General features: G+C 31.2%; 1 protein-coding gene across 1 annotated transcript; it reads left to right on the plus strand.

The window, feature by feature from the left end:
* The first annotated feature begins 43890 nt into the window (after positions 1-43890).
* Positions 43891-118259, plus strand: LOC148285471 (uncharacterized). The gene is made up of 8 exons (XM_088224696.1): positions 43891-44631; positions 79231-79420; positions 106473-106691; positions 108413-109024; positions 110904-111146; positions 112129-112393; positions 115364-115587; positions 115955-118259. Exons 1-8 carry the CDS (start codon positions 43891-43893, stop codon positions 116467-116469), a joined length of 3009 nt encoding a protein of 1002 aa, XP_088080822.1. The 3' UTR covers positions 116470-118259.
* The last annotated feature ends 23214 nt before the right edge of the window (positions 118260-141473 follow it).

Genomic DNA, 141473 nt, shown 5'->3' on the forward strand with positions numbered 1-141473 from the left:
GCAAAAAGTATATTACTATACATATTAGTATTATGCACTGTTCAAATAATGTTTTTCTTTTCTACATAACTTTTAGAGTGTGATATTGCATAGCTGTGGAAAAAAACAGTTTTGAACGAGGATCGAGTGTATTTCACTAAAATTAAACTAATTTGATTGAACAAACATATTACAATATTTGAGTTTGTCCAAATGTTCGTAGACAAAAGACTGGATTTCACCCCCTCGGGAGTCATTAAGATTAACAAATTACAACAGGGATGGAGAATACCTTAAATAAGGGAATATGGAAGTCAAGACATTTACAGGGCTTATGACCTGTCATTGGCTGGTTTAAATGGCCACTTTATTGTAAGCAATTTATTATCAATTTGAAAACCAGTGTTCATCAAAAACAATAACAAACAACAACAAGAATGCATCTTTTCCCAGAATCCTAAATTATCATAACAATTTTTTTTTTTAAATCGATATAATATTTCCTGACTCTAAATAACTAAAAAGAAAATGCCAGAGCCTTAATTGCAAATAATAATTATTATTCAGTATAACTGTACCTATTTAAAAAGGGTTAACATGCTTTTTTGGCATACTTTAATAATACATTGTATTTTTTTTTTCTTGTTTGAAAGAATAAAGGAAGGAAGGCTGATCTGGGGTTACTCCGTAAGCTTTCGCTGACGAAAAAATTTTTTAAAGACGAGAGTAAAAAAAAAAAACCTTTTCTTACGTTTTGTTTATTATTCGTTGCTTGAGTGGTTGGTGGAATCGAGTGGTTTGTGGATGGATACCGCCAGTTGATAAAAGTCCACTTATCCTACCCATTCTGTGATTTCCCATCATCCAATGTTTATTTGTTTTCCTCGTCGCTATGGCCATGGGTAGCTACGGTTGCTATGATAACAATTTTCCATATCCATAGCAACCAACATCAACAATCTCGTTTTTCCTCAGTATAATTTCTGTCAACCACCGCATGTATCATATTTTAAATGCCCGCATCCGCACACCTTTTCATATTCTGACTGCCGCGTCGCCACATTTATCTATATATTCCCATACATACCTATAATGAAAGTGCTGTGTTCGCCGAAAAAGGAAAAACTACCCAGAAGCCAGGACTTGGAGATTTAGCATCCGGATTCCTGTCCCGGATCCCCTTTCCTGACATTCCAAAGGTAATATTTTTATCTGCTGTAGTTTGTTTGGCCGCATACTAGTCTTATCCACATCTGCCATCATCGTGCAAACGCATCTTTTCTTTCCCCGAAAAAATTAACACAGATCAACGATTCATTCAAGTAATACCCACGCATATTGTAAATCGCCACCCCATTTTATGGTCCTTCGAGCCGGATAACAATAGTTGGCCTATAATTTTGGTTAATTTGTAAATATTGTATTTTTTTGTTTTGTTTTTATAAATAAATAAATTTAAAAAATAAAAACAAAATTTACTTTTAAAAAAAACATTTATTTTCTTCAATAACTCCTGTACATACATAATACAAATTATTTTTTATATCCACTAGAATTAATTCAGGCTTAAAAGGTTAGAGCTGATGTTAAATGGCTATTATTACTTATTACCACTGTTTTATTAGGTATATTAAGATGAGGTCATCTTATAAAGTATAAATCGTAAGCAAAAACTATTTTAAAAAGTTTAAAAGGTTAAACTTGTTTATAGTTTTGATAAAATGCGAGTAGAAGGATTGGTTGTTTATTTCAATTATCCAACAAAAAAAATATCAAACTAATTTAAATATTTACAAAGTTTTCTTCTATACTAACAAAAAGTGCTGTATAATTATATAGGTGCATAATGGTGGTATAATGTAGTATATGGGGGTATTTTAGGAAGTATTGAGAATTCCCGTATAAACCAAACTAAGTAAAGTAATTAAAAAATCCATTAATTTATATTGAGTAGGTACATTTTATTAAGTACCTACATTATGGGTATATTGTAAAAGCCTTCCATTATTAAAAAAAAATATACATTTTTAGGGGTAAAGCTTTACAATTAATATATTTAAATACATATATTTTGATAATTTAAATAGCGCCATTTTTGTGAAAATCACCTCAACATTGGTGTTTTATTAAATTACGAATCAAATGAATTAATTATTTTTATTATATTACTTTTATGTGTTACAAAAGAAAAAATGTAATATACATATATTAATATTTATTTAATTTAATTTTCTACATTTATTTATTACGCCTTGTAGGCTTTTACATGTTTTACATATATAAAAATAAAGACGGACATGTAATTTAAACAAAAGTAGCAGAAAATTAAAATGATTTAAGAAGAATAAGAAAAAAAAAACCTGAAGAGGAAGACATATTAGTAAAAAATATATGCGTATACATATAGTATATGCATGTATTGCAGTAGACAGAACAGAAGTGGATTTTTCCCCACAAGTTACATAAAAAGAATCTTAAAATTAGAAAAAGTTATAAAAATAATAATGAAGAATAAAGATATTTAAAGGTTCATAATTTAAATCAAAATAGTATTATTTAGGTTTTTACATATACAATGATGTAGTACCGAAACATAAATAATGAAAGGCTTTTTACGTGTTCCCAGTAGGAAAAGTAATTCAGCCCACTAATAAATGTTTCATATCTTTTACTAAACAAAAATCATCAAATAAAAGAGTTGAGGATAATAAATACATATTGCATCAACAACGCTTTGAGTATGTTCAAATGCTTGTAGACAAGCTGGATTTCCTACCTAGGGAGTTATTTAGATCGACATTTGTTGCAACAGTGGGAAATCATTTTTGAGAAGGGAATATAAGTCAACAGATGGAAGAGTTGAAGAAATATGGATGTTCAAACATAGGCAGAATGGTGAATGTTGTACAGTGTGTACAAGTATAGTGGCCACTTAAACCTGCCAATGACAGGTCATAAGCCCTTTAAATAGACTTCTATATTATCTTTTCAAAAATGTTTTCCCTCTCTTGCAACAAATTAAGACATATTGCATCTTACTAAATGTTATTAAATATTTGTTTGTAACCACTTACCGACTTTTCTACGTCTACCGGTTTCGAGACGTGCCCGTCTCTTCGTCAGGACACCAATTAAACCAACATGCAAATATACACCCACTATACACCTTTACCATAGTTGTTGCACAAAAATGTAAAACCAACACGACATGCATTTTAATAAGCACATGCACTGATTATGACAAACATGCATTATGAAAATATTCTGTTGTTTGAGAATAAATGATAGTAAAATGTTTGACCACAAAGCTAATGCCTTAAATATTAATAAAACTAATTAAGTTTTCTTCGACCCTAAAGGTATTTTTGATTTCCATATTCACATCTCGAAGAGGTTCTTACTTTGTATTAAAATGTTTGAAGTTATTTATTAATAAAAAATTCTTTTAAAACACGGTTTGCAACGATAATGTCTTGTGTGTTTTGTCTACATGGCTATTAATGTCTGATGTCTGACGGCTGAAGAGTCGAAAGAGTCATAAAAGAATAATGTATTGTTAGGTGTACTAATAAAAGAATGCCTTCAATATTGCGTGATGTTTTTATGTCCGATAGCGGTCAGCGGGTCATTAGGAAAGGTTAAATGATCAACGGATCGTTTGTCAAACTGATATAATCAGGAATCATAAAATTGTCGATAAATATTGAATACGTGTTCATTTGCGGGCGGTCATAGTAGTAATAATGCAGGGTTCATCAAAACACTTGGAATTGTAGAAGCTCTCAAAGTTGGCAACCGCCGACCAATGGAAATAATTCTTAGCGAATTATATTATGCAAATATAATTTATTTTATTTTATTTTATTTAAATCTTAAAGTAGAGCACACATATCATACATATTGTTATGTGTGTTCTAATAATAACAATGCAAATATATTTAATTTATAAATGTTTATGTTTTGGATTGAATTAAAATTAAAAAATACAATCTCCGAGTATATATTGATGTTTCTAGTTAAAGTATATTTTTTAAACTTAAGACCTACATATAAAAATTTATCCATCTATTATCCATTTATCCATTAAAATTTATCCATAAATTAGCCACTAATGTAATTGTAGACGAAGAACTTAAACTTGTAAAAAAATGTAGTCAACATGGACATAATACGAGAATATCAGACAATTACCATATACAACTTTCTAAAACAAGACAAATGAACCAGGGACAGAAATTATACAATAAACTACCAGACAAAACTCAACAAAAGACTCGGACAAACTTTTCAAAAGATGTAAAAAATATTATTTTGAACAACAGAGTATGAATGAAAAATGTTCATACTATTTTTTGTAAAATGAATGTAATAATCCGTAAGGGTTTATAGATAAATTTTCAAATGAAAAATATTATGAGATGCTGAGAGCCAGAGGAACTGGCGAAATTAAACAGCTAGTGTTAGTCTTCTTGGTAGTGCGCACATACGCGTAAAAGTTTCTCGTTTGACGAACGAGAAAAGCTGCTTGAAGGAGCTCTCCGTAATCTGGTGGCCTTGGCATCTTTGTGCTGAAAGAAGATAATCCAGAAGTACATATTATGCACTTTTTTTAATTAATAAAAGAGGTAAGTGAATTTTTTACTGACTGGAATTAAACTGATTTGACATGATCAATTCCCCGAAATTATTACAAAACTTTTTAAAAGCCTTAAATTATTTTTGGAAGCCACATGAGTTTTGTCTACACTGACATCTCTTATCATCTGTCGGGCTCGTGGCGTAATGGTCAGTACGTTTGCCTACCATGCAAGAGGTCTCGGGTTCGATTCCCGACATGGTTGACATGAAAAACTCATTTAAAAGGGTGTTTTCACACTAGAATATTTCATAGTCCCTGGACTGGTACCTGAAGCATAAGACTGATCATGTTACCTTCGTGTAACAAAAATGATCAAGATATGCTGTGATTAGTGTAATAATGCAGTGCCCAATGATGATGATGATGACATCTCTTGGTGGAAATGCATTTTGATTACAATAATAAAAAAGCTGTATTCTGTTTTTTCCACTTTCATTTAAATTGCTGACCAATTACGAAATAATTTAAAAAAGCGAAAATCAATAAATAATATTGTTTTCTTTTTGTTTAAATTTTGTTTTATTATTATGAAGTGACTTCTGCGTGACCGTGTATTTAAGGCAGAGATATTGAATATTGTATCTTACGTCTTCATATAATCTGATATGTAGGCGGGGAGTCTAATAAATTAAAAAACGTAAGACTACGTTGATGTTATTTTTGTATGATAGAACAGTCTGAAGGGAACTGTTTACAAGAACTTTAATAACAATTTTAAGAAGCAATATTTCTTAGAAAAAATAAGATTATTTCAAAATAAAATCAACTTTCGTTATCATAATCACATATAGACAAACAAAATATTTAGGATGAAAGGTCGTGTGATTCAATTAACTTGTTCTGAGATATTTAGGTATCAGATACACGCCTATCTTTGACTGACTCAATAAAAGTAGCGTTAATTATAATGATTAATAATTCTTCGACGGAAATCCATTACCGCGTAACTCAAATTTGATCACTTTAGAGGAGAGGTGTTAAAACATTGTTTTTTATGTATGTTCAGTAAAATTATGGATATTTTTAGATATTTAGGTATTTTTTTTTTTTACCAAGCTGTTCAACGTGTATATCGATAACTGCATGAAAGAACTGAACGGCTTAAGAATGGGAGCGAAAATGGGTGATTTAAATGTCAATTGCCTTTTGTATGCTGACGATGCCGTACTTCTTGCTAACAACAAATAGGAACTGCAATTCTTGGTAACAAAGGTTTACGATGTATGCAAGGGAAGCGATTTGCTGATGAATGTCGATAAATCGAATGTGATGGTTTTTGAAAGAAATGAAAGTTTGACTGAATGTGAAATCACTGTGATTGGAGTTATACTAAAACAAGTAGAGGAATTTGTGTATCTGGGAAGTATGTTTTTTAGGGATGGAATGACTGAGAAAGATATTGAAAGGAGGATGAGTGCCGGCAAGAGAGTGAACGGTGCACTTTAATCGACCTTGGCAAATAAATGTTTGTCACAAGAGGCGAAATTGGCAGTTCGCAACGGAGTCCTGGTCCCAACCCTGATGTATGGGAACGAAGTATAGGCTTTAAAAACAGGGATGAAAGTACGCTGAGTGCTGTTGAAATGCGATCTCTTAGGCGTATGTGTGGTAAAACTATGAACGATAGATGCACAAATGTTGAGATCCGAACATTATGTATTGCTGAGACAAGCATTATCGACAATATCAAGAAAGGAGCTCTGCGCTGGTTTGGACATGTAGAATGAATGGACAGCGAAAGAACGGCTAAGAATATTTACAATGCGAATGTTGATGGATGCAGAAATAGAGGAAGACCGAGAAAGACATGGCATGACCAAATCCAACAAATACTTGAAGATGGACATGTTGAAAGTTGGAATAATCAGCGCGCGTGCATGAGAAGATGTACGAATGTAGAGGAAGCGAGATCTGTATGCAAAGATAGTGTTGTGGCGTTCTCTCCTCTCTTCCTACCCTTACGGGGAAATGGCGTGATGGTTTGTTGTTGTTGTTGCAATGTTTGAATATATTACTTCCAAATAGCATAACATGATGATTTAGCGCATTGAAGCGGTGATATTACATAAGCGGCGATGGATTGCCGTCGACGCAATCTCGATTGCGTCTTCAAATTCCGGCGACTCAGTTTCACAGCCAGAAGTCAAATTAAAACACTATAGATAGTATTCATTATAGAATAGATTGATTGATTTACGCAGCGCACCAATAAAAATAATTTAAACCATGTTAGAAATATTAGTATTCAACCATTTATCGATTTTTTATGTCCACCGGTTTTAAGGCGTACCCGTCTCTTCGTCAGGACACTCACTTCACCAATATGCAAGTACTAAAATACACTTTCATCGATTGTTCCTTTTTTTGTCGAAACGGGCAACAGGGTTGTTGTATACTACAATGTTGTTTTAATTTGTCTATTATGACGAAAACGAGACCATTATTTTAATTTGATTTTTTTTTTAATTAACCGTGATTAAATATGATCATTATACAATATATGACCACTTACCGGTTTTTCTATGTCCACCAGTTTCAAGACGTACCCGTCTTTCCGTCAGGACACTCACCACACCAACATGCAAGTACTAGAATACAATTTCGTCGATTTTTGCAATTTTTGACAAAAAACATGGTAGTTAAATATTAGTATGTTGTTTAGGTTTGTCTACTATGACGAAAACGAGACAATTATTTTACTTTGAACTTTTTTTAAATTACCGTGATTAAAATTATCATTACACAATATATGACCACTTACTGGTTTTTCTATGTCTAGAGGTTTCAAGGCGTACCCGTCCCGTCGTCAGGACACCAATTAAACTAACATGCGAAATCCACTATACACCTTTACCATAGTTATTGCACAAAATTATAAATCCAGCATGCCGAATGCCGATTTAAGAGCTCATGTTTTTAGTAGGCATAAAAATATTTTTAATATTTAATTTTGAGTTCTCGCGAAAACGGTTCATTGCATTGGCCGCGCCCCTTGTAATATGTTTCGCATTAAAGTTTGACGTTTTGTCATTCCAGTACGTACTTTATGAAGAAACCGTCGTATATTATTTAATCCAATTTTATTTATGTAATTTTACAACTATTTTCCGTGCATTATGTCTGTAAGAAAAGGTTATATATACTTTATAGTACGCGTCTGCACAACGTCAAAATCCTTCGTAAAATGGCCCATAGGTGAGACCGAGGAGAGTTCAAACAATGGCGATTTCGAGAAATCTATGATCGATGGCGAACTGGGAGCATCGAGCATTTTATTGTTTATTTGACGTGCCACTTAATGGAGTCGGCAAAAGCAGTCTACAGGGAGTGGTTGTGTGTATACGACATCTGGACGAAAAAAGAACAAAAGTAAGTTTTTGACCAGTATTTTGATGGCCAGTTATTCAATTCGTATTACGCGAACGCTGACGTGATATTATTTCCAAAATGCTTTGACTATTTAAAGCGTGATATTGTTTTTTATGGCTCGCCTCTAGTTAAAAGGTTAAAAGCCATTATTCTAAACAAAGCCTGATTTTTTGGGCATGGGAGAGTTGAAACAGCTTTTTTGGACACCGAATTGTTAATTGTTCTCGATTCAGAATGCCCCATCAATATGCACGAAAGACTCTTTTGCTATAATTTATTATTACTGCACGTTATAGCCTAACTAATATATTTTTATTGATGAACATACCGACGATATATTTTCTTTTTAAAGATTATTGTTTTTATTCAAAAAAATAATTACATTCTCCAAATACAATACTGTCACAACTTACCTTGACCTCTGTTTCATCCTACCTCGGTACTAAGAGAGTTGTAAAGCTGGGAATTTTTTCAGTATAAGACAATTTTCTAATTGACCCTGATGGTTTTTTTATGTAATTTTGTTTAAATTATATAGTGTATAAAATTGGCTACGTTGAAATATGAGGTATTCGAAATTATTGAGGTATGTCTATTTTAGGCTGAAACATACTTGGTAACTTAAAAACTGTTTCAACCTTCCTTGGTCTCCCCTACAAATAGTAAGCAAAAATGCCAAACATTTTAGACAAAATTGAATCTTGACATCACAAGTATTATGATCATGTCGCGTTTTCGTGAAAGCACAATTTTGAACAATTTAATTTTAAAAATTATGAATTCAATCATTGTTCCACAATACTCATATTAATTTTGAAAATAAAATAATTTAAAAAATCTATTTCACATATTTTTATCGATATTTGTAGTATGTAATGTTTCCCTATTTTTTTTTCAATGTGGTTCTCTAATTATTATACGAGTATATCGCCTACGTTAAATTTCATACTGGGTTAAATCTAAAACTTGTTTACAACGATTTTTGCATACTCAAAATGTTGTCGATTTACGGCCGCAATCATTTTTCGATACAAGCTTTCACGCAAATTTCGTTTTCCTTTGCAACAATGCACTCGTTTTGATTTACGTACATGGGTTCATTTTTACACGCGTCATTAATCGTATAATTTGCAACGCGCACATTTCTTCAGCTTGGTAACACGGCGCGTGGTAACAGAGGGACATTGCTAGCAAACAGAGATAAGTATTCTCGCATCATTCTCTTGGGAAAAGTTCGGATGATAAGCCTAATGGAAAAAGCCTGCAAACTGCAGACCGCATCAGAATATAAAGTAAACCGCGTGTTTATGACTGGGCGAGAATTGAGACTGAAAAGGAAAATGGGAAAGTTTCAAAAAGTTTTGATTTCGAAAACAAAATTTTTTATTTTTTTATTTTATTTTTTATTTATTAATAAAACATATAAGACATGAATATCATGATATTATATTCCCAGGAATTGTACGAGAAAACTCATTTGGGATGGTACATAAAAAAAATAGTACATTTCTTGTAACAATACATAGTATACATTTAAACAATAAAAAATTTAACAAATTTTAACAATCTATGAACTTAATATTAAAAAAGGAAAGAAAACATTTAAACAATCTGTGAACTTAATATTAAAGAAGAAAATAAAAACATTCAAACAATCTGTGAACTTAATATTAAAAAAGAAAAGAAAAACATTTAAACATTCTGTGAAATTAATATTAAAAAAGAAAATAAAAACATATAAACATTCTGTGAACTTAATATTAAAAAAGAAAAGAAAAACATTTAAACCTAAAACACAATATATAGACTATTCACAGAAACTGAGCTAAAAACTATCACTTTCAAAAAGATTCAAGAAATAGGTCTTCATTTCTGGTCTTTGAGATTTACCACTCGACATTTCATTTTTAAGGTCATCAGGCAGTTTATTAAATTGTATACGACCAATGTATGACCAATTAAATTAAACATTGTAAAAACAATAGTTGTCTAACGTTGTTCTAAGTTGTCTACTAGGAATTTAAGTACTTACGACTTGTAATTGCCTGGTTAAAGTGGCTGCTTTGCACACTGTGTAACATTCACTATTCTGCCTATGTTTAAGAATCCACATTTGCTCAACTCTTCCATACACCTTTGTGAAGTATAATAAAGATCGTCAACAGATTACCTAGATCCTATTTAACAAATGAACTCTTAATGAACTATAAGGTCTTAGACATGAGGCAACTATTTATAAAGGAAATTCTTATTTGCCTCTGGAATACTAATGACAAAATGAGATCTTAACAAAATATTCGGAATAGAACGGCAGCAACCACTTGTTACACGAGATCTTTTATGAATACAAGTTTTGGATGGAGAAACTGTTTCTTAGGACCGAATTTTTTTGACACTTTACCTACCACTATGAGAAATTCTTAAAACGATATTAAATTTAAAAGGTGTGTTCATAATTGGTTATTGTAGAGCAATAGAGACAATTGGACGTAGTTATGCAGAAAGAGGCCAGTCCACAATTTCGGAAAAATGAGATATTAATATTATCGGGTGCAGTAAGGTCGAATGTTCTGCTAAAACAGCCAGACCCCTTTATATAAAAAAACTGTATTAATTACCTCCAGAAAAAGGTGTCGATCACAAAAACGGCATTTCTCAATTTGCAGAAAACACCCACAAAACTAGAAAAATCTTATAATACTTTGAAAATCTTTTAAACTGGTCAAATACACAATAAGATTCTTGTTTGTAATATATAAAAAAACTTACGTATTCATTGTTAATCGTTTGTTAAAGTCAAAAACATTTAAACTATTGTGTATATTTTATAATTCACTCTTTTCACAAAATGGCTATTATTTTAGTTTCACTTTTCTATGGCTTTCTGTATAACCACGTTCAATTTAAAATCAGAATTATTTCAAATTGTGTACTCAGGGTAATTTTTAATTTAAATTTGTGTTTGGAGCATATATTATCTACATATCGTTTTTCTGTTTTATATAATTTATATTTTAATATTTGTTAATGATTATTTTTTTACGTTATCTTATCTGGAATTTTATTATTTATGCTATGTGTTTATGTATTGTTTTTCCATTGTATCATGTGTTATTATAATTTTACTAATTTTTCTATGAATTTTTCATTGTTAATTATTATGGCTTACACGGGCACAGCCTAAAAACTTTAATAAGTTCATGAATATGTAAATAAATGTAGTTTTTAATGAATACGAAAATAAATAATAAAACTGTGTAACATTCACAATGTTTAAACATCCACATTCTCTCAACTCTTCCTTCTGTTGACTTTTGCAATTTTTGAAGTAAAAAAAGCTAAAACCTTTCTTATGTGATTACCTTCATCCGGCTGAACCAATTCGCCTACTAGCCTAGGGAGGAAATCCAGCCTGTGTGCAAACATTAGGACATTCTGAAAACATTGTTTAATATCATTATATTGAAGGGTTCTCTTTGTTTACAATGTGTTTGTACTTTTAATTAATTTAACAATGAATTTACCCTTGTGCACAGATGCATCTGTTTTTTTTTCTCATCTTTGTTTTGTAATATAGTGAATTTGATTTAAATATGTCGTGGTTTGATAAGATAATGTTGCTGCAGTTGTTGGTGTGTTGTCGATTGTGTTGTGCCGGTTGTGTTGTGTTTTGTCGATTGTGTTGTTAATGATTTTGCATGAACCCTGTACAACAAATCCTTGGTTCTTCCCAAAATTGAAAATGTCTTATTCTCTACAATCTTTTCGTTATAACCTTAGCGTTGTGATGAAATGTAAGTTTTATAGTGTACATACCTGTATATGTTTAGAAATGTTGATAATTAGTATAAAAATTAAAGATAATAAAATATACCTTAATATGAGCTCGAGTCCATAAATGGATTGCTAAAAAGACTAGACAGAAAGCTGAGGAGTATGTTTCATATATCAGAATATAATTTTAGTTTCTTGAAAGTCTTTTCTCGTTTTGTTGATATGTTCTAGAATCTTTTTTCATATTTCTTTTGATTTTTTACACAACAATTGATGTGAAAGTATGTACAATTATGTATAACATAAATAATACACTGACACTCTGGAACGTGCCTGTGGGCCAATAGAGTGGCTACATCCATAAATAAAAATAAAATAATATTGAATGTACCCATTATATAAAAAAAAAAAATTGTAAACTATGTATTTGTATTTTATATTCGATTAAATAAATAATTTAAAAAATAAAATAATTAAGAACACTCATCTAGGTATTATAATGTTTGTACTATTTTAAGATCAAATAGAAAAATCAATTTAAAATAAGATTTTCCCTCTTATGTTCTAACTACTCTAATATGGACTCCTTACTACAACTTCTCTCGTCACCAAAATTCTCTTAAAAGAGTCCAAAACAAAATTCTTAAGGTACATAAATTTTAACCTTAGAATCAGTCATGAATTTTTAAATTACGTTTTGTTTACCAAAAATATTAAATTTTTTAAAACTTAACGATAAAAGAAAAATTATAGACCTTTTTAATTTATTCAACATTGTAAATTCAATATGGAATTGCCCTGAACTTATTTCTCATCAACTTTAGGTTGCCTGGAAGAATGACTAGACAGGTGCCACCGTTTTGTAGCAACAATTCACGGACAGTGTATGAGTGTATACTTGTAATGCTGTATTGAACAGACCTCATGAACTCCGCAATAGTTATTCCCACGTATCGGATATATTTAGTCATTTAGTGAAGGGTATTGTTCCTATAGAACAAACCTTTTGAACATTTTTAAATATGGTGAATGGTAATTGTATTTATTTATTTAAACATTTCATAATATCTAAATTTTTTGGTCACTTTGCCCAGCTATATGAAACAGTACTTTACGATTTTCTTTGTATAATAATTGAAATATTTTATTATTTAATTGGTTTTTTACGTTTATTCTTGAATTGCTTAAACTTTCTTCTGAATATGTTGTATGATTTTAGGTTTAATTTTTTATATAAATCTTGGGTAATAGGAAATTTATGTTTTTTTTATATTAAGCCAAAAATTAACAAATTACAACAGGGATGGAGAAAACCTAAATAAAAGAATATTGAAGTCTAGACATTTACAGGGCTTGTGACCTGTTATTGGGTGGTTTAAGTAGCCACTTAACACACTGTGCAACATTCACAATTTTTCTTATGTTTGAAAATTCATATTTTTTCAATTCTTTCATTTGTTGATTTGAGTGAAGTTAAAGAGCTGAAACCTTTATTGTTGTGAAGAGATTCATCTGACTGAATTATTTCACATACTAGGCAACGCCTGAAAACAATTTTTCAATTTTCAAACTTCTTCTTGGACCAGTTGGTTTTATTACAATATTTGAGCTTGTCCAAATGTTACACATGTTACACAGTGTGTGAAGTGGCTACTTAAACTAGCCAATGACAGGTCACAAGCCCTGTAAATGCCTTGACTTCCATATTCCCTTATTTAAGGTATTCTCCATCCCTGTTGTAATTTGTAAATCTTAATGACTCCCGGGGGGTAAAACCAGTCTTTTGTCTACAAATATTTGGACAAACTCAAATATTGTAATAAGCCGAATATGTTATGATTTTCCGTTTATGTTAGTAAAATAAAATAAAAAATGTGCCTATAGATTTCGGTAAAAAAATATTTAATTCCATATCTATGTAACCACGTAATACGGGCCTATAACAATATATTTAATGATACTTTTTTGAGAAAAGGACAGGTTGTCATTAACTCGGCAATATTAAACACGTACTTTGAATTTTTAGAACACGATAATGCAGCAAAAATCAATGCAATGCGGTACCGAAGAAATGCATTGGAATCAGTCAACTAAAGTAATAAAACATTATATTAGTTGATATGGAAGTTTTTAACAAAGAAAATATAATATTAATTGATAACAACAGAGAAAACCTTTTTTTATAAAAAATGAATGTAAAACATGTGTTTTGGAACGTGATGTAGATAGGCAGAAAAAAACATGTTGACCGATTGATTAAAATGCTTATATGGCTGTGTATTAATTAGTTGATTAAGATGTATTGTATTCCTAATTAAGAATGACGTGAATGAGGGAGTTCAGTGTTTTTTTATTTATTAATAGACTATTAAACTAAGCCAAATTTAAAAAAGAATAATTTAAATATCATATTATTCAGCGAAATAACTCCGCGTGCGTCGTCAGAGGTTTTTCTCTGTCAGTTCTTTCGATTGGTTCGTTTACAGTAAAAAAAACGGATATCTTTCACAGGTCTTATATTATTGGTTGGTTCATATGAACCAGTGACGTCGTTCAAAGTAGTGCGTTTAAATTCAAATATTTTTTATTATTTTTTTCGTACGTTTTCAAAAAATTTTGCTCTACAATTTAATGCTCTAATTTTTACCACAAGAAAACATTTTTTGAATCCAATTTCCCGTAGGGCTGAAGTTTCTCATTAATCTCCCTCCTCTGCCAGACAACAAACCATAGATAAATTAATAACCGCGTCCTCAAATGGGTACCAGACAATTCTTAAGAATAGGCTTTTAAACACACCTTTTCTGTTACTCTCTAGCAAATATCTCCTCGATACTGGGCAAAAAGGCAACTGCACGCCGGACTGATTATTCCTGACATAAATCAGCAAAATCAACGTTTTGTCTTAAAATTAAACCGATTTTGTTGTTTCTTTTGGGAGCAACATAATATAATTTTCTCAATCGATACCTTTTCAGTTTATCATAATTTTAATATTTATAGTAAATCTATATTGGGTAAAAAAAATCACTGCCAGAATCCAGAAAATACGGGAATTTGATTGTACGTGTCCGCGTTTCCACTTAACGAAAAAAAAGAATTTCATTTTCGAGGGTTAAAGACATTGTTTTAATCAGCTGTCTGCGGTCTAATTTTAGTTATCTTTCTAGTAGCATAATAATACGTATGTACTTGTAATTTGTAATGCAAGCAGATTAATCCATTGAATGTATCATTTTGCACCAGGCGATAAAGATATTTTTGTTATTTAACGATAGCAAAAAGTAGAGCACCTTTTTATCAGTTAAAAATTGTGATCAGACGCAAATTCTGTTGAAAATATAAAGTATCTCGGAGTGTACTTAGACATAAATTTTAATTTTCCAACAAAAAAAATCTGAAACAATTTCTTTTATGCGAAGATCAAGAAATGTAATAGATTAAAAAATTTATGTTTTCATTTATTAAACAATCATATAGCCACATATAAATAATTGTTCTTCTATTGTCATGATTATTTAGGGGTATTTAAAATATACAAATTCTTTAAAATAAGGTGACGTGGATTATGCAGAAAATAAATCATCTTGCACAAAACCTTTAATAGTTTACCGTTTTTGCTTTGATATGTAATTTTTAATACTTTTGATTTTTATGCTTTTTCATACATTTTAGCTTTTATTATGTAAATGTAAAGTTTTTGATACTTTTTAACCTATATCTAGTACAATTATTTTGTTAATTTAAAAAACTTTTTCATTCTTATAATTTTTTAACATTTGCACTCTCACATACATGTAATTTTTAAACTTTTTGTAATTTTGAATTTTTTTTTTCTTTTATAAATTTTATTATATATATATATATATATATATATATATATATATATATGTATACACATGTAATTTTTAAACTTTTTGTGATTTTGAATTTTTCTTTTATAAATTGTATTTTATATATATATTTATATATATCATTTTGAATTCATTTCCATACCTTGTATTATGTTTATTTTGTAATTTATTGAAACCTTTTTAATACCCTTTTAATTTGTATCATAATTTTTATTCTGCTTTTGTAAATAATGTTAAAGTTTAAAATATAAAAACGTCTGTAAATATATATTGTTATCTGCATGTCCCTTAATGAGTTTTTTTACAAAAACTTCCTTGGGAATATTATATAAAATTATGTAAAATAAGTTTTAAATTTTTTTTTTTTTTAATTAATCAAAATGTAGGTAAAATGCACAAAGAAATTAGCTTGCTCACAGTAAAGTGACAAAGAACATACAATGTGGCAATTTTTATACATTAAATAATTAAGGAGATAAATAAAATAAAAAATAGAATCAAATTTAACCGACAATGTCATACAAAACTAGAGGTAAAAAGGTAAGATTACCAATAGGGAGAAAAACAAAGTGTCAAAATGAATTCAACAAGGGAATGAAACTGGAATGAAACTTTTTTGAAACACAAAAAAAACAACATCCTTACATTTTTTTGTATATGCATTCTCGTCGAATGCAACGTCGCCGTCGATGAAAAAAAGATTTATGCTTCTAACTTTTTTTTTACATATTCGATTGAAAATTGTAATATCTACGAACACGCAAAGATCTACGTTTAGCTGAAAACCGCACTTAAATCGGTTAAGCCGTTTAGGAAGAGTTCAGTGACATCACACGTACAGAAGAATTATATATATATAAATATTATTTAAAAGAAATGTGTCTACAAATAAAATACGAAAATAAACAATTATTATTATATTGTGTCTCATCTTGGTGGTAAAAACACTAAAAAGGCACAAATAAAAATGACCTAAAGTAGCTTTTTAAATTGTTTTTTTTTACAGTGTATATGGCAATAAATATTGAACCTTTTTTCTTAAAACAATGGTATTGGGACTCACATATTTTTACCACGTCTGTGTTTAGGTTTTTTTTAAAATTACAACCCTTTCTCCTAGTTAACTAAATATTATGTGTTAAGAGGTCAAAACAACGAATAGAGTTCTATTTATTAAATTGACAAGGAGCGCTAGTAGTCAGCAGAAATGATAGCCTCGAACGTAACCAGGGGGTACAGTTTAGAGCACGAGAAATGACTCTAGGGTCATAGGGTCATCTATTACATGTGTGTACTAAATACTGTCGGTACATATCAGCTGGAATATTATTATTTAAATCAGTAAGTCGCTTGACAGCTTAGTTGTAAACATGTGCGTGCATAATGATGATAAGAAACTAGAATTAAAATGTTTAAAAATTATACGTCTCCACTCGTCTGCGAGTGTTTTCGGGTCTTAGGCAAGAATACGAAAGTTGAAGAATATACGCTAATGAAACGACAAAAAGAACCTACCCCGGAAAAAAAAGAGTTATGTGACAATAAAATATTATTACCGTCTAAGTTAAACATAAACATCACATGTAATTGTGAGCTCAAAGTAAAAAGGAACAAATTTTGAATTTTTGGTAAAATAAATAATTGTGTTTAAATTATTAGCGCCAATACAACATTTTTACTCCATTTCCTAAAATTCTGAAGTAACTTGCCCTGGAAGAATGGCATTCAAGTTGTGGTAGAGTGGGATTTAAACCTACTACCGCGGGATTACAATGAGGAAGTTCAGCGCTATGTTAAATTGTTTTTTTTTCTTGCACGCGGTAAAAGTTAAAGCATTCAAAGGTTCTCGAAGTTTTACGAAAATTTATAGAAATAATAATAAAATAAACTGCTTTGAACTACGTCACAAGTTCTAACAAACCAACTAATGATAGAGTGTTGTGATAGATTTCTGGTTTACGGGAACTAATCAATCAGCAGAACCCAACGAATATAACTTGTGAAGTCACAGGCGGAGTAATTTCGAACTACACAACTTTAAAAAATCATAACGCTCATAGTACGACTCATATATATATTTATATATATATATATATCAGGGGCGAACCGTGTATACAAGCAATTAGGCGCAGCTAACCATTATATTTGACTAACCATAATAATGTTTTATTGTAACTTTATTTACAGAAAAACAAACAAAGAATTACAATTTATTTTAAATCAATTCCACGGATTGTATTTTTATCCAAATATAAATATAAATAAAGCGCGCCCAGCGCCTGAGGTGAGCCAAGAAACTAGCCGATTATTCAAGTTTATTTTTTCATACAAAAAAAATTACTATATTTTGAATATCTTAACCCCAGTGCGGGTTTTTTTTCCTAGTTTAAACTTGCAGATTACACAAATTATTTGAAGATTCTTGATTTGGAAAACAGTATTTCAAACATTTTTTTTTGGTATAAAGTTTATATTTGAAGCACTAACTTTGTGGTTATTCATTATATTAAAATAAATAAAACAACTTTGTTTTTAACCACTAATTTTTATTTTTCACCGACCGGTTTCAAAGCAAACAAGCTTCTTTGTCAATGTTTACGTAACTAATGAATTGATTCATTAGTTACGTAAACTTCAATGTTTTGCGTTTATCTAATTTTTTGTACAGAAGGACTGGATTCAACCCCTTGTTAGCCAGCTGTTAATATTAACAGAGATGAAGGACACTTTTAAGAAGGGAATATAGAAGTCTAGGCATCCACAGGACTTATGACCTGTCATCGGCTGGTTTAAGTGGCTACTTTATACACTGTGTAACATTCACCATTCTGCCTGTATTAAAACATATATATTCCTTCGATTCTTCCATCTGTAAAAAATCTTAATATGTTGATATTTTGAGATAAAACTAATATTTTATTCATTGCTATCAAATTGGACGGCTTAGAAAACGAATTCCTCATTTCTAAATATTCAGCAGGCAACAAAGTGACTTCAGTATTGATTTTATCATTACTAAATCAAAGTGCTTAAAATAATTGCTCCATTTGGCCGCTAATTTCTTCATTTTTCGAGAAATAAACTGAAATTTAGTATACATAATTGTCCTTGCTAAACATTTCGTTTCCTTCGGCAATCGTGAATTTCAACTTTTTACTCAGCGATGCGTGTTTATGGATTTAAAAATATTTAATAGCCTTGAATAGTTAAACCAAACTGTCGTGAATATATTAAGAATTAAACCTATTTTTGGGCATGTTATCACTTCTTTTACAATTATAAGCATAGATATTTTTTAAGTAAATAAAAAAGACAAAGATAATTAAATTTATGAGCCTGTCAGATGACTGTTTGCAGGAAATAATCATGGTATTGATAGATAGAAGAATAAGATAAACAATATTTTTTATAACCTTTTACCATATAAGCTACAATTTAATCTGTATAGTTTATTCATTTACTATTTGGAAATCATTGGAATCGTAAAACGAGGTGAGTATTTAATTCGAACATTTATTAAAAAAGAAAAATATTTGAAAATTTATTTAGACCCTTACGGATTATTACATTAATTTTACAAAAATTATATATGTATTTTTATTCATGCTCCTTTGTTGTTGATATAACATTTTTAACATCTTTTGAAAAGTTTGTCCTAGTCTTTTGTTTAGTTTTGTCTGGTAGTTTATTGTATAGTCTATGATTTATTAGTCTCGATTGTCCTAGTCTTGTTTTGTAATTTGGTATGTGATATTGTTCTGATATTCTTGTATTATGTCTATGTTTTTCAAAAAAAAAAAATTTTTAGTTTTTTGTCTACAATGATACCAGTGGCTCACTTATGAATAAATTTTAAAGATTCTAGTTGAAAAAGTTCATTAACATTTGATTGTTTAGTTTTTTAGAAATGTTTATATTTGCATAAAAAATTCAAGTATCTTTATCGGTAACCTGTAATTAAACACGCTTAGAAAAAAAAATTGTATACATGTAATAAAACAATATTTTGTGGATAAAATTGAACACATCGTCAGATCTACAAGAAGACAAAGAAGAAGATAAAATTGAAGATAAATTTTTACTTCCCGTTATAACGCGGACCCTGGAGGCATCTGGTGATGTCCACATGCTAGAAGAATATTAATTAAATATTGCGCTACAGAAGGTACGACTGTCGGCCTCGTGGTGTGGTGGTCATGGTTGACATGAAATATTTATTTTAAAAATATTTTTTTTTCCCTAGAATATTTCATAGTTCCTGGACAGGTACCTGAAGCATAAGACTGATCATCTTACCTTTAAAAAATATGGAAAAAAAGATCAAACTACACTGCGATTAGTGTACCAATGCAGTGCCCTGTGCGCCATTGAGTGCGGGAAGGGACGAACAAGATTCGATAGCTATTTATTCCATTTTTTTGTGAATATTTGCGTAAAAATGCAATAAAGGTATCGTATTTTTAAAAGTTTCGGAATTACAAAATCTAAATAAGTTGAGTATATAAAAATCAGTAAATCTTTTAGTGTCTGATTGTGATAAAAAATGATATATATAAAATCATTGATATTTAAAGTATTGACTTTGTGGTCAAACATGGGTACATGTTATTAAATATTTGTATCTACTTATTTCATTAATTCTCAAACAACATAATTTTCAAAATTTAATCAGTGCATGTTTGTCCTAATCAGTGCATGTGCTTATTAAAATGCATGTCGTGTCGGTTTTATATTTTTGTGCAACAACTATGGTGAAGGTGTATTGTAGGTTTTGCATGTTGGTTTTCATGTTGGTTAAATCGGTGTCCTGACAAAAAGACGGGTACGTCTCGAAACCGGTAGAAATAGAAAAGTCGGTAAGTGGTTATGTGCAAATATTTAATAACATTTATTATATCAAATCAGATTATTTATTTGACGTAGGTAATAATTTTACCCCGTTCTACGGTACCTGACCTGCGCCAGATTTCCAAACCGCCATCTTCCTTCGTAACAGACCGTCAAGTCAAAGGTCTATTTAACATTATAACCGCCGCATTGTTCCCCGGTCGAATTCATTCCTACTTTACCGAATAATGGTATAGTTCTTCGGCGTTATAATCAACTGTCTGGTTTATGTCCAAATTGACAGCCGGAAAGCTAAAAACAAACCGCAAATGTCAAATTTACGCAACTAACTATAAAAAGATATTGATTTTATTTATTTATTCTTTTTTCCACATAATAAACAATGATTAATAATAAAAATAATGTGACCGCACTGGGGTTACTCGTGCCGAAGACACTTAACAATATACTTTTAAAAAATATATATTTTTTACTTGTGAGAATATACAAAGAAGACTAACTAATACATAGATAATTAACTAAATGGTCAGACAGTTTTATGCACAACGTATTTATGTTCATATTTCATTTATGTATACCTATATTATGAATATTAAAAAACGCACAATAAAAGAATAAAAACAAAACATTAACTTTACATTTGTTGAGCAGTTGATTCAATATTGGTTTGGGCGAACGGGGCAAACTTCTATCTAGTTCCACTATCTTTTTTTATGGTCTTTTTAACATTTTTTCGTTAGTAATTGTTTAAATGGACAGAGGAAGTAGGTATATTTCAATTGCATAATACTCAAAATCCCTTTGTCCGAAAGTGGTATTGGTATGTATTTGTTTAAGTTGTCTTTGTGTTGCGGATGTAGTGATTATATTATGTGTATGTCTTGTATTGTTGGGGTTATGTCTTTCATTTAAATGAGTTTTTGAATTTGTATGCGAGTATTGTTTTAGCGTATAATTGCTTTGGTGACATAAGTTGTGATTTGTGGAATATTTCTTCAGTAGATGTCTGTATCGGGACTCCATGTATTATTTTATTTATGGATTTTTATATCTGTTACGCAAAGGTAAGATGATCAGTCTTTCGCTTCAGGTACCAGTTCAGGGACAGTGAAATATTATTGTTTCAAAAACATCCATTTTAATAAATATTTCGTATCAACCCTGTTGGGAATCAAACCCGAGACCTCTTGAGCATAACATCAAGATACCGTTTTGCATAACTATAATATATTTTTGGATGCCTCGTGAGAGCCTTAACCACGCTTGTCTATTTTACAAGGAATCATGTTCTCGACGTTCTGAACATTTACTGCTTACTGTTCGTCGAGAGTTTATGTCAGAACTTCGGTATGAGAACCTGATTTAGGAGGACACAAAGGAGCTGGCAGTCGATATGAATGCACGTGGGCCCTTTGTAGACACCATATGCTCCAACTAGGGAGCGAACATGGAACGGTAGTAATGTACCTATCTTTTTTGATTCAATGTTTTGTTTTATTATTTAATGCATTATTATCTGTCCGCCTCGTAGTCCAATAGTTAGGGCGTTTGCCTACAAAACGAGAGGTCTCGGCTTCGATTTTCGACATGATTGACATGAAATATTTATTTAAAAAGGTGTTTTTACACTAAAATATTGCATAGTTCCTGGACTGGCACCTAAAGCGTACGACTGATCATCTTACCTTCATTTAATAAAAAAAATATTTATTTACGCTGTGATTGGTGTCTCAATGCAGTGCCCTATGCACTATTAGGTGTGAAAAGGGAATAATGAAACAAAATGAAATATTTCACAGTATATGGCCTTATTCTGTACCTAATTCGTTTCGTAAATTCATTCGTATCGTAGGAGAGGGGAACGAGAGCGAAATATGGTTTTGATTGCGTTAGAATGAGATAAATATATGACGAACGAACGAACTTACGAAACGAAATTGTGACAGAATAAGCCTCCTGGTGTACTAGTTGCGGTGGTTTTAAGTGTGTGTGTCACGTCTCTGGCATCTGTTTTTTTCACGATTAGATGGTTCGTTATAACGCGGGCTCACTATACGAATAGGTACGTTATGTCATCTCTTGACCGTCTGTATCTGCCTGGTGTACGCTTTTACACGCCACAATGGTTTGACACATATTAATAATATAATACTAACTGACCATATGTATCGACACGGATTGCCTTTTACATTTGAACAGAAGAAAAGATGCATTTATTCTTAAATGATTCCATGATGACAAAAACGAAAGCAAAAATTGTGTCATACTTAATATCTTTGTCATAATAATGATCACACGTAGCGAGAAAAACTGCAGGTAATATGCATCCTTTTTTTTTTTTAATAGAAAATGGAAAACATGTTTGAGAAAAGAATATGGAAATACAGGCATTTATTTATTTATTTTACATAAACCGCAAACATTGTCTGATACACTATATATTTATTTATTTTTCAAATTTATTGAATATACGGCCTAAACCAATTACAACAGTTGCATGAAAAAAAATGTATACAAGAAACTGAACAAAAAAAACGTAAAACTATGTAGCAAAGACAAATAAAGGCAATACAATAATGGTATACAACAAATTAATAAAAATCGATAGACATATATGACTTCGAGCTAAACCATGCCAATCCATCTTCATCCCACACTGTTTTAGTGGCGAAGAGATCTATCAAAAGCCGGAAGATCTATCTCAAAGAATTCTAATTCGTGTGACGAATTGACTAATCTACACATTTTGAACATTGGGGCATAAAAACAAAAGATGATCTTAGAATATTTGATAAATAGAAGATTAAAGATAATAAACGTCTACAGTGGAAAAAAATAGATACTCTAAGAATAGAAAACACTTATATTATTTTTATTTTTTTCAATAACATTAACATATTACAACGGAGACAACATTTTAGTAAAGGGAATAAATATAGAAGTCTAGGCATCTACAGGGCCTGTCATTGACTGATTTAAGTGAAATTGGAGGAATATAGATATTCAAATATAGGCACAATGGAGAATGTTACACAGTGTATAAAGTGGCCACTTAAACCAGCCAATGACAGGTTATAAGCCGAGTAGATGCCCGGACTTCAATATTATCTTTTCTAAAATGTTATTTCTCTCTGTTGTGATATGTTCATATTGACAGCTTTCTAAGGGGTTGAATCCAGTCCTTGTCTGCAAAAATTTAGACAAACTCAAAATACTGTTAATTAAATAACATCTTTAAATATTAAGCAGGGCCAAAGAATTTTATTGAAAGCAAAAAAATAAAGTCAGACTTTAATTATATGTAACTAGCAAGTCTAGGGCTTTTATTCTAAACGCTCTTGCGGCCGTAAAAAAAACACTTTTATAGCGCGTATTTAGTATGTAAATACGCGCTATTAAAGTCATTTCTACGATCGCGAGAGCGTTCTAAATAGCAATGCAGGGGGGTAATACTAATCGGACGTTAACAGAGTTATCTTCGACTGTCTATAAAGTAAAATCGTAATAGATTTTTTTTTTAGATTTTACTTTGCTTTTTTTATTTTTCATACAGAAAACTAACTTAAATGTTAACTTCTCATTGTAATTTGGGCCCTGGGGTGGTATTCTGACCCTTTAGAAAGTCGTTAATTTAATGATTTTTATTTTTTGAATGCGACGACACATTATTTCATAAAGTGGCAACACTGATGATTTATCGTCAAATAACGTATACAACTGTTTAAAAAACGGAAAAAAACGAATACTGTTTTGTCAATTTGATCTAATTAAGTGTTTTGGGTAATGCTTAAGGCCTCAATAACGGTCTAAATGAAAATTGTCCTGTTTAGTTCCACGCGTTCGTATTTGTTTGACGTTTAATCATCAGTGTGGTCATAAATAAAACAAGGTTAGGTGCATACAAAAAATAAGAATCCCCAAACTAACCACTCTTTAGGGAATAGAGATGATTCAGAATACGACCACGAGTACATGAATACACTCCAACTCCAGTCAATCTAAACAGTCAATTAATATTAATAAATTAAAACAGGGATGGAGAATACCTTAAATATGGGAATATGGAAGTCTAGGCATTTACAGGGCTTATGACCTGTCATTGGCTGGTTTATGTGGCTACTTTTCCAGTCTTTTGTCTACGAACATTTGGACAAACTCAAATATTGTAGTCAATTAATAAGGCAAATACAGAACTTGTGATTTGTGTGACCCGTCATTGGCTGGGTTAATTAGTGGTGACAGGTATAAGCTATGTAAATGGTACATACATATTATATTTGTTTCCCAAAATAACTTTATCACATTCAATGATAACTCCAATTTATAAGTGCCTTTAAAAAAAATTTTTAGGAGGATTATTTTATTTAATTTTTAATTTTTTTGGGAAACCAACAATTATACATACATACTTATGGTAAACAAACAGATATAGTGTATAAACTCAGAACTAATAATAGATTTCCACTAAGTATACAAAGTTAGTTAAGAAAATATATTACATAAAATATATTACACAAAATTTATTACATTAAAACATTCATTTTACAAAAATAATATATTTAAAAAAAATCATACTCTGTTGTTTATAATAATATTTTTTACATATTTTGAAAAGTTTGTCTGAGTCATTTGTTTAGTTTTGTCTGGTAATTCATTGTTTAATTTCAGTCCCCGGTTTATTAGTTTCGACTGTCCTTGTCTCGTTTTAAAAGGTTGTATATGATATTTTTTTGATATTCTCGTATCGTATCCATGTTTACTACTATATTTTTAAAGTTTTAGTTCTTCGTCCACAACTACGTCCGTGGCTAATTTATGAATAAATTTTAAGGAATTTAGTTTTAAAGAGTTCAGTTTTATTTAATTGCTTTAAAAAAAATATACCCTTTCTGCTCCTAATGGTGCATATTTGATTGCTTAGTTTGATTAAAAAGTTCTAACTTTAATATTTTATTTTGCTGTCTTTGTAGTCTGTTTATGTATGATATTTTGATTTCCTGTTCCCCATAGTAGTCGCATTTAACATATTTTAGTTTTTACATAGGCTTCATACATTAGAATTTTTTTCTGTTTTTGGAACAAGGTTTTTGATTTATAAAAAAAGACACGATAATGTCGCCGCGAAATCCTTAAGTTAACGCACAAGTTGAGTTAGGATAATAAATTACATTTAGTTTTTTCTGACACCGATAGTAAAGTTATTTCACAATTTGGATATTATATATGAATTAAGCTTTATTTAACAACAACTGTCAGCTAGACTTAACATTTAACTGTAACAAAACTCTTACTTAACATTTAAAGTCGTGCAAATCGGCCTAGAGGGTTAATCGTGTTCTCATTGCTCCGATCTTAAATAATAAAATAACATACGCTTGTACCTTGTATGAAGGTAATATTCTTAATAACACATTACAACCATAACAGGTCGTGGGAAATTGATATCTCAACCATAGTAGATGATTCAATATTGTATATTAATTACCCAATATTGTTTTAGATTTCAGTTTATTGCAACACTTAGGAAGAGGTTCTTAAGTTAAAAATTGTTTGTAAAATCCATCAGGGATAATTATTTATTATTTTCTTTTTTGGTTTTACTGATTTAGTTTCTACTTGCTGGTAACAATTTTGCGAAAGGAAATCGAGTGAAGATTTGGCGGCCTCATGGTGTACTGGTTTGTGCGTTTACCTGCCATTAAATAAGTAAAACATTTAAAAAAATATATTTAAATACACTAAAAATCAATCCACTCAATGTGCCGGGTGGATTTTTACTGTGGTGTGAAACGGCCCCAAGTAAAATAATCTTTACTGGCCGTTGGCCGTTGATAGGTAATTTAGAATACCGGAAACTTGTTGCGTTCTAATTAATATAAAAACTCGTGCGTGGAGTAAAAATTAAAAGTATTTTATTTAGTATCTACTAGAATGAAGCCAGGATCGAGTTAAAATCAATTTTCATTGTTTGAATAAAATTTAATTTTACCAAGGAAGGCCGAGAAAAATTTGGCTCTAAAACAGGTCGGTTGATCAAAAAACGGCATTTTACATCTACATTCTAAATTTCGCGTCTGTAAAACTGACCGTTAAAAATAAGATTTTACCGCGGAAACCTGAAAAATTGTCTCAAAAACGGCGTGGTTGATAATAAAAAAAACATTTTATTTGTACAATACATTCTAAATTTTACATTTCTACGACTTACCGTTAAAAGTTAAATTCTTTTGCAAGGAAGATTGAAAAAGTTTTGCACAAGTGTGTCCGACGTGTCCAAATTTTACGTCGCTACGACTTTCCGTTTCGGAAGCGATGATGTGATAGAGAAAAAACAATTATTGGTATTGTTTAAGCATTACTACTACCTATTATAGATTACGCTGATGTTTCCATGACTGCTTTAAGCTGTGAGCAACTCAATAAACTTAAACGACTCTGAAGTCGTATTCTGAATACATGCTTTAGGTATCTTTTTGGTCTTAGGAAATATGACCACATTTCTGATTACCGCAGCCAACTAAAATGGCTCAAAATTAGACGACGGGAAGACTATCACTTCTTCTCACTTCTGTCCAATGCACTTCATAAAATAAATTTATATATTATTATTTGTATAAACCTGTTTATTCTGATCTTTCCGGCTGTTAATTTTTATATGTTATTCATTGTTTTTATAAATGTAAATAATATTATTAAGTCAGTATAAATATAATCTTCACCAACAAGCTACAAAAAGTGGCTTGGTGGGATTTTAGTTTTAGTAAAAATATAACAAGTGAAATTTTTTTAAATTGTTAAAATGTATAATTATGCTATTAAATAAAGAGAAAAAAAATAAAAAAAAGTCCTAACGCTCCTATATACCTTCGAGAAAAATTTCAACGCTTATCAGTTCATGGTTTACCTCTTCGTTCTAATTCTCAAGAAACTCTCTTAATACCCATCCACAATTCCTCTTTCTTCTCCAACTCATAGTGTCCATGCGTCTCGACCATGGAATCACCCCCCCCTCCATCATCAAAGTAGTTAATACATTATTTTTGTTTAAATCACGTCTGAAAAAACATCTCCTTTCTCTTCCTCAATCTCTCCTCCTTTCCTGTTTTATCTTTTTTCCTTTTCCCCATTGAATAATGGTATTAATTGAAGATAATTTATACAAAAATACATTTATTTCTATTTTTACATATCTTCAGCTATTTTATTTTCATTTGAATATGTTTTGTAACTTGAATTTAAAAAAATTTTTTTTCATTTTATTGGTTCGTTGGAAGAAATTACTATTTGGCAATGAGCCCGCCGATGTACAATTAACATTACGTACAAAAAACTAAATAATAAAATACATATATATATATATATATATATATATATATATATATAAAGAAGAAGCATTTCTGATCTGTTTTTCTTCTTCAAAATTTCAAACAATTTTATCGATAGTCCATATCTCTTGGAGCGTATTTCAATCAATTGTCCCGTAAAGTCAACACGACAAGTTCATTTTTTTATAATTTATTGTCCAAAAAAAAATATGTTAAAAACTCGTTTATTTATCGTAGCTGCTCCAAATTTTATTTACTTTGTCCCCATTTAGATATTTTTAATACAAAATTTTGTGACTTCAAAAAAAAACTTTTTGAAACAATGTAAAATAAAACATTTGTCAGTGTGTAATGAGTTTATGTTCCTTTAATTATGTTTTTTTTTATTATAATATCAACATTTTGAATTGGTCAACTATATTATGAAAATCCCTCTGCTCCACTCCTCCACTCTATTTCCTCACCCCTTAACCTTCTTAAGAGCTCTTTGTTTTCTCATGTCTTATATAATATATTATTTTTCTGTTTACTGTGTAACATGTTCTCTTCACATTATATTTGTGAAAAACTTTAACTGGATGTTTGTACTATTTTTTAATATTTTGTATTCTTATATAACAACTGTTGTTTTTCCTCAATAAATAAAAATATAAAATTTAAAAAAATTTATTATATTAAGTTTTATAATATTTATAGATTTAAAATGTTATTCCACAAAGTAAATGCTGAAATTATAAATAATTTCATGCTTAAATTGTATTGAAGCCTTGACACGCGTTAAGCGTGATTTTGTGAGCTTCATTATGATAAGATTTGTTTAGAATAATGAAAATCTCGCCAATTTTGGATGCACTAGATCGATAGCGTGGAGAGGGCGAGGTTATCACCGCTGACCCGGATTAAGAACGGGGTCAGAGTTAACGTGAACATTAATATCACGTACATACATACTACATACCAAGATGATTTTTGATATTGAGATGACTATGATTCTTCTTTTGCTCTCCAGCAAAATTTGTTCTTGTCGTGTACCCTTTATTTATTTTAAAAAAAAAAACAATTATAATAATAAAAATACTTTATAGTTTTATTCCACTTTTATTTATATTTTTTTACCGGTGACCGGGTTTCGTCGTGACCGACATCGTCAGACTGGTGGGAGACTAAACAAATTTCTTTGTTATAAACAAGTGCAAGGAGGGGTTGTAAATCATGATTTTATATAATTATGGAAATAAAAGAATTTAAATTAAAATTATTTAAGTATAAGGTAATAACAATTATAAGAATATTAGTTTTGTTTGAATGCATATAATAAAAACTGGTGTAAAATATATAATTTTATGAAGTTTTATAGTCAAAATGTATTTGAATTACATGCATTTAAATTTAATTAAAACTATAGCAGTTCCACCAAGAAATGTCGGTAGAAAAACTCAATTCATTTTTCTTTAAAAATTTTCATTGATAAACCCTTACGGGTTACATACGAGTACATCGAACAAAATATTTTACTTTTAAAATTCACATTCTACTGTTAAATTATAATATTTTAAACATAATTTGTAAAGATTGTCTGAGTCTTTTGTTTAGTTTTGTCTGGTAGTTTATTGTATAATTTGAGTCCACGGTTTATTAGTCTCGATTGTCCTTTTCTGGTTTTAGAAGGTCGTAAATGATATTTTTCTGATATTCTCGTATTGTGTTCATGTTTACTACAGTTTTTTTCAAGTTTTAATTCTTTGTCTACAATTACATCAGTGGCTAATTTATAAATAAATTTTAAGGATTCTAGTTTAAAGAGTACAGTTACATTTAATTCTTTAGTTTATTTCAAAAGTTCTTTAGTTGCTGTTAGATAGGGTAGGTCATATACTAACTTTAATATTTTATTTTGCTGTCTTTGTAGTCTTTTTATGTCATTTTGATTTCCTGTTCCCCATAGTTGTTGCATATTACATATGTTAGTTTTTACATAGGCTTCATACATTTTTTGTAACAAAGTTTTTTTATTAAAAAAAAGACTTATTAAGTAAATAAAAAACAAGAACAGCAAAATAATTTTAGGACCGAATAAAGGAATGACGCTGATTATCCGTTTAGGAAAGTAAAGTTATATACGAGGTGTGTTTAGAAAATAACGGGAATTTTTACATTTCGCGGGTTTGGAGAGTCCGCCTGTCATTTTTTTTACTATGTTGGTATACATGCCTCTGAAGTATGCTAAAATTTTCATCTGTATTTATTGTTTACTTTGTCTGTGGCAGCCGCTGAGGTTAGACGTGTTCGGCGTGCTCGGCGATGTCTAACATCAAAAATAAAAACTAGACCGATTTTGTTGACCAAAGTGATAAGATCTTCCAGATTAATATTTTTGTAATTCCTTTATAATAGTCGATTTTTTAACCCGGCTTTCTATTGATAAACCTAGTATAATATTAAACGGAATTTATTGATAGAATTACAAAATTTTTCATGACTCGCGTTAGCCTAATTTTTTGTGGTAAAACATAACATTATAACACAGCACAAAATTGTCTAATATTTGTGTTATGATAATATATTGTTTGCGGTCTGGTAACATAACGCGGCAACTTCCCGCATGCGCGCAGGCGGGATGTCAGACTTTTGGACACGGGGCGATGTATGGAAACATGATTCTACGCGCCTTATAGTAAATTATAATTCTAAGGGTTACGAATAAAAACCAGAACAGAACAGAAGCCGAAATCCGGTTACGGTTCCTGCTAAAAATTTCGTTTCAATCTGTCACCAGATGTAACGCAATATATTTATTTTTTTTGGTAATTTGTCTAATAAGTTTTCTTTTTTTTTGTTTGTTTATTTTTCCATTCATTTATTATTTACATAGAAAAATAATTACAAAAATACACTTCAGAAAAATACATCTTAAAATTAAGCTATGACATGAATTGGAAAAAATGCTCACAAAGACTTCACCGTCTGAGCGTAGGCGATTCCGTTTTTAATTATTAAAAAGTTTATAGCATATATGTATAAAGTATGACATAACCATAAATGCATATGCATTTATTTTTTTTAAGAATGTGTCTATCTGTTCCTCCCATGCTAATCCAAGACCTCAAACCTACTTTAAACTGTACCAGTGATTCAATATTTTGTAGTTTCTTAGTCAATAGATTGAATGATCTTGGACCAACATGTAAGGAGTGCCTCTGTGCAAACTTAGTTCTGCATCCATCCATTCATTATAGATTAATATTGATATTAAATATGGAATATTGTAATCATTTATTAAATAACCACGTTAAATTAAAACACTTTCTTTCATTCAATATTACGTGTTGATTAAAGTTCTCACATTACATCTCATTAGTTAGAAAGTTATCGATAAACTTTTTAACATAATAAATACAATAAAAACATGAAATTACTATTAACAAACTCTTAACCCTACAGCACGCACTCACGAAACGAAATAAAAATAATTATTTGTTTTGATTTGGTTTGAAAATAATTTTTGAAATTTTTCAATATTTACTTTAGATAAGGTATCCAAAATAAAACACTTATATTGGATTTCTTTTATTTTTTTAAATATATGTGACGCGTTTCGTCCAGTTAGGACACCTAAAATATTTATTATTATTGACAGATAAGAGAAATATATAATTTATATCGTATTTTTTCAATTATCTAGCCGTGGGAAATTCATGCTGCTACCCGGGCCCCGATTATAATAGGAAATTAACATTTATTTGCAAAGTAAAATTGAGTTTTCGGTATTAAAAGCAGAATATGGATTAAATTTTTTCTATTAAATATGTTCAATTATAAGTTACCGACGATGATACTTTAAATGTTCATGCAAACATACTCATTTTCGTACACAAATATCGGTTTATCTTTATAGACAATGTCAAATAACTCAGTTAACTTCTCATTGTAATCGGGACCCAGGGTCCGTATTTTAATGGGAAGTAAAAATTTATCTTCAATTTAATTTACAAAGTAAAATTAAGTTTTAAGTATGAAAAATAGAATATGTTAACATTTTTTTTCTAAGCATGTTAAATTACAGGATACCGACGAAGGTACTTTGAATTTTTATACAAATATACACACTTTCGTACATAAATATCGATATTAGTTTATAACCGTCTCAGTATATTTCGATGAAGATAGCCGTTCATAATCGCGGCTCAAGTGTTTCCAAAAGAAGCTAATGGTTTTTGGACTGAGCTTGTTTTTATTAATGTTTAAATAATTAAAGACTTAATTATACAACAAATATTATTAAAACTTATTTAAACAAATAAAAACATTTATAAAAATATAATCATAATATTTTTTACATAACAAATATATTTTAAGTTTCTAACACTTTGATAGAGTAAGATGTTCGTTTTAGAGAGGGAGTTTTTTTTTTTTTTTTAAGTAGTACCCATATAAAAATAATATTGTTTGTGTTGTTACATAAACGTGGGATTTTTTATGTATACATTATTTAATACAGTGACATATTTATGTTTTAACTTTGTTTAGAACATGCGTGGTCCGCCCATAGATTGGATGGAATCAATGCTTCCCTAAAAAATTAACCTCTAAACAATCAGTATCTAATTTATTTTCATTGAACAAATTCAGATATAAGTTAACTAATCGTTTTAGCAACTACGACAAATATGTTTGAATTAGTTTGTTGTTGATGGCAAAGATCTGAGATGGATTCGATGTTTATTCATTGATAACTTCTAAAAAATTGCGGCAAGCTCACACACAACCTTTCGATTGCGCAGTTATGCGCGGAGTGTAGTAAAATACAATGCGCTCTGTCTAACTCTGGAATATGGAACTGTGTTATTATTTTTTTTTATTTTATTTCACAATACAAAAATGTACAAAACATAATTGTATTCCCATGAGTTAGCAAACCCATTCTGGGAGAGATACAATTAAAGATTATCAGATAAAAATTCATTTTTCAAAAACCAATTACAATATATTATTTAACATTAGCTTACATAGGTCAAGGGTTATTGAGAAATAATTTAAGGAAAATATTTTTTAGTGTTATTTGATTTCCATTCGTAGACTAGTAAGAAATTGATTTAAGGTGAATAGGCAGGAGATTATATTGAGTAGAGGCAATGTAGAGGAGTGTACAGGGGGTAAATGTAGACAGTTATGAGATCTTGTGCGATGGTTATGTATTTCACTGTTGAATGTAAGCGCTAAATTCTTTTGGTTTTTTTGCGGCAATCACCCAGTACTGAATTCACAAGTCCGCGCATGCGCAAATTAAGGTATTTAGTATCTCCGTGGAAGCAATTCTAATATGATTTATCCACGTTAATATTTCATCTATTGTGGTGGTTTTAAAGCAAAACTTCTTACTGAAATCGGTTAACATGATGGTATTATGATATAAACTATAAAATATAACTCTTTTATGCTAAAATTATGGTATAAAATTGCTTTGTAGTTCATTTCCAAGGACTAAATTAGAATTTCTGCGTTAGTTGTATTTCCCTTGTGTCAAGTGACTGCTTCCCTAATGAAAATGCTCACCGCGCGCCCTTGGTGTACAGGAATATTAACTAATTTAAATATTAGTACGCGTAAGGGAAAGAATTATTTTCTTTTTAAGAAAATGATAATTTTTGAAGATATAAAACAAACAAAAAAGTCGCTATCAAAATGAGGATAAAATACCTTTTTATTTTACTGTTTTCTGACCTCTCACCTTCTCTCTCCATCCTCCTCCTCCTACTCACTCACAAACACAAAATACTACTTGACATAAAGACTTGATTTATTACCTCCTTATGTATTAGATTTAAGTTAAAATTATAAAATATAATTTTTATATATTATTTTTTGACTATGCCTTGAAGGGGGAGGAGCACGTGTAGCTCCGAAACCAATAAATAAATAATATTTAATAGCAAATCTAAAAGTGTTGCAATTAAAAAATATTACTTAAATCCTTTTGACAGTGATAGTTATTAATATAATTTATATAAATAGTTTATTATACCGTGTTTGATTTTTCTAATGTTATGTTTTCTTACTATTTTGGATTGCACTAACTATTTTTTTTTAATGTTTTTTGAACTCCCAGGAGTTTATTATCTTGTTTATGTATTATATGTTTGATTTATGTAAAATAAATAATATGGTGTTTTAAGGTATTTTTCATTTAATTTTAATTATTTAGGTATAATGATTAACGACAAAGTGCTCCAAATGTAAATTTAATTGAAAAGTTTTTTTTGCTTTCATCAAGGGTTAACGTATATTTTATTTAAAAGTGGTCCATTGATAAATTATATTCAAATTGCTTATAAGTTCATAGAATATGGACTAAATCAAGTTTTTCTGGTTGAGATTACTAGAACTTGATTATATTAACACCATTTTATGTCACGGAGATTCGTTTCATTTCTTCGTGTGAATAATATTAGGTGTAGATTAAAGATAAAAACTTCAAATTAATATAAAAAAATATGTTACTATCGCCTGACACAAGAAATGGATTGAATGGAAAATAAGGTGTGAGGTTTGACGGCCTGGCCAAAACGTGAATTTCATAAAGGTATTCGTCAATCAAACTTCTCTTTTGCTATTTTAATTTTATTAAATCGTTTTAGCTCGTTGTTAATGCAGATCGGAATATAATTATTGTGCTATTTTTGGAGAAAATTTGGGTTATCAGGTAAAATACCAATAATTCATTGTCATAATATCGATATCGGATATTGTTGTTAAGGGGCTGTACTTTTTATTGAATTAAAAAAATCAACATATTAAAAAAATTGAAAACCGTCTTTATTTTATTTATTATGGTTCACAAACAATAAACAATACATGTGACATTGGTATAATAATTACAATTTGTTATGTTAAGATCATAGAATTAAGAATAGTCCAGAAGGAGCGTAGAATCATATTTGAATACATAGGACTGTGTCCAATAATTCACCCACTATGCTCTACTTTCGCCGCGCGCATTCGTGAGGTCGCAGCGTCATGTTGCTTGATGGGGAAAAAACAATCATAACACAAATATAAAGTAAAAAAAAAAACAATATGTTCATTTCTCTAAAATTTTATTGTGCACTCGGAAATATAGATAAGTTAATGGTCATTTAACAAGAGTAATTGAATTAATGAACTTTAAACTTAAAACATAAAACAAATTTTATTTTACATAAAACAAATATTTTTTTATCATGTTAAATAATGTTTGATGTTTTGAAGATAATGTCGGTCAAATGTCCACCACAGAATTGTTTAATCCGAGATCCAATTTTCATTTGCCAAAAAAAATTTTCAAACTTATAATTAACAATATACATAATTTGTCATAAGTAAAGTTATATTATACGAGAGCAGAATTTGGAAAACAAAAAATTAGATGCTTAAAAAAAAAAAAAGATAAAATAATATTGTATACTCATCATTACTCACCCACGACGACAATGCCTGCATGCTGTCGATGATTTCCATTTTGTATTTAGTATTTTTCAAGTTAAGCATCAGTTGCGAATACTATGTTTGCATGAATTTTTTGCTGCACACTACGTCGGCGCAATAAAATATTTTGGTGTGACGGGTGCGTTTAAAGGGTACACGGAAAAAAATCAAATTAAGTAAATTAGGGCAGTCAATAATGCCATTCAAAAGCCTAAATAAAAACATTGAGTCGGCAATCTGTCGTGTATTATCCAAGGAGTCTATCTTAAATTGTATTCTCGCTTCATTATAATTGTTGAATTGGTAATTATTTCTGTATGATAGACATAATAGTATTTTTTTTTTCTTTCTTTAAATATGCTTTTTGCCATACAACATACATTATTTTTTTTATTATGACTTTAAATATGTTTCTTACTATGTATTCTGTTTTTATTTCGCATTTTACTGAGTTTCAAAATATTTTTATAGACATATTTATATATTTTCATGGTTTTTTTTACTAAGTTTTCATTGCATTTATTACTTTGTTTTTATAATTTATTTTTTTTGCAACGTTTTTTTACTACATTTTTACTATGTTTTTACTTCAATTTGACTATGTTTTGACTACATTTTTTACTTTGTTTTTCACTTTGTCCTGTATCTTTATAACTGTTTCTATAAATTGATTACTGTTTTTTTATATTTTTTGACTGTCTTAGAACGGGGTAAATAACAGTCAAAGCAACTTTACATAAATTATAATTTTGTGTATGTAATGTAATGATAATAAATAAATAAATAAGGACTTTATTTGTGACTTTCATAATATGGGGACGAGATTAAAGTTGCATGTTAGTAGTGTAGGTAACATGAGTTTGTAAAAATGTAACACTTTGTTTGATATTATTACTGCCATCTATGAACGGCAACCGTCAACATTTATCGCTGTTGAAAAATGATACACACCGATTTGCAGTATTGTCATTGCAAAGTTTGTTATATTTAAAATATTTATAATGTTATTCCTCGAAGTTAAAATGTAAACAATAAATAATATTACTGTTATATTAATTTACATGTTTGATCTTACTAATGGTAGTTGCCTTTTTATTTCATTCTAAATTACACATGTTTAAATATAAGTAAACTTATTAAGGCTTTTTAGGCTGTGCCCGTATCAACCCATAATAATTAACAATAAAAATAAATAATAACATTAATTAGATTCAAATATAATGACATGTGATGCAATATAATAACAATCCAGAAAAACAAGGCATTAGTTAATAATAATAATGTTCCAAAGAATGCAATTCAAAAAAGATAATCATACATAAATATTAATATATAATTTATACAAATTTAGATTCATACATTTACTTTACTTGTGGAATCTTTACATAACGGGAAATTGAATAAGGTACTTAAGACCGTAATTATTAACTGAGAATAGGGACTCTAAAAAAAAGTTGAAATTAAATTACAGTCAAAATAGAAAAAAAATGTAGATCTTTTTACGTACGCCACTTTACTAATTTTTACAATAAAATAAAATTTTATTAAAATTACCCTTTAGATACAACCGGAGTACATAAGTCAACTTCAACATTTCGTTGGATAGTTGGAATATTTATTTAATATGTATTAGTAATAAAAATAATGTGAGAGACGAAATTTCACATTAAAAAAAAAACGTAAAATCTGTATTAAAATTCGTAAGTATTATCGATAATTAGTATTTTTTGCTTATTTCTTAAATAAACGGTATCCTGTGGTCATTAACTATTTCTTTAATTAAATTTGAATGCGATGATGGAACATTTTTGTTTATATAAATAAAAATTCTTTGATAATGTGTAAAAAAAAAAAAGTGCTTTGTGTTGGGAGTATTATGGATGTGGGAACATTCCTTCACTTTTTAATATTTAAAGAACACTTTTAGAAATTTAAGGTAGTACATTAAATTTACATACTTATTTTTTTATAAATTTTTTATAAAAAAAATATTTTTATTTGTTTATAAATTTGTATAAACCACTTAATTTTTTTAATTACACTTCGACCGGTTTCGAGGTTACTACCTCATCGTCAGGAATTCAACTAACTTATAATTACACGCGTTGCTATTTATATAATAAAATATTGTAGTATTGTAGACAGAAAATTGAAAAAAAGAGGTCTCTTTCATACAATATTTTATTATATAAATAGCAACGCGTGTAATTATAAGTTAGTTAAATTCCTGACGATGAGGTAGTAACCTCGAAACCGGTCGAAGTGTAATTAAAAAAACTAAATGGTTTATACAAATTTATAAACAAATAAGTGTGAAATGTCATACCACAAAGTGAAAAATGTTTTTGATAACAATAATATATATTTTTATGTTTATTTTATAGTACTCACTTATTGGTCACCTTACTATAATGTAAGTATTAATAGACTAGAAAGGGTCCAACATATTTTTTTTATGCTGAAAGTATGCAGTACCATGGAATAAACTCTTCACAAAATCGAAGAATAATGTTAGACCAGTTATTTTTGTTTAAATTAATAAATAATAAAATTGATTCTCCCAACCTACTTGAAAGACTTCCATTCCGTGTGCCATCTAGACCGACAAGACAAAATCTCCTGTTTTACACAGAAAACGCGTCAACAAACTATTTTAAACAATCTACAATACCTAGAATATGCGACCAAAATAACAATATATTTACCGAGGCTGATATTTTTTGTGACAATGTATGTAAATTTAGGTAAAAAATCACTCACATAAATGCCGGCATTAAATAAATAGCTTGGCCGTCCAATTGAGTGGCTGTTGAAACGATTTGGCAGTGACATATTTATTTATTTTATTGTGTGAACAAACAGTATGTATAGAAATATTGATAATTTCTTTGTATATTAGTGTAGAACACCCATGCACACACTAAAAAAATTGTTTACACTTGAGACAATAATTTAAAATTGTGTTATAATAACAAATGTAAAATATAAGAAACGAAACATATAATAACAAATGTAAAATATAAGAAACGAAAAATATGTATATAATAATAAAATTAATTAAATATCTGCTTCTCTCAATATTTCTATGGTTTTTGACATAAATTTACATACATTGTCACAAAAAATATCTGCCTCCGTAAATCAATTGTTATATTGCTCGCATATTCTAGGTATTGTAGATTGTTTCAAATTGTTGACGCGTTGTCTATGTAAAACAGAAGATTTTGTACTGTCGAAATGAAAGTTTTTCAAGTAGATTAGGATAATCAATTTGATATATTGGAACCTCATTTCACATGATTTCGAAATAACATGGTCCAAAAATTAAATATAAAAGAAATTCAAACATTAATTTAACGGTGATATTATAATAATTACACTATTCTTTATTGGAATACCCTACAAAGCTCTTTTACTTACTTGGCGTATAATATGTAGTTATATGATAGTGAGTTTTTTACAACTCGTTGAAACAAAAACCCCAAAATTTTTAATATTTACTTAAATAAAAGAACTGAAATAATATTTACTTTTGAAAAAAAAATTGCTATTTTTTAATGAATTGTTACAGTATTTCGATGTAATGTTAAATTTATGTAAAAATGAAGGTAAAGTTAATAGTAAACAATTTTTTTTTTTTAAATTTGGAATTGATTTTTATACAAGGAAATCTGCTAAGAACTCTTTTTTTGCCCTTAACTACAATTATTTTTAAAAACAATTATTATCCCTTGCCCTTAACTATTGGTTTTCCCCGCAATTATGATTGATGTACATGCTATAGTTCATAAGATTATTTATATTTTTTACTTAAGTACCTTGAATTATATAACTGTATGAAGACAATCCAATCATCACATTCGTTTGAAAATACCCTAACAAGGCGAAACAACCGTCACGAAATTTTTGTTTTTATATTTGTAAAAATAAAATAAAGTGTTCAGTGAACTCGAATCAGTGTTTGATTTCTCATATTATAAGTTTAAAAATGGAGTTCTACAAAATAAACACCAAATCAATCAATAACAACTCTTCTTTTGTTTGTATATTTTTTTACACGGTACTGTGTTGAACGTATCCCTCGTGTAAAAAGAAGTTCAAATGTATTTATATTTAAACTGCGAGTACGTAATGCTGCAGCTCGTTCTCACGTGACGTAATTTTTCGCAATTGTTACTGAAAAGCTCCGTTCTGAAATAACCAAAGAGGCCAGCTTTTGCCGGTAAAGCAAAGAGCCGAATCGAAAAGTTTCGCGAAACCATACCGGGTATTTCAAGATAATTGTTTAGTCGTAGACCTTTTGTTTCGGTGCATATTGCTGGAATCCAAGAGGTTGTGTGTTTGGGTGGTTGTCTAAGTGTTACCTACTTTACGTTTTTCTCCATTCATTGTTAAGCGTTACACTTGATATGTGATTGAAAACAGTTAGTCACTTCTAGGAGTTACAGTTTGTCAGTTCTTTTTGGTGATTAGTGATTTTTAGCACAGAGCTAAGTTTTGGTGAAATTGTGAAACAGTGCAAATTGGAAAAAAGTAGAAAAAAAAATTTGGGCGCTATAAGAACAACTTTATCTAAATAGCATTGTTTTGTGTCTAGGCGGATTAGGAATAACGTTCCGAGTGTGGAATAGAACCAGAATCCTGAACGAGTGCGTTAGACTCGATGGCTACTCCCAGTTAAATACCCAGAAAAAGGAAATCACGTGGAAATTAGTCCGCCTCGTAGTGTAGAGTTTAGCGCGTCCGTCTACCAGGCAGGTCTAGGTTCGATTTCTGGCAGGGTGGACATTAAATATAATGATTTTAAACTGCAATATTTCTTAGTTCCTCGACGGGCACCTGCAGCGTAAGAATAATCACCTCAACTTTTATTTAACAAAAATGATCAAGATAACATTATTTTTAGTACGTGTACTTGTACACACACAAATCTGGATTTTCTCCCAAGGAGGAGTAGGTATATATTTTTATTTATATCCCTACAGAGATGAGGTAGAATTGTTCAAATTCAGGATTATGGATATTCGAGCGTTTACAGGGCTTATGACCTGTCATTGGCTGGGTTAAGTGGCCACTTTAAGTACTACAACATTCCCCATTCCGCTTATTAGCAAATATCCACACCAGGTAACATTTTTAACAATGACAGGTCATAAGCCCTGTAAACGCTCGAATATCCATAATCCTGAATTTGAAAAATTCTACCTCATCTCTGTAGGGATATAAATAAAAATGATTAAGATACGCTGCAATGGAGTATCAATTCAGCTCCCTATGCACCACTGGGTGCCGATAAAAAAATGATCAGTATAACGATTTGAGTAATGCGTAAAATTTATTCCTAACATTATTTATTTCGAAGGTTTGATTAGTCTTAGTGTGTGAAGGAAAATAATATATTAACTAATTTTTTAAACACACAACACTTTGGTACTACGCGGAATGGGATGATTTTTTGAGTATGTTCCGTTCCGTGCCTGTAATATGACATTTTAAAAAACTTTTCTTGTTATTGATTTTCCTATGTTATCATAATTTTCCGTTTCAACATTTTTGTTTATTGTGACATATTCATGAATATAACATTTCGTGTATACATATATATTTACTGTTTAATTTGTGACCACGGTTTTTCACGATATTAGGTTTGATATTTACGATTATAAAAAAAAACACTATTTATTTCAATAATGATGCATGGTTTTCATAATAAATTAATATCTGAGAGTTTCAATATAATATTCCGAACGCTGAAAAATAGGGGAATTGTAATAGGATAACAGTAGTCGAATTCTTACGTTGCAGATATAAGTATTCTTTACAAAAAATGCATATTGTCATTTATGAAGATCCCATCACGTAAATGAATATGTTTTAGTAGATTCCTTTTTTACTAGAGAGATTTATTGTGTTCAATAAAACATTAAAAAATTACTAATATCAGTTTTATCACCATAAAGACTTACTAAGATCATTGAGATATAATATATATAGATAACACTCTGTACAAATCCGAGCTAAAAAGTCCTCCCAAAAGGACAGGGATTGATCAGTGGAGATAGCAAATATTGTCACGTTGACTTTGACAAGTAAAACAAGTAGTACAGTAAAAAGTACGGACTGTTTACATCGGTTTAATGCAAGTTCTATTCAGTGTGTCGCTCCCTTCCGCATACGTGTCACCTTTGTTTATTGTTTCACTAAACGCATGACTAACTGAGCAGGACAGAGACAGGAGATACCTGGTAACATATTAATAAAACGTTTTTTAACATTATGAAAGCTATTTTGAACAATTATTAATTAAGATAAAAATATTACTTACCTGTGAAAGGTTAAACCATCGCTTTTCCAATTTAATTGTGCAGCATTTTAGCGTACATATAGGCATTTTAGTAATTGCGCGGAGAAAAGTAGCCGGTGAACGCTTGCAACCGACTGAAGTCCGTTCTATCAAACATATTTTGTGAAATACTGACTTCTTCAGATTGTATTAAACTTCAGTGTGACATTCAAAATATAATTCAATGGATCAAACAAAACAAATTATTCTTCAATGTTTCCAAATGTTTTGTAATGGCATACACAAGAGCATCCAAAACAATATACTATCGTTATCCCAAGGATGAAGTGAGGCTTGAAAGGGCTTCAACGTCCAGAGATCTCGGGGTGTTGTTTGATGCTCAGTTATCTTTTAATCTTTATATGGCTAATCTATGTGATGACTCCCTTAAAATGCTTGGTTTTGTTTTTAGAAATGCCAAGATCTTTTCTAACACTCAGATTATGAGGACATTGTATAATTCCTTGGTAAGAAGTTGTTTGGAGTTTAGTTCCATTATTATGTCGCCACATGAGGCTCGATACTCTTTGATGGTGGAGAGAGTGCAGACAAAATTTCTGGGCTATCTGTACCTAAAAGAGTGTGGATATTATCCTTGGCTCTTCCCAACCGACTTTTTACTGGGGATGCTAGGCTATCAGTCATTATGGAGGAGGAGGGGCGTTAATTTGGGTGTTCACTTTTTCCAGGTGATCGGTGGTCGCATACATAACTCAGAAATTCTAATGGATGTAGGTCTGTTCGTACCTGATAACTATCTTCGACAAAGACAGCATCGATTGTTTTCCTACCACGATGCAGAACCAACCTGCCAATGGTTATGCCGGTTGGTAGAGCAATTTTGCTACTTAATCGCATCGCCTCGGATGTCGACATATATCACGACAGTGGGCCTTCCCTTAGGAAAGCACTTTCTAACTTTTAATTTTACATTTTGTTATATTATTTTAATAACATAACTATCTACTGTAATTTGTGATCTATTATTGTATTTAGAATGAATTGGGTCTTTTTTCTGTAATGTTCTAAATATCTGAATAAATAATTGAAAATGGAAATGAAAATATGCCAATTGGCCGCAGCTTGAGGGAAAATATTTCGGACGCTCATGTTTACTCTAATTATATACCTCAATGACTAATACCCGTATGCAGAGACAAAACTTAAGGTGAGGAAAGTACATTCTAATCTCAAATGCGGAGAATAACCCGAAGGTGAAGACAATAGAATGTACTTTCCTCACCTTAAAGTTTGTCTCCGCATACGGAAGTAAGATGGTATACTTTTAGATTTTATATCTATTTGCCATAAAAATCATCGATTAGTTCTTTGTTCTTTCATATCCAACATTCCAAAAGCTAGAATACTCCACAAAGAGAAGCAATTAAGTCATAGAACAGAAAAAAGTGAAATGTTATATTCAATTTTTGTGAGACACTATCAAAACAATAATGGCATCTACGAAATGAATATCTGTTGCGCAATGACGTAATTTCGTCTCTTTGTTTATTATTTTTAATGGGTTCCAGACCCACCTAATCATCTCAATACAATTATAAATTAATTAACAAGTAGCAATATGGAAACACGCAGATTTTTAAATGTCTTTCGATCGCAAAATCTCCTAGTTTCATAAGCCTGTCCCTCAACGGGTGTCATAATACGAAGTATCCAGTATTCGCTACTTTCGGTTTCAAGCAAGTAGGTGTTGAATGTCTTCACTCTCGCCGGCAGCCGGCAGCAGCCATGGGAACAGATAGTCAGGCAACAATAACAGTTGCATATGGGTGTCGCAAGTAGTCACCATGGCGACCATTGTGGTGTTTGGGACGTGAGAAAGTTCCCGCCGAAACGTCGCAAAAAGCGCGGGAACACGGAAAATAAACAATGCCCCCTGATTCCGTTTCGAGTAATCCAGATCAGTAATATTATCTGTGCGTGTGGTGTAACTGCCTTTAGGAAATTGACCGTTTTGCAAATTATTTGTAACGGACACCCACACAATGCTTTCTTATGAAATATTTTAATGCCATTGTAGGTCGGATATTTGCGTACTTGTTTGTCTCGGTTTGAAAACAATCAAATCGACGGCAATTTATTTCACCGAGAAAATTTTACAACCAGGCAAATATTTTATAATAACTCATTACAACTTCAAGCTGCTTGCACTGCACTGGGAATAAACATTAGTTTTGAAATCTCACGATTTCGTGTATTTTTTATTTAAGTTAAAGATGAACAGCAAAGAAATTTTACTGTGCCCTCGTAAAAGTGATAGAGTGTTTTAAATTATTCAAAATGGTTAGCAGAAATTATAAAATTCAATCGGACAAAAAGGCGAACGAACCTTATTTGAAGAACCCAAATAATTCGTATACCAATCACGGCAGTGGACCTCCTAATCACGGTTCAAAGGCGAAACAGAACATTTACTACAAGCAGACCTCTGTGGGTACTCAGTTTACTTCACAAACATTGAATAATGGGAACGGTTCTCCAAAAAGCAACCGCTATACTTACTCATCACCCAAATCTAGAGCAGATAAATCGCCAGCAGTTCCTTCGTATACCAGTATCGCAAATCAAGATAGATGCTCCAACATAGATTTAAAGTGTCTGAAGCCAACGTCAGAAGGCTCTGGCTCGTACACATTGAAAAACGATACGAAATTCAATCAAGATTTTGAGTACACGACAAACAATTCATTGGCTAATTCCGGCACTGAAACGTTTACAGCTCAGGGGTACAAGGTACGGATTCCTCTGGCCAATGTTTCTCCTAACAACAACCTGCCGACGATAACAGAGAGCGTAGTGGAGGAGATAGAATACCCCGTGGATGTCCCGCAGTACGGGTACGCTGTGAAGGAACCCAAGAGTTGCAGAAAAGCAACGCTGAAGGTCAGAGAAGAAGATACAGAATGTTACTGCAGAGATCACTCTCCTTACGGGTGCCACAAGAGTGGACGGTTCCAGTACATCTCCGACCATCCATGTGAGATAGCGGAGACATTGAAAGGAAACAAGTACAAGTATCAGGTATGTTTATGGATCGCATTTACTCCAATAATTTACTTACGCAATTTTAATAATTTATCGACACAAAATAGTGTAATGATATATTTTATCAGAATAAGGAAGTTCAGTATCTTTTTTTATATTTTTTTTATTTGTTGATAGAATATAAAACTATGTTAAATGTTTTTATTTTTATGTATCGTATTATCAGCGCTATGATTTTTTTAAGTTTTGTATTTCTGAAATAACTCCGCGTGTGTCGTCAAAGGTTGTTCTATGACAGTTCTTCCGATTAATTCGTTTACGGTGACCAAACCGAATAACCTTCAAAGCTCTCATATCATTAGATGGTTCATATGAACCAGTAACGTCATTTAAAGTAGTGTGTTTTTATAAAAATATTTATTATAACTTTTTTTGTACTTTTTTAAGAAATTTGACCATACAATTTAATGCTCTATTTTTTACCGCGCGCAAGAAAACATTTTTGTATCCAATTTCCTGAAGGGATGAAGTTCCTCATTGAAAGAAGGTTGGTCTTCCAACTATCACTTTGAAAGAAATACGACGATTCGTCAGTCTGTGGTGTCACAATAGATCTTCACAGGTCGCAGTGACGTCAGGAGCTTGCATAGCACTGACCCCCACCACTAAGAATAGTCTATGGTGGCGGATCATCGTAATTCTGTTCACAAATCCAAAATCATACGACGAAACCAAAACGAATAGCAAACTAAACGAACCGCAGATAAAGTAATTAAATTACAGACATTTAAAGAATTAATTAAAAAATGATTTTGAATTAATTAATTCCACCTTACCGCCGACTGATTTAAAAATAATAATTCTGTTACTTTGTTTAATTACTTTTTTAGTGTGCTTTTTAATTTTTTGAATAAAAAATAAGTAGATCATTGTAATTTTCCATCTATCCGGCTATCCCTTTGCAAAAAATCCAAATGATCGGACGCTCCGCTGAGACGTGTAAGACACACAAACAAACACACTTTTGCATTTATTATATAAGTATAGAATAGAAGTATAGATTACAATTTTATGTGTATAGGGTCAAAGCACCAATAAATGACCGTTTAAGGTTCAGCTTGTAATGAAATCCACATTAAAGGTATGAATTTCATTATTTAAGCGTACAAAATAAAAGAAAACAATAAAAACACTACAATATTTGAGTTTGTCCAAATGTTTGTAGACAAAGGACTGGATTTCACCCACTCGGGAGTCATTAAGATTAACAAATTACAACAGGGATGGAGAATACCTTAAATAAGGGAATATGGAAGTCTAGGCATTTACAGGGCTTATGACCTGTCTTTAGCTGGTTTAAGCAGCCACTTTACACACTGTATAACATTCTCCATTTTGCCTATGTTTGAACATCCATATTTCTTCAATTCTTCCATTTGTTGATTTTGAAGTTAAAGAGCTGAAACCTTTACTGTTGTGAAAAGATTCATCTGATTGAATTTTTTCACATACTAGGCAACGCCTGAAAAAAAAAATCCAATTTTTAAACTTCTTGGACCAGTTGGTTTCATTAATATTTGAGTTTGCCATATTCCCTTATTTAAGGTATTCTCCATCCCTGTTGTAATTTGTTAATCTTAATGACTCCCGAGGCGGTGAAATCCAGTCTTTTGTCTACGAACATTTGGTCATGTACTTTTACTTTTTTATTGAAATACGAGTATTACACTCATAATTATATTACTCTAAAAAAATAGCAGAATCACCAGTGAATGACCACTGCTTCCCCAGTAAAAATAATACTCTGATTTATTTACATCATAACATTATAAAACACCCTAACACATTAGAATATGGAGACATTCAAAGAATTGCATAAGAAATAGCATCAAATAAAACACTTACCACACCTTTCCTTATCATAAATCTCAGAACGATAACGGAGAGACGCACTATTACCTTTTGACAACTCACAGTTCAAAACTGATAGATCTGTTTCTTACCAAAAGATGTGTCCACCTACTGCTTTTGTAATAGTTTCTAGTGTTAAAAGTTTTTTGACTGGACACATGTAGCAATTCTTATTATATCATTTACTGGTGCTTTGACCGTATACTATGGTAAATAAATCATTTATGTGTTCAAAAAATCTGCTGACGGTGATAATATTTTCAGATTTGGATTATTCAAATTGATTTCTGATCATTTGATACAATCTGCGTTTAGGTGCAAATTATTTAATCACGATTTTATAAGTACCTACCGATAAATAAGGCTATGCATGAAAGTAAAAGTTATTATATAAATTCAATTATCTTTTGATAACTAGAGTGATCCATCTCCATTTAGTACTTAGGCCAGGGCTGCGATTACAAACGCTATCTTCATCGGTACATATCGAGACGGTATAAAATAAAATCGATATTTATGAATCAAAATTTGGTATGAAAATTTTGCGCGATATATTTTTTGGCAATTTAAAATATTTTCTACGGTTACCTGTAATTGAACATTTTTAGAAAATAAATTGAATACATATTCTATTAATCTTACAGAAAACTTATTTTTACTTTGTATATAAATGTTAACTTCCCACTGTATTACGAGCCGGCCCTGAGCCCGAAAATTAAATCATTTTTTGTTATAATAAAATAAATAAAACCACTTTGTTTTTAACCACTAAAAAAAATGATGGTTTAAAACAAAGTTGTTTTACTTTTTTTATTATAATGAATAACCACAAAGTTAGTGCTTCAAAAATAAACTTTACATTTTTTATTAAGTTAATTCTATTCACCTAATATTTTCAGGCGTTGCCTAGTATGTAGGTGAAATAATTCAGTCAGAATATTACCCACATCAATAAAGGTTTCAGCGCTTTCTCAAACACCAACAGACTGAAGGATTGAAGGAGTATAGATGATCAAACATAGACAGACTGGTGAGAGTTACACAGTGTGTAAAATGGCCACTTAAATCAGCAAACGACTGACTCTCAAGCGGGTCGAATTCAGTTTTTGCAAACGAAAATATGGACAAACTCAAAATATTGTTAGTTATAATATAAATTTTTAAAAATTAACAATCTTCGCGTGTAAAAGTAAAACGATATTAAACATCCAAAATAATTGTGTATTTGTAATCGATTAAACAATTATTAGGTATTTCAAAACATGATTAACCAACACAATGAACTTTGTAAGTATAGGCGTGAGAAGATTTGGTCCAAAATTATCACGTGTAATAATATCATGTTTATAAATGTGTAATATCAACCCATAATGCAATTCATTTGATGGGAAAAAAAAATATCGTCTAGTTAAGTAAGAGTAATCTAATTAGATGTGTTTATTTTTTTAATTCTAGACGCAATAATCCAAAAGGTTGCAAAAATGATATCCCATTATTACATTTTTAATATTTTTTATTTAATGTAAATTAGAACAATTATCATAAAAAATATGTCATGCACAATCACTAGTAAATAAAGTAAGAGGAAAAAAAACATATTTTGCACATTTAAAATAATAATACATCAACAGGAAAACGAAGAGAAAAAAAATATTTTAAAATATATATTTTTTTTAATTATAAATTTCATAAAAGGTACATGTTTTTTTTAAATTCTATACATATCTACTTTTACACATCTAGTAAATGTTATCACTATAACTCTCCAAAAAAGAGACTAACTCGGCTTGGAGAGTGACTTACACTGTTGTAGTTGTTTATTGTTTATTATAAGAGTTTATATAATTTTAAATACAAGTACATGAAAAAAAAAACATAGGAAATATAAAGAAAAAACATAAAACAATAATACATTCATACTAATTAAAATTTAATTTAGTTTTTACACGCGATCAAAAAATTTCTTTAGATTTACTTAAAATTGATTTATTGATATATTATTTTTAATCGTTTTTAATTCATTGGGAAGATTATAATAATTTTTAACACCTTTTAAGACAAAGCTATTTTGACCATGACTTGTGTGGAATTTAGAAATTTCAATATTTGTTGGTACCTGAGTGACATATTCATCTCAAATTATTTTATTTTCGCTTTTTTATATATTTGTATAATAGAATTTATTTTATAAAGAGTGTCTACTGTATGAACCTTAAATATTTTAAATAGACTTTCCGTATTGAATCTTGAGGGTTTCTTTAGAATTACTTTAATAATTAATCTTTGTACTATTTTATTTTAATTTTAATAGCAACAAATTTTAAATTAAATGAATACAGAACATAAAAAATATTTTCATATAAATTGTAAAACAAGTCTATATACATAAGGGTCTAAAATTTATATTTACATATAAGTTATTAATTTAAAAAATACTTAATAATAAATAAAAATACTGAAAGCGCTAATTGGTCAAAACAAATAAGTGGAAGTGTATCAAGTATTTTTTAAATTAATAACTTTTACATGTAAATATAAGTTATTACATCATTATTTGATACTACTTTTGGCCCTTAACCAGAGCTTGGCTGTCATTTCGTATTTAAGTAAGAAAATCAGTCCAATTAAACTTTATAATGTGTATCAAACCTTATGAAATAAGCATCTAAGGGCGTGAGTTGCACTTTGTTTTGTAATAAATGGGTAGCATTGTTTTAATGAGCCATTGTTTTCGACAATATTAGCCAGGCGCTCAACGGAATTAGTTTCGCGAAGTGTAAATTTTGTGCATTTCGGTAGTTTTAAAACGTGTTCAAATTTGTAATCTGATTAAGTTATATCTTTACTAACAAAGAATATTTTTTTAAATATAGATAATTAACAAAATATTCAGACAGTTATAAACTTCAAACCTCGGTTGAGGGCCAAAAGTATGGCATATATTTTAAAATCATTATTACGTTCAGTGTGATCCAAAATGCAACTTTTTTGACCCCTTTTATTTTGATGTCTAAAAAAATGAAAAATCTTCATACATCATCGGCCCACTTTTATATACATGTCCCACAGTAAATAATAGAAATGAACAATTGGTTCATCAAACTTACGATTATACAATTTTCAGAATGGAGTGAATAAAAAAAATAAACATGATATAAAAACATTATAATTAATACTAGGTGGTAAAAGTAATATAAGTAATATGAGGTGGTAAAATTAGATGGACAGTTATAAAATTTGCATGATGTGCATAAGAAGTAAAAAAAACATATAAATAAGAACGAGTTTGTTTATTAATGATAAACAACCTCTACAAAAAATCATTTACTTACTCGTATACCTTAAAAAAGTCGACTGCCTTTTATGATATTTTATTTTATTTTTTGATATTTTTTGATAATAATATTATCGCAGTCTTACTGCAAACAGGCAAGGCTTTTTTTGTTTTTTCTTGTTATTTTAAGTTTGAAGATATTTTTGTTTTTAGTGTACACATTGTGTAACAAATAAGTTATTAAATTAATTTCATAATTAATTTTTTACACAAATTATCACTTTTTGGATAAATACATAGAGACAGATTATTGAAATATAATATAATATATTCAACTATTAGATATATTACAAGTAGTGAATATACCTAACTTAATGTAAGTGTACATAAAAAAACAGTTTAAGTATTATAATATAGGACATTAAATGTGCAATGATGATAAATAATTTTAGAAATAAGTATAAATGTAAATGTTGTAAATATTATATTAGACTATGTCAATCATATAACTATAGTCTTTAAAATGTAACATGATTAGAATGACAGCTGTGTGGACAGGTTTTTTAGTAAACCATACTCTTTTGTCCATGTTGACACGCAATTTAGTGTATTAGACATCGATTCTATTGCTTCGCTGGTGTTTTCAGGTCTGCAATGAAGATATAATTGTAAATCATCTGCATAGAGATGACATGAACAATTGAGACAATCTGCAATTGGATTAATAAACAGGGAAAATAGTAATGGTGATAAAACTCCACCTTGAGGTACTCCAGCGGCAATATCAACCCATTCCGATTGATGATCTGGTGTTTTGATGCACTGTTGTCTAGCTCGTAAATACGATCCGAACCATTTTATAACCGGTTGTGTCATATTTAGTGTTTTAAGCCTAGCCAACAAAAGATCGAAATCCACAGAGTTGAGTTTACACTCTCTTAGCCGAGCGATGTCTTCCCACGTATTAAATCTTAGACCTTATTATTGTAACTTCCACTTACCTATGCTAACTTTTAAGGAATAAATTCTATTTAACGTCCTTTCCCTCATTGATCATGTTTTCATATCTGTACTTTAGATAACTATCCATTTATATGCTAACACCTTAGATAAGTGGAAAAAAACCCCCTGCTCCAAGTTTCACTGATTAATTTGTTTAAATTCTATGACATTATGAACAATATTCTGCGTTTACCATATAAGTTTTATATCACCGTCGATGGGAGGAGTGCTCTCCCGAAACTGTAGTAGTGTTCTTGTAAAATAATAAAGGAATTATAACACTAATAACAAAGTTTTATTTTCATAATCATTTATAATGAACAATATTTTGAGTTTGTCCAAATTTTTGTAGACAAGGACTGGATTCAACTCCCTGGGGGGCTGTTTATATTAACATATTACAACAGAGATGAAGAACATTTAAGATAAGGTAATATAGAAGTCTAGGCATCTACAGGGCTTATGACCTGTCAATCGCTGGTTTAAGTGGCCACTTTACACACTGTGTAACATTCACCATTCTGCCCATATTTTGACATCTATATTCCTTCAATTCTTTCAGATCAAAGAGCTGAAACCTTTATTTATGCGGGTTAACTTCACAAACATCAACAGATGAAAGAATTTAAGGAATATAGACGTTCAAATATGGGCAGAGTGGTGAATGTTACACAGTGTGTAAAGTGGCCACTTAAACCAGCCATTGACAGGTCATAAGCCTTGTAGATGCCTAGACTTCTATATTACCTTATCTTAAATGTTCTTCATCTCTGTTGTAATATATTAATTTATAATGAAGTATTACGAAGTAAATGCCGATTCAATTAACAATATTATAATGTCAGAAACCTAAATTTCATTTTCTGTTTCCGTTCTAAGATCTGGCGAAGTAAGAATTATTGTAGTTTAAATTGATTTATTTACCCTTGATGACTTCCGCTACTCCCATTCAGTCACCATCTTGAATAGACAATGTTATTTCACTTTGAACATTGGAATACTTGGAAACAATGGATGTTTTGACACCGAAGCGTGGTAAATTTTACCCCAACAAATTGTGCAAGACAGATTTTGTAAAAAAAATTTGGTATTGTTGTCTGAGTGTGTGCAAAATTTAAAAATTAAGAAACACAGGAAAGTATCGAGGACAGTAATGATAATGAGTATCGTAGCAGTCATATTGTTGTGAGGTTTTAATTGATAAATTATTATAAAATATAAAGCTTTATCATTAGTGTTACAGATTGAACGTTTATATATTTTTAACCACGGTTGTATACGTTAGCCTCTTGGATGATTGGAATAACCTACCACCAATCCAGAACTAGTTTCTACCGCTGATTTATTTGTTTGTGTTCTGTATAGATAGTATTGAGTGAGTTTCTAGAATACATATCTCAATTATCATTTCAATTATGCTTTTATGTATATATTCTTTTTCTGGTGATTTAAATGATAATATTATTTTGTTTTTTTTTTAAACTACTATATTTTACTATTATTTTGTTGATTTTAATGATACCACCATTTTGTATATTTGATTATGTGTGATTCTTAATTTGTAGAATTTATATTTCAAAAATTATTTCTGATTATCTTTTTTGCATTGTATTCTTTGGAATTTGATTATTTATTACATTAACCTTTTTTTATAGATTGTTATTCTATGTTATAATAATTTGATCTATTTAATTTTACTATGTATTTTTATTGTTATTTATAGTAACTTGACACGAGCATAGCCTAAAAAGCCTTAATAAGTTCATAAATATTTAATTTTGTAATTTCGAATGAATAAATAAATAAGTAAATAGATTCTATGATTACACAGTGAACAATATTATGCATGTATGTATAATTCAAATTAAAATGAATATATTTTACCAAAATAACATGACAAATCACAAAATATTTTGGCGTTATATTGGAACAATATATCAAACCAGGAAACCTGAGCAATGGTTTGACGTTATTAAGGTATAATACTCTCCAATAGCAAGAGTATTTGCCTCTTAAACATAGTTTCACTGATGTGAAAGGTGTCTATCTCCAAAGTGATGTTCAGTTGCCTGGCTACTCTTCCAATCGGCATAACCAGAGGCAGGAGCCTTATGCTGGAAAGAGGTGTCATTTTGTCACCCACTCGACAATAGTCCATTCAGCATCTCGATTACTTTGTCATAATGCTATTCTTGAAAGCCCTCCGACAATTTAATTACAAAGATGAATGAGAAAGTGGCAACACTAACAAATCCGTATTTATCGATGGCTCCCCTGTCACACGTAAACTTTTATTGTTTCTTGTCCGACTTCTTCCGTTGAATATTTTGTTTATGAAATGTGGAATATTATGAAAAAAAAAAAAAAAAAATATTTTACTGAGGCCCTGCAAAATTTATAATAATTATTTGCCTTTGACATAACACACATTTACATGTTATTAGAAATATTTCATATTCATTTAACGGATTTTAAAAACATATTTTATAATATATATCTACATATTATGACATTTACGAGCGATAAAACCATTTTAAAATCATTTTTCTAGTGAAACTTTATTTGATAATGGATTAAAAATAAGTAGTTATATTTGTTACATATTTGTTGATCCGCCATCATCAAAGCGTTGACCAGTGTTGTAAATTTTAAATTAAAATACAACAAAAATACCTACTCGTCATTCAAACATGAATGCCGAGCGTTTTACAAGAAGGAAGTTTGACGGCGACATGTCGCATTCGATTGTTAATGTAGAATGCTTTGGGGCACTCGAGATAAAGTCGATCGGTTTTCAACCGACTGCATTCGTATGGGTGGTTAAAGAATGGTGTCACTCTTCGAATTACGGAAGTCGCATACGATTCTAAAGACGAACAAGTCCAGCATAAGGCCCCAGGTTGTTTTTGAAAGCCGGGAGGTAAAACAGTCTATTCTGACTGATAATATTAGTTTGGTATCACCTATCGATGGAAGTAGTGCTCTCCTGAAACTATAGTTGAGTTTTTTTAATAAAATAATAGTGACACGTTTAACAAAGTTATTGTATTACAAAAATTAATTCCTAAATAATTTCCTACTAATTATTTATTTATTTTTGATGAAGAAATTTACAGTTTCAAACATATATTATACCAAATCGGTTAAATTAGCCAATTACGGGTTTCGTCTGTTTATGTGTTTCGACAAATATGTGAAAAGGGAAAAAGATATAAATTTGTACCAAACAATAAAAGACTGGAGTCTACCCCCAAGGGAGTTGTAAATATTAACGTATTACAGCAGACACGAATAACATTTTACAGAAGGGAATATAGAAGTCTAGGCATCTTCTGCATTGTCTGCTTCAAGTGGCCCCTTTACAGACTACGTAACATTTACAATTCTGTATATATTTAAACATATGTATTCCTTCCACTCTTCTATCTGTTGACGTTTTTGAAGTCAAAGAACTGAAACCTTTATTGTTGCGGTGATATTTATCCGAATTAACTATTTCACCTACATACTAGGCAACGCCTGAAAACCTTTTTCAATTTTCATATTTCTTCTTGGACCAGGTTGACAAACGCACAATATTATTGATGAATCCACTTGGTAAAAGAAGAAGTATAAAAATTTAAAAATATTTTTAGCCGTTGTCTATTATGTAGGTGAAATAATTCAATCCGTAACAATAAAGGTTTCAGCTCTTTAACTTTAAAAACGTCAACAGATGGAAAAGTGAGAGGAAAATAGGTACCAAATCTAGAGTCCCTATTTTAAAAAAAATACATGGAGTTGTTGGAGAAAGTCCAGAGAAGACCAACTAAAATGGTAGTTTCTCCAAGAAATAAATCATTCGAGGACCGCTTAAGGGAGCTCGGGTTAAGTTCACTGGGAGCGCAGGCAGCGCGGTGACTTGATCTTAACTGAGCAATATAATGTACTGAAGTTGAATTAATTGTTCACTATGAATGAAAACCGCCATCTCATAGGTCATTCATTGAAACTCAACACTACCTCCTTCTCATCCAACCCCAGGAAGAACTTCCTGGCAAACCGAGTTGTGGAGAAATGGAATGGCCTTCCCTAGAAATTGATTGATGCTAGTTCAGTTAATGTGTTCAAAAACCGCCTAGATGCACACATATACACGCATCAGCTTAATAGCTGTTAGCAATAGTAATAATAATAATACAGATGTTCAAATATAAGTAGAACGGTGAATGTTACAAAGTGTGTAAAGTGGCCACTTAAACCAGTCAATGACAGGCCATAAGCCTAGACTTCTATATACCCTTCTGTAAAATGGTCTTCATGTTTGTTGTAATATGTTAAATAATAAAACAGTTGCTTAGTTGTTGATATTGGTGAGAGTGTGTGTTGGTGATGAAAATATTGCGGAAATTTTTCCAATATTCCCAATCACCAAACAACAAGCAAAAAAACCCATTGAAAGTATCAGAAACTCCATAACTGGATTCAGTTTAGTAAAAAATTAATTTGTATTTTAATTACGATCAGCAGTTTATTAATATTAATATATGATTAATGAATGTGATGTGTTAATTAATATTCCGTCAAATGTCACTCTTATTGCAAACTCGACCAGTTTTTCGTCTACCGTTTATGTTATGTTCAAACAGAATACCGCTGGTATATCGTATATAGTATATCTGCAGGACAGGTATGACACTTGAAAATATCTTTACTTTCTTTTACGGTAGATAATAGATAGACCTCAAATTAAATACCGTGAAATATATATTTTTTAAATTGATATTTAAGGTTGCTATCATAATAATTGGTGTTTTTTGGTCGTGATGTCGTAGTCATGTTAAAATTTTTAATAAAACTTTATTATAATGATATCGAGCCATAACCGGCAGAACAACGTAAGCGATAAATAGTGAATTGTCCGGGAGGTTTTTTTGTATTTTTGATCCATGCATATTTTGTTTAATAATTCGGTAAGTAGGATTTATAATGGCTGGTTACTGCCAATACTGAAATAACAGCCAAATTGTTTAAATACCTTCCACTTTTAAGATAATGGCGATAACGCTGTTTTGCCTATAACTCTGACAGTGGTGCGAGCTAGCGTAACCACCTACATTGCAGGGGCGAATCGTCAAAGTAATTGTTATTTATTATAAATCACCGTTTATATCTTTCTACAAAAAAATATCTATGAAGTGCGCCGAGCGCCAGCGCCCAGTCCATTCTCACTGAACGATAAAACTAGCCGATTACCTCAGCTTATTCTTCCATACAAAAAAGTACACTGTATTTTTCGTCTTTAACCCAAGTCGGCTTTTTTAGTACTAAAACAAACTTGCAGATTACAAATATTTTTAGAAGATTCTCTATTTGGAAATTAGGATTTCGAACATTTTTTCCGAAGGACTATTTTTCTTTGATGGGATACCGTTGACATATTTTGTATCACATAGGACAGGTGGCGTTCGCAGTGGCCGTTTTAGGCATTATTCATTTTAAAAGAAATCAACCAGTGCTCAAGTATTGACAGTACTGTCAATGACAGATCATAATGAAAATATCTGCTGAATGTCATTGTGGTATGTGTTAATAAACTTTTGTATGAGTTTAGTATTCTATTAAAATAGTGTAGAATAAAGCTACGTATATCGCATGGTTAGTAATAATTGTTGTTTGAGTTGATTTTCACAGAACCATAGAAAAAGTAGTAATTTATAATTACATTACGTACATGTTATGAAAGTACTTATATGTAGTACAAATTAATGAACATTTTTAATCGATTACCTATAAAATAAATCACGGCTCGCCACTGCTACATTGTCGTCGGTTACGTTGTTTTGCTTAGCTTAAAAATAATATGTCAACGTATTTTTTTTTAAAGAGTGAAATGTTGCGAAGTAATACATAAAAACTCTAATTGGCCTATAATTTTGGTTTATTTGTAAATATTGTTATAATGGCTGTTGTTTTCTTTTAATAAATAAAATAAATAACCTCAAATGTGGCAGGTGAATTTTAAAGAGCTATGATATTTTTGACACTTGCGCAGGGGGCAATAAGGAACAATTTTCCTAAAAAAAACGCAATTTTTCAAAAATGTCGCTTACGTTGTTCTGCCCGTTATGGTCCAAGCGGATTAAAAACATAGTTTTGTGTGTATAATTTTATCTGAATCCTGGATGAGTGTTTTAGACTCGATGGCTAATCGTACTCCCAGATAAAAATGCTGAAAAAAAAATGATGAGGAAAAAAATGAGGGGAAAAGTCGGCGTCGTAGTGTTGTTAGTGGTTAGTGTATTTTTCTACCATGCTAGAGGTCGCGGGCTTGATTCCTGACAAGGTCGACGTAAAATGTTGTTAAAAGCTATGATGAATAAATGAGTTTTGAACATCATTTATTGAATTGAATTGAATACCTTGAATTATATAACTTTATAAAGACATTCAATCCATCTAATCTTCACATTCGTTTGAAAATGCCCTAACAAGGCGAAACAACTGTCACGAAATTTTTGTTTTTATATTTGTAAAAATAAAATAAAGTGTTCAGTAGACTCAAATCAGTGTTTGATTTCTAATATTATAAGTTATACAAAATAAACACCAAATCAATCAATACAATGAAGTTTAGGCTTTTAAGAGGCTTCTTATTTGTCCTTGGCCGGTTTGCATAATCGCTTACTACTATTCCAAAGAGGTTTTCCATCTCTGTTGAAGTAATTGTCAGTCATAAAGTTTTTTTTGTAAGGTTTTAGTAGTTTTTTTACAAACAGTATTTACATCGGATGCCACTGCTCAAGCTTAGTAAGTCAAAGATATAGGATAAACAAAACCGTAAAACAGATATAACTAGAAATAGATAACTTAAAAAAGCTAAAACTTCTTAAAATCATTTGTAAATAAGTACAAAAACATATTTTATTTATTTATACTTTAGCAATGTTTGTTTTTTTTTATACAGAATAATGTTCCCTCACTAGGGTGTCCCGAGCCGAAGGAAACATTTTACAATAAGTGAAACATGCCTTAAATTAGTTATTAAATATAAGAATATAACATAATAAGAAAATAAAAAGTGATAATTCCAACTAACTTAATTATCACCTTAAACATAATAAGCAATATAAACTAAAATAATGATAAAAAACATATCAAATTCATATAGACTTGTAGACCAAATTTCATAAACAAGACATAAATTTTTACATATTTGACTTGATCCACTCATCGATCCGTGCGCAACCCACCTCCACCATCCATTTCTTAGTAGCAATTTTATATTGTGAGTACTTACTTATTGTACTTATGGACAATATAAGTAGATTGTACACTTTAACCGAGCAGTAGGCCAATCCTTTTTGACCGAAGGTTGTATTAATTTTTAATTGTTTTTTCAGCATCCGGGTGGAATATCTAGTAACTCTCGTATTTGTGAAATGAGTTATGGAAGGTAGAGAATAATGTTTATGTGCGTACAGTAACAGAGCTTTATATTAAAACACCAGGGCCGCAATTACAAACGCTATCTTCATTGGTACATATCGAGAAGGTATAAAGTAAAATCTATAATCAGTATAAAGTAAAGTATCTTCGTCGGTAATCTGTAATTGAACATTTTAAGAAAAACAGATTGTATAATACATATTATTTTTTTCATATTAGAACCTTAATTTTGCTTCGTAGATAAAATTGAAGGCAGATGTTAACTTCCCATTCTAATACGGACCCAGGACATCGCAACACTCCACACATTCTTTAAAAAAAACCAAAAAATTATTGAAACTAAAAATAAATGCCTACTCCAAATAAATCATATTTTCGTATTATCAGCATATGGTTAATTTGGTTATTCTTTTATTTTCTTTTCATGGTCATGTCATACCATATATATATATGCTATAAACTTTTTAATAATTAAAAAAGGAATGGCCCACGCTCAGACGCTAAAGTCACTGTGGGCATTTTTTCGAACTCATGTTATAGCTTAATTATAAGATGTATTTTTCTAAAGTTTATTTGTGTTATTATATTTCTATGTAAATAATATATGTATCGAAAAATAAACAAATAAAAAAAAATACATACAAAAGTTCAAACAAAATTAGGCCACGATAGATCACGACTTGGTGCCTATTGCACCTTACACCACAAAAAGTTCAGTTTTATTATAGTCAGGAGGCCTATTCTGTCACAATTTCGTTTTGTAAGTTCGTTCGTTCGTCATATATACATCTCACCCTAACGCAATCAAAATCGTATTTCTGTCTCGTTCCCTCTTATACGATCCGAATGAATTTACGAAACGAATTAGTTATAGAATAAGGCCACTGTGCACGTTGGTGTCAGCTTCTAATACTCGTTGCTTGTGCCTTACCACCTCGTTGGTGTTATTTTTGTGCTACTACTATGGTGAAGGTGTGTAGTGGGATTGGCATGTTACTGTAATTAGTGTCCTGTCATAGAGACAAGTGTGTCTTAAAACCGGTAGACATAACAAAGTCGGTGAGTTGTTATATACAAATATTTATAAACATTTATTTTTAAAAAAATATTTTAAAGCATAATTTTCGCGTTTCTGAAAAAAATTACAAAAAATGCGTTACTTTTTTTGCAATACGTTTTGTTCCTCTTAAAAAATGCGTGTAAATTTTTAAATTTTATTAAACAAATTTTTTTTAGTGCAACTGGCCGACGCGTCTGATTGAAAACATACAAGAATACAATAATGGCGCAGCGGCTGTACAAAGATTTTAAAACGAACAAAACATACAAAAACTTACATTGAATACACATTAAAAATATAAAACCTATAGGTTACAGGTTCAAATAAATCAAATTAATGGAGCAAACTCACCTTTTTTTGCATACAAACAAAAAGCTCATGTTACTCGCAATACTTACTCAATCTTGTTTAATAAAAAATCACCGATAATTATCATTTTAAAAACCTTATGTGTTTTTGGTTTGATGGTTGGATGCTTCGTATGATGTATGGTGCTCGCGATGGAATATATCAGTTTAAACTGTCATGTTAACTGTCATCAGATAAGAACAGTAAAGAGAAAGGGAAGGAATGTAAAGACAGCTTACGAAATGTTATGCCAATATTGGTACATACATTATACTTCCAAGTGACAGAACATTTGCAAGACGATTCTACATAATACTTCACTGTTTGTTTTTTAAGCGTATTTACTTATTTGTGAAACACATGCGAAAAAGCTTTAAAAACACGTACGCTACAAAGGTGACTTATGTTTATTGTATTTCTTAAGAAAAAAATAAGAAATGTTAATTCATTTTCTTGCACGTTTGATTTATCTCGGTACGGATAGAACGGCAATATTTGGCTGTATAATTGTTAAATTAATAACTGAAAATAATATTTAAACGAGAGTTGATATTTTGAAATATAATGTCGTCAAGCATCCATCTAGGAATATACCAGAATATAATAATAGGGAAATGAAACGTTTTTTTTATTTATTTTTAATGTAATTAAGGTCTATGAAATACTGTCCACTATAAAAAATAATTTTTTGCTAGTTCTTAGTAGCAGAAAAAATATTTTTAAATTTGTAATTTTGAATTCCCGTACAAACGGACATTTCATTCGCCACGCCCGTAATACGTCAAGATTCATGTTTATTTGTTCCTGGCCATTGAAATTTGTTTGGAACATTATCACGAATCTTGACGTCACAACAACCAAGGCCAAACTCATTTCGTTTTTCTTGTAACGTATTTTTATTGAATTTCTTTTTTATATTTGTGGATTGATTTTGGAAATACAATTTATTATTTTAAATCCATTTCATATATTTATTGGTATTTGTATTATGTGATATTTCCCTACTGTCATCTAAGAAATAATTCTTGGCATGAGTAATAGTGACCGACAATACAATATTTTCAGCCAAAACCATAACTTATTTAAATAAGTTATAAGTCACTTCAAAACGCCCAAAATTAGGCGTTTTTAGTGTTAAACCTGACTTAATTAAGTAAACTGTATAATATGTATATAAATATATTTTATTAATAAAACAAAAATACCAATAGGACATATTATACTCCCAGGAGTTATAAAAAAAACTCATTTGGGACCGAACATATAAAGAAAACATTTTTGTGACAATACACAATATCATACATCTGAAATAGTAATAAAACATAATATGACAAACATAAAACACAATACTTTACACCATCTATATAAATTACAATAATAACTATCATTATCAAAAAGATTTAATTAATACTTTTTAATAGCGAATTTTTGGGATTTCTTTAAATTTATTAAATTCGGAATGGACCATATTTTCCAGAGACCTTCTGTCAAACTTCGTTGAGCGAATCTTCGACACATGAAGATTCCCCGAGTAACGCGTATTGTAGTTGTGAATATCATGACCAAATGTGTATTTAAAATTTGTAAGAGCAAAAAAGTTTATGATGTTCAAAATAGTATTGGTTATGTCAAGCAGTGGCATCACCTTGAAAGGAAGTATTTTGTCTGTCGGTAAGTATCATTGACATGGGAATCCCATTTCAGTCCAAGAATGTTTCTCAGAGCTCTGTTCTGAAGAACTTGTATTTCCGAGGTCTGACTTAATTTAACGAGTGAATTTGTGTCTTTATGGCGCTTTTTCGTATGACTGACAATGTGACAACTTACAACACTCACAGACTGGAGGTCGCAGATCACAGGCCACGCGGCCGAGTCACGAGCCATAGGAATCACCCTAGTACAGCCGAACGTAATCCGCACAGTCATACTGACCGCAGGTTTCGGCCAATTTTTGGCCGAAATCGAAACCGAATCGTTGGTCGGTCACTAATGAGTAAATCTTTGATTTTGTCACGTGACCGCCCACTGTGTGATAAATTAAATAATTGAAACAATAAATTGCCATTCATAGATTGTTGATAGCGCCATATCGCGTATGTGGCTCGAATTAGGTAACGGACAATACAGAAAATAATACCATTTGTTGAATTACCTTCCATTCTCATTGCCAAATTCACGTTTTTGTAAACATAAACGTAAAGAAAAACAAACGGCGCGCGCGGCGATACGTAGAATCGCCTTTAGGACAATAAAAACTGGATTCTGTCACTATAAATATTAACAAAACAGTGTTAAATATAAGGTTTAATATTATTTTGACAAAGCTTACTTCTTTTCATATCCAGAGCCGTAGTACCACAGATAAAAGAATTCAGCAAGAAATTACTTTTCACTAAAATTTATTATTTGTGATTAAAATAATTGTAATAACAGAGAGAGTTAATGATTGTTACCCGTTTTATCGAAAATTAAGAAAGTTCAGTCACTTTCTATTTAAAAAGTATAGTTATTTAAAGGCTCCCTGTAGTTCAATCACAAATAACTATCTACGTCCTAATTAGCGACGTGATAACAATTTCTCACCATGGTTGTTTATCGTATTCGCGATCACAATGGAACATCCGTGAAAACCTAATATTAAATGTCAAAATATTTACATTTCGCGACGTATAATCCTGCTGCGCAATCACATATTTGAATTTCACCGGTGTAAACATGGAAAATATTCCAAAACTGCTACTTTTATTCATTTATTATTTATCATGCTATTTATTGCATTTAGCCGGCGGTTGGCTATCCAAATCTCAAGAAAAGCAGTTGCCATAGTAATTGTAATTTAAGTTTCACTTTTTTGGATTAGATACTTCTTACTATTTTGCAAATGCAATATATTGTATAATTTTTTTTATTAGTGAACGCCGATTTTTCGCCAATGAACTGTATTTATTTACGAGGAAAACAAAAATCAAACCGACACGAGCGTTGACTTAGAGATTACATACGCGTTGACTTATGACTGCGATAGCGTAAGCATGTTCATTATTGTTCATTGTGATCGCTCAAATGCTAATCATGAATTTAAACACGTCGATAGTTATTTGTGTTTGAGATACAGGACGATATATAAAATTGAGATGCAATATAAGCATCGATTATCCGTGGTGACAAAAAACACAATAAATATGTTAAGTAATATATTTTGATAAAAGCTTTATTAGTTCCGCTGCGAAGTTTTTATGATAAAAAAATATAATTTAGAGAAAGGTGTAGATAAGTTCATTATGTTCGCGTGATTAAACTTTCACATTTGAATATAAATCATCTCAGAATCAGCAAGAATATCAAAATATTGTGTAGCAATTAAAACGTGAATATAAATTATTAATTGTACGGTTCTAAGACGTTGATAATTTATATTATTTGAACAAAACTCGCGCAAAAAAAAACTAATAAATTGCTACCATACGAAGCCTTAGGAAAACAATTTCGTGCTACAAAATCCACAGGACGTTGCTTTTAAATGGAGAAAAAAACGCGTAGCTTTCACGAGAACCAGAATATCGTGTATTTTTAATACGTGCCTGCCTTTATACAGTATAAACGTATTTACTTTTAAAGGATATGCGGTGGTAAAGTATTTAGATGAATAAGTATTTGAACAAAGTTTTCTGTCACTCTCTGGCAGATGCTTCCCCAATACTGTGCGAAAAAAACACTGCACGTCGAACTGATTTCGCTAAATTCGAGGTCTCGTATTTCCGATTTCTGCACCCGAAAACCGAACCGAATTTTTTTTTTTTTAAAAGTGTCTGAAGGAATTTTTCGTATTTTTTTTTGGGTTCTTAAAAAATATTTTTCGTTTCGTATACCGTACGTCCGAAGACGGCAGATAAAACTGGGCGTTTTTTTTCTCTCGATTTTCCAAGTTCCCATAAGAAAGAATTCATAAGGAAAAAAACAATATGAGTCAATATGGGAAATATATATGGTACGTAAATAAAATATTGTTCTGCTGCTATAATCTAGGGAGAAAATACGGGAATACGTTTGTATTAAGAAAAACTAGACCGCGTTTCCTCTTTAGCTGTTTTTTTCAATTTTAAATTCGATGCTTTAATATACTTAAAGCCTAAAAATAAGTTTTTTTGAAGAAAATGTGACTTACCCAAAACTCAGTGAATGAAACCGGTCTTAGCTCTGTAAATGCAAAGGCCGTATGAGATTTTTTTATACCGGAATGATTCACTTAATTTTTTTTCATAAAATATTGGAGCCATCAGAAACAGAAGAGGCGAGGATTATTTTTTGTTAGTGGTGCCCATTTTTTTGTTTGTGAAGCCCATTTTGCTTCATACATTAGGTCTAGCTCTGAGTGCCAACAGGATCGATTATTAGAAGGGTAGTTTTTACTGTTGTATTTCATAGTTCCCTTGAATAACGTCTCAAAGTGTTACAGAAAGTGTTTGATTGGGCCGGAAACTCTTCACATATAAAAATATATAAAATTTGTGGAAGCTCCTACAAAACATGAAATTTCAAAAACTCTGATAACTATCAAGCAACATTTATAGAAAAACCGATTGAAGGTTGACATAGAAACCCTGAAATCAAAGAAAATTGCATTAAATGTATAGTGCCACAGAATAAAGAGTGTGATTCAAGCAAAGAGATTTTGTATAAATGTATATTTAAAATGATAAAATTAATTATTTGAAAGAAACATAAATTGAAAATTAGGCTTTTATTATACCTCAAAATTTAAAATATGTTTATTCTGGGGTAGCTCTAATTATTTGAACGAGAACGGTATATCTAAAGGTTATCTTAATTTGTTGCAAATCCAATTGTCATTAGGGAGGAAATTCAGCCTATCTACAAACATTTGGACATATTCAAAACATTGTTGATCAAATGAAATCTTATTTACCCCCAATTATTTCAATTTAAAATGGTTATTGGTTTCAATGTTTAAAATATATATTTATGAACCAAACTTTATTTACAAGTAATTCAAATAGATCAAGTCAAAGAAGGAATCGTGTGTTAGAAATACTACATTGTAAAACGAGGCTCGCACAGAGACATGCATATTTTATAGGCCCAAAAATTTTAAATTATTGTTTTACTGATAATATTTAATTGATTCCAAACTTTTAAAATTTTCCTTCTTTTAAAAAACACGCACTATCCTGGATTCAAACTAAAGATATGAACTCTATTTTTTTATGATGTATTTTGTTGCCCTTTAATAATAAGGAATATTTTTATGTTTTTTTAAACATTTTTTATTTTCTTTTTTAATTTTATTAAGCTTATATTCTTTTACAGAATATTTTATTTTCTCTTTCTTATGTTCCACAAAAATATTATTACTGTCCATTATTTATTATAGTAGCAAAAATTCATTAACATTTTCTTGTATACCCACGAACAGACCATGCCTTTGTGGGATTTTTTTGTTTACTATTTTTACTATTAATATGTATTTCCTTGCTATGTAATTATGCTTTATTTTTTTAATACTCTGTTTCACCTCTTATGTATACTGTAAAAAAAAAAAAAAATTCATCTGCATTGTAACATCCTACACACGCACACCTGCCACACTAGGAATTCTGTTGGATTTTTTTCTCAAGCTTGGTTTCTAGATACTGTATTTTCTTCTGTGATTAGGCTTTTTGGCCTGATGTAGAGAAAAAATCTCCAACAATAGCATTGTAATATGTAAATGAATCTGATGTCTCAATTTGTTCAAATATAATCTGCCCCCGAGGCACTGAATATTGAATAAATATGCTAATGAGAATAACCAAGAGGTATCTTAAAAGGTGTGTTATGCTTTCACACTATCTAAGGTTAGCAGGGGTTAATAATTCTGTCGAGAAAAAGTTTTTTCGAAATTATCACACGTAATAAGAATTAGCAAATAACAATTATGTAACTTGGTAGACATTATAATAATAAAAATGTACATCTCCCTTCCCCTCCTTATCCTCTCTTCAAGCATCCTTGTCCCGATCCCGCCCAATTTACAATAACGTACTGTTCTTAAAAAAATGAAATAAAATAAATTCTTTGATTATTGAAATACTTACGAGTACATGAAAATAACATTTTTATTTGTATAAACTTACATGGATTTATTTAATGTATAATAACATTGTATACTTTGTGGAAATTTGTTATTAGTTCTGAGTTTATACACCATAACTGTTTGTTTACTATAAATATGTTTTTTTTTCTTTCTTTTATTCAGTAAACATACAGTACAGTTACAAAGTTTAATATTTTACACCATTAGACTTAATTCTAATGGACCAGTGAAGTTTTCATATTAAAAATCAATTATATGTAAGGTTAATTATGAAAGTATAAAAGAGAGAAGGAAAAAGAAAAACATAAATGAAAGTTGTTTAAAAATTAAAATTTAAGTGAAAAAAAGATATTTTATAGTTTGTAGTTTGTAGTGAGTATTTACAAATAGAAAAAATATTATAAATGAAGAAAATTTGTAAGAGTAATTAAAAATTAAGAATGGAAATAAAGAATGAAAAACATGCTCAGATGTAAAAATGAAATCAAATAGTAATAACATTTTTTAAAAAAAAGGAAAAACATAAATATACACATATTTATTTTAAGGGATTCAAAGAAACGATGAGAAAAATCTTTAAGTGAAATATAAGACGATAAATTTAGGTCAATTTAAAAAACATCTTCAAAATTAATGACACATTTTAGTAAAAGCAGCAATATATTGATTTTATTTACATATACAATATATATAATTAAAAGTAGTTTAAAAGTATAAAAACATGCCAATGCAGCAGAGAAAAAAGAAAAAATAAAGAAGGAATAACAAGTATAGCAAGTATACATAATATAATTTTGAATTATCTATCCTTACCTCTGTTTTGTATAAATACATTAAACTCCTTAATAAAAATACCAGTCTCGAAGATGTCGCGAAAGCGATGAAACCGGTCACTGGATTTTCCAAAAATTGTGAATTAAAATATCACTCGTCTTTTATTTATATGTTAAATTACAATGAACTTCTATCAAGAATTTTTACTTACAAACATAAATGTTTCATTAACTTTGTGTTCAAACCTTTTAACTAATGTTGGTCAATATTACTATTTAACCACTTACCGACTTTTTTAGTCTACCGATTTCGAGACGTACCCGTCTCTTCGCATTTTAGTATTTGCATGTTGATGTAGTGAGTATCCTGACGAAGAGACGGATACGTCTCGAAACCGGTAGACTAAAAAAGTCGGTAAGTGGTTTTATACTTATATTTACTAACATAAGTAAAATTAATTTTATTGATTAATTTATTAACAGTTTTTAATTATTTGTTTGATGATGTTGGTCAAGTGACAGCCTCTTTCCGTAGCTAAAATGCCCATATCTTTAAAGCATTTTTTTTATGCATGTTTCATTTTATTTCGGTTGAAGTTTAAAAGGCAATTTTTTTAAACTATCAAAGCCTTAATATACAGGTATGTTTAATATTTTATGTGTATACAATATGATGTTTGAAATAAACACTCATGTCTGATCACCCTATGACGAACTATTCGCTATAAATAAAGTTTATCAAGACGAATATACCAATGAAAATGCATGTCAAAGACATTTACAAACTTACTGACATTCTCCCATTTTTGGTCATACCGTATTATGAGATTTCAAAAACGGTGCTTCAAGGTGTAAATAAAGACTCTTTCACTAATATTGGCTATACCTTCAATCGTGACGTCCACCAGTATAATACGCGACAGAGTCAAAATATTCACGTACCTGGATCACGCACGACAAGATATGGTCTAAGGTCTCTGCTGTACCTTGCTTGTAGTGAGTACAACAGGCTACCGGAGTCCTATAGAACGCCAAAAAATGACTATATTCATTTAAAAATTACTACTTGAGGAGGTACGTGGAAGGTGAAATTTAGTTTTAAGTTCTTCTTTTTCCTCGGACATTTCTTTCTTACTATATGTAAATGTTTAATATTAATTTTTATTATTAATTGTCTTAATTTCTTTGTATTATATACTTGCATACTATCTTATTTTTTATGTACATTTTATTTCTTGTTACTATATTATTATTATTACCATACCTTTATGTAAATATTATTTAAACAAACTATGGGAGTGCAAAACAAAATAAAAATTGTATGATTTAATAATAATAAAAAAATATCGTTTGATATGTTACATTTCTAATTATAAGAAATTGAATTCATATTCATATGTGTATATACTAATCTAAAAAAATGAAGACTCATCGTAAAAAAAACATTGTCTGCCTGAACAAATTGAAGGGTTTTATTTTTAATAAAAACTGCATAACTGGAATGAGAATCTTTTATCATTGCCTGCAAAAAACATTTTGTATTTAAAATTAACGAAACATTTGAATTGCTTTAAACACAATATTGAAAAATAAAGAAAACATGTTTTACAATATTGTGTTCAGAAGAAACCAAATATTGCATATGTAGGATGTTTTTTGCAGTTAGAGTAAACATTCCAATTTCAATTGTACAGTTTTTGTAAAAAATCCTTCAATTGTAGACGTTGCGTTTCGAAACTTGTTGACATATTAATATTATTTATTGACTTAAAAATTCTCACTGTTTATGTACTAATATTTAATCAAATTAAATAAAATATAAATGGGGCTATTTTCTTTTAGTCATGAATAACCGTGTTAAAATATGGAAACAAGTTGTGGTAGAGCAGGGTCTGAGCCTCTGACCTCCTGATCCGGAGTCCGCGACACTACCCACGGGACCACAAACCATCTCGTTTATCAAGTATATTGGATTGGCAATGGGTTTATATTTCTTGGAATAAATTTACCGACTTTCGATCAATTTCACATGAGAAAACGTGTAGGTGAGTGCGATTTCGAGAATGCGATTTTCGCACATTGGATATTAATCCGGAAATTAATGTCGAGTTGGTATGTAATCGCACTTAACTTAGGTATTTTGTGAACATTACCCACCCACCTCGTTGGGAAGGTACTTTAAGTACATAAACACGATCCTTCCATTAGGAAGACCATAGGCGTGCCTTCGCTTGTAAAATTTCTAACTCCATTCACAATTCTGCTCGTTAAAAATTTGTATTTCCTCATCTGTTCATCTTAAAAAAAAAACAGATATTTTTTTATAATCATTGTTCAATAAGCCCACTTATAATCACCACACACAATACTTACACACCCATACACATATACACACACTACAAAATATATATATATACTCAGCTCACTGACATGTACATGATACACTAAAAGAAGCACTTAGCTTAAATATTATTATGTTATAATAAAAGTTATTCTCACAATGTATTTGAGACACATTTTATATTTATATATATTTACCGATATATTGAATTTTATGAGAAAAAAATTATGTTCAAACAGAATGGTCAATTTTACACAGTGAATGTGATCGTTTATACCAATCACATAGTGTACAGTGTACACTGCACTAAAAATTAAGGCCTGCTTAGCAATGCCAACAAACAAATTTCCAATAAATTTAGAATTGTTCAGGCCTAGTTGGTAAAGCCTGATCTGATAAAAAGTAAAGAAATAAAAAATATTTTTTTAAAAATAACTTTCCTGATCAATTCATTGGAACAAACTTTACATACTTCATCTTCATGTGAGTACCAATGTAGCTTAGTTTAGTCTGAATTTCAAGAGGTGTAATTTGCCGGTCGAAAAATTGTTATATTTTAGTTACATAAAGCTTTTAAGTTTATTGTTCATTAAACCTAAGTTTTTTTAAGAATTATTAGAACATATTTTTTTCTTCTCCTTCGTTTCCTCAATGCTGAGGGTGGTGATCTATGGTAAACACAACATATATCCAATCTTCTCTGTTCTCTCTAGCATCCACTCTGAGTAAAGGTCTCTCCCGGTCATATTCTTAACTTGGTCATACCAACGAGCGGGTGATCTTCCTCTGCTTCTTTTGTCTGGAAAATTTCCCGTTTTAATGGTTTTTATCCAAGTTTATGACACCCGTTATAATAACATAAAAAAAACAGAAAAATAATAAAAATCAACAATAAACGATATAAGACGAAGGAATGACGCGTAATGTAAAATTTTTATTGCACGAGTTTGCTGTTTGTATATCCAAACGGATTGAATCAATATATATTTTTAATATGTACCCCACTCATTTTAACATTGAAAGTACCCTCCCCTGGAGGTCTTGCGGCTTCTTATCAGGTATATATATATTGTAAAACTAGTAAAACAAAAAAACATTTGTTCTTAGTAGGAAACGCGGACTCACCTTTCTTCATACAGACGTATTCTAGTACTTTCTTCCTGGATTATGGCACCAGGGCAGTGATTTGTTTAAACTATAGATATTTACCATTTACGTATCTCTATTGTTTTTTTATGAATTGTTTCTTATGGGAGCTAGGACCATCCAAAAACCCAAAAGAGTGCCAAAGAGCAAATTGCAAAAGAATGAGATAAACACATGATAATATTTTTTTAAAATGGAAATGTTTCTGACACATAATTTTTTATTTTTATACACTTTCTGATAAAAATAACCAAATCGGTTCAGTTTTGGGGTGCGAAAAACGGGACAGCCAAACGTCGATTTTAGTTATGCAAAATTAGTCAGACGTGGAGTTGTCTTTTTCGCACAGTACCGGGGAGGCATTTGCGAGAGAGTGACAGAAAAACAATGTTAAAATATATATTCATCAAAATTGTCTGGCATCGCATACGAGTATCTTCTTAAAATCACGTTTTAAGAATGAATATTTACTGTTTTCAATTCTCCTGTCACCGTCAGCGCTCCTCTGTATACTATATACAGTAAATTTATCTGTAAACATCAATCTAATTTAGCCGATTGTAATGAAATAGCGTTTGGCATTTTGAAAGTACTAGTAACTGACCACCTTGAAGGCAAAGCACGCCACTGGTGGGTACTTATTCCTCTCGCCATTCTTTTCTTGTCATGATGTGTTCCATTACAAGCTTTCACCAATAATTTATACTGTCACTTTGCTAGTGCGATTTATGAAAACTTTTTACTACTTGTTCTGGCAATAGCGGAAATAAAAACATTCAAGATTATTTTGACCGTTCTCCACATGAATAACCCGCCTTATCTCATTTGTACAACTTTACATTCATTTTGCGCCGAGCTAAGGTAATTTTTGTACATCGTCATGATCGTAGAACAACGACGCATGTGATTTTCTTCAACTTTAAATGAGAGCGGTTTAATTATTTTTACACTTTATGTCATAACTTGATAGTACTCGTACATCCTTTGATGTTAGGTTAGTTATCTATATAACTGCTTTTGCTATACAACATACATTCATTTTTTATTATGACTTTAAATATGTTTCTTACTATGTATTCTGTTTTTATTTCGCATTTTACTGAGTTTCAAAATATTTTTATAGACATATTTATATATTTTAATGGTTTTTACTATATTCTCACTGCATTTATTACTTTGTTTTTATTATTTTTTGCTACGTTTTTTTACTACATTTTTACTATTTTTTACTACAATTATACCATGTTTTTATTGCATTTTACTATGTTTTTACTACATTTTTATTATATTTTTACTACATTTTTACTATGTTTTTACTACAATTTTACTATATTTTTATTACATTTTACTATGTTTTTACTACATTTTTATTATGTTTTTACTACATTTTTACTATGTTTTTACTACAATTTTACTATGTTTTTATTACATTTTAAAATGTTTTTACTACATTTTTATTATGTTTTTACTACATTTTTTACCATGTTTTCACTCCATTTTTTACTTTGTTTTTCACTTTGTCCTGTATCTTTATTACTGTTTTTTTTTTTTTTTTTACTGTCTTAGAACAGGGTAAATAACCCTAGTTAGACAGACAAAGCAACTTTGCATAAATTATAATTTTGTGTATGTAATTTAATGTTAATAATAAATAAATAAAATAACTAAGAACTATAGAACTAAGTTCGCACAGAGGCACTCCTCACACGTTGGTCCAAGATCAATTCAATCTTCTAACTAAGGAACTACAAAACATTAAATAACGAATACAGTTTAAAGTAGGTTTGAGGTCTTGGTTATCCAACCAATCCAAGCATGGAAGGAACAGATAGACACATTCTTTATAAAAAAAAGAAAATTAAAAATAAATGCATACTGCATAGAATTAAGAATAGTCCAGAAGGAGCGTAGAATCATATTCGAATACATCGGACTGTGTCCAATAATTCCCCCACTCCGGCTTACTTTTGCCGCGCGTATTCGTGAAGTCGCCGGATAATGTTGCTTGATGGGGGAAACAAAAATCATAACACAAATGTAAGGTAAAAAAAAAGTAATCTGTTAATTTCTCTAAAATTTTATTGTGCACGCGGAAATATTGTCTGATACAACAGAGTAGATAAGTAAAGGGTCATTTAATTAGAATAATTCAATCAATGAACTTTGAACTTAAAATATAAAACAAATTTTATTTGACATAAAACGGATATTTTTGTATCGTGTTAAATAATATTTGATTTTTTAAAGATAATGTCGTTCAAATATCCCCCACGGCGTTGTTTAATCCGAGGTTAAATTTTTATTAGTTCTTTTATTAGATGAGCAAAGTAGGGTAAAAAAAAAATCTACTCTGGCAACACTAACGAAATTTCCATTTTGTTTCTTCGACAATCTGACAAATGGAAAATTAATTCAACTTTTAAGTAATGCATTTGTTATATTATATTATGTTAAATACATTCATTCGCGAATTACAAATGAAATGTGATTGCATCCTTTTTCTTTAAGATCCCTAGCAGTATTTCTAAACTTTAAAAGGACACAACACGGCATAGTTGAATTCAAATCAGGAGTTGCGTACTGAGCGACGTCAACAATGAAGCTAATTGGTCAAAACGTAAGCCTACTCATTTATGAGTAGTTAAGTTGCCTTCTGTTTGATGTGCGTATGCGGTTTCTGGACTATTCTTAATTCTATGGCATACTGTAAATAATATATATATATCAGCATTTGTTAATTTGGTTTTTCTTTTATTTTTCTTTTTTTTTCTTTTCGCGGTCATGTCAACCATATTTATGTGATAAAAACTTTTTAATAATTAAAAAAAGGAATGGCCCACGCTCAGACAGGATAAGTGATGTAAATGATAAGTCTCCTACATAACTGGTGGGCTGATCAGTGATTTGGAGCAGGACCCTATTATACTCTAGGGGAGAAAGTGCATCCTTAATTGTACACTGTCACCTCATTTATTATCCAGAAAATTGGAACACGTGTCTGTCATACATACGTTTTATTTGAATTAATTATTAACATAACTTTAGTGACAGACAACATACAATAAGGAAGTTCAGTGTATTTTTATATTTTTTTAGTTGTTAATGGACTATCAAATCATTGCGATCCGATGCATGTTTTTTTTTGTAATTTGGCTTATTTTGATGGTCTATTAACAAATAAAAAAATATAAAATACACTGTACTTCCTCATTCTTGTGCACTAAATGTTAAATAATAAATCATAGATGGGCATCTAAAGCTTAAGGTTGATAATCTCGCTTTCATGTCACAACTGATCGAGATGTGCTACGATTGGTGTACCGATACAGAAGCATACATAATTTAAATGCTCCTCTCGTGCAGATTATAATAGGAAAATGGTACTTTTTTTACATTTTTAAAGTAATAAAGGTCTACGAAATACTATCCAGTAAAAAAAAAAATTTTTGCTAATTATTAGAAGCATAGAAAATTTAAATTTGTAATTTTGAATTCCCACAAAAACGGTGATTCCATTGGCCACGCCCCTAATACGTCACGATTTATGTTTATTTGTTCTTGACCGTTGAAATTTGTGTAGAACAATATCATAAATCTTGACGTCACAACAACTAAGGCCAAACACGTCGCGTTTTTCTACGAACGTATTTTTATTGAATTTCTAATAAAATAAACAAATTATTATAAGACGTCACTCCCCATTGTGAACACAAGAATGTTTTTTTCTTTTACGTAATGGGAAACGTTAACGTAAATATTTGTATTCAATTTGTATAAAAATTGTATTCCGTTTAAAAATTATATACGTACATATATTTTTTATTTTTACTAACTAAAAAAAAGATGAGAAACCGATGTAATTTTAAATAGTCTTATGTTTTAATCATGATTTTAATAATTTATAAAAATCAATAGTGCATTGATTTTTTCTAAAACTGCTGATTAGGAAAATCTGTTTTGTGATAAAATTATTAACAATCCATTCATATCCCATATCTTATATTCCCTCCCTATGGTGCATAGGGTACTGTAATGGATTACTAAATGCAGCGTACCTCGATCATCTGTTACGTGAAAGTAAAATTATAAGTCTTTCGCTTCAGGTACTAGTCGAAGATAAGTTAAAGGGAAAATTAAGAAATCTAATAGATTTAAAGAGCTCTTAACTATTAAACAATTATACGACCATAAATAGATTACTGTTCGTCTATTTTTTTGTAATGTGACGAATGGGATAATATAAACTTACCGATTCTTCAAAATAAGGATATGAGGATTGTATTCAAAAGAATATTCACTTCAATTTAAAAATAATGGACAAAAACATTGGCTTGCTCACAGTAAAGCAACAAATAAAATGTAATGAAGCCATTTTTATACACAAAATAACGGTGGGGATAAGTAAAAAAATATAATTTAATTTTACCCAGGAGTAAAACAGTCTCAAAACTCATTGTATAACGGAATCAAACTGTAGAAATAAAATAAATAAAAAGCATTGAAATATTTCAAATTTACTATAACACAAAAAAGTATGGTCTTGAGAAATTTCGACAAAAAATCGTAATATTACCAAAAGTTTATATTAATTCTTAAGTAACTTAATAAAACATAAATAAAAAATAAAATAAAAATAAGTCATATAAGTCATACGTTCCACAATCCAATGCAGAAATTAAGACAAATCGCAACGTAAAATCAAATAAATTAAATGGACTCTTCCAGGTTTCAAACCTTGGACCCAAGGAGTCAAAAACACTCATCAAGGATCCTGGTTTTATTTCACCCTCTGTATTGTATTTTAAGATTTTACCATATTAATTAAAAAATCAGTTTCACTTACGCATGTATTTAACTCAACATTATCATTCCCTTTTCCGCATGCCATGGTGCACTGTATTGGAACACCAAATCTAGCTTATTTCGATCATCGGATGCATGAATTAGATAGCAAAAAATCTTGAAAGTCTGTTTGTAACTTAAGAGTTTTTTTTCTTTGCTGTATCGCAATCGACAGTTCTAAGGCCTGCGATCGACCGGTTGGCCACTTCTGTCATAGACAATCTTCTTCCGTCATTTTTATCCTTCTTATCTGATGAATACGTCTGTCATCCGAACTCGGATCTTACCGGCGACCAGCGCCGTAAGGCAGCAGTTGTTGCTGTGGAGATTCTCGAGAGAGGATAACAATGCTTGATTAATGGAGTCCACGGTTAGATGGATAGCTTACGAATAGATCTAATCAATAAATGCAGTCAGCTAACAAAGTTGATACAGCTACGATCCATCATAATGAAATACACATTAGAATACAATATGGCACGAGAAGTCTTGGTGGTGACCCGCGAATGAAAAAATTCACACCAGGGTTGTCAAAACACACAACAATATTTTGAGTAAATACGAGTATATCAAATAAAATAAATATAAAACAACTTCGCTTTTGACTACTTTTTTTTTCAAGACCGGTTTCATAGCTACACAAGCCTCTTTATCAAGGTGTACTTAACTAATGAATTCTATCCTATTTTAATTTATCAGTATTATGCAGTGTATGGAACTAATAAATCAAGTATTTTTGTACAGTTTGTTTTCTTTTTTTGTCTTTTTGGCTGGGGGGGTTGTGCGGCATCTTTTCACAGACATCACAGAAATTATTATTGAGAATAATATTCCGTCGCCCTCCAACATACCCGTCAGAACAGTTGTTCCAAAACATGAAGGTGCTGGATATGAGACAACTGTACCTAAAAGAAGCACTTACACACTTCTGGTCGAACAATAAGGAGAGGGATAAAGACATTCCCTTCTCAAAAATGTTTTTCCCATCAGGATCTCATAAATATAAAAAAACCAAATATATTTATAAACATACTTTGAGAGAAAGAGATATAATCTCATTTGACCACTAAGCAAGACACACATAATTTCAACGAGATTAAAGAGACAGTGATTGCCCAGTGATTTTTTTAGGCTATTATGCCGTGTGTCCTTCGCACTCTTTACTGACGTTTTGGATCGCGTTACAGCGTCTATTATCAGGGTTGATGTTATTTATGTATATAGCAGGGGCGAACCGTGTGCAGAAGCGATTATGCGCAGCTTACCATTATATTTGAATATCTATAATAATTTTTTACGGTAACTTTATTTACAGAAAAACAAACAAATAACTACTATTTATATAAATCTTGCATTTTTCTCCAAATATAAATAAAAATATTAATAAAGCTCGCCCAGCGCCAGCCAGAACTAGCCGATTATAACGGGTTATTTCTTCATACAAATAAGTGTACTATATTTTGAACATCTTAAACCAAGTGGTGGAATTTTCCACCCAGAGTAAACTTTCAGATAACACAAATTCTTTGAAGATTCTCGATTTGGAAAACAGTATTTCAAACATTATTTCTCAAGGAATATTTTTTTTTGAAATGATACTTTTGACATAATACGACTCGCAACACATGTGGAGGTTGACGCGGCTGTTTTTGGCATTATTCGTTTCTAGAACAAATCGGCCAGTTGACATTTCAATCGTTATGAGAATACTTAATTCTGCTTGAATTCATTGTGATATATATTTTTTTTTAAATATTGGTTATGTTATCAATGGATAATATAGCTACACAATATAATATATCACGGAGTTACATCGTTTGAGTTAATTTCATAGATAAGAGTTGTTGTATCATACAGAACTACAGAAAAAATAGCAATTTGTAGTTGGTATATATAACTTGCATTATATTATGTATGTAGGGACAAATATTTTTTTTTTTTCATAGCTTATCTGTAAATTAAACCACTGTTTGCCACTGGTAGATAGATGTGTAATGTTAAGTACTTGGGATTTGTACAGATTCGCAGTCGTTGCTGTCTAAAGTTTGTCAATTTGAAATCTGTGCCGCTTCACCATACGCTTTTATGTGATTTCTTTATAAATGGGTACCAGGATAATTTAGTCATCCAAAAAATTAGCTGGCGCTATAGAAAAGTGAAACTGAGATAATAGCACTTTTATGAAAAGAGAGAATAATCAAATCTACACAACAGTTGGAATGTTTTGGACTTTGACAAATCATAAATACATTAGTTTTTTTTATATTACAAACACGAATCTAATTATGTATTTAACCTATTTTATTATTTTTTAATGTACCGTATAATTTTTCTAGTGCTGTGGGCGTTTTCTGCGATTTGATAAATGCCGTTTTTGTGATCGACACTATTTTCATAGGGTAGATTATAGTTTTTTTGTAGGAAAACGGTCTGGCTGTTTTGCATCCGAAAACACCAATATCTTATTTAAAGATTCTTTAAAGATTCTTCTCATCGTTTCTTTGAATCCCTTAAAATATGTATGTGTATATTGATGTTTTTCCTTTTTTAAAAAATGTTATTATTATTTTATTTTATTTTTACATCTGAGCATGTTTTTCATTCCGTATTTTAATTCTTAGCTTTTATTTACTTTGACAAATTTTCTTCATTTTTTTACTTTAATTTTAATTTTTAAACAACTTCTATTTATGTTTTTTTTCTTTCTCTTATGTTTACTTTAATTAATTACCTTACAAATAATTACTTTATAATATGGAAACTTCACTGATCCATTAGAGTTAAGTCTAACTGTGTAAAATATAAACCATGTAACTGTAACGTATGTTTCCTAAATAAGAGAAAATAAAAAAATAAATAATACAAATAAAATCTCATTTGCATATCTACGTTAATTTTAAACGCATCCCACTATCTCTGTTAATATAATTGGGCACTACACAATAACCCAGAAAAAAATATTGTGTATCCGAACGGCCGTGAAAAAAAGTTTTAGAGACTGATTATCAGGCGATTATTTCCTAACCTCCTAAGGCTGACCTAAGGTAACTTCAGGTTACCATGAAAGGACTCGAGTAAGTTTATTGACACTGTATGTTAAAAGTTAAGGGATTCAATTGAAATACCTAAAACACGAAAATTCCCTCTTTTAAAGGTTTCAGACCTCTTAACATGTGATGAATTATTTCTTAGGTTCGTTCGTTTCCCTTTCACTTTAACGCTAACAAAAGTATTTTGACTCCTTTCTGCTACATACGACCAGACACTGTGTGATTGTTGAGAGAACTATTAAGCTCTATTACTCTACGTACGTATCGACTGTGTTTAGGGCAAAGGCTTCAAATTATGATTTCAGCCAAAGTTGTTTTATTAATTTATTTATTTATTCACACTCTTTATCAAAATACAATTCCATGTTCACTTTGCCCAGCTCACAAGGGTACATACCCCGTTCCAAGCTAGGCAATTACATTTTAATATATTATAATAGTTAACAAATTAATATAGAGCACGGACAAACAAAATATAAACTTATTCGGATACACATTTTGATTCATATACATACAGACATATACATATATACACACATATATATAAATATACACATATATACACATGTACATACACACACACGTACATACACTCATGCGCATACACATACATACATTCATAAAAACATAGACAATTTATTTATGCGAAACTTCATGGTTGTCATCTATAAATATATATTTTTTTTTATTAACAATGTTTTGTTTTATTAGCAAGGATTCAACTCCCCAGGGAGCTGGAGTACTTTAACCAGCCAATAACAGGTGCCAGCCCTGTGGATGCCTATATTTCTACATTAACTTCTCTAAAAAGCTCTTCATGTTTATTGTAATATGTTGTTTAATTAGTTTTAATACGTTTTTAACCAATAACGTGGATCTTATGAACATTATAGCAAAAGGGTTGCGCCAAAGGGTTTGCGGTTTAAATACTTTTGCTAGAATATGTATAAGACCTACGTTATGAGGAAGTTCAGTGCTCCTGGAAACTATGTATAAAAATTCTTTTACGCGGTAAAAAATAAAGCATTTTATTGTACAACGAAGTTTCTCTAAAATGTAAGAAAAATTAACTACGTTACAAGTTCTTCGGAATCAACCAATTACAGAGCGTTGAGATAGAATTTCGGTTTCTGGGAAACCAACTCAGAAATCAGCAGAACCAACCAATTAGAACTTGTGACGTCACAGGCGGAGTCATTTCAAAATTACAAAACTTTTTGTATTCCAAAATTTATTTTTACATAAGGAAACCTAACCAGCATTCTTCTTTTTTTACACGGTACTGTGTGGAGCGCATCCCCCGTGTAAAAAAAAATCCAGTGTAACGTGACCACCTAACCTTATAAATTTTATTTTTTTATTTTAGGGGACGCACCCTGACTCTCTGTACCGGGTGGCGCAGCTATCTGGGCCCGAGAGCGGAGGAGACGGGGGCGGAGGAAGATGGATGAATGGACGCTCACGAATACGCGGACCGCTGAGACTGCTGCGCTGGCCCCTCGCTCTAGCTGCAGTATGCATAACACTAGCGCTCTTGGTGTACTTCCTCATGCCAGGTAAGACAAAAATAAGCAAATTGATAATCCATCTTTACTTCAGTTTAGGATAAGCTAAAGTGGCGTTTAACGTTGACAATACAGTATTGTTTTGTCCCAGGACTTGACCGTTGTCCACGTGTACACAGCAGTTTGTAAAACAAAACATCGTGCGCAAACGGCAGAGATGTTGGGACTCCTTTCTAAAGTGTAGATCGACCTATAATTTTTAACCAAACACGAGGACTAGAGTTCGAAACAAGTGCTGGTGTCTAAATCACCATGCAGTCAGTGGCGGATTTGCAGTCTTGGCCGCCCTAGCCCGTGTCGTGCCACCCGCCCCTTTCTCTGCTCTCATCATTTAGGTACTAGAGACAACTTCTACAAATAGAATATATAGGTTTAAAATAAGGAAACCATGTTTTATTTAATTCAGTACGGGTTTATTCTCATTCAAGGCATAAAACGTGTTTTACATGTTACAAAATGCGTTTACACTTAAGCGTAGCAAAATCGTTAATTAAATCTTCGCAATCCAATTTCCTTACACCATCCGCTTCTATGTTGAGTAAAGCTGTATCATTTAACCTTTGCCCTGTCATTGCTGCGTAAATTGTTTTAAACTTGCCGCAAACAAGAAAATGATCATTCTTCAGAACAGTTACTGTCAGGAAAAAACACACATCTTCTTCTTCTGCAGCCTTATTCTCTCCACTGCTGGATAAAGGCCTCTTCTAAACGTCTCCATCCCTTCCTATCACTCGCTTTCATCATCCACGTTTTACTGGCAATAGAGGCATGCAGTCAACCCATCTTTTCTGTGGCCTTCCAACACTTCTTTTGTTTGCCCATGGTCTCCATTTTATTATTCTGGGTGTCCACCTGCCATCATTTTGTCTCGCCAAGTGCCCTGCCCACTACCAGTTCAATTTCGCTGCACGATCCATGATATCCACGACTCCGGTTTGGCACCTTATTTCTTCATTTCTTATTCTGTCTCTTAGACATACATCGAGCATCTGTCTTTCCATGGATCGTTGCGTCCATTTTAATTTCTGGTTACTTTTTTGTGTTATAGACATGGTTACACACACATACGGAGAGCAATATCCACGTTTGGATAAATAGTTTGAAGATCTTCATCTCGTAGCCATTCCAACAAACTGACAGCATTCTTTCTATCTTCATTATTTATACTACAGTGATCACGAAAATGGAGACATTCTTCTAAAAAATTGTCAATAGAAAAAATCGTTTGTAATATTTAAGACTTTTCTTCGACTTCTGGCGGGCTTAGTTTCGTCAGGTTAGTAATAAAATAAAATTTATTATAAAGTTCTTTATAAGCGTCCCGTCGTATTTGGAGTTCTACTGTCAATGTATCAATTATCACCAAAAAAGTAGTGATTCTGAGGTATTCCCGACCATTCCTTTGCTGCATCTCTTCACCCTGTATTACGTACAACCGTATTTTCTAATTATATTTTTTTTTGCCACGTTTGGTCGCCCTAATATCTGGCCGCCCTAGGTCTGGGCCTACTGGGCCTTGGGGCAAATCCGCCACTGCATGCAGTTCTAATGATTTCAGGTCACGGATAATTCAGGAGTATACTCCACTTTTGCTGTTGTTAATGATTCTCGTTGTGCTTGCGGGCGCGTTAAATTAAACGGCCGAACATGTGTTATTTTTTTAATTTTTAAATATTTTTTTAAAATTTTATTTATAAATCATATAACACAAAGTACTTTACAATTTTAATACGTTGAATTACATTCCCAGGAGTTACAACAACTCAATTCGGGACATAAATAATATTACCATTTAGAAAATAACCCATATTGAGAACAACAAAGAAACAAAGCAAGTTTACCACCTTTATAACTAAATATACAACAACAATATATACGCCTAAAACCTTTTCTTACACAAGCAGAATAAATAAATAGAAAAAAACGCTTTTAAGAATAAAAAAAGTAGTGAATCTACTAAAGGAGATAAGGTCATTAACATCACATGCCATGCAGATGATGCTGCCATAGTGATGATGAGAACACATCCATCTCAGTTTTTTTAGTTTCATTGAGAACATTACAGAGTATCCAATTGATTCTCAACACATTACAAAATATACATATCAGATTTTATTAAATAGAAAAGAGAAAAAAAAAGTCAATGGTCATTTAAAATTTTCATACATATTACAATTTGGAAATTGCCCTCCTCGGAGTAATCCTACTGTCATGAAAACATGTAAAACAACCTGTATTGCCTTGGTCGAAGATAATTATCAGGGACAAATAGACCGAATTCATTAAGAATATCAAAATTATGTATGCGACCAGCAATGATTTGAAAAAAATGAACACTTAAATGAATATTCCTTCTCCCCAACAATGATTGGTAGCCCAGCATTCCCAGTAAGAAGTCAGCCGGGAAAGGCCACGGGTAAAATCCAGACTCCCTGAGATACAGATAACGCAGAAATTTTTTCTGCACCCTCTATCATTTAGGAATACGTGTTTTCATTTGGCGATTTCATTTGGTTATGGCATTGTACTTTTCTGAATGAGGAAAGTAAAGTAATGTTGAACGGTTTGATAGATGTTACCAGACCAGTCTGGAATTCTGACTTAGTTAAAAACAGTGGGAATTTCGGATTATTTACTCAGTTTTTTAGCTCATGGGTTGAGAAATAAGAGATTCTTAGAGGTGCCCCATAATCTAGTGACATATTTTTAGGAAATTCTCTTTTTCGAAATAATGTACAGAATGGTTAGTAAATCAAAATTAAGTTTTATGTATTGTCCGGGAAGACCAATGTCTCTTGGTATGAACTTAAACAATATTTTGTAGAACCTACCTACTATCAATCCTTTCACTGAGACTTGATTACATTGATGTAGTTAATAACCTTTTAATAAGCTGTCGGCCTCACGGTGTAATGGTCAGCTCGTTTGTCTACCATGCAAGAAGTCTCGGGTTCGATTCCCGACATGGTTTATTTAAAATATTTATTTAAAACAGTGTTTTCACGCTAGAATATTTCATAGTCCCTAGACTGGTACCTGAAGCATAAGACTGATCATCTTACCTTCATGTAGCAAAACATGATCAAGATACGCTGTGATTGGTGTACCAATGCAGACCCCTATGCGCCATTAGGTACGGAAAGGGAATGATTATCATGTAATAAGCTGTGCTACATGCATATTTTTTTATGTATTATTTGGTGACTTACAAAGGGGTGTCGGAGTTTAGAAATGAGAAAAAAAACTATGATAATGATAATCCAATCAGATGTTATGAAATTTATAAAATTACAATACATTGGCTGTTGTGATACAAGTACGCTACCATTCCTGTTAGAAATATGGTTATTAGAAAGAATGACAATATCCAACAAAAGCCCTCAATATAATTTGCCAAACTCGAAGTGAAAGAAGTAGAGTTAAATTTTTTTTAAATCGCGATCTACGAAATAGAATATTTTAAAAGAGTAACTTGTTTATTGACGAAAAATTACTTATTTGTATGAGTGAAACCGATGGAAAGTTTCGGATATATGGAGGAATGCACTTTCACTGTCCCGAGACATCGCCACCGAGATAGACGGCAGGCTATCTCCGCGGAACAATGATTACCCCCATCGCACGTGGCCAGCATGTCGCTCCCGAAAAAAAAAAGTGCCGAAAATGGCGGGAAATAAAAATCAATTTATTAGTTAGTTCGTCCTTTAACAATTCCAATACATCTTGGTATAAAATAAATAATATTTTTCGTGAATTCGCTCGTAAAACGCCGTCGTGTATTCATTTTTGCAGCGTTCACGCGTGAACTGTGGCCGAATTTTCGTGGTGTCCCAGCGCGATCGAGGCTGTTCACTGAGCTGTGAAATGACAATATTTTCATATACATTTTTATTTGATTTACAGTGGTTCACAAACAATAAACAATACATTAGAATGTAGACATTAGTATAAAAATCACAATTATGTTTAGAAATTGTTCATCAATTATATATGAACGCAACATGCACAAATAAGTTTTTTTAAAGTTTTTATAGATATATATATATTTATATCTTTTTAATTGACTAGTCTAATTAAATTATATTAATATTATTAACGTTATTACAATAAATTATACGAACAAGTTATTACAAATTATTTTACCTTGCTAAAAAGGGACTATTTGCTTTTACAAAATGCGTTACAGTTCTCCTATAATTATTTAATGCATCGTTAAAGATATCAATATCAGCATTAATTTCTCCATAATTATATAATTTTACCATAAGTGATAATGCATTAAAGTGCGCCATATTATTATTGAAGGTTGGAAGATAAAATGTAATGTACGATCTCAATCGCCGACTGTGGACATTTAGGGGAACATTATCTAAACAAAATGCAGAATCAGCATTACAATGAATTATTTTATAAAGACATATTAATACCCGTATGCAGAGATAAAACTTAAGGTGAGGAAAGTACATTCTAATTTCGAATGCAGAGAATAACCCGAAGATGAAGACAATAGAATGTACCTTCCTCACCTTAAGATTTGTCTCTGCATGCGGGTATAAGTCTGGGTCCAATTTATCTAGACCAAAATCTTCAAGGCGCTGATCATAAGACTGAAGGGTTCTGCCCAGGTTACATTTAAATGTTAGGTTACGAAGCTTTTTTTGCACAGATTTAATTTAATTAATTTGAGTTATGTAATGTGGAGACCAGACTACACATTTATATAAATTACAAATAACTATCAATTAATGAATTGTATGTATAAACAAAGTAACGATAATCCATATTTAAAAGGTTTACATATTTTGTATATGAACCCTAACATCTTTATGGCATTTTCTTTGATATTATTAAAATGAGTGGAAAATGTAAAGCGTGAGTCAAGAGTTATTATTCCTAAATATCGAATCGTGTTAACAGAATTGATGCTCATATTATTAATACTGTAAATTATATATTTTGTTATTCTTTTTCTAGTAATCCAAAGATTCAAGTTGAAACAGTTAAATTAGATTTAATTGTTTAGTTTGTTTAAAGAGTTTTTTAGTTGCTGTTAGATAAGGGCGGTCATTTACTAACTTAAATATTTTATTTTGTAGTCTGTTGATGCCATTTTGATTTAAAGTTTTATTCCACTTTTATTTATAATTTTTATTACTGACGGGGTTTCGTCATGATCGATATCGTCAGACTGGTGGGAGACTAAATTCCTATGTTATATATACAAGTCAACAATATTTTGAGTTTTTCCAAATTTTTGTAGACAAGGACTGGATTTAACTCCCTAGAAAGCTGTTAATCAACAGATTAAAAATCATCAACAGATGAAATAATTGCAGGAGTATAGATGTTCAAATATGGGCAGAATGGTGAATGTCACACAGTGTGTAAAGTGGCCACTTAAACCAGCCAATGACATAAGCCCTGTAGATGCTTAGACTTCTATATTACCTTCTCTAAAATGTTATTCATCTCTGTTGTAATATGTTATATACAAGTGCAAGCAGGGGTTGTAAATCATGATTTTATATAATTATGGGAATAAAAGAGGATAAATTAAAATAATTGAAGTTTAAAATAATAATAATTTTATTGGTTTAAGTTTTTTTTTAATGTATATAAATAGCAGTAAAATATATAATTTTATGATGTTTTGTAATAAAAATGTATTTGAATTATATGTATTTATATTTTATTAGAACATTAACAGGTATCGCTGGTTGTTAGTTCCCTCGAAAGTCCCTGTCCCCGGGTCTGGGGGTACAAACGATTTACGTATTTTTACTAAAATGCAGTTCCACAAAGAAATGTCAATCTATTAAAATGAAATATTTAATTATTTCTGTACTGGAACCTGGAGACTAATAAATTTCCTCACTTTTCAAGCTAAAAAATCGTGTATGTCACACAGCGTGTAAAGTTATCACTTACGAGGATATGGGGTGGGCAAGAATTTTGAGAAATACGTATTTGAATTTTGTCTTTCTGTCCCTATCTCGCAGATGCCTCCCCAATACAGTATGAGAAAGACATCTGCACGACGCGACGGACTGATTTTGGCCAGCTGAAATCGACAAAATCGACGTTTCGCTGTCCCATTTTCGTTGATTGAGTGCATGTTGTACAAGGCAAATTATTCTAATGTTTCCCATATGTATTTGGGTTTCGTGTCGTTGATTGATTTGTTTGTATTACTACGTTCTTCTTCTTTTCCGACGCGGGATCTGGAGCGTGCGGCCGCGGTCTCAATTTGGAACTAACACTGTATTCCTCCACTGTCATACTGGGAAATTAGAAAAAGGTGATTGTGCTGACCATGTGTATTTGATTGATCACAAACTGACAATACTGCAGTGAGGGGTACAATGAAAGTTTATTTGTTTTGTTATTTTCGCGGTTTGATTGTAAAGAAATATTAAATTTTCGCTTAATTAGTTTAAAAATAAATTGATATTGATATGCGAAACTGAAGAAAGACTCAAGTCTTTATGAACAGTTTCGGAAAGGGGTGGATGCTTTCATTGTCCTATTTTCCGCGTGTCAAAACTAAACCGATTTTGATGTTTTTCTTTGAAAATAGTACAGGGATGAAATTTACTGTGCTATTTTTTTTCGATTTTTGAAAATTATTCACCGTATTTAGATATCGTACGTCGGAAGATGGCAGATGAAAAAGGACCCTTTTTTGCGTTTTTGGATTGTCCTAGCTCATCCAAAAGCAAGACCGCGTTTCCTTTTCAACCCAGCCGACGACAGGTCTATAAATTCTTTATCAACAACTTCATCTCTGTTAAAAAAATGCAATTACATAAAATCTGCATATTATATTCCTCATATATTTTTTTTATACCTTTGCAAATTAACAGTTTTATTTTTTTATCATACGTAACCCTGGCACTAAATATCTGTTTTTGCCGAGTCATTGAAATTTGAAAAAATGATTCTAATTAATCTTTGGTCTGATAGCAAATAAAACGTTTTATAGCTCGATAGATCTCTAAAGGTCATCTTCTTTTGTCTTGATTGACAATAAAATACGTAATGAAATTTAAACGATAGATTTTTACAAAAGTCAAATATATTATTATAATGAATACAAATGCCTTTCATCGTTAACATAAACAAACATTACCTACATAATTCTCTTAGGTATACGTCAATATTTCAATAGTGCATGGTATGATCTCACAGACGCTTCCTTTACTAAATGTATCTAACAAAAATGGGATTAACATTATATCGTCCACGTTCAGGCAAAAGTCACTAACCCTAAAAATAACAATTTGGAATTAAATCTTCCATTCCAAGCGTAAAATTATTTTCTTCAAAAAGCAAACATCACCAAGGTTACATACGTAGAAGTTGCGTAATTCCGAATTATCGTTTTTTATTAGGTTCCTAAACAAAAACATTTCTTAAAAAAAATATATTTTTAACCACAATACTGTTGTAATAATTGTGTAAAATAATTTATTTCCTTTCACTAACTTTAATGGCTTGCATTGTCAATTGCAAGTTTTAGCCAACTTGCCTCGTTAAAACCTTTCCAGATATTTTATAATGTATCAGGGCTGGTATTCCAAACGCTCTCGCGGCCGTATTATCTCGTGTATTTTGTAAATATACAGTTTTCTCGTGCCGCGAGAGTGATTAAATCGCACACCAAAACGAAAAGTTACCAATAGAATATTAAAGAGACATGAAAAAATGTTGTGTACATAAAACCTCCACAACATAAAAATCAATTTTTTTCTTGCTCTCAGAACTTTCAAATTGCCATTTCTCGAAATTATGTTTTTTGGGATAATGATTTTTGCCTCCATTGGTCTCTTTCCTCTGCAGCCCTCTTCAGCTCGACATATGAAGCGCAGTTCAAATCCTCACACACTTGCTCCAAATACTCCCGTCGGGGGCGCGCTCTGTAATTTGTCCTCTCAACCATTCCCTCTATTATGTCATGCAGGAGATCCGCATGGCGTACAATATGGCCGATCTATTGGGCTCGCCTCTCTGATATGGCTTTGATTAGGTACCTCCCTTCTTCTGTTCTGCTGAGAACTTCGTCATAGTGATGTGGTCTGGCCTAGAAATTCCTAATATTTTTATGTAGCACCACCTCTCAAAGGCCTCTAGTCTTACACATCGAAAACATAATATACGGAGAAAAATTAAAAAAATTCCTTAAAAGGTACACTGACGGTGATACAGGAAATTTAAATTCTAAATAACCAAATCTTTTGTATACATAATAAACCTTCAAATTTTCTTCTAACAATATGCGAACTTCAAAAGAGGGCAAAACACCTCTAGAATGGACCCGGGTATGTGTCATTTTGTATCAGTTTTCATCTGTGTAAATTTATTATAAATCTACACCTATAATGTAATTATTAGGTACCAGTTTAATTTAGTTAAAATTAATAAGCTTAGTTCATTCGTGTGTTGTTTTAATAAAAGCTATAATTTCAGTTGTTTTTTTACGTGGACTTATATGAGTTATGAAAAGCTTTATCAAAAACTCGTAATAATATAAATTATCAACCATTTTCGCTTGTCAATTAACTTTCTAATATTGATTTTGTTTTATGTGATATGAATTATGTATCATTATTAATATTATATGGTGGCCATAGCATCAAATTCATAATTGTTAAGAAAAAATGGTTGCATAAAAACCTGTACTATTGGACTGTTGCAAAAAAAATAAAATATTATAATTAACTTGATTAATTTCTCAATTATCAATATGATATTAATTTGCACATAGTAAGAATTAGTATTAATAATTTGTCACTTTTAAGTTTGTTTCAACCATTTATGAACATATCACATATCTATTTAATGTTGTCATTTTTCAATAACGTGTATTTAAAAAAATATTTTAACGCTTTCTATTTATTTTACTATCCGTCTCGTAGTCCAATGGTTAGCGGGTTTGTCTACCATGCAAGAGCAAGAGGTCTCTGGTTCGATTTCCAAAATAGTAAATAATTTTATTATGTTATTTAAAATTAAATAATGGAAGGCTTTTCCAATATACTAATAATATCTATACTTCAATAGAATTGATTTTTTTTGCCCTGATGGGTTTATAATAACTATTTTTTTCTAGGTTTGTATTGAAATATATATTTTTATTCTTATTTATTTTTTATTTTTTATCTTTATATATTACAACACACAACTACAATATTACAACTAAATTAATTTTTTTACAATAATCAAATACATATATTTACATTAATGTTTCCCATAACGTAAAAGAAATTAACAATTCTTGTGTACATAATGGGGAGTGACGTCTTACAATAGATTATTTTATTTTAATCAATAATATTTTTAAAATAACATATATAAATTACAAAAAAGATATTAACGATGTTTTCAAACAGTGTTACATAAAATAGAATTAAAGAAGTATTTTTTTACTTGTTTCTTAAATATATTGTATTCCTGACTGTCCTTTTATTATCTTTGTTCATTTCATTAAAAAAAAAAATAAGTAAGTATAATGATGTTGTGCAGTAGTTGTTTTTAATTTAGGAATTAAGATATTACCACCTACTCTAGGTCGCGTACTTATGTTTTGAGAAATACTACTATTTATTTTATCTTTATGTATTTGAAGCAAACAATTCTTTTTATATGGCAATTTTATATCTAAAACCTTAAATTTTTTAAATAATTGAACAGTGGGAAAAGTAGACGTTTTTTTCTAAATAACTTTTATAATTAATTTTTGTATTTTTTCAACTGGTAAAATATTTGTTTTAAAAGCACCACCCCATCCGATTATTCCGTACTGTAATATGGATTGGGCGAATGCAAAGTAAATTGATTTTCAATTTTTCGATGGTTAATATATTCCTTAATCTAATAAATACATTTATAAGTTTTCTCATTCTATTAACAATATTGTTTATTTGCTCCTTCCATTTTATATTTTTATCAATTATAATGCCTAAATATTTAATGCTATTTTTTTCAGTAATTTGAAGGCAATTATCATTATGAAACTGATATCCTTCATTGCATTTGTGTATACAAATATTTATAGGAGGTATAATTTGTTCTTTCAATGTAAAAGTGATGTAATATGTTTTTTGAGTATTCAGGGACAAAATATTGTCATCAAACCATTCTTTTAATTTATTAATATCTATATTTGATTTTAAATTTACTTCGTCCCATGAAGATCCTCTTATAATGAGTACGGTATCATCAGTATATAAAATTATTATTCACTTTATTATTAATAAATTTGTATAAACCGTTTTAACTTTAGAGTTATTCGTCAACCCTTTATAACCATCAGGACTTGAACTAAAGTTTACGTTGTTTATACAAATTTATGAATAAATTTATGTAAAAGGTCATACCGCAAAGTGAAAAATATTTTTGATATTGAAAATTGACATTATTAGTGTAAGCATCTAATTATGAATATGTCAATACTTAGGTTGGTTCGATAATGTCTAACCGCGCATCATGCCTTGTCCTCCTATTCAAAATTGACGTTGAATTGAAAACCGTAATTTATTTAATTGGATACTTTACCAATATCTAAAATGGAGTTCTAAAAAAACTTAAAATTCAATTTTCAGGTTAAGACATGACGACATATGGGTCAAATTATTTATAAAATAACTATATTTATAAAATATTATTGTGAGAACGCTCATATAAATATTTTGGTGTGTGCCCTTCCGAGATTTAATCATAAAAAAAATAATTTTAGGTAAAGCTTTAATATGATTTTTTTTTAAATAATCGGCTCATATCGCGTATAAGTGTTTATCAATTACATAAATGACCATTATTATTTACCTTTCTGCACCCGGTGGTACATAGGGAACTACATTAGTACAATAATGCAACGTATTTTTATCATTTGTTACATGAAGGTTTAGTGATCAGATCAGGCTCTCGATGTCAGTTCAAGGACAGTGAAATATTGAAGTGAATCACCTGCAAAATAAATATTTCATCTCGACTTTGGTAGGAATTGAACTTGGAACCTCAAGCATGGTTGGTTAATGCACCAACTACTACCCTAAAATGTGGACTTACCTCGCTCAATTTCCTTTTTCACGATTTCCTGAGAGTAGCCATCGAGTCGAAAACTCACGTCCAATGTTCTGGAGGCTTATTCTGTCATAATTTTGTTTTTTAAGTTTGTTCGTTCGTCATATGTCCATCTTATAAAACTGGTTGAAAATGCCCCCCAAAATTAAAACAGTTGACTAAATCCCAAGAACGCAATAGTCTATTTTTCCTTTATAAAAAAAACTGTCTGTAAAAAATCTTAATTAAAATAAGTTTTTGTGTTCATTTGTATGTATGTTATCCTTTTGTGTACATTGTACTGACCGGGATATTATTTTTAATTACAGTACGCTATGTGTAAGTTTTTCTTTTATAAAATTAATATTTGTCATTTGTATCAACGAAATAATGAATCTGAGTCACATCAAAGCGGTCTTTAAAATATTTTATTAGAAAGCTAAAAGCGTCTTTAATAGGAACAATGTGCTCATCAAATCGAGATCTCTTCACTTTTTTAATGGGAGTGAATTTATGAAAGGAATTGTTTATTTTCACAAATCAAAGTAACGGATCCTAAAACCGAACCACAATATTTCACCAGCACCATTCCATAGCATCGTATAATAAACTTCTGTTTGGGAAATAAAACCGGAATTCTGGGGTGCAATTACGAATCTTCTCTATCAGACAGTGGTTAAATTTGAGATATTTATTTTTTGCATGCGACTAATTTTTGCTTCCTATATGTCCACACTGGTGATTAAACGTCAAATATTTATGAACACGTGAAATCAAACATGACGATTTTTATTAGAAACATTATTGTGACCTTAAATATTACCCAAAACACTTAATTAGGTTGAACTGACCAAACCGCATGATTTTTTTCCATTTTTTAAACAGTTTTTTACATAATTTGACGTTTAATTATCAGTCTGGCCATTATATGAAGCATAAAAATCCCAAAATTAACCACTCTCTAAGAGGTAGGGAAGATTTAGAATACCATCCGTGGGCGAGATTATTATGCCTTGTGTTTTAGTGGTTGGTATGTTAATCTACCATGTTTTGAGGCCCCGGGTTCGATTCCTGGCTAGGTGGACATTAAATATGTTTTTTTTTGTTTAAATATAACACCTATGTCAAATTATGCTCAACTATTTGTTTACTAACACTGACTGAAGATTCAGTTTTTTTTTATTCAAATCTTTGCATGACTATTTCATGCACCTGCTTAAACTCTTACAAAACTAGAAATGCCGTTTTTTTGCTTTCAACAGAGACCAACAAGTTTTTAGAGAAGGGGGAATTTTAGGATTTTATGTTTTTTTGGTTGCAATAACATAATAACAATTATGGTTTATTTAAACATTACAGTTTATTTATCTACAATTTTTTTGGTGATTTTTGTTGATTTATCTGGATTATGTGTAGTCTAGGTAAAATCTGTTTTAAGGTTAAAAAAATCTGTTGAGAGCAAAATAAATAAAACATAATTACCTGCAAGTGAGTCTTTTTGACAATTATACGATTTTAATTATTATTATTTAACCTTTTCAATAAACATAAACGTGATTTGGCAATTTGCTGGATCCAACAAACACTTGAATACGGACATGTCAAAAATATAAATAATCGGTGTGCGCGCATGAGAAGATGAATGAATGTAAAGAAAGCGAGGTCTATATGCAAAAACAGAGTGATACGGCATTCTATCCTCTCTGGCTACTCCTACAGCGAAACGGCGTGATGGTTTGTTGGTTTGTTTTAAGAATTCTTCTGACTTCTCTCTTCCCAGAATCAGTAATGTAACTATTGCTTCAATAAAGACATTTTTAATATAATTTGAAATGATTAACAGATAATTATATTTTATAATCAGGAGAGCTAGTAAGTCAAATACAAAACAAAAATTAAAAGGTATCAAAAACATATGTATTTAAACACATTCGCGATTAGGTAGGTACTCAGTAAATTTAAGCTGGTAACTAGTACCTACTCCTTCAAGAATGTTTTTTTCAAAAAATGCGGTAATAGGCAACATTACCTATACCAACCTTTATTGAATGGTTGATATCGAATCGATGGTCTTATTTTGTATTTTTTTCTGCAATTTCAATGCGGTTTTGAGTCATCGTACTTTCTTTACAATTAAAAGCAAATGGGCAAATGCAAAACAGTTATGGAGAGGTCCGATTTATTATTTATTTCAATGCCTTTCATTATTTACCGACATATTGAAGATCGCATTTACAAAGAGTTTATAAACATAGATACTCGCATAATTAGTTGCCAGTTGAATGGAGAAATGAAAATGGAGAGGTAAAAACAGTTTACTGATTTTGTTTTATTTGGGTAAATTAAAATATAAATTATATTTGATTTTTCTCAAGTCTGAGTGTTGTTAGACTAAAAATAAAATTTTATTTTAGATTTGTTTTATTTCATTTATTAGTTTCGACATCTTGCACAAAGTAAATTCATTGGCGGTCTTGTTGCTATAAGCAATATCTTCCAACCAACCCAAATGTTTATTTTTCATAAATACTGTTCAAATTATTTAATACAGTCAATTCAAATCTCTAAAAATTTTTGCTGACATGTGCGTAATAAAACAATTTTAAAAAATTCAAATGTGCGTGCTTGTATCTTTACTTGATAACAATTTATTAGACATTCGAAGGCACATGTTATATCTTGTATCAAACCGCTATGTAAATCGGGTTCTTTAGCCCAGGGCCGCGATTACAACTAAAAATTAAGGACGTTATACTCTCACCATGAAGGTATAGTTCATCTTCATCTATTGATATATTTTACATGCCCCTTAATTTTTTTAAAAATAAATTAAGACTTATTATTTCTGGCTGCGATACGATCCCACTTACTATTTAATGATGCTCACACTAACACACACCTGAACACTTACTCCCACACTAATACACATAGACACACATTTTTAAATATTTTTTATTTTATTAATAACAAATTAAAATACAATATTACAACTACATACAATTTTTTACATTAATCAAATACATGTATTTACATTAACGTTTCCCATTACGTAAAAGAAATGTACGTCTGAAAAGTCTTACAATTTTATTTTAATCAATAATATTTTTAGAATAACATGAATAAATTACAAAAAAGATATTAACGATGTTTTCAATCAGTGTTACATAAAGAAGAATTATAGATGTAATTTTTTACTTCTTTCTTAAATATATTGTATTCCTGGCTGTACTTTTTATTATCTTTGTTCATTTCATTAAAGAAAAATATTCCTCTGTAAGTATAATGATGTTGTGCAGTAGTTGTTTTTAATTTAGTAATTAAGATATTACCACCTGTTCTAGGTCGCGTACTTACGTTTTGAGACCTAGAAATACTACTATTTATTTTATCTTTATGTATTTGAAACAAACAATTATTTTTGTATGGCAAATTTATATCTAAAACCTTAAAATTTTGAAATAATTGAACAGTGCAACATTTACACTTACTCTCATAGAAATACACATAAACGCACCCTTTTGTTGTAACACAATTTGATAATATGTACGAGTATGATTCTTATTTACAAACTTCGCTGGTTTGTCTTTAAACCGTATTTTTTTTAATGTTATATCATTTTCGACTGTTTTTTTCTTTAAAATAAATAAATAAATAAAATAAATGTTAGAAAAAGCATTTAAAAGTTGAACAAGATCCATGTAAAAACGAGCACTTTTTACATCTTGGCGTGGGAGTTTTCGATTAGAATCAAATAAATACAACATGTTTCACAGTTTTTTGATAACACGTTGATAACCTTGTCTTCAAGAGTCATGTTCTGAAAGCAGTCAGCATATTGAATTATTTTAATGCTTCTATACAAACTAAATAAATGCCTACGTGGTTATGTTTTTCAACTGGGAAAATCACTAAGTTAGTGCTTCAAAAGCAGGAGATATCTAGGGTTGATATTTTAAACACCAGTATAAATTGAACGTAGTTATGCAGAAAGCAGCCAATCTACAATTTTGAAAAAGTTAGATATTAATGTTATCGGGTGCAGTGAATTCGATTCTATGTTTTGATTAAAACAACCAGACCACTTTGATACAAAAAACTGTAAATATCACCTTCTGAAAATGGTGTCGATCGCAAAAACGGTATTTTTCAATTTGCAGAAAACACTCACAGCGATAGAAAAATCTTAATGTCCATTAAAAATTACTAAAACTGCTTAAATAAATAATTAAATTATTATTTGTAATGTATAAATAACTCATGTTTTCATTGTTTATCATTTGTTAAAGTCAAAAACATTTTAAGTGTTTTGTAGATTTGATCATCAACTCTTTTCACAAAGGTGCTATTATCTCAGTTTCATTTTTCTATGGCTGGCTGTTTTCTGCATAACCACGTTCAATTATTGATAACATAACACCTTCATTGACCATCAAAATCAGTTTTCTACTTCTTTTTAATGATGCAAAAAAAAAACAAACAAACAAACCATCACGTCATTTCCCAGTAGGAGTAGGCAGAGAGGATATAACGCCATATCACTCTGTCTTTACATACAGACCTCGCTTCCTCTACATGCATACATTTTCTCATGCACGTGCGCCGATTATTCCTATTCTTTACATGTTTATCTTCAAGTATTTGATGGACTTGATCGTGCCATGTCTATCTCAGTCTTTCTCGTTTTCTGCATTCATCAACATCCGCATCGTAGATCCTATAAGCCGTTCTTGCGCTGTCCATTCGCTCTACATGTCCAAACCAATGCAGCACCCCTTTCTTGATTCTGTCGATAATGCATGTCTCAGCCTTACATAGTTCACGGTTCTCGACATTTGTGCACCTATCATACATCGTTTTGACACACATTCGCCCGAGGGATTGCATTTCGACAGCATTTAACCCACTTTTATAATTATTTTTCGAATTCCATACATCGCTCGCATACATTACAGTTGGCACTAGTACTCCACTGTGAACTGCTAGTTTCGCCTCCTGCGACAAATATTTGTTTTCCAAAGTATGTTTCAGTGGACCTTTCACCATATTCCCAGCACTCACCCTCCTTTCAATATCTTTCTCAGTCTTTCCAGCCCTAGTAAACATACTTCCCAGATACAAATTTTTTTCTACCTGATTAAAAATATCTCCGTTCACACTGATCTCACTGATCAATAATGCTGTTGGCTTTATATGAAAGGGCTGTACATATAATCTTCATCATAGGGTTGCTATATTTTGCTAGAGTCTCGTCAGACGTTCTGGAACGAGGATATGTAACAAAAAATGCAATTTTATAACGTTTATTCTGAAATGTAATCAAAATGTCTCAAAACCGTCTTAAACTGTAATTGTTACTTCTAAGGGCCGAACTCTTCCAGAGCGTATATACCTTTTTCATAATCCTCTGAAAGTAGAATAATATTTTTATCCTACCATTTTTTATAACTGTTGTAGATATGGGCACTCAAAACTGCAATGTAGGTCAACTCCTCGTTTCAAATTCGAAGAATTTCATTTAGGTGAATCCTGTCCGTCTCTTGAAAATCTATCGTTCACGATATGGCACAAATCGTCCTTGTAAGGATGGGTTGCCTTAACCTTTAAAAAAAAAGCCAAGTTAAATAAATCAATACTTATAATATTTGAAATCAAACACTGATTTGAGTCTACTGAACACTTTATTTTATTTTTACAAATGTAAAAAATTTAAAAACAAAAATTTCGTGATAATTCTTTCGCCTTGTTGGGCATTTTAAAATGAATGTGAAGATTAGATGGATTGAATGTCCTTACGTAGTTATATAATTCAAGGTACTTAAGTAGAAAATAGAAATTATCTTATTATTTATATCACTACAGAGATGGGTAGAATTTTTGTTTCAGGATTATGGATATTCGAGCGTTTACAGGGCTTATGACCTGTCATAGGTTGGGTTCAAGTGGCCACTTTTATGTAGAATTCTACAACATTCCCCATTCCGCTTATTAGCGAATATCCATATCGGTGACATTTTTTGGTTTTTGTATATATGTCATGAAACAAGGAAAGCTTTCGCTAGCGCGTTTGGAGCGCCATCTATGTATTTGATATTGAAGTTAAGTATTAAAGCAAATTACTTTATTTATGTAGCTAAGACTCTATCCGAGTTAAATTAATTACTAGTAATCGCCTGCAGATGACTCTGCAATTTATTTTTACTTAATTTTTGACCAGATCTTGTTTACACAATATTATTTTTTTGGTATGTGTATATATATTTACATATTTATACACATTAAGTACAAAGCAATTGCAGGGTTTATTCCGCAAGGGGATTATAGTAATTATTATTATAAGGTCTAGCTACATAGATGGTAAATTTTGTTTAATTATTAATATAAATATAGATGGCTCCAAACGCGCTAGCGAAAGCTTTCCTTGTTTCATGACATAGCATGTACATAATCAAAAATGAGGGAAAACCAATGGTTAAGGCAAGGCTAAGTGTTTAATAGGTAATGGGGAATTTAAGTATTTATATTTGAATTTTGGGATTTAATGTTCGGGAAAATTTCGGGATGTGATAATTTCGGGATAGTTCATAAGATAATTTTTATTTTCTACTTAAGTACCTTGAATTATATAACTATATAAAGGACATCCAATCCATCTAATCTTCACATTCGTTAGAAAATGCTTTAACAAGGCGAAACAATTGTCACGAAATTTTTGTTTTTATATTTGTAAAAATAAAATAGTTCGGTAGACTCAAATCAGTGTTTGATTTCTAATGTTATAAGTTTAAATATGGAGTTCTACAAAATAAACACCAAATCAATCAATAAATAAATCAATATTTCTTGTTGTACCTTAATGTTTTTCTCACATTTTATGTGGTGTTTTTTTACTGAAGAAGTACCGCTGGCCATATTGTTTCTATGATTTAAAATTAACATATTACTGCAGTATTAATTCTACAGCCCCTGGCAGCAGACGGTATTTTTTACCGGCCCTTTTCACTGGGCCAACATCAATGATATTACTTTTTCGACCTTGGTTTTATGAGCAGAAAAAAAAATTAAATACTCGCTCAATTTCAAAAATTGACAAAAAAAAACATTTTCCTTTCGAAAAACCTATCGACTTCCACTCGAGGCAAGTTCAACTTCCACGGAGTTCTTTAGATACATCAATTGCTGGAACCATTTGCCACCTTATTTTCACATTCATTGTCAGTACGGCCGTGGAAGGTTTTTTTTACTAACGGCGTTTTACTGTGTAAGTTTAAATCGGGACGTCGGGACAGTGGGCTCAATAACGGTGACAGTCCCGATATATTGGGACGGATGGCAACCTAACTCATCTGTATACTAAATGAAAGTCATCTTGTTTCTGTCATTCGAAATTATTATGCGAAAAATAATTAAGATTAAGAAAACTAAATACATCACCATTAGTAAAAAGTAGTCTTCCTGCCAAATTATGACATCCGCTGCAAATATACATGTAGTATAATTTAATAATGTAACGCGAAACCGGTTTTAAAATACCTCGATCAATAATTATGAATAAACACAGATTGATAAGCATATCTCTGATTTAATAACCGTTATAAATTAAATTATTATTTTTATTTAAATTGTTTCACAGTATGCATGCATAAAATGTTAAGAGTGCAGTCTTAAATGATTTTCAAAGAAAATAAAATTTATTGCTGACCAACAAAATGTTCTACAATAAGACCAAAAAAACTATTTACAATCTAATCTTTTTTTTCTGTATCTGATTAGTTCAAAACCACAAACCAGTTAGATTTTTTTACCTTTCCGTCTATTATTTATTTATTAATAACATTGTACATACATATATTAGGGACAGAGACACAGTTTATAGAGGAACGACCCATGCCTGTTATTGAGTAGTATACAGGCTACATTTTTTTTCATCAAACTCTGACCTTATGAAAAATAGACACTAAAATATTTTTTTTTAATAAATCATAAACGGAAATATTTCTCTTCATTATGTTATTTGTTAAGGTGGTAATTCTCGTAAGGTGGGTTCACCAACCGGGACAACTCACCGAAGAGAACTTGTGTCGTCACGCGTGGAGTAATTAAAAATCTACTAAACTTTAATGAATAGTAGCAACACTAATACGATACATAAAAATAATATTAAAAATTGTTTGGCTCTGTTTTTTAGTCTATTAAAAAAACAAAGAAATATTACAAATTCACCAAACTTCCTCATTGTTTTAACTTCGATGTAGTATTTTGTCTGAGCTTGTTACTCTATTAAAATAGAAAATACTTTATTTCAATTTTTAATTTTGTTTATTTTTTCTTTGTATTTTACAATAGGTACACCCATGTTACACACAAAAAAAACTATTACATTAACACAAGAAAAAATCCCACAAAGACATGGCCTGTGTGCATACTGAATACATAAATTATGAACTGTGTCCTTAACTCTCAATAATTTGATTCAAAATCATAATACTGTCGCAAGTCCCTGCTCTGCTCAGAATGCAATATTATATAATGTCATTAGTGAGAAAGTTTTTATATTTTCAGTATAAGTCATTTCTCCGCATAGGTGTCAATCTATTAACTTGGATCTCTTTGTCTAGAAGCCGTAAAGAATTAAAAATGACATTAATGAATTTGAATGACATTTGGAAAACTGAATGACATTTAGGCAAATTTTATTGACATTGTTGAATATTAATTTCTATTCAGTTTGATGGTAATTGTTTCCTAATATTATTGACCAATAATTTTATATCCGCTCATGTTGCGGTTGAATTTCACTCACGCAAAGAAGTGAAATTGGGAAGGGGTAATTGAAGGTAATAATTATAAATCAACAATCTACATTTTTTATATGGTGTGTAAACGCAAGTCGTTGAAAATGGCCCTCAAAGTTAAATATTTAGGTAAATAATAAGAACGCAAATATTTTTTATTTTTTAAAAATAATTTTAAAATATTCAAATTACAATAATTTAAAATATAAATATTATTTTACATCAATATTAAATATAAGTTTTATCGTGGTATGAATCGGGTTGTGGTCCCGTAGCTAGTGGCGTGGACTCATGGATCAAAGGTCCGAGGTTCACACCCGCCTCTACCACAACCTTATTTATATTTTCTAATAGTGAGTTATTTACAACTACATAGTTGATAAATATTTTATGTTTATATTTATGTTTATTGTTATATTTATGTTTATTGTTATATTTTTGTTTATATTTATATTTATGTTCATGTTTATATGTTCATATGGTAGAATTGGCTCTGCACTTTATAGCCATTTTACTGGAATAAAAAAATAAAATAAATAAAAATAAATGGCCAACAAAATTTTAATATCTGGGTAAATCATAAGAACGCAAAGATTTATTTTTACTAAAAAAGAAAAAAAATTGCTTTGACTGTCAGAAGTTTTATTTTTGACAAATAATTTATTGGGTAGATACTAGGAGATCAATATTTTATTTGAAACATAACGATCATTGTTCTTTGCGCTGTACAGTGTACATATAAAAAGTTAACTTAAACTTTTAAAAATAATTATTTGATAATTAATAAACTTTCAATTATATAGACATAAGCTTGTATTATATGAGTCAGAAATGGTACAAAATCTTGTGCAAGATTTGACCCAATGAATATTGTGCCGAATAATACACAAATTTGGTGAAATCTGTGGTCAAAGATGGAAAAATTAGAAAATGTACTATTTTCTAACAAATATTTTCACCACGATATGCGCCCGCATACTAACTTTGATACTATTAAACACCGTCAACGCGTGTTTGTAGTCGTTCGTGTCACTTGATAGGGCCGTTGACACGTGGCCAGTACAATATACAGAGTCGGAGTCGGATGTCGGAGAAGTGATATTCATCGGTATCCGAATCACCTGCATATATGGCCGCGATTTCACATAGTTTTCGAGTTATGATTTTTTTAATGGGTTTTTGAAAATTTTCCACCGGATCGGTATTTATTTTTATTTTTTAATTTGTGGAAGGTTTTTCCGGGTTTTATTTTTTGATACTCATTTTTTATTAATTGTACTTTCACGCACAAAGTAATCAGTTTTGTAACCATAATAAAAACTAAAAAAGTTTTGACCTAAAATGCAGAATTCAAGTACGAGCGAGTCAGACTTGAACTTTCAACTTAAAATTAAAAACCCAAAAAGGCCAATCTTTAGTGTTTGAGTAACTTTAAAAACTGCGCTAGGTTCTAAAATCTTATAGGCTATGTAGGCACCTACATTTAACCTTTGGACGTCACTTCTCCGGCCATCCTGTATATAAGTTGCTGTATATTACACAAAATTTTAAAAAAAACTCTCTAGAAGTTAAAAAACAAAAAAATATGGACCATGAAATGACCGAATTTTTACATGTACAGAAACACCTGACACGCTTTCAAATAAATATTAGAAAACTACCAGTACACACCTTTCAAAGTTATCTTAATTTTTTCTGAACAAAAATAATCAGCTTAAACTCAAAATACAACCTTGACCGTAGCGCGACAATGAGCGAATTAATGCAACTAAGTTATCATAAATAAATAAAGATACTTTGGGATGCAATCATTAGTAAACGCATGATTAAGTCAGAACAATTAAGCATGCATTTATCAAGCTGTTTATCCTGGAATACTTCCATGACGTCATCGTTCAAAAATGAAAATCTGAAGAATTTATAGCGTCTAGCTTAAATAAAGCGAAACACTGTGCGTCGTGACAAGATAGCTCGTTTTGTCAATTTTGAAACGGATCATTTTCTGTCATGGCACCGGAAGCATCTACGTACTGCGCATGCTTATGGGCAAATTTTAGTCCCAAAAACTGCACCGTGTAAAACCCGGCACATGAAATATTTGACAAGAAACTGCGCAAGATCTTGTATCATTTTCTGACCGATGTATATTTTAATTTCCATTGCCCATGTTGCATTAAAACTGCATAATATATTTTATATGATTTACTGAATCCCACATTTCGGATAATGTAATGTGTGTAAAATTATTGGCCTGAAGGCACTGGTGTTTGTAAATTAAATTACATGCACAATATTTTGCAGTTTGACATAGGTGCCTGTAATTATAACAGAACCCATTTAACGATTGTAATTACTGTTGGTCTGAATTACACACGTTCAAAGACTGGTCGGTTTTACAGGATATTTCTTATGGTAATTTGCCTATAGTCAGTATACTGATAAAACCCCCTTATGCATTATTGCATATTTTGAGAAAAAAATAATTTTAATTTTCGACTCAACAAAATACTTTTTCAGGCTTTCTTGTTCATATTTTGGACACGCATGAAACCATCTTAGTTCCTTTAAATTGTTTTAATAGATGAGATTTCGAAAAAAACATCTAGTAAATAAAATTCATGTTTTTTTGTTGTTTTTTTAAATTTATTAAAATCTACAGTCATATATACAATGATACAATTATAATATAATAGATACTTAATACTAGATCAAACTTAAAATTAGCAATGTATATTATGTGTCATAAGTTATATTACAAGATAATCGAAATTGAAAAACAAAAAAAAATATTTGTGCATACTATATATGGCTTTGTAAATTTAAAATAAAAATGAAAAAATATATTAATTGCATTTACTTACTATAACTTACGTACAACGATAATGCCTGTATGCTGTCGCTTATTTTTTTTCGAATTTATTATTCTTAAAGTTGAATATATCGCTCGCATTGGTTTCAATAAAGTTATAATACAAATTGCAAATTCTGTATATGCTAAATTCTTTGCGGTTTTAGTTTTTACGTCAGTACAGTAAAACGATTTGATGTGACGAGGTACGTTTGAAGGGTGAAATTAAAAATTAAATAAACTAAGTAAAATAGAGCAGTCAGTACAGCCATTTAAAAGCTTCTCACCATAAAACATTTGTTTTAAACTTTACCGTTTTGTCCCAAAAACAACGCGGCGTCACGGTGCTGTGTAGTCAGTACACATGCAAAAATATGAGATTTTAAATCGGAAAAATGGAATATTAGTTTTTCATTTTTATTTTTTCATCAATATAGGTATACTTTATACGCTTATTGAAAGACAATATATAAATAAATAAATAAACAAAACAACACAAAGAGATAGTCAGTTATAAATAAATAAAAATATTCAAAAATAATCAAATAAACTAACACAAATAAAACAATATTATTAGTTCCATATACTGCTATCTTCCATGTACTCATTAAGTCCATAATAGGCCTTTTTTTGAAGTACGCTTTAAAAAGCTGACGATTTTTTTATTCAATAGGTTCAAAATTTTCATAAATGAAAATTTTGAACTTATTGTCCGTCATAATTAGGACACTGTCGGGTATTCTATTTTAGAAGCGTACGCAGTGCCCCACAAACGATGTGCTTACCTTATTTAGCTTCAATTTCGGGATTACCAATTTGCCCCTTTTTCTAGTATTATGATTATGATTGTCGCTATTTTTTTGAAAGAGAGATATATTTTTACGCACATACATAATATTATCATAAATATACTGACTATAAACAGTAATATTTTTGTTTTTTTTTTTATATATTTCTTAAAGAATCGCGAAAATCTAAGTTGTAAATACCTCTCACAGCCGTCTTTTGCAAAACAAAACTGCGTAAATATCGGCAGCCCAACCCCACACTAAAATGCCATAAGACATAATAACGTATTAATAGGCAATTCATTTAATTATTAAACTGAAGTCAAAAGTGATAATATTTTTAATCTAAATGTTTTTAGAAACATGAAAAAACCATTAGTAATACCTGGCGTCTGGGAGACGTACTAAAAACTTTGCTGTTCGCGCATGTGACGCGTGAACTAGTCTCTTTCGCTCCCGCATATACCTGTATTATCAAGATTGAGACTTAAAGAATAATATGTGAGGCAATTATAAGTATATTAGGATACTCTTTTACAACGTACTCCGCAACATGCGACACATTAGTAAACTTTCTATTGTATTAGTGATTTATCTCTGATTTTAGAAAAAACTATTTTTCTGTTCCCAATAAGTAATATTTTTTTTTTTTAAAACAGATACGTTAACGTGTAGCTAAGAAATACCGAAAATCTTAACCCTTAATTTGTTTTATTTATGGGGGATATTAAAGTTATTATATTATGCAATGTGTACTAGTTACATATCACCGGGAAGCGAGAGTGAAAAAGTCGTTTTAGCGAGTTTTTATGCATGCTTACTTTGAAACTATACCTCGAAGGATTTCGTCAGTTAATAAAGCTCAAGAAATGACATTATAACTTCATTTTTGGCTTGTTTTCTCGAATTTGTCTTTTAGATGGGTTTATCAGTATTCCGACGCTATAGAAAATGGCATATTATTAATAATATGTTCCAACTTCTTTACTGCTATAGATCTATCAGGTAAACATTTATTGCGAAACATATTAACTTAGGGTGTTCATAAACAGGTAGTTTTACGAGAATTTTATAATCGATATAAGTGGAATAATCTTAAAATAATTCAAATCCCGCAAACATTGTAACAGTGCAAATTGAGGTAAAAACTCGTATGTGCACATTCTATTTATTTATTGATGTATACTTTTACAACAATGGCGGTTTCTTGGTTAATGCATAATTACAGTGCGCCGCTAAGTAAAAATATGTGTAAATAAATCATTGATAGAAAAAATATGTAATATGAAAAAACGCGACAAATAAAGAAATGTCATACGGCCCTGTAAATGCCTAGACTTCCAAATTCCCTCTCTAAAATGTTCTCCAACTCTGTTTTTATATATTATGTCAATATTTATAACTCCCTAGGGGGTAAAATCTCAATATTGTAGACATATATGTAGATAAGAGATAGGGAATAATGTGATATTTGTGAAAAACTTTAACCGGATTTATGTGCTACTTTTTCTACTTATTTATCCATATCTATTATTAACGTCAACAATATTTTGAGTTTGTCCAAATTTTTGTAGACAAGGACTGGATTCTCTGGGGAGCTGTTTATATTAACATATTACAACAGAGATGAAGAACATTTAAGAAAAGGTAATAAAGAAGTCTAGGCATCTACAGGGCTTATGACCTGTCAATGGCTGGTTTAAGTGGCCACTTTACACACTGGGTAACATTCACCATTTTGCCTATATTTGAACATCTATATTCCTTCAATTCTTTCATCTGTTGATGTTTGTGAAGTTAAAGAGCTGAAACCTTTATTTATGCAGGTGAGATTCATCTAATTGAATTATTTCACCCACATACTAGGCAACGCCTGAAAATGTTATTTTTTCAATTTCTATACTTTTTTATGGACCAGGTAATTTATCAACAATATTTTGAGTTTGTCCAAATTTTTGTAGACAAGACTGGATTCAACTCCCTGGGGACTCAATAAATCCAATCTTTTAACCCTTTTATATGGGTTTTTTTCCAAACTCTAAAGGCTCTGAGAAGTTTTCAAAAGGATCTCATACAAATTAGCTGTATACGATTTCCGCATTGCTTTCCCCTGCAAATTATCACCAACTCCTCGAGTTAGTGCGAATACTTGTCACGCGCCGCGCCAATGGATGAGGCTCAGACTAATAATTATAAGTGTTTACATTCGCATTACTTGACTTTTGACCACCGGTGAAAGTTGTTACATAATATAATAATATTACGAGCATCTGAGGATTGAGGAAATATCTTCTTCCGTTGAATTTGTCTGAGGAGATTATTAAATTTATGGAGCAGCTAAGGTATTCTAAGTACCCACCGCACGTTCAGTAAACTGCCGCGTTTTACATAATTTACTTGGTAAAATGTATAACACACTTACTGATTATCCCAAACGTTTCCTGAATGAGATTTTTCTTATCATAATTATTATATCTGGTGTTATCAATATATGGATCACGAATTACGATGTTTAATTAGTGGAGTGGCGAAATATTTTAAACTGTTTTCTTTTTAGTTATTTTTCTGCTTCTATGCTTGATGCTTATGTTTTTACTAGTGATGTACCGACAAGTCGGGAAGGCCGACTATCCGGCCATTTTCGTAGTCGGCGTTGGTCGGCCACTAGTCGGCAAAAAGTGCAGACTAGTCGGCTGTTTACTTTATTCGTATTTCTATCCTTAAAAATAGAGTTGAAATGAAATCGCAACCTATGTTAATAGATTTTATTATCGATTCAGCTTTACAATGTTTGAATATAATCTAGGAATAGGAACTCTTTAATAGTGTAATTTGAACAAAATAATAAAATCTAAGCGAGAGCTTGTACAACTTTGAATCAAGAACGAACGTAACCTATTTATTGTTTGTGTTAGAATCACAGTTTCGGTTTTGTAACCTAAATAATTATAAATGAAATATTCATTCAATTCAAATTGTTCAATCGTTAATTTCTAACCTACAAATAAAAGTATGATATACACAGTTACGTCACATTGAACAAAAAATAGCCAACAAAATCTGTTAAGAGCATGTTATTCTTGTTAAATTATTTATGTTTTTTGATGAAAGGCAAATTTGATGTAAAAAACCTCCAGTTTCTGCCCTTTCTATTCCCCATACGCACACTTTTATCTACAAAACACTCAGTTTACGTATGGCTGAAACGTCGGAACAAATCCAACACACACGGTATCACCCAAAAAAAAAACATATTGTAAACAAAACCCCGGTCCCGACATGATCGCGCGTCAAATGCGAGAGACTCGGCTGTAAACGAAGTGCCACGAACATTGCCGATGTCACACGAACTCCACTGAAAGCAATGATCGGCTAGGCCGACCAGTCGGCCTCTTTGCAACAGACTATTAGGCCAGTCGGCTAGTCGGCCAAAGTCATATTTGGCTTTGAGAGTTGGATTGAGTTTGCTTATACCATTATGCACACATAAAGCGAGGGTTATGAATATTTAAATGGACTATACATGTAACAAACAGTTTTCTAATTGCTTTCAGATAATCCTCCGATTCTCGCTCCTAACAATGCGTCCAACTCCACGGATTGGCTTCAGAGCGAAGGACAGTTCACCAAAGAAGTTTTTACACCAGATTCTAAAACTCCAAAGAATGAGTCTGAAAATGAAACAACGAACACAGTACTATCACCATCAAAGATACTTCTAGACCAATCCATAATCGTTAAAAATACTGTTTCTCCCACATCGAAAGATAAAGGTAAAATTTATAACAATTTTTTAAAACTCTTAAAAGCCTATGCTGAAAATTTTATTTGAAAACGACGTTGTAACGTCTTGTTACATTAAGCAAAAGACGAAATATTCTGAAGTTCAGACATTTCAAATTAAAAAAAAAGAAACATTATATTATGTGTAAAAAAAATATTCAAATTATTTGTTAAAAAATGCCTTCTGGATTAGGGTCCCTAGAACTTCCTTGAGATGGTCACCACACCAGAAACAGTAGTCTATTTGAGCTCAGAATAATTATTTTTGATATCTGCTTTTTATAATTTATGTTTATATCCATAGAGTGTTCTGATGATCATATAAAACATTGTCGTATATGTACATAGGTTTTTGTGCGGATGTTAGAGGACCGGCAGCTGGCCGGTGTAGAGAGCTAAACAGCCCGCGATGGTGGCATGCTTCTCATCTCAATATATGCACAGGACCTATGTGTGTTATATTACTTGTACCTTTGTGTATTATATAACGTTTATTCATAAAATTATTCTTCGTGTAGCAAGGATAAATATTTTTTACATTAAAATCTTGCATGTTTATACAAATTATACTTTCCAAATCCGGTGTGACAATGTCTATTTGGAAATCACAAAAATACAACCTAATGAGGAACAACCGCAAATAATGATTTAAAAAAATAAAAGCAGCCTCGTGTTTCTTCATAGCCACTCAATGTCAAGTTAAGATTCTTACTTAAAAGAAAGACCTCGATTTCTCAATCTCGTTTTTTAATAAGACTATTAGTTTTTTATTCTCTTAACTTCTGATTTTTCATTCCAAAAAAATGTTTTTCTTTAGTATCTCTATAATAATGCGAAATATTGAATAAATTATCAAATAACTTCATTTACAGAAATTAATTTTTGTAACTGAATTTCATACAAGAAAAAAATAGTTTCTACCATTCGTGTAATCGCAATATGGGCACGAGGAATGATGATAATATCCGATTCAAGGGTCCCATAATATTTTCCAAACTCACAGTGAAAGGGGCAATGAATGTAGTTTATCTAAACGTTTCATTGATCTCATCAATTCGTGATTTACGAAATTAAATTTTTTTAAAGTAACTCGTTTATTGACAAAAAAAAAATCGTTTTTAGTATGAGCGAAACCGATAGAAAAAGACCCTTGGTCTTTAAAACAGTTTTCGGGTACGTGGACAGAGTGTTTTCAGATGGTTCTACACTGGAGTATTTTATTATTCCGAGACTGATCATCTTACCTTCCAGTGCCTTCCACATCATAATAAAAATGATCTATTGTAGATTCGGTACAATTGGAGAACCTATGAATAATGCATTTTCCTATGCATGCTGGGTGTGGAAATAATTTGAGAGTTCGCTCTTCCTTGAAGAGAAGCCCTCTAGCTCTATAGCATAGAACAAAAGCGTTCCGAATTTTTGGTTTGGTTTTTAGTTTAACTGCAAACGTGTAACGGACGGTTTCAGTTTGCGTTTGCAATGCTCGACCTGAGTACCTACGGCACGTTGTATTGCTGTAGCTATTTTCGAAGTTGATAATTATAAAATGGTTTTTGGCCGTACGGACGACTCTATTAGCCGGTGGCGTATTATTACTCTAAGGAAAACAATTATGATTAAATACCCATTAAATATTCATAATGTTGCTTTACTTTTAGTGCTCCAGATATAAACTGCATTTTGAACATATGTTTTCACTTAATTTCAGATGAATTGATATTTGGCTACGCTGATGAGGATAACGCAGACGACGAAGGACTGCAAAGCTTCGTTGAACTAGTTCCTGCCTCGGGAGTGGATCCTTTGAGAATATCTAAACTCAAGACCACTTCTCCATCGGCTCCAATTTTTCCAACTAATTTATCTCCTTCCGTGCAATATGGAAATGAACACGAAGATGCAGAGTCCAACGAAAAACGGAACCTTAAGAAAAACGGCAATCATCCAGTCACAGATATTTATGATAACAAGTTTATGACACAAACATTTGCCATATTTTTTAACAAGGATGCTGTTGAATCTACCACTAGTGGGTCGGAAGAATCAGTTGAAAAGGATACCGATAAATTCAATGGAGAACAGCCTGATATTTCAGCACCAAACTTAGACAAGGGAGTTCAAGCAATTCAAAGCCTTCCTAGTTTTACGTCAGGTCACCAGAACAGTTTTGGCATACCCATTGAAGAAGCAGCGAGTATCAGAAGCACAACTCAGTCTTCGGTGTACAACACGAGGGTTTCGCCAACTCTTCCATCCATGGTGGGCAGAAACAAAGTGAGGAGCACAACAGTCAGAAGTCGATGGAATACCACTGAAGACGGTGAGTTCTAACTGATCCCATTTTAGATGATGTTCATTTGAACTAACTGGCATTTTAAATGTGAAGTAAACTGATCGCTTATATTACATTTCTAAAATCAGGGTAACCTTTAGGTTAGGTTGGGTTAGGTTCAATAATATTTTCCTGGTTATGTACAAAACATTCGTGTTATTAAAAAAATGACAAAAAGGTGGTAGAATCCTCGTTTTCAAACATTTAGACGTTCTCAAAATATTGGTTTTAATTTTATATTTGGAATCGTGTTTTAAAATACAAATTTCATCAGTTGTTCAATAATTAACAAAGAAGAAAAAGTTTTCTTTACGCTACCATTACCAAAGTTAAAAGGATAAATGATAAAAGTAATATTTTGTTAAATGTGTACTCGTATTTATGGCATGATTCAAAATAATGTTAAATATTTCCCTTAGTACTGGACATCCCAGTGAATAAACTATGTTTTGAACAAATTAGTAAAAAAAATGTAAAAAAAAAACTAAATACATGATCTTAATTTGTTGCAACAGAGAGGAAAAACATTTTTGAGAAGAGAATATGGAAATCTAGGCATTTACAGGTCTTATGACCCGTCATTGGCTAGTTTAAGTGGCCAAGTACACACTGTGTAACATTCACCATTCTGCCTATGTAACAGTAACATCAAATGACAGGTCATAAGCCCCGTAAATGCCTAGACTTCAATATTCTCTTCTCAAAAATGTTTTTCCTCTCTGTTGCAAAAAATTTCGATCTGAATAACTCCTAGGGAGGAAATCCAGTATGTTTGCAAACATTTTGACATACTCAAAACATTGTTGAAATACATTATCTATCATATTGGATATACTCAATACTACAACTCAACGTTGGTGAAATTTTTTTTTTTTAAATGTTGAAATCTGGTACAGTGCGTTTAAATGTTTAAGACGATAAGCGATAGCAGACAATTTAGAAAGAGTGAGTATTAGAACATTATTTTTTAAAAACTCTCTTACAAATACTTCCCCCCCCCCGGTACCCGGTACTTTGCAAAAAAGACAACTTCACGTCTGACTAATTTTGTCTAGCTAAAATCAATATTTGGCTGTCCCGTTTTCCGCAACCCAAAACTGAACCGAATTGTGTTTTTTTAAGAAGAGGTATCCAAAATAAAATTGTCTGCGTCGGTATCTTTTCCGTTTTTCAAAATTATTAAATGTATTTGTATACCGTACGCCCGAAGACGACTAATACAACTGGACGCTTTTTAGGGTTTCTGGATGGTCCTACGTAGCTCCCATAAGAAACAATTTATCAAGAAACCAACACGATAGAGACTCACCAATGGTTAATATCCGTAGTGTGTAAAAAAACATTGCTTCTAGTGTAGTGCCATAATCTAGGGAGAAAATACTGAAATATGTTTGTATAAAGAAAAGGGAGAACGCGTTTCCTCTTATTAACCTATGTTAATGAAGTATTTATTTATTTAACTTTTTGTACATAATGTTATTTGTACATTGGCGGGCTTATTGCCAAATGGCAATTTCTTCCAACCAACCAATAAAATAAAAGTTTTATTTTTATAATTCAAGTTACAGAACATATTCAATAGAAAAAAAAAGATTAAAAAGTGAAAAATATATAAAAATAGAAATAAACGTATTTGTTTATAAATTACCTTAAATCAAAACTATTACTCAATGGGAAAAAGGAAAGTACCTGCCGGTGAACCAAATGAATACCCAATTCATTATTTGAAAAATTTCTGTCACGCATACATAAACAAAGGCTATTAAAGATTTAAATGGAGTGTACATGTTTTTAGGAAATTAGGACGTATTTAAAATACCGATGATTTTTAACTGTCTTTTTATAATATATCATTTCCCATCTTCAGGTATCTGCTTCTCCACGCGGCTGTCCATGTGCCGCGGCGTTCTCCCTTACGACCTGACGACGCAGCCCCTGGCGGGCGGCGCCGCATTGCTGGGGGCCGGGCCCGACGGCGCCGCCCTACTGCAGGCGCTACTCCGCTCCGGCTGCAGCCCCCGGGCGCGCCAGTTCCTGTGCTCGCTCCTGGAGCCGGAGTGCCGCCCGCGAGGAATGCAGGTGCTCCCGCCCTGCCGCCCGGCCTGTGATGGTAAGTACATCATCATCAAACAATGATCCTCACCTGGTGGGCATAAGGCACTGTATTGGAAAAGTACATCCAGTGATCTCGATCATGTGTTACAGGAAGGTTAAGTGATCAGACTTACGCTTCAGGTGCCGATACAATCCGGTATGTACGGTATGTGGAAGGGGTGCTTTCACTGTTGACTTGTGTGAAGTAACTGTTTGTGACACCTGATTTTTAAAATCCGAATCATTTCTATTAAACTTATATGTTATTCTTATTTATATATTATGTAGGAGCATATAATATGCATTTGAATCAACGTTCGCGTATTGTCAAACCTTATTTTATTGTTGTCATTATTTCGTATTTACTGCATTTTGTGGTTACCTACCGTATTGTATAGGACTCGTCGCACATTATTTATTCGATGTGTATCAGTTAAATTTTAAAATAAAATGCTTTTTTTTTCAGAATACGGTTTTGAAATTTAACATACTTAAAAAAAAAAATACAATTTATGTCATTTCGTCATTTGAATTTTAACAAAAAGGTTTCTAACTTTTTACTAAGCTCTTATTTGTACCATTTTTAATACAATTTACAAGTTTTAAACAATTATTTTTTTATACTCACCCACCCACACACACGCACCCTCTCCCTCATTCATTCCCACACGCACATGTATCCTCTCCATCATTCATTCACGCATACACACATTCACATACACATGAATACAAACGTCACACAAATACAATTACTCAACTTCTTTTCTTATATATTATGTGTCATTATATTTACAGTGGATTTTTTTAATTGGCTTTAGCATTGTTAAGATTTTTCTACTTATTTTGTTTATGTAATAGCTGTAAAAATCCCAAATAAAATAGTAAATCTGAAACCTTTATTGATGTGGATGAGACTCATCTAGCTGGATTATTTCGCCTGCATAAAAAAATCTTTTGATCATGTCCTCATCTTCGTAAACATTTTTTTCAAATTACAGAGATAGCTTCATCCTGTCACGAGGTGATAGCGTCCGCCCCGGCCGACCTGGCAGGCGTTTTCCAGTGCTCTCAGTACCCGACGGTGGGCTGCGCTCCCCAGCGGGGTGGCGCCCCAGGCGGCCCGGCCTGCCCCCCGGGCGAGCTGCGCTGCCCCCTGGACGGCTCCTGCGTCCCGGGCCACTGGCGCTGCGACTCCATCTCGGACTGCCCGGGTGGCTCCGACGAGGAAAATTGCGAGGATGCTTGCTCTTCTAGTGAATTCAGGTGAGATTACGAGTATACGAGGTCTGACTTTTCTTCATATAAACGAGTTCCTGTGTTTTCTCCCTAGATTATGGCACAAAAACTTTGTTTTTTTTACACGTTTTATTTGTGTTAACATAAGTTGTGTCCGTTTTTTTCATATTTAAAAATGAGAACCGAAAGTTAAACGATAAACGTTATTCGAATGGATATTTTCTGCTCTACGAGATATTGTGTTTGCTTTTACGTTACATTTATTATTACATTTGATTATAAGCCTTCAAAATGGAGTGTCAAGTAGACGAAAGTGAGCATTTTCGACACCCCCTCTCCTGTCTGATGGCAAAACAATGCATCTATAGTTGCATCGTTCTGCCGTAATACGGCTCAAAATATTCTACTCTCTGAGATCTGTCATATGGTAACTAAGATTATTATAAATTATATTATAGATTATTATAAAGCTTCCTGGCCAATCAGCAACTTGGTGTAACTATGGAAAAGTTCTGATTTGATTGACATAAATATTTTAAAGCGATTACCTCAGTTCGACTTTTCTTGAGATGCATCGTTTTGCCATGGAGCCCGCGTATTCAATGGAGAAAATAATACATTATTAGTGTCGATATTAAATAAGAATGGCTTTCTGGGAAACACCATGAGAGGACAAATTACAAAAAATTAGTTAATAATATGTTCGCCTTTATTCTTCAATAATATGCATGCTTCCACTTTTCAATATGTTGTATCCCAACTCAACGCAGGGCTTTTGGCCTCAATTGAATTCAGGATACGTCATCAGAAATGCGATCTCTCAGGCGAATGTGTGGTAAAACTATGTACGATAGATGCACAAATGTTGAGATCCGTACATTATGTAAGGCCGAGACAAGCATTATCGACAAAATCAAGAAAGCAGCTCTGTGCTGGTTTGGACATGTAAAACGAATGGACAGCGAAAGAACGGCTAAGAATATTTACAATGCAAATGTTAATGGATGCAGAAAAAGAGGAAGACCATGACCAAATCCAACAAATACTTGAAGATGGACATGTCAAATGTAGGAATAATCGGCGCGCGTGCATGAGAAGATGTATGAACGTAGAGGAAGCGAGATCTGTAGGTAAAGATAGAGTGATGTGGCGTTCTATCCTCTCTACCCTTACGGGGAAACGGCGTGATGGTTTGCTGTTGTTGTTGTGTTGTATTCCAACTAGCTCCTAACTAAAGCTGTATACCTCAATTTCAAAGTATTAATATTTTTAAAGTCCTTTGTCACTCGCAAAATAAATCCTAACTTTTTTAAGGATTTGTTCAGATATTCTCGTATTGTGTCCATGTTTACTACATTTGTTCTTCAAGTCTTAGTTCTTCGTCTACAATTACAACTGCCGCTGCCGGCCCCTCTGCCTGGTACCAATTGTCTTCAAACTTACGAATCATCAACAGTCCCAGTCAGTTCAGATCCCAACTAAAATCCCACTTCCTTAGACTATCATACCCTCAATTTTAAATCTGGAAATATAATATATCACTTTAGCTTAGTTAGAATGTAAGTTTAGGTATACAATTATAAAGCGCCCTTGAGGTGATTTTTTACAAAAATGGTGCCGTATAAATCAGCCAAACATTTTTATTATTATCAAATGCTAATTTATGAATAAATTGTGTCGGTTAACATCAAAAATGGATATATCCAGACTAAGCATTATTTCACAAAGAACACTTTTCTGAAACTGATTATTGCTATTCGACTAAGTTGTTATTTAGACTATATGTAGGTCTGACGTAGGTAATAAAAGAATTCTACGTTATTTGATTAGATCAATTAGACTTAGTTTCCATGTAAAACTTATATATAATTTGGATGTAACTCATTTTGATATATCGGAATGGATTTAACTAGTTTTGATAAAATTAATTCGTGGATTTAACCAGTTTTGATCTAATCTGTCATTGAATGTCTGTGTCAGGGTTGTCACTTTTACGAAGTAAAAAATAAATAAAACTAATCGTTTTGAGTGTATTGTGTTATTTGAGTGTTATTAAGTGTTATTGAGTGGATGTTGCCGATTCTGATATAAAATCAAACTTCCGACAACAATTATTATGGTATAATATTAGTATTCTATGTAAAACTAAACTTTTAATCGTGTTTCCAAAAAAAATGTTTTTTTACCAATTTTGGATTTAACCAAATTTGATATCCACCGACACAATTGTAAGGTTTCTATTTGAAAAAGTTCAGATACACTTAATCGTTTAGTTTTTTTTAATAGGTCTTGTTGCTGTTAGACAGTAGAGTGGGCCGATACTATTTTTTTCTGAATTTTGAAATGAAAGGGGTCTAAAAAGTTGCGTTTTGGATTACTTGGAATGCGAAAAATTTCTAAAAAAATATTCGATACTACTTTTGGCCGTCAGCCAGAGCTTGAAGTTTTCGAAAAAGTCGATTTTTTGCGCTAAACCGGCTGTCATTTCGAATTTAGGTAAGAAAATCAGTATAATTAAATTTCATAATGTGCATTAAACCTTATTAAATAAGCATCTAAGGGCGTGAGTTGCACTTTGTTTTGTGATAAATGGGTAGCATTGTTTTAATGAACCATTGTTTTCGTCAATATTAGCCATGCGCTCAACGGAATCAGTTCCACGGAGTGTAAACTTTTTGCATTTCGGTAGTTGTAAAACGTGTTCGAATTCGTAATGAGATTAAGTTATATCTAACAAAAAAATAATTTTATCAATATAGATAAATTACAAAATGTTTGGACACTGATAAACTTCAAACCTCGGTTGAGGACCAAAAGAAGAATGAAATATTTTTTTAAATAAGTTTTACGTTCAATGTGATTCAAAATGCAACTTTTTAGACCCCTTTCACTTTGGTGTCTAAAAAAATAAAAAACTTCATACATCAGCGGCCCACTCTATTAGACAGGGAGGTCATATACTAATTGTAATAATTTATTTTGATTTATCAATCCCAGGTGTCCCGGACACGGAAACTGCATCCCGGAGGAATGGGTGTGCGACGGGCACGTCGACTGCTCTGGCCGGGGCGAGGACGAGGTGGGCTGCGGGGAGGGGTCCGGCGAGGGCGAGGGGGACGTGCTCGGGGCGGCCAGCCAGCACCCGCGCCCCGCGCGCCTCCCGCGGCCCCTGCGCCTGCGGACCACCACCGCGAAGGCCCCCGCCACAGCTGCGAACACAGGTAAAGAATATTTTAATTTGAACTTCTAATTTTAATTTTAACTTTTAATTTAAACTTACTAATTCATATGTACATACCTGCATCTAATTAATTATTGTTGGTACTAAGAAATATAAATGTTCATGGAAGCAGTGAGAGAGGGGAGGAAAGTAGAGTTGGAGCTATACAATGTCTTCTCCCTTATATGTACTTTTTATTTAATATTTATGTTTTTATATGTATATTTTTTTTTATTTAATTATTTTTTCCTCCCTTCTCCTGCATTCATAATAAACTAATGTGAAATCTGAAATTGGTCTTACTTTTTTTAATTGTTCTTTTGTACCTTGTATTTATATAAAGACTGATTGAAGAATCTTTGTTTCAGTGACATCACGACCAACCATGGAATATGAAAGCAGCAAAGAAATTCTCATGATGAGCGACTCCATCCTCCCTAAACTCAAGCCACTATCTGCTCTGTCATCCCGTAAGAAACTGGTGTACACTCCAAGCACCACGCCTAGGGTCATCCAGGTCACCAGCGCTTCGTCATCAGTCAGCATTCGTCGCTCGTCTCCCTGCCCAATCGGGGATCTGAACTGCAGGAAGAGGATCTCCACCAAGGTTCCTCCGTGCATCAGGGGATCCTGCTCCGGAGACAAGAAGCCCAACATGACGGAGGCCGGAAAGGTCGAGGCGAAAATCGCGGAGAATGGGAAGGTAAACATGACGAGGAAGATTGAAGAGATGGAATCGACGTTTAGTTTGACGTCCCATTCTTCCCCGTGTCCCCAAGGCGAGTTGAGATGCGTCGATGGAAGATGCATCACCCTCGAACAACTCTGTGATCACCACACTGATTGTTCTGATGGCGCTGATGAAACGAAATGTTTTCCTTGATGTTGTAACGAGAATCAAATTATCACAGCCTATAAAGCAGCGTTGATTAACCATTGATTACTTTCGTTTGATATTTCTAGTAAAGTAATTTGTGTTATTTGAGGGTATCAACGTATTGTACACATTTATCTCAATCACCACTCAATGTTTAATAAAATTATTACGTTTAAAATATTTTACCAGTAGCGCCTACGTAGGATATAAGTAATATTCTTGTATTTAAGATTTTCGTTTTATTTAAAATTTATGATTACCTACCCAAATATAATTCGAGTTATTTTCCCATAAAATCAATTTTTTTATTTCACAATAAATTATTTATACTTACTCATTAGATAGTTTTACTAATATTTTATAGATTGTTGTATACATTTTTTATGAAAATTCTAAAATTTTGTAGGGAAATAGAAAAATAAAATTATATTTATACATATTTACATAATAATCATCCTTGTCTTTCGGGTCATTACCGTGTCTACACAGTAATTCGAAGAGTTATCTTCGACTGTCTATAAAGAAAAATCGATAGTTGTGTACGAAAATTAGTATATTTGCATACACATTTGAAGTACCTTCATCGGTAACCTATAATTGATCGTGTTTAAAAGAAAAAAATGTATGCATCTTTTGCTTTTCATACAGAAAACTTAATTTTACTTTGTATATAAAATTGGAGATAAGTGTTAACTTCCCATTGTGATCGGGGCCCTGGGCCGCGATTATGAACGGCTTTCATCGGTATATACTGAGACTGTAAAAACTAATATCGATATTTATGTGTATATTTGTATGAAAATTTAAAGTGTCTTCGTCGGTAACCGGTAATTTAGCATGTTAAGAAAAAAAAATGTAAACATGTTAAATTTTGCACACAGAAAACTTAATTTTACTTTGTAGATATAATTGATAACAAATTCCTTCTTATCTGAATACGTACTCTGGCCAATAATAAAGCGCATTATAATCATTAATATATTTGTTACGAGATGGTTACCGGAATATTTTTTCAGTTACCATTCCCATAGTTATCAAGAATACTTAAAAATATTTTTTATCGCGATTGAGAAAATTGTTACAGTTAAAAAATAAAATGCAGATTGTTTTTACAGTTAAGAGTTATTAATAATTATTTTGTATTTCGTTTTATTTTTTTAGGAATTTAAGTATGTTGTAAGCCATGGAAATTTTTGTACAAGAAATATTTAAAAACACCCTGGGTCTCGATTATGAACGCTATCTTTATCTGTATATATCGAGTCGGTATACTTAACTTCTGTACTATCTGTATTTAACTCGGTATGTTCTACCTACTTGTCATATCGACATCATATGATCGAAACAAGACAATGGAATGACCGCAAACACTTAGCTCGCGTTCCTTACGTCATGAACATTTGAAATAGTTCTCATTTATAGTTTAAATAGACTTCTGTAGTAAAAATTGCTCACTTTAAAGCGATTTTAAACTCCAATAAATCCCAATTCAAGCAAAAAATGCTCGCTTGAACATGAATTTTGACTATTTACCGATCGACTACAAAGCCGGCTCCTATACACTCTGAAAGAAAGTAAAACAGATGGAAAAAATATAATAAGTAAATTTCTTTTTTAGAGTGGTAACTTTCTGACGCATATAATCTGTGTCTGACGCCTAGATACTCTTATGTGTTAATACCCTTATTGCGACATTATTTTCACATACATCTAGGCGATCGTTTTAGTAAAGTGACAGTTACGTCGGAATTTAATTCGACTTCAAAACTTACTTATTTCTCTCTCATATTTGGTGCCAACCTCAAAACGATTTAAAAAAATTATAAATCATAATTAAAGGAAAAATTGCTCGGTGGAACAAAATTTTTGAAACTTTTAATGCGTAGATAAACGTATCGAGCGGTTCTAGACCCGTCGGTATAAAATGATGTAGGTACTTACATCAAAACTTAATAGTGGGGGTATCGGTACTATACCTTTGTAGTCGGTCGGGAGACTTTTATCTTCAACTATGACGTCATACTGAAGCTTTGTCATTTTAGTGCGTAGATATGTGTACCCTGACGTACGCTTCCCCTTGATTCATATCGATGTACCTACCGAAAACTTAAAGCTGGGGGGTCGGTAGTATATCTTTATAATCGCTAGAGGGAACTTATCTTCAACTATACCGTCAAGGTGAAGGTATGACGTCCTTATCTTCCCATCGTAAGCGAGGCCCTAGACCCAGACTAAGAAAATGACACGTAAAATACCTACATTCAATATCAATAAAACTGCATATATTGTGAAACCATCTAGATGTATTAATATTTTTTAAACATTTTATTTAAAATTTATACAAATTAACCTTGCACAAAACTTGAGACATTAAAAACTATTAAGTATTATTATACTAATTTTAAAAATTAATAAACATTTTTTTAATAAATTTACCGTTTAAAATTAAAACCTAATCGGGAATACGTAAGGAATTAAAAGTATTTAGTAATAAGTAAGAATTGTGATTTATACTTAAGTAGCATAAGATTTAGAGGTAAAAGAAGAAAAAACAATAATCTGACTAATAAAGAAAATGTGTGCCTTTTTACTACTGCACTGGTGACATTTTTAGTTATTTGGTTAAAAATAAGATGACTTATAATTTTCAAGAAAAAATTGATGATTTTTAAAATGATTTTTTAAAAATATTTTATTTGATGCATTCATTAACTTTTCATTTAAAATTAATGTAAGTTGTATTTATTTCGCAATTTAAGATTTAACAACAAAATAAAAATAAACTTAAAAGTAAACAGATTTGCAATACATTAAACTTGACGGCATGTTTTGTCATTTAAGACGACGTGTATTTAAACTATTGATATTGTAAATAAATACTTTATAAGGTATTATATTTTATTTTTATCTTAAATCCTGAAACAGGACACACAAATATACTCTTACTAATTCTCGAATATAACATTGTTTATATATTTGATTTATTCATTGTTTTGTTATATCGTTTTAGAAGTGCAAGATTCAACTGTTTACGACTGAAATAGCAAAAAATGTAGTTAAAATATAAAACAACTCAAATAAAAATTGCGCAAAATATTGTATCGTACCATACATTTCTAAAATGATATCCTTAAAATATAATATTACCTATAGGTTATTATAATTATAATTGTATCCTTAATTTTTATTCTGATAATACAATAATTCGGTAGTCAGATGGCCGAAGAGACTATCTGTAATTTTCAAAAATGTTCAGGAGAGCTGAGATCAGACTCAATTTCAAGACTTCGATCCACAAACTAAAATATTTAAGTGTTATTTTGAAATAACAAATTACCATTCTAAATAATGCTTTTTTAATTTTTTCTATGTGTATTTACCGAAATATTTACTAAAACTTTTGAAAACTAAAACACAGAAAAAAATACAGATGGTCCCTTCTGCCATCTGACTACCGAATTATATTCATAAAAAAATACGTTTAATATTTAATTATTAATCATGTGTTTTTTGCGTCCGTAAAAAAGTTTTGGGGTAAAAATACCAATTAAACAAAAATGTATATTTTTAAAAAATATCTTCCAAACATTAGTTTTAATCAAATTTCTGTTCAGATTTTTCTGTATTTTTTTTTACAAATGACATGTATGTATGAACATCTACGTAGTTTTTATTTTTTTATGGTAACTGTTTAATTTTTAATTTCATAAAATATTTTTATTTTTATAAGTCAATAAACTGTATATTTGTATTTAAATAAATGTGTTTATACTATTTTCTTTTTCTTTTACTTTTATACCTGAACCCCAAATTTTGTTTTGTTTTTAATTTATCGCTAACGCCTACGTTTTATTTAATTGAATTATTACAATTGAGAGCATTGAAGGAAGCAAAGATAGCAACCTCCAAAAAATATGTTATTTTGGTTATGGATGTAATTCTGTAGTTTATCAAATTTATTTTTATAAAAATCATGAGTTGAGTTGCAAATATAGTTTAAAATCATACTTCTGATGGTTTGAAAATAGTGTTTGGAAGCAAACATAGCAATATCCATCAGCCATTTTATTCGACCAATGACAAGCATGAGACTAAATTTTTTAAAATGGCCGTGCCATACAAATATTAAGAACATTTTTTGAATTCGTAAACACCTATTAAAGTTAATTTATTAGTATCTTAAAGTTTAAGTTCAGTAAAAATAACACTTTTTTATTTATTTTATTTATTTACAATCTTAAAAAACCCGTTAGGGTTACATTAGAAATTCAATATTGTCTAGTCATTTTATGTCTCGTCTAGTCTAGTTAGTTCAGTAATCATGTGCTTTTTCAGATTGATTTTAAATTTGTCTCCATTAAAAGTTTTCAAGTAGTAAGGTAGGTCGTTGTAGTGTTTAAGTCCATCATGTAGTATTTTTGACTGTCCTGTGTTTGTCTTTGCTTTTTCAATATGATAGTGTTGTTGTTGTCTGGTGTTATATTTGTGTATGTCAGCATTTTTGTCTAATATTATGTCGTCGTCTTGTATGTTTCCCAGTGTTATTTTGTGCACAATTTTTAAGGTCTCAATTTTAGTCAAGTAGTTTATGTCAAACTGGTGTGTTTTTTTGTACAGTTCAGTCGTAGAGGTCAGGTAGGGTAGGTTGTATGTTAGTTTAAGAATTTTATTTGGTTGTCTTTGTATTCTTGTTATGTCTGTCTTGTTGCCAATTTCCCAGAAGGCGATTATGTAACTCAATTTACTTTTGACATAGGCTTCGTACATCATATTTTTTTCCTTTCTTGGTATAAAATCTTTAATTTTGTAGAAGAGGCTATGTAGTCATGCCATTACTTTAGTGAGTCCGTCTATGTGTTTTGTCCATTTTAATTGTCTGTCCATTGTGAGTCCTAGGTAAGTCACATAAATAAATAAATAAATTTTAACATAAATACTCTATGGCATTAGTGTAGCAGTTTTTGTTATTTTTCTCGAAAACACCAAAACGGGAGTTTGCTATCTTTGCTTCCAATGCCCATTGTAAATTTAAAATAAAATGAAAAAATAATATTGTATTTACTCATCACTACTCGCTCACGGTGACAATGCCTGCATGCTGTCGCTGATTTCCCTTTTGAATTTATTATTATTCAAATTAAAAATATCACTCGTATTGGCTCCAATAATATTATTATATAAATTGCATCTTCTATAAATGCACGAATTTTTTGCTGCATTAGTGTTTACATCGGTGCAGTAAAATAATTTGGTGTGACGGGTACGTTTAAGAAGTACATGGAAATTAATTAAACTTAGTAAATCGGGGCAGTCAGTAATACCATTTAACATTAAATCAGCAATCTGTCGTCTATTATCCAAAGAGATTATTTTAAAATGTACTCTCGCTTCATTATAATTATTGAATTGGTATTTTCGGGTGTTCTGGCAGTAAATGCTGATTACTTGGCAACATGTAGGCCAATTTTTATTAGTCGTAAAAAACACTTTTATCTCGCTATAGATAGAAGTGATAGAAGTGTTTTCTACGGCCGCAAGAGGGGTTCAGAATAGCACCGCAGGAATAAAACTAAATTAGAACTTCCATTTGTAAAACAATCATTATCATATACAAAAAGGGCCTGATGCATGGCAGAAAAAAATATAATAAGCTTCCTAAAAAAAATTAAGAAATAAATTGTATTAAATAATTTTGCAAGAGTGTTAAAAGTGTTTTTAATAATTACTGTTTCTTAACTCTAAATGAATATTTGGAAGATGCAATTCAATAAATTAAAATGTATTAAATGTAATTAATTGCTTACGCAATAGACGGAATAATCACATATACTGTTTTAAACTCCGAGTAATAATGCGCATGCTATTTTAACTATTTTGTGTTCTCAAGAAAAAAAATTTTTTTGTCTAAAATTAATATGTATTATTATTGTTTTTTTTTTTGCCATGCTGTAAGAAATTGTTATTGGCAATAAGTCTACCATTTAACCTTTTTTATCTTTGTTTTATTTTGTATTTATCATATTGTATATTATGGTTAACAAAGATTTATTATTATTATTATTTATTTAAAAAAAAAATTAACCAAATGGAGCTCAGTTTGATCATCCGTTACATGTTTTACGCAATGAAAAACTGCAGCTTGAATAAACTTAATATTCAATATTCTACATATGTCTACCCTGCTAGAAATCAAACCCCGAGAGCAGCCATCGAGTTGAAAACACCTGTCTAGGGTTTTGGTTATATTTTACATTTAGAACTGTATTCTTCCTCCGCCTAGACACAGAGGAAAGACTGAAGAATTAATACATTTTTAAGTTGGTTCTTCAAATATTAATTAGAAGTAATTTTTTTTAAAGTCACTATACTCGTACATCGATAATAATGTAATGTAATGTATTTATTTTAGATAGTTTTACATATAAAATTTGAACACCTAGTTATACTTTAACTAATAATAATGCGTTCTAAATGCACTTATCTAAAACCTATGTATGTATCTTAAGTTATTATGCAATTTGCTAAATACATTTTTTTATTTCTCATACAGGATGTTCTTTAAACCCTTTCACATCCGAAACCACGATGATCAGTATGGGCAAGAAGACATATAAGCATATTTAAAAAAATATTTTGAAGACAGAAAACTTTTAAAAATAAAATATTTAAAAGAACAAATGGTTGCTTACTTCTGCAGGTGAGCAGTGAGTGGAGCGCGGCCGCGCAGTGTCAGCGCATCAGACTCCCGACCCCTCTCTTTGTTTCTCCCCTGCAGAAGAAAGCAACCATTTGCTTTTTTTGATATTTTTTTTTTTAATTTTATTCGTTCTAAAAAAATATTTTAATGTGCCAATATGTATTTTTGCTCATATACTGATCATCGTGGTTTCGGATGTGACAGGGTTTAATGAACATCTTGTATTTGAGGAACAAGTGATTTGTCCGAATTTACTACTTTAAAATAATTAGTTTTTACCAAGTTTTATAGTTCATATCTAAATCCATGGGAAAAAACCACACTATTCATTTAAAACACGTTTTTTTCCCGTATAAAATATGTCCTAAAGTGCACACGTTCAAACAAATAGTGTTGTTGAAAATATTTAAAAAAAACATTTTTCAAGCCCTGTATTACTGAGAAAAAATACTTTGTGATTTACTTTTTTACATCTTAGAGTCGCCTAAGGGAGAAAAACAATTCTATGATTATTGACCACGAACTTAGCTACATATCACAGCAAAACAACGGGCCGTAGGTACTTAGGTATAGAATTGGGAGCGCTAATCGAAACCGTCCATTCATTACACATTTGTTGTTAAACTAAAAACCAAAATAATTGTACAATGCAATAGAGCTTAGGGGCATCTCTAGAAAATTATTACTCCGATTGTTACATATTATTTATTATTAAAAAAATACTAAAATTAGCGACATCTACCAAAAAACTGTTGAACTAAAATGATTAATTTATACTTTACCAAATTACGGATGCTATACATTAGCGCCAGTCGCATTTGACTAACGACTGAAATAATATCAAATGAGGAAGATCAGTGGTTTTTATTTATTTATTTACGAGCTGAACCCGGCAATCATTTGCCATTGCTAGATTTGAGTACATACTCGAATATATGTATTAAATGAACACAATCGAAAGTTTTATATAAATTATTGTATTTAGTCCAAATTAAATATGCACGTTTACATGATTATTTTTGTGTTTCGGTTTACAATTATTGTGAGGACAGAGAATATTGATAAATATGTATTCGAACCAGTGTTGCCGATGCCGATTTTCCAAATTCCCCAAAAATCTAGATCAAATGACCCAAATGGGGAAAAAACAAAGTCCTGATTCCCCACATAATTATCTCAAGAAAGAAAAAACAGTTTTATTTATATATGTATATATATAATACATAAAATAACATGAAATGCAAACTAGCTAGAATCGTAAGTGTAGCGAGGGTCCACCACCGGTAACTTTGCCATTTTTTAAATTAATTATTTTATTTTATTTATTATTTTCTTTATTTTAAAATACATATTATAAAGTAATGCCTAGTAGGAGAAGACCCGTGCTAAGGCAGACTAACATATATGTTTACTTATATATTCACTCAAATTACATACATTAATATTATTATTATAAATCAAATTTCTCTTTTGAAATTTGTATCGAACACTAAAATCGCTTTAATGAAATTTTATCGACTTCTCTTGTTTTAAAATCTTCTCCTTATATTGCTTTTTCAAATTTTAAAGATTACTTTCTATACTTGTTATTCCTTCTTTATTTTTTCTTTGCTGCATTGGCAAGTTTTTATACTTTTAAACTACTTTTAATTACTTATATTATATATGTAAATAAAATCAATATATTGCTGCTCTTACTATAATGTGTCATTAATTTTGAAGATGTTTTTTAAATTGACCTAAATTTATTGACTTATATTTCACTTAAATATTCTTCTCATCGTTTCTTTGAATCCCTTAAAATAAATATTTGTATATTTATGTTTTTCCTCTTTTTTAAAAAATGTTATTACTATTTTATTTTATTTTTACATCTGAGCATGTTTTTATTCTTTATTTCAATTCTTGATTTTTAATTACTCTTACAAATTTTCTTCATCTTTAATATTATTTCCATTTGTAAATACTCACTACAAACTACAAACTTTAAAATATCTTTTTTTCACTTAAATTTTAATTTTTAAACAACTTTCATTTATGTTTTTCTTTTTCCTTTTCTTTTTTATACTTTCATAATTAACCTTACATATAATTTATTTATAATATAGAAACTTCACTGGTCCATTAGAATTAAGTCTAATTGTGTAAAATATTAAACTTTGTAACTGTACTGTATGTTTCCTGAATAAAAGAAAATTAAATAAAAAAGAAAATAAAATAAAAATCTCCATATACATACACACACACACGTGTGCACCTTATAAACATTCATACGCTTACACACATACGTACACGTACATACACACATACACGTACATACACACACATATACATGCATATATACATACACACCCACATAAATATTCCTACATATATACACACACATATACATAAACACCCTTACATATACATAAACACCCTTACATATACACACACAAATACATACACATATTCATATGCATATGCATATATATATATTTATAAATTTTATCCCTCTTGTCATTGTATTGTTTGTGTTGAAATTGTCGTGGATAGTATTAATATTAATATAACTTACCTTGCAATGTAATTTAATAAGCTTTCGTTTCTTTTATTCCAAACTTAATAAGCCACTGGGTTATTTTTTTTTTTCATAGTAGTTACATCGTGTTGGGTGAAAAATATCTTTAACCTTATTTTAAATTCTAGGAGCCATAAAGCTAAAAGATCTCTGTCCAAAAGAAGTTTTCGTCCGCGGTACTATGTGTTTTTGTGACGTCACACTACGATTTGATATATATTATGTGCTGTTACGTGGTCAATTTTATTATTGTGATGATTAACTATTTTTGTTTTGGCATACAATTGTCCAACGTCCAAAATATTCAATTCCTTGAAGAGTTGCTCTGAAGGGTAGCGATATGGTATTTATTTATTACTTTAAGAACAGACTTTTGACACTTAATGAGAGGGTTGATACAAGACAATGATGCACCTCGCCATCCTAATATACCATACGACAATACACTTTGTACAAGAGCAAAGTACACAATTTTTATACAATGATTAGTAGAATTTAGAATATTATTTTTCCTTATTTATTTGTTGTTTCCATTATATGATTATCCCATCACAAAGAATTATCTAAGGTTAAACCAAGGTATTTAATAGTTTTAACTGTCTCCAAAATAGTACAGTCGTATGTTGATGAATCAGGAGTGTCAATATCAATGTTTAGAGACTAGAAGCATATTCTATGTAAATGGGGTGGAACTAGTAAGCAGTAAAGAGTTTTGATGGTAATAATATTGTTGAAGTCCGTCGTCATTCATTGGTAGATTCGATAAGTTTAAGTATCTCGTTGTCAAAGCCAGAATCTGAAAAACATCGATAATATTATAAATAAAAACATTGAATGATAATGGAGCAAGGTGTGATTCTTGAGGTATACCAGAGGAAACAGTGATTAAAGACAAGAAATTATTCATTTGAACAAACTGTTTTTTTACTTATGTAAGAAATTAATAATGATATTAAAGGTTATCTTACACCAGTGATTGACTTTATCTAAAACTTTAGAAAAGTCTGTATAAATAATTTGTCAGAAAAAAATTTTTCAGACAAATTACGAAAGTGGAATCTGCGTTGGAGGAAAATTTAAGTTGATGACATTTGGTTTCAACAAGATGGTGCAAACTGCCACACTGTGGCAGAAACAATGCAGTTATTGCAGACGAAATTTCCATGACGAGTTATCTAGCTGTGGGGAGAAATTAACTAGCCACCGAGAACATGTGATCTGACACGTCTGGACTTTTTTCTTAAGGGGGTTTCTTAAGGTAAAAGCGTATACAAATAATCCAAAGACAATTCGGGAGCTCAAAACGGAAATTCGACGAGTTATTGACGAAATTCATCGACAATTAGGTCAAAATGTGAACAAAAATTTCGTGAAAAACGTGAACGGTTGCCAGCAAATCCAAGGCGGGCATTTGTCGGATGTTGTGTTCCACACGTTACCTTCGTGTCCATATTTTACATTGAAAAGAAAACATCCTTGAAATTCAACTGCAATATGTGTTTTAATAAAAAAATACAATTCAAGTAGGTTTTAAGACACCTTTAAATACATAAATATATATTTGTGTTTTAAAATAAATATTAAGAGTTTTTATTATTTATCTAAATATATAAAAAAATTACATATGTTTCAGATTTTATTTTATTTTGATGATTTAGTGAAGTGAAACAGTAAAAACCCAAAAAAAATCATTATCTTACCTTTAAACTGGCAAAATTCAGTGTAATCATAATTTTATAATTTTTTATAAGTCAATCCATTATCAAACGATTTGTACCTTATTTCGTTTTTCCATATTGAAAAACTCGCAATAAATATACAAATAAATAAAAAAAAACGTATTGGCATACGAGGATTTATACACATCTAATATAATACACATTTATGATTTTTCTGTCGTCATAAACGAGATATTTCTGAAAACACTTAGCGACACTTGACTTAAGGAAAATGCGATTTTAACTTGCTTTTACTCAAACTGTAATCAAAGTAATAAAAAATAAGTAATTAAAAGCAACCGCTTCACCGTAGGAGCAAAGTCGCATTAATGCGGACGCCGGGAAATTTTTCCAATTTCTTGGAATTCTCGTATTGAGGAGCAGAATGTCTTGACATAGTAAATGGTTTGTGATCTATAGAGTGACCTCATCAACTTCAGCCGATATAAACCCGAGTCCTTTAAAAACTGACATTTCGATGGCATGATAACGCGGTTATCAAGTATATTCTCAGAATCTTACAAATTGCGCATTAAAAATGGAGTAGGTGTTTTCAGAGCCGAATTTCTTACGAATAATAAATTATCTAATACTATTCGTATTAAGGCCCAAGGTATAAATTAGCCGTCCGCCAAAGTTAGGTATTTTTAATTACTCACATAGTCCCAAATTCCACCCTATCAAAAAAAATACAATTCAAACGGACGTGCGTCCAGCTCAAAGTATTTATCCAAATAGAATCATTTCGGCCGTGTCAAAACTACACAGTAACTTTATAAAAAGACAGATGGCTCTAATGTTCCGAAATATTCCCAGCGTTTGATTGAATCAAAGTGAAAATTTAATTACTTTGAGGTGATTTTAATGCTCTAAGGGTTAAAATTTGTTTTATCTGGGATTATAAAAGGATTTTTAATAAATTGTGTGTAAAAGGCATTTTTGCTTTTGCGTAAGTTTCTGTATTTATTTCGCATGGGATTTATAAAAACACAATGAAAAAAAATAATGACTGTAATTTATGTATTTACGTAATTATCCGGATAGAATTAAAAGTTTAATCATCAATAATATTTCTTCTTTATGGTTCTAATATATTATGACATGTGACCCTTAAGTAAACTTTGTGCCCACAAGGGGAGTCTGAATATGTCATATCTTGGAACGAGGTAAAATTTTACTTGCTCCTACATGTTTGTGAATCGTCGTATCAAATTATTTTCAGTCAAACCAATCACGTCCTTTACAATAATCCTTTCCGATCCAAGGGGGTGAGAACCGTCGCTTTCCTCCATTTCTCTTACCACAGCTATTGAACAATAATGATTGTTGAATAGTGTGCTTAGCACAAAAGTCAATACTTTTCATTCGTAGCTTTTTCAGCTTACTTCTTCCACTCCTTGACTATGCGGATGTATGTTATCCAGATGCTAACTCTGAATTACTCGATAAGTCAGAACGATTGCAGAATGTTTGTATACGTTATATCTTTGATCTTCGCAAATTCGACCACATCACCGAATATCGCACGCAACTACATTGGCTCAGTATCAGGCATAGAAGAAACATTCACATTCTATCACTTCTTCACAATATTTTAAATAATCCCACTTCGCTTGTTTTTCTGAGAAAGCTCTTCCAACCTCTATCACAACACGGACTATCTCTTCGTTCTAGTAACGAGAGAACCCCTTTAATACCCTTTAATCGCTCTAATTTTCTTGCCTCTCTTTCACAGTAGTAGCCGCTCAATTGTGGAATAATCTACCTACTAATGTTAGAGACGCCCCTTCTTTATTTACATTTAAGTTAAGATTGAAATGACACTATATTTAAGTTGTTCCTTTATCCTTCTTCTTTCCTTCCCATCCCCTCTCCGCTCTTCTTAGTTTAGTGTTATTTTTTTAAATATTTTTATTTTGTTAATCTTTGTTTTTAATTTTGTATAAAATTGTAAGATTCGATATGTCCAAACTGAACGGTTTAGGTAGGTAGGAGGAAATTTCCTTAAGGCAATATACCCGCCCTTATATATATATATATATGTAAATTGTATATGTATATAAAGTGTAAAAGAAATTAATATACAGCCGAAGCGAGGGCAAATACAATTTTGGTCAAATCAGAGAAAACAAATATGAACTAACTTGTTTTTAAAGGTATGACTAAGAGCTCACAATAAATAATAATAATAATATATATACATATTATTTGAAATTTTCAGGTAAATAACACTAATGTTTAGAATTTACCCAAAACAAATTATTTTAAATATCAAAAAATATCAAAAATATTTTGAGTTTGTCCAAATTTTGTAGACACGAACAAATACTACAGCAGCGATGAAGAACATTTTAGAGAACGAAAGAATTGAAGGAATATAGATATTCAAATATAGGCAGAATGGCGAATGTTACACAGCGCGTAAAGTGGCTACTTAAACCAGCCAATGACAGGTCATATGCCTAGACTTCTATATTTCCTTTTCGAAAATGTTCTTTGCTGTAGTATGCTCATAAAATAATATGTTAATATCACGTTTAAATTTTTATTGTCCATGAAATTAATATTTTGGTTTAAACAGTAAAATACGTTTGATACTACCTAATCTTCGGTGCAGAAAATCATTTTTTAAGCAAGGTGAAGATTTTCTCTTTTCTAGAAAATATTATGTACATACATAGATGCTTCTAGAACATAGAATTAAGAATAGTCCAGAAGGAGCGTAGAATCATATTTAAATACATCGGACTGTGTCCAATAATTCCCCCACTTAGACACACTTTTGCCGCGCGCGTACGTTAAGTCGCCGGGTAATGTTGCATGATGGGAAAAAAATTAATCATAACACAAATGTAAGGTAAAAAAACTAATCTGTTAATTTCCCAAAAATTATATTGTGCACGCGGAAACATTGATTGACACAACAGATTAGATAAATAAAGGGTCACCTAATAAGAGTAATTGAATTTATGAACTTTGAACTTAAAATATAAAACAAGTTTTATTTGACACAAAACGGATGTTTTTATATAGTGCTAAATAATATTTGATGTTTTAAAGAAAATGTCGTTCAAATGTCCCCCACGGCGTTGTTTAATCCGAGACCTAATTTTCATTAGTCATGAGTTAAATGAGCAAAGTTGGGTAAAAAAAAATCTACCCTGGCAACACTAATGAAATTTTTATTTTGTTTCTTCGACAATCTGACAGATGGAAAAATAATTAAATTTTTAAGTAATTCATTTGCTACTTAAACATTCGTTTGTTAATAACACATGAAATGTGTTGCCATCCTGTTTCTTTACTATCCTAGCAGTATTTTTACACTTTAAAAGGACACAACACGGCATAGTTGAATTCAAATCAGGAGTTGCGTACTGAGCGCCGTCTACAAAGAAACTAATGGGGCAAAACGTAAACCTACTAATTTTTATAAGTAGTTGAGTCGCCTTCTGTTTGATGTGCGTATGCGGTTTCTGGACTATTCTTAATTCTATGTTCTAGAATCTTCTCTCTGTGCAATTCCGAATGCGTTTTACCAAAATTGCTTTTAAAACCTGTGTTGACGCTGTGTGAAATCAACAAATACGTATTTTTAAAAATATGTAAGAAACAATGGATTATTACTATAGTAATGGATTGCAGGAATAAAGACTTCAGTTTTTGTCTAAACTGTCAACCAGTACTAATGACTTTTTGAGACAAAAGATCAAATCGTCCGTCTTGTTCTTCGAGACTTTGTTATATTTGGACAAGTAACTCATTAGTTTGAGTACCATTATTATTTGTTTGAAGTACAAGGTTGAATACAGGGAATGCATAGTTACTCGGACTATATATAATATCTACCTTCGTATGAATGCGACGATACAACGACGATACTTAATTCCATTTTAAGGTTTTCAGATATTGTCGTCACAGATGTTTGGGCCTGGAACAATTTCAGGTATAAGTCTAAGGTACGATAAAATCGATATTACAATGAAGAACTTCAGCCCTACGGGAAATTGGATACAATAAATGTTTTCTTTCCCGCGGTAAAAAATTGAGAATTAAATTGTAGGGCAAAGTTGTCTGAAAATGTACGAAAAGAAACATTTTAAATATTTTAATAAAATCTATCTACTTTGGACGACGTTGTTTCATATGAATTAACCAATAATAAGAGAGTTATGAAAGATTTCCGGTTTGCTTGCCGTCAATGGATTAATGGCAGGACTGATCGAAAATAAGCGGAAGAGAACCTCTGACGTCACACGCGGAGTTATTTCAGAAATACAAAACTTTAAAAAAATCATAACGCTGATAATATTATATATATTATTTTACGGAAGTTGTAAAAAAAATAGCTTATTATAGTCTAGTGACAAATTAAAAAAATTAAAAACTACTGAAATTCCTCATTACATAGGTATAGCCATTTGTTTTTCTTTATGTTTATATTTATTAATCAAAAACGGTTTTTGTTATTGTTTTAGTTTTTTTTTATTTAGATGTAATATTTTGACCATTTGTATGTTATGTAATTATTAAACATTTTATTAAAAACAACCTAAGTGTTTTGATAAAGCGTGGTGTAGTGATAAGAGCGTTTGCTTACCATGCAAGAGGTCTCGGGTTCGATTCCCGACATGGTTGACATGAAATATTTATTTAAAAGGGTGTTTTTACGCTCAAATATTTCATAGTTCCTGGACTGGCACCTGAAGCGTAAGACTGAACATCTTATCTTCACGCAACGAAAATGATCAAAATACGCTGCGGTTTGTGTACCAATGCATTGCCCTATGCACCTTTAGGTGTGGAAAGGGGAATAATAATAAAGCTAGCTTTGTCACACTCAGTTGATCATATAATTTTGAATTTGAAGCTTTAAATATTACCTGAAATATATTTTATAAATATTTAAACACAGTCTACGAGAAATTATAATTAAACGTCGTTATGCAGAAAGGAGCCAGTCCATAATTTAAAAATATATATATATTGGTGTTATCGAGTGCAGTAAGGTCAATCCTATGTTCTGCTAAAACCAGCCAGACCGCTTTAATAAGCCTCTATTTTGAGGCTTGTCAGCAGGTGGGATAGAGGGGATATGGAAGAAGGTAATGAAAAATACACCACAACACCCGGACCAATTGAGAAAAAAATCTTTCTTGGATTTTTTTCTTGCAACTGGCGGGAATCGAACCCGCGACGCCAGTTTCACAGATAGCCGTCAAACCAACTGCGCCACGGCGCCTGTCATATGTCAATCTAATTAAATTATTACACCTACACACTAGGCAACGCCTGAAATTTTTTAATGTTTTCAATTTCTATACTTCTTCATGGGCCAGGTGGATTTATCAACAATATTTTGAGTTTGTCCAATTTTTTGTTGACAAATACTGAATCTCACCCGCATAAATAAAGGTTTCAGCTCTTTTACTTCACAAACATCAACAGATGAAAGAATTGAAGGAATATAGATGTTCAAATATGGGCAGAATGGTGAATGTTACACAGTGTGTAAAGTGGCCACTTAAACCAGCCAAAGACAGGTCATAAGCCCTGTAGATGCCTAGACTTCTATATTACCTTCTCTAAAATGTTCTTCATCTCTGTTGTAATACGTTAATGTTAACCAGGGAGTTGAATTCAGTCCTTTTCTACAAAAATTTGGACAAACTCAAAACATTGTTAATAATTATTAGTTTAAGTATTCTATTGTGTTCGTGTCTAGGCACATTAAAAATCCAGTTCTGTGTGTGAAATAGAACCAGAACCGAGGTTGGAATAAGAAAGTCACGTGGAGATAAGTCCGCCTTGTTAGGCGCGTTCGCCTATATTCTGGAAGGGTGGACGAGAAATACAAATATTTGCTAATATTTATTGAAAAGTTTAACCACAGAGTTATTGAATGCTTTAAATATAAATAATTTAATAATACACATTTTTTCAGTAATATATAATGATCCCTATAAATTCAGTCAAGGTATATGTCCGCTTTTTTCCAAATATGAGCATCAAAAATAAAACAAAATAATGAAGAACATTCGAAAGAAAATTTCTGCCCTGTTTTTCCGTTACTTATGTTATTTTAATTTTATTACAAGTTTTCAAAGTGATTGATGACTTTCTCTAAGTGATTTCCAATAATTCAGAACATCAATTTGTATTTTCAGTATCTTAATACATTAGTTCTTTCAGTATAAGACTTAGATTTTTTTCAAAATCAATAGACATGATAAAAAACTGGATACGAAAATCGAAATGTCATTCATCAAATTCTGGATTTGCATCCGTCTACCTCTGAGGTATAGATATTAACTTGGAAGTTTCCTTTGAGAGTTTTTTTCATTTATTAAAAATAATTATATAAACATGAAGTTTTTTTAAAATATAAATTATACATATAAGGCAAAAAGTATAAAAGAAAAAAAATGAAACGAAATACCACACCAAAAAAGTGACAACCTCGAGTGCTGGAAGTGGGATTACACGTCAACTAAAGCACAACCGAAATTTGATTAAATAAATTGACGTTTATTTTTTTTTTTTAATAAATTAATTAAATTTAAATCAAAATTAAATTAATTAAATTTAAATAAAAAAAAAATTGAATTAATAAATTTGTAAATATATATACTCTGTTAAATCCTGTGTTTGTTTTCTAAAGTTTGGAGTACGTAAAATATTATAGGAGTTATTTAAATAAAATCGAGAAAGAGTGATTTTTTTCCATAGAGCGTGTCATTATTATAATACCGTTCTCTCCAGTCACGCAGGCGTTTTTCATCTCTTCTATACTAAACATAAAAGATTCATTACAGGCAATAAGAGTACGCCTGTTTTTATACGAATGTGTCATGAAATATGTATGTTTAATTTTATTTATTTATTTATTGCATTTATATAATTTTTTTTACCGTCGTTTACTTTATCATAATATATATCAATATTTTATTTACAATTTGTAATTTTTACTTCATTCTTAAACTTTTTTTTTATCACCTATGAGCTGAACCTACAACGCTTTGCTACTGCTAGATTTGAGTATTTATAATCGTGTATATTTCAAATGAACACAATCTAAAGTTTTATATTAATTACTGTATTTAGTTCAAATTAGATTAGATACTGCTGAAGACCATAAAGAAAATAAAACTTGAGTACTTTGGGCATGTGATGAGAGGCGAAAAATATAAAATTTTACAAGTCATTCCACAGGGAAGGATTAAAGGGAGACGCAGTGTAGGTAGAATGCGCATCTCATGGCTTAAGAACTTGCGCGACTGGTTCCATCGCAGCACTCAGTCCTTGTTCAGGGCAGCTGCCAATAAAGTAAGAATCGCAATGATGATTTCCAGCCTCCATCGGGGAGAGGAACCATAAGAACAAGAAGAAGATATGTACATTTAGATTATTATTTTAGTGTTTCAGATACATATATTGTGAGGATATGCGGAGACGGGAAATTTCGAAAAATAGGTATTCGAACATTGTTTTTTTTTGTCACTGTCCACACCTTCTCAATACAATGCGAAAAGGCCAACTGGATGTCGGACCTTTTATGCCTAACTAAAAATTATAAAATCGACGTATCGTTGTATCATTTTCCACAACATACAACTGAATCTTTTCTGATGTATTTTTTAGAAAGAGTAAAATAACGAGTTTTTCTGCGTCGGTTTTTTTTTGCGTTCTCAAAAAATAGTTAGCATATTTGTATACAGTACATCCGAAGACAGCAGATGAAACTGGGCGGTTTTAATGGTTTTTGGATTGTTGTGGTTCCCATTATAAACAGCAGCTTACCCACCACATACCGCACACCGCATTTGAGGACATAAGTCTCCTTGGCGGTGCCCACATACACGGAAAATTTGCTCGTTGTCAAACGAGAAAAGCTGCCCGAAGGAGCTCTCTGAAATCTGGTAGCCTAAGCATCCTTGTGCTGAAAGAAAGTAATCCAGAAGTACATAATATGTACTTCATTGGATTGAGAAGAGAGGGAAGTGAATTCTTCACTGACTGGGATTAAATTGATTGGACATGATCAATTCGCCGAAATGATTACAAAACTTTTTAAAAGCCTTGAAATTCTTTTTTGAAGCCACCAGATCTGTATATCCGACAAGACCTATAACAGGGCCACGATAGTAGCGAGAAGCTCCATTCGGTAATCATAGAGAAGGGGAAAGGGACAAGACCACAGGATGTGTTCAGAAGATTGGTTAGGATATCCGCAGCAGCACGAAGGGGAGTCAACAATATTAAAAACAAATAATTTTTGATAAAATTTACCATGACCTGATAAAAACTGCGTAGTCCAGTGATCGGGGATAACCCAAGAAGATTCTAAGCGCTGACGGATTGAAGGAAAAAAAAGAAAGTTAACCCTCCCTAAAGAGGAAGATTCCCATCGCGATTGCCAAGCATTAAGAAGAGCATTTAAAGTCATTTTTTTAATATTTGATTGAGACATTCGTTCAGTTGGGAGTAGACGGACGCCACCAATAACAGAAGAACGCCTTTTTTTTTAGGTGGAAATTTGCAGATCGTCGCTGAACCTCCAGATCTAAAGGAAACAAGCCCGTTAGAACCGGGAGTGCATCCGTTGAGCATGTCCTATATGCTCTAGAAAGAGCCAGAAGAGGTTGCCTTTGTCCGCTTAAAATAATTCGCCTGAAATATCCCATTATAAACAATTAATAAAATAAAAACAATACTATAAGAACACGCAAATGATAAATATCCATAGTTTGTACAAAATCATTGCTCTAGTGCCTCAATCCAGGGGAAAAAATAGGGGAATATGTTAGTCTGTAGAAAAGTGAGGCCGCGTTTCCTTCGAAGATAATATTAGACTCCTCTGTTTGAGGTATATAAAGAAAATTAAATTTACGTATTTTAAAACGTTTAACATCCTGGAAGCACTTTTTGTCATAAAATAAAGAAAAAGAAAAATATTTTACCAAACAAATCACGTGCATAACTAATTTAAGCGTTTCAAATTATAGAGCTTCAACTTGAAGGTTATTAATGGGTTTGGAACCAACCAACAATTCAAAAACAAATGTTTGTTTCACAGGAACATAAAAATATCTAAAGTTTTGACCATTTGATATTCTTTTTTTTTTCTACCACTAACATGTAATGAATTCAATCAATCTATTTAATAGTACAGCACAAAATTTATTTTCTTTATTTAAAAATAATTTTAGACATTGCGTCGTATAATGTCGAGTCAAAAATACGGTTCGATATAGGGAGTTGGCGTAAGAAAAAAAATGTCGAGCCACATTACACTGGAGTGGTAAGGGTTTCAAGAGTATTTTCAAAGCCGTGATTTGAATAATCAGTTTATTTATTTAGGAAAAAACAACAGTTTTTACATACGACGCATATAGAAAACAGGATAAGTTACATAGAATCTTAAATTAAAAAAACAGTCCGCATACATTTTCCACGATGGTATAAGTTATTAATTAAGTACATTTCTACCTATATCTATCCATCTATCTATCTTCCATATATATAAAAATGAATCGCCATGTTGTGTCTCGGAAAAACTCGAAAATGGTTCTACAGATTTACGTGCGGCTTTTTACAAAATTTTCTAATTTACGTCCTCAAAGTTTACAAATAATAACATCTCCAATATATTGAGCGGTTTAGGAATAACTAAATTTGCTTTTGGCAAGAGTTGAGTATCAATTTTAGAAGGCTAAAGGTATAACGCCGTCTTCATTAACACGTAATATATCGTTGATTTAAGTGCGTTTTTTACAACATGATGAACATTGCGCTGGGCATATTTATGGCTCTTAAAATATTCAATCTAATCAGTAGAAATGTTTTATTCATCGATCTACTAGGGTTACATTCGAGGAGAATGCATAAATAGCAGGATGTTCTTTTTTTACATTGAAAAAGTTTGCTTAAAAACAGATTATTTTCTTATAATTTCTACCCATATTTTTCTTTTTACTAGATTTTTATTAATGCTAAAATAATATAAACTGACATATACTACATTTTCGAAAAGAGTATTTCTACATAAAGCGCATCCCTGTTGGTAAGAAGAGCAGAGTTTGAAATAAATTTGAAAATCATTTTGAGGTTTGGAATTCAATCATATACCTAGGTACTAGGTACCTACTTACTCATGAAAAGTTAAGTAATATAAAAGTACATGTAAATGACAGGCGCCGTAGCCCAGTTGGTTAGACGACCAACTGTAAAACTCGGCGTCGCCAGTTCGATTCCCGCCAGTTGCAAAAAAAAAAAACAAGATTTTTACTAAATTGGTCTAGGTGTTGTGGCGTTTAATTAAAAAAAAACCTTTCCTACCTGCTGACAAGCCTCTAAAAAGGAAGCTTAGCGGGTTATTACTTTAATAAAACATTAAAAAAATCTTTTTTACGTTTATCCGAACGATTTTTACACGCACAATCAGGCATTTTGGTTTCGAAGTAAATATCAAGCTCACGTCACAATTGTCTGGCGGTTATGCAACGATTAAATACGCGTTGAGCAGGACTGAGCGTTTGGGCATGAGTTAAGTGTCATAACTTTAGAGAGCTCAGGGTGCGTTTGTGTGTATTAATATGGTCAATGGTTCTATTTAAGAAAACCGAACATGTTTTTATGGTTACGTAAAAGTATTATGAAACAAAGTTTTGTAAGTATACTAAATAGGGCTTTACTTATACACTTGGTATAAAGTTACGCCTAGACATAGCGGTAGAATACAGCTGGGAATAAGGATGAGAATACAATCCTTATTCCACCACTATAATACGGATGGTGTTCCCATACTTATTCTACGACATACTACTATTGCTTAGTTAGTTTCTAATGAAATGGTAATAAAATATGCGCAGAATGTTTCAGCGTTCGTCTAAATTTTGCTGCGGTTCTTAATGGCAAAAATGTAATAATATATATTATTTCATTTAACCTAATCATGTATAGCGATTATTTAGTGCTGGCGCGTTTGCTAAACTTATACAAACGTTTTTTAAATGTACAGAATATTGACAAATTACAACAGGGATGGAGAATACCTTAAATAAGGGAATATGGATGTCTAGGCATTTACAGGGCTTATGACCTGTCATGAGCTGGTTTAATTATTTCATCCCTGTAGTAATTTGTTAATCTTAATGACTCCAGAGGGGGTGAAATCCAGTCTTTTGTTTACAAACATTTGGACAAACTCAAATATTGTACAGAATATTGATTGAAACTACAGATTAGATAAAAAAAAACAATCGGTTAAGAAAATTTCGTACTTAATTTATTTAATAACGTGTCGCCCCCAAAACAAAAATCCGACGGAAATGGCGGTAGAAAACTAGTATTTTTATTAATTCATTCGTCGAAAATGATGAACACCAAATATTACTATAAATAAAAAATGTTCCCATTTATCCACATGGATTTAAAAAAAAAAACACATTTGGTTAAAATTGATATATAACCTTTTTAAAATAAACATTCTGTAGATTTTAAATGCGTTTGTTTAAGTTTTGCGAATGCGCCAGCTCCAGTTAATCGACCAGTACGTATGTTTAAAAAGCAAAAACTCTCGCTATTGGAGAATATTATGACTTCATAATTTTATTTATGAAATATACAATTACGATACGACTCAATTATTAATTTTCATGTCTCGACTTGCTAAAAAGTTACTTGTTAGAGGATTGGCGTTGTCCGGGAATTTTGATGAGAAGGTTTTTGAACATTGTTTGTGTCACTCTTGCAAATGCCTCCCCAAAACTGTGCGAAAAAGACAACTACACGTCGGACTTTTTTTATTTATGTAAAATTGACCTTTGGGTGTCCCGTTTTCCGCGTTCCAAAACTGAACCGCTTTGGTTGTCCTTTTAAGGTTTCCAAAATTTTTATTATATTTGTATACCTTACGTCCGAAGACATCAGATAAAACTGGGTGTTTTTTTAGGTTTTTAGATGGTCTTAGCCACAAGAAACAATCTATCAAGAAGATAAAGACACGCCAGTGATTAATATCTAGAGTGTGTAAAAAAATGCTGCTTTCGTGTCATGATCTAGTAATAAAATTCGATTTTACATTGAATTTGTATTAAAATTCTTTATCAATAAAAAAAATATAAAAAATACTGGCTCTTCAGTAAAGATGCTACGTGTCCCTTGGTAATTTTTTTGTCTTTCGGGCGTCGATATGTGAACGCAATAACCAGTATACCATGAGGCCGGTAACGTACTCATCTCCGGTCGATATTATTTTGCGAAATCTGCGAGTAGAAACTAAATAATAAAAATAATTAATAACTATTCAACCGCCCTAATTTCACCGGGCTTGTGTATTTGCATAAAGTTGAAATTTTTCACAAGGAGGTGGTTGTGATTCCGTAGTAGTGTCGTGGGTACACGGTTCGGATCCTCTAGATTCGAACCCCTCTCTATGCCACAATTTGTTTCCCATTTTGTAACAGTTATTTACGACTATTTGAGTATGAACTTGAATTGGTTTGGAAATGAATATTCATAAAACAAAGATTATGAGTCCAACAGGACGCGACATTTTCATTAACGAAAATAAAATCGAAGTGGTTGATGAATACATTTATCTAGGACACAAAGTCAAATTTGGTAATAGCAAGATAACCAGATAGCGGAGTTACCAAGAAGAATAGGGCTAAGTTGGACTGCTTTCGGCAAACTTAAATATATTTTTGAAAATAAACAAGTCCCTATATGCTTAAAAAAAAAGTATATGAATTGTGCATATTGCCGGTGACAACATATGGACTAGAAACCATGTCTATAACACAAAAAAGTAGCCAGAAATTAAAATGCACGCAACGGTCCATAGAAAAACAGATGCTCGAAGAAATAAGGCGCCAAATCGGAGTCGTGGATATCATGGATCGTGCAGCGAAATTGAAATGGCAGTGGGCAGAGCACTTGGCGAGACAAAATGATGGCAGGTGGACACCCAGAATGATAAAGTGGAGACCATGGGCAAACAAAAGAAGTGTTGGAAGGCCAAAGAAAAGATGGGTCGACGACATTGCCTCTATTGCCGGTAAAACGTGGATGATGAAAGCGGGTGATAGGAAGGAATGGAGACGTTTGGAGAGGCCTTTGTCCAGCAGTGGAGAGAATAAGGCTGCAGAAGAAGAAAGAAGAAGAAGAAGAGTATGAACCTGTAATTGAGATATTTGTGTAAATACATTTAATGATATACCACTTTGAAAATATTATGGTTAGAATTAAATAAATTTATTTAGTACTTGCGTCTTTTCTTTGAGCAATTCTTTCACAAGCACATGTCTTCAATGCTTCGCCTCATTCAAAGGTTCTTAGTGGTCGAGTATTTATACCTAATGGTCTGAGTACTTACCAAGTACAGTATATTATACCAGTGTGAGTGTAGGTACTCCTGCGTTAAGTGAGTTACATAAAGGTTCGCAGAAACCCAGACTTGTTGGCGAGCGGCCGCGACTTATTCCGCTATAGAGTACTATGAATTAATGCTATTTCGTTTAGCGCGCTAACGAAAATAGCATATCATGTCGCGTGTAATAGACGCTTGGATGCTCAGCGAAAAGATCACAAGGAAATTGAAAGTCTTTGAGGTATGGCTGTATAGAAGAATCTTCCAAATAATATGGGTGGATACAGCCGAAATGAAGACCTAATGAGTAGGATGTGTAAAGAATAAGAAAGAATATAAATGATTGAAATTCAGCAGTTACAGTATTTCCGACACATCCTAAGATACCCAGAGAAATATGAGATATACTCATTTTGCAATGCAACATTGTGAGCAGAATTCCAAGCAGGAAAAAAACTTCCCGGCTTAAGAACTTGCGGCGGTATGCCAAGTATTCAATGGAACTTTTTCGGGTAGTCACAGATGATACAATGTTGACCAACATGATCGCTGACGTCCGATAGCGGACATGCACCTAAATAAAAAGAAGAATATCACATTTACATTTAACCTCCCGAAAAAGTAAGCGTCCCCTTTTGAAATTCTTACTAATTTACCGTTTGT

Source organism: Micrasema longulum, unplaced genomic scaffold, assembly GCF_059751315.1.
Source record: "Micrasema longulum isolate JH-2025_06_02 unplaced genomic scaffold, ASM5975131v1 h1tg000031l, whole genome shotgun sequence".
NCBI classification, from domain to species: domain Eukaryota; kingdom Metazoa; phylum Arthropoda; class Insecta; order Trichoptera; family Brachycentridae; genus Micrasema; species Micrasema longulum.

Bases quoted from the DNA above. Each gene is read 5' to 3' on its own strand.
- LOC148285471 (XM_088224696.1), top strand. From the start codon at position 43,891: ATGGTTAGCAGAAATTATAAAATTCAATCGGACAAAAAGGCGAACGAA. The intron at 109,025-110,903 runs GTGAGTTCTAAC...TCCCATCTTCAG, and splicing joins ATGGAATACCACTGAAGACG to GTATCTGCTTCTCCACGCGG. The intron at 111,147-112,128 runs GTAAGTACATCA...TTCAAATTACAG, and splicing joins CTGCCGCCCGGCCTGTGATG to AGATAGCTTCATCCTGTCAC.